Source organism: Oncorhynchus clarkii, chromosome 4 (assembly GCF_045791955.1).
Source record: "Oncorhynchus clarkii lewisi isolate Uvic-CL-2024 chromosome 4, UVic_Ocla_1.0, whole genome shotgun sequence".
In the NCBI taxonomy this organism is placed as follows: domain Eukaryota; kingdom Metazoa; phylum Chordata; class Actinopteri; order Salmoniformes; family Salmonidae; genus Oncorhynchus; species Oncorhynchus clarkii.
Genome location: NC_092150.1, coordinates 17045188 through 17166879, shown reverse-complemented (window position 1 = coordinate 17166879; position 121692 = coordinate 17045188). Strand labels below are relative to the sequence as shown.

Here is a 121692-nt window from a genome sequence, read left to right as displayed (position 1 = left end):
CAGGACGAACAATGCCTTTTCCAGCATGATGGAGCACCTTGCCATTAGGCAAAAGTGAAAACCAAGTGGCTCAGGGAACCCAACATCAATATTTTGGGTCCATGGCCAGGAAACTCCCCAGACCTTAATCCCATTGAGAACTTGTGGTCAACCCTCAAGAGGTGGGGGGACAAACAAAAACCCACAAATTCTGACAAACTCCAAGCATTGATTATGCAAGAATGGGCTGGCATCAGTTGGAATGTGGCCCAGAAGTTAATTGACAGCATGCCAGGGTGGATTGCAGAGGTCTTGAAAAAGAAGGGTCAACACTACAAATATGTACTCTTTGCATCAACTTTATGTAATTGTCAATAAAAGCCTTTGAAACTTATGAAATGCTTGTAATTATACTTCAGTATTCCATTGTAACATCTGACTAAAATATCTAAAGACATTGAAGCAGCAAACTTTGTGAAAATTAATATTTGTGTCATTCTCAAAACTTTTGAGAATGACTGTACCCTGACTGTACACAACATTAGGAACACTTTACATGACAGACTGACCAGGTGAATCCAGGTGAAAGCTATGATCCCTTACTGATGTCACCTGTTAAATCCACTTCAATCTGTGTAGCTGAAGGAGAGGACAGGGTCGGGGGCCCTTAGCAACTGCTTATACCTGGGGCCGGCATTGCTGATACCTAATGTATTCCATTCAATATTTGTCAAAACTGTCCATATACTGTCCTGTCCTCACTCCTTCAGTGTATTCCTGATGGTATTTGAAGGGTGGCTCAAATTCACTGCATACTAATCATTAATAATGAAATGAGGACAAAACTGTAATGTGTTGACCTTTTTTTTACACAAAAGTATAACCAAATGAAATACTCACTATCATCTGATTCTACCAGCCGAGGGTGCTAGGAGCATCCGCTGTGAGAGCAGCCGCAGCACTCCACAGCACATGTTCTGAAGTGAGTCTGTCCAGTTAGTGCAGCACTTACTTCCTTTTAAAAGGGTCCCGGTTTCAATGATGTGTACTGCCCTGGGGCGAGCACGGTGTCCAGGGGTGGAAGTGTGTTTGAGGGGTGCGTGCACAGAGAGGACAACAGTGACTTCACACTCTTTCGCTTGTTAACTGCTCCCACAAGCTTGTCTGTCCCTCTATCCCCTTCTTCCATCATAAAAGACCAGTCAGACAGAGGCCAGCTGCCCTCTCTCTCCCCCACAGCTCCCAACCCCCCTAACCCCTGGCAGCCATTCCTGTCTACCTGCTTGTTCTGGCCATTAGATACTGTGGAGTTCCTCCTCAAAACTTCTCTCTCTATTTATCTGCATGAGCCCCAGGAAAAGAGGCATTTCACCCCCAATGAAACCACTCTGCAGTGTCTCTTTACTCCCAGTAGGTTTATTCCTTTTTTCCTTCAAACTCTCCTTATTTCCGCCCTGTGGAGTTCATTGGAGTGACTGTTTGTTGTTGCCTGCCTGTGCTGTTGCCAGGCTGGAGGAGCCTGGGCTGGGAGAGCACAGCAGACATTGAGGATGTGTTTTTTGTTAGCATTGTATAAAACTGTTTCCCCATCTTCAAAAACATGTAAACAGTTAGCAGGACAGCTGAGTGTTCGTAGACTTGCCTGTGTAATTGTTATAGGGTGCTCCAGCCTTCTCCATCAGCACTGTAATGGAAAACAATATTCTTCAATGTCCTCCGAAGTGCTAGAAGACCTTCTATCACAGCTGGCTTTGCTTATGCCTGCACAAAAATGTGTGTATCTAAATACAGATATGCAAATCTAATTGTAATCATTGAAGCTTATACATCTACCTTCAGGTGTGGCTGGTAGACTTTGCATCATGCTGTGGGAGTGTAGGCCGACATACCTTTATATAAAACAAATGCTAAAATAACTGGGGTAAGGGGTTTTCTTTGGATTCTATTTGATTCTAATGCATCTTTATGCTAATTTATATGATAACTCTTCTATTTCCACTTCATTCATATGCCAGCTGCTTGGTCATCCCTATTTTCCCTTCATGGAGAGTGAACTCTTTCATGCGGCCTGCACCCCCAGGAAACTCCAGTTGCCCTTCCTCTCTGAAAATTACCCAGAATTAAAATCATACAATCATGCTATGTACTGTATAACTTCTTACTTAAAAGTTAGTCTGCCCCAGAGATCAAGAACAAAGTTTATATCCACATCTGAATGTCAGATGTGGCAGTAGATTGCTTTGTGGTGTCCTGGGTCCAAGCGAGACACACGCTCATGTAATTGCTGTCTGTGGCTTGACTATAGACCTACAGCTTAGCTATTGATAGCTATAGCTTAGCTATTGAAGTTGGATACATTATTGAATAGGTAGAATATGAATCACCCTAAATTGAGCTGTCTGGATATTTCCAGGAGGATATGGTGCTTGAAAGAATGTTTTATTGTTAAATTATTTTATCATATTTAACCAGAACCCTGTATATTTATCACTGTGCTTTATTCTCAGTTACCAGTGCAAGACATACTAGAATGACACATGCAGTATAGCATTAAATACAGTATGCCTACATGACATAATCCAAGTCCATTCAAGACTTTAGTCAATGTGATGATCATTAAGAACAAAGCACATTAATTCCCTATCCTAAAATACGAGGCAAACGCTAAACTCAGAGATCAGTAACAGGTGGGGGGCCCTCTGGTGTGACGCAGCTCTCTCTCCAAATGAGAAAGGGCTGGCTTTTTGGTAGTTTGATCCCTCCCCTCTCTCCTCTCCCCTGCAGAAGGCTTTCAGTCAGCTCCAACGTTGCGTCTCCTGTCCAGGGTGCGCCCTGAGCAGAGAAAGCTCTTCAGCCCGGGCACCAGAGGAGGATGTTCACAAGCAAAGGAACCTAATCTTTCCCAGCAGGGATCCAAGCGGCTCTGTAAGTGTATGAATGGAGATAATATCTCTGTAATGAGTCCTGTTTGTACCCTCAAAGTCTTCAAAAAGGCCTGAAACTCGACCTCCCTCTTAGCACTGACAATCCCTCAGTAATAGATCCTATTATTAATTGTTTTCTCTCTCTTGCTAACTCCACTGACTCACTCCCTGTTTCTGTACTCTTTCTCTCTCTCCCTCTCTCTCTCTCTCTCTCCCTCTCTCTCTACCTCTCTCTCTGATTTCCTTTCAGTTGATCACCCCTGACCTCTTGCTTTTTAAGCATATGATCATTCTGCTCTTTTGTTATTTATCCAAATATTAAAAGACAGATTTACATTTGTAGTATATAAGTCTCTTCACATTGCTCTAGTTAGCATCTTTTTGTAGGCCTACCAGATTTAAAATACAATGCCATGCCAATACATTATTACAACTTCTATGTTTATGCAATTAGTCTGTCGTCACTTGTCGACTTCCTGCCAGTTTGGACCAATGCAGGTGTTCTTGATATATCTGTGCTGCACACCGTGGGTGACTGTGTAAACATCCGGGACTCAGGAACTGACCAGACCACCACCATCACTGTACCCTGGCCTAATCAGAGCACGGTTAATTTGCATATCCTGTTTCATGACTATTGCCTATTGTCGGTGGCCTGGTGATAAGTGGGGCACCTATCTGATGGACTTTACTGTTCTGAGAGATCCAGGGGGCGGGAGCAGATCCCGAGCGATACCACAAACTGCGGCTTTTATAAGGAAAAAAAAGAGACATGCCAGGTGTTAAGTAGCCATGATTTTGCGCGTCAGTGATTCCAAAGCAGATAATCAGAACACTGATAAAGTGAGAGACAGAGATAGCAGTATGTAGGTTTGGTTACTGTGGTTACTGTAAAGACCTCTGCTGGCTCAGCATTTTAAACCCCTCAGAGGGTTTGGACAAGAACCAAAAGGAATTTTTGAGTCTAGCATTAAATACAGTGATGGAAATAACTTAAGCATCACAAAGGAAAACTGCCACAGTACATGTGGCTCTGTAGTCAAAGCCATTATTCCATTAAGTAGCACTTGTAAATACCAGCATGAAAAATCATTACAATATTTTCTTAGATGACTCCATCATTCAAGCCGTCTTAATGTACCTTCCCTCTCTGTGTGAGAAACCCTGTGAGAGTGGTATGAGTCAGTCATAATGGTCAATATGTTTGTATTAATTCCCTGTTGACACTCATACTTTAAGTATTTGCTCAATGTCACGTTCTGACCTTAGTTCTTTTGTTATGTCTTTGTTTTAGTATGGTCAGGGCGTGAGTTGGGTGGGTTGTCTATGTTCCTTTTTCTATGTTGTGTTTTGCGTTTGGCCTGATATGGTTCTCAATCAGAGGCAGGTGTTGTTAGTTGTCTCTGACTGAGAATCATACTTAGGTAGCCTTTTCCCACTTGTGTTTCGTGGGTGATTATTTTCTGTTATGTGCATGTCACCTTCCAGAACTGTTTCGTTTTGTTTCTCCTTTGTAATATTGTTTAGTGTTCTCGGTTTAATAAATATATGATGAACACTTACCATGCTGCGCTTTGGTCCTCACCTCATTCCAACGATGATCGTGACACTCAATCTGTGTGGCAAACAACGAATCAAATAAAGTTCTGTCATTAAAACATTATTTATGGCAGTATTGGCAAATAATCATGCAGGACCAGAGGTTAGGTAGAAATACTGATGTAATGTGACCGACAAAAACATAATTCCTACTGTATGTGGCTATGCATGTATATGCATAGCCACATACAGTAGGAATTATGTTTTTGTACATATACTGTCCAGTACACACACAATAATTTCCTAAATATGTTTTCTTGACCATTTCAACATGATGACTAATATCTGACATGTCCAAGAACGACTCCTCTAGGAAGTCATGCAGTTGGACAGCCGAAAGCATGCAGCTGTCTCGAAAAACACTAGCTTCTTTCCACAGGGGGAATGTCACATGTTCCACCTGAGAGGCACACACATATATGCTCAAAGCATTTACCAACACAAGTCTTTCACAAAGCACCTCCGTCAAGTTTTCTTGGCCAGGTGAACTTTCAAAACAGCTTCCATCTGTAAAACAAGAAGGGCGTCCCTACAGAGGTGTGCAAAGAATCCTTATGATCAAAGTGTGTGAGAATGGCAGCCTTGTCCTGGCCTGGCTATTATCAGGGCCATGAATGGCTGTCTTCTCCCCTTTTGTTGGCTCAGGCATTGACAGTCACTCACCCGGCAATGACTGTCACCAGCGCAAAGAGCCAGCCGCCAACAGAGGCCGACCACATCAAACGAGCCTGTCGAGGGGCCCTGCTCGTGAACCATAGCAACAAACACCTCCTGATCCTCACCTACATCTCAGCAGCAGACACCAACCGATGTGACTATGATCCCAGCCACCACCTCCATTGAGAAAAAATGTACTGCCTGGACCTCATTTCCCAGCCTGACCTCTCAAGTAGTACTTATGTTAACTTCCAGCGCCTCACACAAAAGGCTGTACAAGTCTTTAGGAATGCTTTAGAGGTGACAAGCGGAATCTGACACTTGTTAGGTCAAACAGCATGCATGCTATTAGAACGATGTAGAATTTATCTTCTGCATTACTTAAATGTAGGATACAATGAAAAGGGCCTATTAAAAAAATATACCATTCAGTTTAATTGTAATTGTATTGTACTCCAGAAAGCACTGTGCATTTGTTTAAAATGGTATGCTGAGCATAATATTGAATAAACAACATTCAATTTTCCAAAGATGATATCTTGTAGACCTTCTGCTTCTAAAAAGGACAGGACTCACAAGTGTATTTTGCAGTGCATAGTAGACTGGACAGTTTATATAGATCTCAAAAGACCAGACAATGTATCCTATTGGTTCCCTAACTAATTAGGAAGCTCAAATGAGCCAGATAAGGTTCAAGCGCATCATTCATAATATGTTATTATTAATATGTTGTTTACCAGCAGAGATAATATGATTATTTTCCATAGTATCAGGTCAACATGGTAGCCCTATTAGGTTGTGTCAGAGGAAGACCCAAAAAATGTCTAAAGACTCCAGCCACCCAAGTCATAGACTGTTCTCTGTGCTACTGCACGGGAAGAGGTACTGGTGCACCAAGTCTGGAACCAATAGGACCCTGAACAGTTTGTATTCCCAAGTCATAGACTGTTCTCTGTGCTACTGCACGGGAAGAGGTACTGGTGCACCAAGTCTGGAACCAATAGGACCCGGAACAGTTTTTACTCCCAAGCCATAAGACTGTTCTCTATGCTACTGCACGGGAAGAGGTACTGGTGCACCAAGTCTGGAACCAATAGGACTCGGAACAGTTTTTGTTACTGTTATGTATCTATTACGTGTTTTATGTTCCTATTATTTCTCTATTTTCTTTATCTCTGCATTGTTGGGAAGGGACCTTCATGTAAGCATTTCACAGTTAGTGTACACCTGTTGTTTGCGAAGTATATGACAAATACATTTTTTTTCTCCATTTATTACATTGTAATTACACACTGACAACATGGAGAGTCAGTTCAAATGTGTTTTAAAAGTTGACCAGTGGCGGTTGGAAGCCATCCAAAAGGTTGTGGGTCTTTATATTATGTGGCAATTTCTCACTCAAACCAAGACATGAGAGTAACAGCAAGACCACTTATGTATGACCTCTAGTTTGACCTTTGTTCTACTTATTTTATGGTAAGGCTGCCACCTATAGGTGATATAGGTCACACACACGTCACACACACCTTGTCCTTAGATTTTTTCAGTGGCGTTCATAATTTCGATATTTGATAAGATATTCTTAAATAATGATAAAATAGAAATCTGAACAAACATAAAAGTTATTATTCTCCCTAGAGAATAAATGATGCAGGTTAAATGCCCAATGCAGCCATTTTTACCTCAATATCAAATAATTTCTGGGTAACAATTAAGTACCTTACTGTGATTGTTTTCAATTAAATTGGTCAAAAATAAACCAAAATATCTCAGTAAAGAGCAATTTCTCAAGCAAGAATGTAGCTAGAACTGTCTGGTAGTGGTCTGAGTGGGGAGGGGAAAACTGAAAACTAGCTGTTATTAGCAGCGAGGTTTGGAATTCTCTTTCTTATTGGTGAATCAACTAATTTACCGCCTGGTGATGTCAGCAGGCAGGCCAAAACTCAATCCCACCAAAAACTGTAATGTCTTATGTTTCACCGAGCCGTGGCTGAACGACGACACGGATAATATAGAGCTGGCTGGGTTTTCTGTGCATCAGCAGGACAGGACAACTATGTCTGGTAAGATGGGGTGTGTGTCTACGTGTCAATAAAAGCTGGTGCGCCATTTATAATATTAAAAAGTCTCAAGGTATTTCTCGCCTGAGGTACCTCATGATGAGGTCATGAGTACCTCATGATATGCTGTAGACCACACTATCTACCAAAAGAGTTTTCATCTATATTATTCATAGCTGTCTATTTACAAACCGATGCTGGCACTAAGACCGCACCCAATGAGCTGTATAAGGCCATAAGCAAACAAGAAAATGCTCATCCAGAAGCGGCGCTCTTAGTGGCCGGGGAATTTAATGCAGGCAAACTTAAATCAGTTTTACCTCATTTCTACCAGCATGTCACATGTGCAACCAGAGGAACAGAGGAAAAAAAACTCTAGACCACCTTTACTCCATACACAGAGATGCATACAAAGCTCTCCCTTGCCCTCCATTTGGAAAATTTGGCCATAATTCTACCCTCCTGATTCCTTCTTACAAGAAAAAATAAAGCAGGAAGTACCAGCGATTCGCTCAATACGGAAGTTGTCAGATGACGCGGATGCTATGTTACAGGACTGTTTTGCTAGCACAGGCTGGAATATGTTCCGGGAATCATCCAAGGGCATTGAGGAGTAAACCACCTCAGTCACTGGCTTCATCAATAAGTGCATCAACGACGTCGTCCCCACAGTGACCGTGCATAAATATCCCAACCAGAAGCGATGGATTACAGGCAACATCCACATCGAGCTAAAGGCTAGAGCTGCTGCTTTCAAGGGCCAGGACACTAATCCGGACGTTTATTTGAAATCCTGCTATGCTCTCAGATGAACCATCAAACAGGCAAAGCATCAATACAAGACAAAGATTGAATCCTACTACACCGGCTCTGATGCTCGTCGGATGTGGCAGGGATTGCAAACTATTATGGATGGGGGAAACCCAACTGCGAGGTGCCCAGTGATGCGAGCCTAACAGACGAGCTAAATGCCTTTTATGCTCGCCTCGAGGCAAGCAACACTGAAGCAGTCTGGAGGACTGTGTTATCACACTCTCCGTAGTCGATGTGAGCAAGACCTTTAAACAGGTCAACATTCACAAGGCCGTGGGGCCAGATGGATGACCAGGACATGTACTCAGAGCATGCGCTGACCAACTGGGAAGTTGGTCATTTTCAACCTCTCCCTGTTTGAGTCTGTAATACCTACAGTATATGTTTCAAACAGACCACCATAGTCCCTATGCCCATAGTCCCTATGCCCACCGCGCCATAGCATTCACGTCGCTAGCCATTAAGTGCTTTGAAAGGTTGGTCATGACTCACCACCATCATCCCGGAATCACTAGACCCACTCCAATTTGCATATCGCCCCAACAGGTCCACTGATGACGCAATCTCAATCGCACTCCACGCTGCCCTTTCCCACCTGGACAAAAGGAACACCTATGTGGGAATTATGTTCATTGAGTACAGCTCAGCATTCAACACCATAGTGCCCACAAAGCTCATCACTAAGCTAAGGACCCTGGGACTAAACACCTTCCTCTGCAACTGGATCCTGGACTTCCTGACGGGCAGCCCCCAGGTGGTAAGGGTAGGCAACCACACATCTGCCACACTGATCCTCAACACTGGGGCCCCTCATGGTTGCGTGCTTAGTCCCGTCCTGTACTCCATGTTCACCCACTACTAAGTGGCCAAGCATGACTCCAACACCATCATTAGGATTTCTGACAACACAACAGTGGTAGGCCTGACAGCCTTTAGGGAGGAGGTCAGAGACCTGGCAGTCTGATGCCAGGACAACAACCTCTCCCTCAATGTGAGCAAGACAAAGGAGCTCATCGTGGTCTATAGGAAAAGGAGGCCCGAACAGGCCCCCATTAACATTGATGGAGCTGTAGTGTAGCGGGTTGAGAGTTTCAAGTTCCTTGCTGTCCACACCATCATTGTCCAAACACACCAAGACAGTTGTGAAGAGGGGACGACAATTATTTTTCCCCCTCAGGAGACTGAAAAGATTTGGCATGGGTCCCCAGATCCTCAAAGTTTTACAGCTACTCCATCGAGAGCATCCTGACCGGTTGCATTACTCCTGGTATGGCACCTGTTCGGGCATCTGGCGATAAGGTGCTACAGAGGGAAGTGCGGACTTCCCAGTACATCACTGGGGACAAGTTTTCTGCCATCTAGGACCTACATACTAGATTTCAAAAAGGCTTTACGGCGAAAGCATACCATGCGATTATCAGAGGACAGCGCCCCACATCAAAATACTTTTTCAACCAGCCCAGGCGTCACAAAATCACAAATAGCGATTAAATAAATCCCTTACCTTTGAAGATCTTCATCTGTTTGTAATCCCAAGGGTCTCAGCTACACAATGAATGGTCGCTTTGTTCGATAAAGTCCTTCCTTATATCCAAAGTCTGTTTAGTTGGTGCCAATTATCTCAGTAATCTACTCGTTCAACATGCATACAAATTAATCCAAACAGTTACAGGTAAAGTTAGTCCAAACAAGTCAAACAATGTTTCGAATTAATCCTCAGGTACTCTAATATCTAAATAAACTATCATATTTAAGACGGAGAGTAGTATGTTTCTAATGAGAGACACCTTGGAAAAACTACTACTTGCTCATTTTTCAGAAAACAAGCCTGAAACCCTTTCTAAAGATGGTTGACATCTAGTGGAAGCCATAGGAACTGCAATCTGGGTCCTATCTATTTGCATATCCCATAGGCTAGCATTGAAATGGCATGTGACCTAAAAAAAAGAATTATAGATGGATTTTCCTCTGGTTTTTGCCCGCCATATCAGTTCTGTTATACTCACAGACATCATTTTAACAGTTTTAGAAACTTCAGAGTGTTTTCTATCCAATTCTACCAATTATATGCATATCATAGATTCTGGGCCTGGGTAACAGGCAGTTAACTTTGGGCACGTCAGTCATCCAAAATTCCGAACAATAACCAGTATGCTATAGAAGTTTTAACAGCTTCTACCCCCAAGCCATAACAACTAATCAAATGGCACCCAGACTATTTACATCGACCCCCCCTGTTTTACACCGCTGCTACTCACTGTTTATTATCTATTGCATAGTCACTTTACCCCTACCTACATGTACAAATTATCTCGACTAACCTGTACTCCTGCATATTGACTCTGTACTGGTACCACCTGTATATAGCCTCGTTATTGTTACTTTATTGTGTTACTTTTTATTTGATTTTTTACTTTAGTTTATTTAGTAAATATTTTCATTACTCTATTTCTTGAACTGTATTGTTGGTTAAGGGCTTGTTGTAAGAAAGCATTTCACCTGTTGTATTTGGAGCATGTGACAAACACAATTTGACTTGATTTTTCACTGCACTGAGACTTTAAACAAACTTTTCATGTACTCTGAGTATAAAAAACATTAGAAACACCTGTTCTTTCCATGGCAGAGTGGCCAGGTGAATCACGGTGAACGCTCTTATCCATTATTGATGTCACCTGTTAAAACCACTTCAATCAGTATATAGATGAAGGGAAGGAGACAGGTTAAAGAAGGTTTTTTAAGCCTTGAAACATGGATTGTGTAGCATTCAGAGGGTGACTGGGCAATACAAAATATTTAAGTGACTTTGAACTGAGTATGGTAGTATGTCATGAACTGCAACGCTGCCGGGTTTTCAAGCTCAGCAGTTCCCCGTGTGTATTGAGAATGGTCCACCACCCAACCGACATCTAGCCAACTTGACACAACTGTTTCGACACCTTGTAGAGTCAATGCCCCGATGAATTGAGACTGTTCTGAGGGACAAAGGAGGTTCAATGCAATATTAGGAATGTGTTCCTAATGTTTTGTACACCCAGTACAAATTGCACAAAGTTAATGTTGACTATTATATTTGTTTAACAAATAATATTCTACGCTACTTTCAATACATATAAAACATAATTGTCTTGTTTCTAAATCTACTCTTCGATTTATTAGTAGTCGTCTATCCTTGCCTATACTCTGCTCCTTTGTGTTCGATTAGCTTTGTCTTTTTCAAGATGGCAGCCTAGCGTGGAGAAGTGTTGTGCAGTTATGTGAACATGTCGCTATTGAGACTGTGTGCCTTACCGAAGTGTCTGAGTGGTCTAATATTGTTGGAAAGAAGTGTTCGTCGTGTGTCAAATGCTGGCCATTGCCACTACTTTCTTACACTCCGGAATAACGTTGAAAGACGAATATCAGGTAAATGTTGTTGTCCCTTGCGCTATCTAACTTGTTAAGTCAACGGGACGGGTGCTCAAGCATGCAGGATTCATATTTCAGACAGTGTTGTCAGACCTGGAAAGCGCACTGAATATCACTTGTGATATGTCTCAATGTATACAGCTTGTTTGTAATGATGCATGATAAACGTTAGATAAATTAACTGACCAGCCACCCCCATAAATCCTGTCGCGATTTTTATAGCCATGCAGCTAGCTAACGTTAGTTAGTGAACTTAGAAACAGTTAGCTAGCTATCATCATGGGTAACGTTACATTACTTAGACATCAGAGGTCGTTGGCTGATAAATGCCAATATATATATATACATTTATTTTTTAAGACGTTGCTAATCCATACTAAATGGCAAATTAATTGACTCAAGTCAACCATTTACCTATGAGTTGGAATGTTTTGAAATGGCACATTTTGTTCATGAGCCGTATCCCCCAGATTTGGGCCGTCATGTCTCTGTGATTTTTTTTTAAAGATCCATGTCCCTAGAGTTTGAAAATGTGTGATAGCAGTGCAGCAATGGTAGCTTTCTGTGTGTTATCACTTTTTCATACCTCCATCCCATTAATTTTTTCCAATAGGGATTTTAACCTATGAGAAAATGTCAGTATAAAACAAAATATTGCTAGTTCATACCCTTTAATCATTGGACAGTTTTTATTCACAACTATCCATCAGACACATTTTCGGGTAAATTCAGGTTAACCGAACTTTGACCTCTAGGGTATATACACAGTTGAAGTTGGAAGTTTACACACACCTTAGACAAATACATTTTAACTCAGTTTTTCACAATTCCTAACATTTAATCCTCGTAAAAATTCCCTGTCTTAGGTCAGTTAGGATCACCACTTTTTTTTTAAGAATGTGAAATGTCAGAATAATAGTAGATTTATTTAATTCAGCTTTTATTTCTTTCATCACATTGCCAGTGGGTCAGAAGTTTACATACTAATTGAGTGTATTTGGTAGCATTGCCTTTAAATTGTTTAACTTGGGTCAAACATTTCGGGTAGACTTCCACAAGCTTCCCACAATAAGTTGGGTGAAATTTGGCCCATTCCTCCTGACAGAGCTGGTGTAACTGAGTCAGGTTTGTAGGCCTCCATGCTCGCACACACTTTTTCAGTTCAGCCCATGTAACATTCAGTTCAGCCCATGTAACAGTATAACTTTAGACCGTCCCCTCGCCCATACCCGGGCGCGAACCAGGGACCCTCTGCACACATCAACAACAGTCACCCCTCGAAGCATCGTTACCCATCGCTCCACAAAAGCCGCGGCCCTTGCGGAACCACTACTTCAAGGTCTCAGAGCAAGTGACGTCACCGATTGAAACGCTATTTAGCGCGCACCGCTAACTAAGCTAGCCGTTTCACATCCGTTACTCCCACAAATTTACTATAGGATTGAGGTCAGGGCTTTTTAAACAATTTTGCCACAACTTTGGAAGTGTGCTTGGGGTCATTTGTCCATTTGGAAGACCAAGCTTTAACTTCCTGACTGATGTCTTGTGGATATATTGAAGCAACATCCCAATTTTCCTACCTCATGATGCCATCTATTTTGTGAAGTGCACCAGTCCCCCCAGCAGCAAAGCACCCCCACAACATGATTCTGCCACTCCGTGTTTCACAGTTCGGATGGTGTTCTTTGGCTTGCAAGCCTCCCCCTTTTTCCTCCAAACATAATGGCCAAACAGTTATTATGGCCAAACAGTTCTATTTTTGTTTCATCAGACCTTAGGACATTTCTCCAAAAAGTATGATCTTTGTCCCCATGTGCAGTTGCAAACCGTAGTCTGGCTTTTTTATTGTGGTTTTGGAGCAGTGGCTTCTTCCGCGCTGAGCGGAATTTCAGGTTATGTCAATATAGGACTCGTTTTACTGTGGATATAGATACTTTTGTACCTGTTTCCTCCAGAATCTTCACAAGGTCTTTTGCTGCTGTTCTGGGATTGATTTGCACTTTTCGCACCAAAGCACGTTCATCTCTTGGAGACAGAATGCATCTCCTTCCTCAGCGGTATGACGGCTGCGTGGTCCCATGGTGTTTATACTTGCGTACTATTGTTTGTACAGATGAACGTGGTACCTTCAGGCATTTGGAAATTGCTCCCAAGGATGAACCAGACTTGTGGAGGCGTCCAGGTCTTGGCTGATTTATTTTCATTTTCCCATGATGTCAATGCAAAGAGGCACTGAGTTTGAAGGTAGGCCTTGAAATACATCCACAGGTACACCTCCAATTGACTCAAATGATGGCAATTAGCTCATCAATTAGCTTATTTCACTTAAGTTACAATTCAAAAACCATAGCTGCCTCACATGGATTTCTATGGCTACGCTCCAAACATTCTAATATTAATGGCACAATATGGGTGATCAATTTTTTTTATTGCCTATTCTTTTAGGGAAAACTACTCCAGCTCCTTCAAGTTGGATGGGTTCCGCTGGTGTACAGCCATCTTTAAGTCATACCACAGATTCTCAATTGGATTGAGGTCTGGGCTTTGACTAGGCCATTCCAAGACATTTAAACGTTTCCCCTTAAACCACTCGAGTGTTGCTTTAGCAGTATGCTTATGGTCATTGTCCTGCTGGAAGGTGAACCTCCGTCCCAGGCTCAAATCATCTGGAAGAGTGAAACAGGTTTCCCTCTAGAATTTCCCTGTATTTAGCACCATCATTCCTTCTATTCTGACCAGTTTCCCCGTCCCTGCAAATTCGAAAACACCCCCACAGCATGACGCTGCCACCACCATGCTTCACTGTTGTGATGGTGTTCTCGGGGTGATGAGGAATCTTGGGTTTGCGCCAGACATAGCGTTTTCCTTGATGGCAAAAAAAGCTCAATTTTAGCCTCATCTGACGAGAGTACCTATTTCAATATGTTTGGGGAGTCTCCCACATGTCTTTTGGCGAACACAAAACGTGTTTGCTTATTTTTTTCTTTAAGCAATGGCTTTTTTTCTGGCCGCTCTTCCATAAACCCCAGCTCTGTGGAGTGTACGGCTTAAAGTAGTCCTATGGACAGATACTCCAATCTCTGCTGTGGAGCTTTGCAGCACTTTCAGGGTTATCTTTGGTCTCTTTGTTGCATCTCTGATTAATTCCCTCCTTGCCTGGTCTGTGAGTTTTGGTGGGTGGCCCTCTCTTGGCAGGTTTGTTGTGGTGCCATATTCTTTCCATTTTTTTTATGGATTTAATGGTTCTCTGTTCTTCTCCACAACTTTGTCCTGGACCTCTTTGGAGAGCCCCTTGGTCTTCATGGTGCCGCTTGCTTAGTGGTGTTGCAGACTGGGGCCTTTCAGAACAGGTGTATGTATACTGAGATCGTGTGACAGATCATGTGACACTTAGATTGCACACAGGTGGACTTTATTTAACTAATTATGTGACTTCTAACGGTAATTGGTTGCACCAGATCTTATTTAGGGACTTCAGAGCGAAGGGGGTGAATACGTGCTACTTCCGACACCGACAGAGATGTCCGCCTCGCTTCGCGTTCCTAGGAAACTATGCAGTATTTGATTTTTTTACGTGCTATTTCTTACATTGGTACCCCAAGTAATCTTAGGTTTTATTTCATACAGTCGGGAGGAACTACTGGATATACAGTGCCTTGCGAAAGTATTCGGCCCCCTTGAACTTTGCGACCTTTTGCCACATTTCAGGCTTCAAACATAAAGATATAAAACTGTATTTTTTTGTGAAGAATCAACAACAAGTGGGACACAATCATGAAGTGAAACGATATTTATTGGATATTTCAAACTTTTTTAACAAATCAAAAACTGAAAAATTGGGCGTGCAAAATGATTCAGCCCCTTTACTTTCAGTGCAGCAAACTCTCTCCAGAAGTTCAGTGAGGATCTCTGAATGATCCAATGTTGACCTAAATGACTAATGATGATAAATACAATCCACCTGTGTGTAATCAAGTCTCCGTATAAATGCACCTGCACTGTGATAGTCTCAGAGGTCCGTTAAAAGCACAGAGAGCATCATGAAGAACAAGGAACACACCAGGCAGGTCCGAGATACTGTTGTGAAGAAGTTTAAAGCCGGATTTGGATACAAAAAGATTTCCCAAGCTTTAAACATCCCAAGGAGCACTGTGCAAGCGATAATATTGAAATGGAAGGAGTATCAGACCACTGCAAATCTACCAAGACCTGGCCGTCCCTCTAAACTTTCAGCTCATACAAGGAGAAGACTGATCAGAGATGCAGCCAAGAGGCCCATGATCACTCTGGATGAACTGCAGAGATCTACAGCTGAGGTGGGAGACTCTGTCCATAGGACAACAATCAGTCGTATATTGCACAAATCTGGCCTTTATGGAAGAGTGGCAAGAAGAAAGCCATTTCTTAAAGATATCCATAAAAAGTGTTGTTTAAAGTTTGCCACAAGCCACCTGGGAGACACACCAAACATGTGGAAGAAGGTGCTCTGGTCAGATGAAACCAAAATTGAACTTTTTGGCAACAATGCAAAACGTTATGTTTGGCGTAAAAGCAACACAGCTGAACACACCATCCCCACTGTCAAACATGGTGGTGGCAGCATCATGGTTTGGGCCTGCTTTTCTTCAGCAGGGACAGGGAAGATGGTTAAAATTGATGGGAAGATGGATGGAGCCAAATACAGGACCATTCTGGAAGAAAAGCTGATGGAGTCTGCAAAAGACCTGAGACTGGGACGGAGATTTGTCTTCCAACAAGACAATGATCCAAAACATAAAGCAAAATCTACAATGGAATGGTTCAAAAATAAACATATCCAGGTGTTAGAATGGCCAAGTCAAAGTCCAGACCTGAATCCAATCGAGAATCTGTGGAAAGAACTGAAAACTGCTGTTCACAAATGCTCTCCATCCAACCTCACTGAGCTCGAGCTGTTTTGCAAGGAGGAATGGGAAAAAATTTCAGTCTCTCGATGTGCAAAACTGATAGAGACATACCCCAAGTGACTTACAGCTGTAATCGCAGCAAAAGGTGGCGCTACAAAGTATTAACTTAAGGGGGCTGAATAATTTTGCACGCCCAATTTTTCATTTTTTGATTTGTTAAAAAAGTTTGAAATATCCAATAAATGTCGTTCCACTTCATGATTGTGTCCCACTTGTTGTTGATTCTTCACAAAAAAATACAGTTTTATATCTTTATGTTTGAAGCCTAAAATGTGGCAAAAGGTCGCAAAGTTCAAGGGGGCCGAATACTTTCGCAAGGCACTGTAAGAGCAACGTCAACTCACCATCATTACGACCAGGAATACGACTTTCCCGAAGAGGATCCTCTGTTTTGCCCACCACCCAGGACAATGGATCAGATCCCAGCCGGCGAACCAAAACAACATTGCCGTAAAAGGGTCAGACGAAGCGGCCTTCTGGTCAGGTTCCGGAGACGGGCGCACCGCTCCGGAGCATACTACTCACCAATGTCCAGTCTCTTGACAACAAGGTTGATGAAATCCGAGCAAGGGTAGCATTCCAGAGAGACACAAGAGACTGTAATGTTCTTTGCCTCATGGAAACATGGCTCACTCGAGACACGCTATCGGAGTCGGTACAGCCAGCTGGTTTCTTCATGCATTGCGCCGACAGAAACAAGCATCTTTCTGGTAAGCCTTATGCCTTAAGCCTTAAGCCTTCTGGTATGCCTTATGATTAACGAGACGTGGTGTGATCATAACAACATACAGGAACTCAAGTCCCTCTGTTCACCTGACTTAGAATTCCTCACAATCAAATGTTGACCACATTATCTACCAAGAGAATTATCTTTGATTATAATCACAGCCGCATATATTCCCCCCCAAGCAGACATATCGACGGCCCTGAACAAACTTTATTTGACTATGTAAACTGGAAACCACATATCCTGAGGCTGCATTCATTGTAGCTGGGGATTTTAACAAGGCTAATCTGAAAACAAGACTCCCTAAATTCTATCAGCATATCGATTGTGCTACCAGGGCTGGTAAATCCCTGGATCATTGTTATTCTAACTTCCGTGATGCATATAACCCCCGCCCTCCTTTTGGAAAAGCTGACCACGACTCCATTTTGTTGCTCCCTGCCTATAGACAGAGACTAAAACAGGAAGCTCCCGCTCTCAAGTCTGTTTAACTTTGGTCCGACCAATCTGATGCCACGCTTCCGCGCCCGTAGCACTCACTTCCGTCATCATCAAGTGCTTTGAGAGATTAGTCAAGGACCATATCACCTCCACCCTACCTGACACCCTAGACCCACTCCAGTTTGCTTACCGCCCCAATAGGTCCACAGACGACGCAATCACACTGCACACGGCCCTAACCCATCTGGACATGAAATCCCTTTAAAAACCATTTAAATTACAGGTTGTAATGCAACATAATAGGAAAAACTCCAAGGGGGATGAATACTTTTGCGAGGCACTGTATATAGTAATTCTCACAAAAATCTTCTTACAGATCCACCATGGACATCACAACGAAGACATTTCTCAGCTCTGATCCCAAAGAAAGAGGATGGGAAAAAACGAGTATGGGAACAATCTCAGCTGTTAGATGGTATGTAATAAATTCCTTTTATCATGCATGTGATCCCTCAAATGCTTTTACATGTTTGTTTTCTATTATATCACAATGCTAGTATTTTCTCTCTCCCGTTCTTTTTTCCAGTGCTTGAGGCCAGAATCCAGCAACTCCAATCTGACATTGTTTTAGATGTCCAACATGCAAAGGTACAATTTGTCAATGCTTCCAAGTCGGGGAGAGGGGCTTCTTCAGGGAAGAGTCACAAAAATGTTTCTGGGGGGAGGACTGAGTTGCCCAAGGTGGGACAGACTATTAGTAAGGGAGGGGGCAAAGATGCTTCAGCCTACAAATCCCGCTGGATGGAGAAACTGATTCAGGAGAAGACGACTAAAACAAAGAAACTGAACCTGAAGCTAGGCATAGAAGATAAACCTGTGAAAAGCAGAAAAGGAAAACTGATGCTACCAGGTACCGCACAAAAAAACATATTGACAAAAGCTGGAAAAAAGACTGCATCGACTTCTAAAAAGAGCAAGACTCTGAAAAACCAAGAGCCAACTGCAATCCAAGCGCACACTATGGCAGGTGCACCGGTTGCTGCTGCAACTGTGCCTATTAGAAAAGCCAAAGGAAATGGGAAAGCCTCAAAGGAGCCGGCTCCTGAGTTTTCTGAGGCCAAAGACCAGGAGCTGGCTGAGCTGGAGAGGAAGACGGAGGCCAAGGCCCAGGAGCTGGCTGAGGTGGAGAAGTTGGAGAGGAAGCTTAACCAGTGGGCTATGTCTGCCAGCCCGGAGCTCGTGCAGGATAACAGCGAGGCCAGGATGTACGAGGGTGTCCAGCTTAGTGTGCATTGCTACCTGGAGGCCTGTGTGTTCTGTGGCGACATTGACCGAGCCCAGAGCCTCCTGCTCACTCACCACCGCATGATCAGCCGACGCAACCTGCTCAACATAGGACTCTACAACGTCATGATGAGGGTCTGGGCCAAGAAGGTAAGTGCTGCTCACTCTTGTATTAGAATTCTATAATTCTAATACATTGTCTACACAAGTCTCTAAATTCTGCATTACCTCCTTATTCTCCATGTGGACAACTGCAGGGCTCTTTGAACCAGATTGGACGTATGTTCATTCTGGTAGAAGAGGCAGGTCTGAAGCCTAACCTCACCTCCTACTGTGCTGCACTGGAGTGTATGGGCAGAACCCCTAACTGTTCTCCAAAGGTCATCAACAGGTAGGCTAACCCACAGACAGCCATTTACAGAACTTAACTCATAACTGTAACTCTAGGTTCATCTGGAACTTGTTGACATTAGTTAAATATGATAATATCTGACTGTTAAACAAAACAATGCCTAGACTGCTTTAAATGTGTAAGAGAATTCGTTGTGGTCTTGGATGATTATTACTAGATGGCCAGTGCATTTGTAGCCTGAGTTTCCCACTAGATGTCAGACTCTCCTATTAGCTTTGCGGTTCATATTTCTCTTTATTCTAGCCTCCTCTGTCATCCAGTGTTAACGAGCGTGTCTAGAGATACTGGGGTTTCAACACTGTTTAAATGTGAGATCATCGATATTTCTACCCAGTCTAGCACCTGGCTGCCATTTATATTTCCTGTAATACGTTGTTATGTGGGGCATTTTTTGAGGGCTGAGCACATGGGCCAGCTGTGTGTGGAGAGGTGTTATGGGTGAAAGTGAAGTATCTTTCCTGGAAGTGAGGAGGCGCTAGGCAGGCATCCTGAATGAGAAGTCTCCATTGATGAGTGATATTGCGTTTAGGTCAGTGGTGGTGTCGGGTACTGCATGCTTCCTCCAGACAGATTTATTGCATGACATTTAGCATGGCGGCACACATTGTGTATACTGATATGTGTATTGATGTGTTTACAGGGCTCATCTGTGAAAGAGATCATGGTCTCAGCATGACTCCCTGTCAAAATAAATGTTAATATAGACCTCATCCTGGGAGAGGGAGAGAGACCTCGCTATATCTAAATGAATGTCCCTATCTGTTGTAGGCCAGGACAATCTGCTGGCTGACTATACAGAGACCGGGCCAAATGGATTTCAGTTAGGCTAAATGAATTGTGATTGATACTGTATGTGTTTGTTTGTTAACAACCTGCTGTCAGTAATTTGATTATGCTTATTGGACAAGGAAATAACAGTCTGTTTGGAGGCTTGGTGGAACTCAATTTGTCAATGTCAATATGCTGACTAGAATGTTGGCCTAATTCATTCAAAAGGAGATTTAAAAAATAAAAAAAATCTGCAAAAACTGGCTGGTAATGGTATTCATGACACAGACTCTTCTATCAGATTTGGTTTCTAGCCTTGTTGTGTAGAACTGCAGTTTGTTTGAATACAGAGTCATGACAGAGAATCCTGAGTCAGTCTTGGTCAGTCTGCGGTTGTGGTGAAAGTGATTTCCTTTCGAGTGCTCTTTCAGACTATCATGACACTGACCCTCTTGTCTCTACTCTGCTGTCCCCCCTGAGGATGTCACCCTATGCAGTGTGGCCCAATGACAGAGTAGGTTGCAGAGCAGTAGGGGTAGATAGGGCCAGCTGGTTGGTCCATCGATCACTGTATGGTGATACCAATGACATTGTTGTTCTGCGGTGGTGCTCTCTTGCTCACTCTTCAGCCCAGCCATGACATCTTTCTCGCACACTGTTCTTCCTCCCCTTCCCCTGTTCGTTTCGAGTTCCCCCTCTTTCTGTCTCCAGTGTCCCCTCTTTCTCGTTGTACTGTATCTCCTGGCCTGATGTGGTTTCCATTGTCCACAGTGGCACTGTGCCTGGCGGCTAGCATCCTTTTAAAGCACATCTCATTCCTACAGAACTAAAGTTTATTTTCAGCTTGCACAATTCAGCTTTCTCTCGGTCTCGCTTTTTCGTGTACCCTTGTCAGCTCCCTGTCCTGATCTGCGATGTGTGAGCTGATAGCAGTGTAATCCCCGCCCCTGTCTCTTTATTCCTCCAGACCACAATAGGAGCACAAGGCCTAAACCCCTCTTTGTTCAAGAGACACTGAGAAAATGAAATGTTAAACAGTACAGGGAGTCTTTAATGGCCAATCCAATCTGTCGCTCCCGACCAAAAGTATTTTAACGATACCAAAACCTTGCAAAGAAATCAGGGTGACGCAAAAATTGAGGATTCCGTTTGGTTCTGTGAATGCTATTTAATTACTGTCTTACAGAAAGCTCTGGAGGGCAAAGGAATACACTCTCATTGATGACAAATCTTCCCCCCCTCCAATACCTCATCCCTTTTGCTTTGTCAGTGTCGCAGTATTCTGTTTTACTCCACTAGAGGGCAGTGGTAACACATAAGCCCACCAGGGCCCTCTGTCTCTGGGTTACATCGAGGTGTTACACATCACATGCCACAGCATAACTTTTCATTCCTACTGATAGACGGCATTCATACAGTGCTCTGAAACAGTCACATATTGACCTCAACCCCAGAGTAGGGTAGACGACTCACAGGTCTCATGGTCTAAGACACTGCATCGCAGTGCTAGAGGTGTCACTGCAGTACCTGGTTTGAATCCAGGCTGCATTACAACAGGCCGTGATTGGGAGTCCCATAGGGCGGCGCACAATTGGCCCAGCGTCGTCCGGGATTGGCCGGGGTAGGCCGTCATTGTAAATAAGAATTGGTTTTTAACTGACTTGCCTAGTTAAATAAAGCTTCAAAATAATTGTTTAATTCCATGAGTAGAGTAAAATAGATGAATTATTGAATCTATAGTAACTAGACTGGAATAGAACACTATTTCCAGCATGCTATGAGGCCATGCTGTCTGACACACAACAGGCCTCTTCTCAGACATTCAGGTTGACTTAGCTTAGTAGTACACTTCAGCTTTGTCTCTTGCTTAGTTCCCAAAGGCTCCATCGGTTATCCAACGGGCCGCTTTGAATTAGCCAGGCCTTAGTTTCCTCGGTCCCTCTTCAGCTTCAGTTGTTGCTCCATACACTACATTCTGTATTCCACTGGCTGTGTGCACATCGCTATCTCCTGAATTCAACAGTCCAGTCATGGCAGGTGTGGAGTCTCAGGATGACCATCATTTGAATGAAAATGACACAACGTGCTCTGTGACCGGTCTGTGGACTGCCTGATGTTTCCAAAAATGATGTTTGTTATGCTGGCATTGTCAATCAGCATAATAAAGCCATGCATAATGATATCGAAGCCGAGGTGCTTTAAATATAATTAAGTCACCATGGGGCCACAGTAAACTAGATCCGGCATTAGGCCTCGTTCACCTTCTGAAGACCAAGGTCAAAAAGTTATGTTTTTTTATGCTGATGAAAGTACATGCCTAACTTTTTACTTCAAGCAATTAAGATAATATTACCAGAAGATTATCAACACTTGTAATCCATCCATTGCCTTTATCTGTCCCCAATGCACTCATCTGTAAGTAATGGCTATTTGAAAGAAATATGCAAAATGCAACTTTGTAGGGAGTACTGACTGAGGTTTGCTACCTTGTTTCTGACATTGTGTTTCCTGTCTGTCCTCAGGGTCCTGCGTCAGATGAAAGAGGATGGCCTGTGTGTGGAAGAGCTGTTTAGACTCTGTGTGTTCAGGCAGGATGAGAGGGACATGGTGCTGAGGGCCATCCACACTGTGGAACCAGACTTTCAACCCAGCATCAACACTGTCCTGCACACTTGCTCCTCACCGCTGGTCAAAGACTTCTACACAGAGGTAGGACACATGTCAACATCTGAGTAGAGTAGACACGTCAACCAATCTGCAGAGGATGCAGAATTCAGAGACTTGGCTTTTATTGCTTGACCGGACCTGTCCTTTTTGTTAGTTTTTTTGCTTATGAAGCATTTTGAGAGATCTATTATGAAATGTGCTATATACATCTAATAAATTATTTACTATGAATAGAGTAAAATATAATAATTATTGAATCTATAGTGACTGAACTAGAGTGAAATAGAATAGAACACGCTTTCCATTGTTGGAGACAAATGTGTCTCTCTGTCCCTCTCGCTGTCATGCAGCCATGCAGTCTGACACATAAACATGCTTTTTCTAGGGGTGTATACGTCTTGCAACAGAAAACGTTTATCGTTTATGAACCAAACTGAGCAAATTGAACGAAACATGGAGGGACCTACCTGAATTTGAGCAATATAAACTTGTTTTTTGTTGCAAAACGTTTCCGTTTGGAGTAAACGGTTTCGCAGCAATCAGCGTAATAAATTCGCCCCAGACCTGGAGGGCTCTCTGAAAGCAGTGGTTGGACTGTGTCATGTGTTTGTTATAGGACAATCTCTATGTAATCATGGTGAAGTATCCAGCAGCATACCACCCTGCATCCCACTCTTTCCTCTGGTCTAAAAAAATAATTTCCCAATGCCCCATGACAGGGACTGGGGACATGGCCCTGCGTAAGGTAACGTCTTTCGGATGGGACGTTAAACGGGTGTCCTGAATCTCTGTGGTCACTAAAGATCCCATGGCACTTATCGTAAGAGTAGAGGTGTTAACCCTGGTGTCCTGGCTAAAATCCCAATCTGGTCCTCATACCATCATGGCCACCTAATCATCCCCAGCTTCCAATTGGCTTATTCATCTCCTCTCCACTGTAACTATTCGCCAGGTTGTTGCTGTAAATGAGAATGTGTTCCCAGTCAACTTACCTAATAATAAGGGTTAAATAAATAAAATACATTTACAGAGCGACTTACAGGAGCAATTAAAACCAAATCAAACATTATTTGTCACATGCGCCGAATACAACATGTGTACCTTACTGTGAAATGCTTACTTACAAGCCCTTAACCAACAATGCAGTTTGAGAAAGTGTTAAAATATTTACCAAATAAAAGAAAGTAAAAAAGAATAAAAAAAGTAGCACAATAAAATAGCAATAACAAGGCTATATACAGGGGGTCAATGTTCTGGGTTACAGGTTAGTTGAGGTAATTTGTACGTGTAGGTAGGGGTAAAGTGACTTTGCATAGATAATCAGCAAGTAGCAGAAGTGTTAAAAACCAATGGGGGGGTGACCATTTTGATTCATTGTTCAGCAGTCTTATGGCTAGTGGGTAGAAGCTCTTAAGGAGCCTTTTGGTCCTAGACTTGGCGCTCCAGTACCGCTTGGCGTGCGGTAGCAGAGAGAACAGTCTGACTTGGGTGACTGGAGTCTTTAACAATTTTTTGGGGCTTTCCTCTGACACCGCCTACTATATAGGTCCTGGATGTTGTTGCCTACCCTTACCACCTGGGGGGTGGCCCATCAGGATCCAGTTGCAGAGGGAGGTGTTTAGTCCCAGAGTTCGTAGCTTAGTGTTGAGCTTTGTGGGCACTAGTCAGTGAACAGCATTGTCACATAGGCATTCCTTTTGTCCAGGTAGGAAAGGGCAGTGTGGAGTGCGATCGAGAGTTATCTGTGGATCTGTTGGGGCGGTATGTGAATTGGAGTGGGTCTAGGGTATCCGGGATGATGCTGTTGTGAGCCATGACCAGCCTTTCAAAGCACTTCATGGTTACTGATGTGATAACTACGGGCTGGTAATAATTTAGGCAGGTTACTTTCGCTTCCTTGTGCACAGGGACTATGGTGGTCTGCTTGAAACATGTAGGTATTACAGACTCGGTCAGGGAGAGGTTGAAAATGTCAGTGAAGATACTTGCCAGTGTGTCATTGCATGCTTTGAGTACACGTCCTGGTAATCCATCTGGCCCTGCAGCTTTGTGAATGTTGATCTGTTTTAAGGTCTTGCTCACATTGGCTACCGAGAGCGTTATCACGCCGTTGTCCTGAACAGCTGGTGCTCTCATGCGTGCTTCAATGTTGCTTGCCTCGAAGCGAGCATTAAAAGGCATTTAGCTCGTCTGGTAGGCTTGTGTCACTGGGCAGCTCGCTGCTGGGTTTCCCTTTGTAGTCCGTAATAGTAGATTGAACCGGTGTAGGATTCAATCTTAATCCTGTATTGACGCTTTGCCTGTTGGATGGTTCGTCTGAGGGCATAGTGGGATTTCTGTTAGGGTTAAGTGGTGCTGCTATGCTTTCTCACATGATTCACTTACAGCATTTTTGCCATACAGGATGTATTTTTAGCTGTGCTTGCACCATGGGGAGGGGGGGAGAGAGGGAGAGTTGTTTCTTATTTCCATGCCAAGTTTTCATAACACCGTCTCACGGGAAGTCGAAACTGCATATTAGAATACATTAGAAACTGCACACACACACACACATACACACACACACACACACACACACATACATATATATATATAGGGAGGGAGGCTTGGTAGTTGTCCCATTCCGGTCCATGCTGGCTCTGCTCCGTCTCTGGACAATCTCTGCCCCTGGTCAGAAACAAGCGTCTGACACACGCAAACAACAATACACATGAACATACTTATTATTCAGTCCTCTCTCATGGCCCAGCATGAACTGCCACAGATGCACTGAAACAGAATGTTATAACATAAGAGTGTCCGCTAAATGACTAAAATGTAAATGTATGCGTCCAAATACATCAGTGTATATATATATACTGTAGTTCCTCAGCAGCAAAACTTGCTCTTTAAATAAGACTAGTATTGTGCCATGCTTTAGTGCCTTCGAGCCAGTGACGAAGTGACTTATCTCCCGCGTAACCTTTAGCTTTGTTTTCGCTGCCGTTCAAGCGGCCTCTCCTTTGCGGACATATTTAGTGTCTCTTCCTGTGTCTCCCGGGTTAATAAAGAGACACCATACATCAACCCTTCAATGAGGTGTTACCTGATAATACCCAGATGTCCTTGCACAGCTCACGGACGCCCTCTTTCAATAATAAATCACAACATGTAAAAGTACACAGGCCCTCTCAGTATGTAGGCCTACTCACTACCCTTCTCACTGGACCACTTAGCCAGCTGTGTTTATATAATGAGATATATGTGCCGACACTTTCTAGGAGCTTTTTAATTGGGTGCCAGCCAGACCTTTGAGGGTTAAGCCCAAAGCAGCAGCATGTAATGATGCAGTATAAGCATATTTATTTTTTAATTGGCCGCGGGAGGGTGATGGGATGGATGTTAATTTGCATAGCTACTGGCTGTTAATTGAGGGTCCGGGTTTGGTTTGTGTTAGTTTGGGCCCTCGTGTCCTCTTTATTTCTCTCTGTCAGGTGGCTGCAGGCACAGGGGGAATGGTGGCGTGAGCCTGCCTTAGTCCATTTAGTGCCTTCACTCGAAGCACCAAACACACAGAGACCGACAGACACAACTACACTGACCTTAAATGTATTACCATCCAATGATAGATGTAAACATATTAATATTCATACTCCTTTGTAAATTATATCATTTGATTTTTAGTTGATCTCGGAAATTAAATGCCAAGCAGTCAAGATACCAGTCCACAGTAATTGGAGCACACAGATGTGACTACACCTTATTACGTCGAGCACAATGAGCCATCTGTTTACTTTATAGTCTTGTGGCGCTGAATGTCTAGTGATTAAGCCTGGGTAATGTTCTGTGTGTTGGCAGCAGACTAAGCGTTTAGTGCAGGGTTCCCCAACTGGCCAAATTTGGCCTGCGGGTGATTTTATTTGGCACCCCAAGTTTTCTGAGCAACTGTTGGGGGGTGTAAATACAGCTCCAAGTGATTTTTAATTTTGGAAATCTGTTCGAAAGTTTTCCCACGCATTATAGAGAGGTATACACTCAGTGGCCAGTTTATTAGACCCGCCCTTTGCCTCCAGAACAACCTGAATTATTCGGGGCATGGACGTGTTCCACAATTGTTATCAAGGGACCTAACATGTGCCGGGAAAACATTCCCCTCACCATCCTGTACCGTTGACATCAGGCAGGATGGGTCCATGCACTCTGCTTACTGCTTACACCAAATCCTGCTCTGCCATCAGCATGATGCAACAGGAATTGAGATTCGTCGGACAAGGCAATGTTTTTCCACTCCTCAATTGTCCAGTGTTGATCACGTGCTCACTGGAACCGCTTCTTTTAGTTAAAAAACAAATTTTTGTCATTTAGCAGACTCTCTTATCCAGAGTGACGTGCATACATTTCAGATATTTGTTCGTACTGGTCCCCCATGGGAATTGAACTCACAACCCTGGCGTTGCAAGTGCCATGTTCTACCAACTGAGTCACAGTACTGACTTACCGACTTGGAGTGGAACCCTGTGTGGTCGTCTGTTGCAATAGCCCATCCGTGACAAGGACCGACGAGTTGTGTGTTCCGAGATGCCGTTCTGCACACCAATGTTGTACTGCGTCGTTATTTGCCTGTTTGTGGCCTGCCTGCTAGCTTGCACAATTATTGCCATCCTCCTTCGACCTCTCTCATCAACAAGCTGTTTTCACCTACAGGACTGCCGCTGACAGGATTTGTAGTTTTTTTTGTTTCACAATTCTCAGTGAACCCTAGACACTGCGTGTGTGAAAAGCCCAGGACGATCATACCACGCTCAGTCGCTTAGGTCACTTGTTTTTCCCATTCTAACGTTCAATCAAACTGTTACCGGTTGCCTGTCTGCCTTCTTTTTATAGCAAGCCATGGGAACGTGACTCACGGTCTATAGGCGCAAACCATTTTTGTGAACAGGGTTGTGTACCTAATAAATTGACCACTGAGTGTATGCGATCGTATACAAATGTAAGAAAAGTTTGAGATTATGGTTTAGTCAAATATTATATATGTTTGGGCTTTTTGCAGTCAATTTGCAGTCTACAAATTATTTGTAATTGTGTTCCGGCCCCTTGACCATCCGCTAAAGAAAAAATCTCCCCTCGGCTGAATCTAGTTGATAATCCCTGGTCTAGTAATTAAGGCTGCGTAATGCTCTGTGTGTTGGCAGCTGACTGCACTGTCAAAACGCACTCAGCGACGCACCCTGACCTGACCGAACCCTCCCCTTCACCACACACTCATATTATTCAGAATACACACACGCACCCTCTTTTTGGCTAGGACTGGACAAACACGCTCGAATGTGCACACACGCATTCCAAAATAGCTATGTGAGTAATCTAAATGTATATAATATTGATTCTGATAATAGACATTAGGTCTAATGTATGCTCCCTTCCAGTGTCTCTCTCCTGTGATGTAATGGTCTCTCCCTGTAAAACCCTGTCTGTGTATGGCCTCTGAACCATCTGACCTGTGTGTGTTTCAGAGGGCAGATGCTAAGTACCCCAAGTTGGCCTTCAGCCTGGAGGAGCTGCGGGAGAGGTTCAGCCATCAGCTGAGCATGGAACAGGCCAGCACCATCACCATTCACTCTGTGGAGGCCATGAAGCCTGTTACCCCACACATGGCCAAGATGGTAAACCAACTGCCCCACCCACCTAGACGTATAGTCTGGCCAAACACTGAAATATACTACTATAGTTGTATGGGATAGTGACACACTGAAATATACTATACTTTATTTTGTTTTTAATGGCCCTGAAATGAGCAATTATTGGAGTTGTATAGGATCTCAAATCACTTTACCTTGAAGGGGTGGAATTTGATTTAATCCATTTTTATTTATTTTATTTATTTTACCTTTATTTAACCAGGTAGGCAAGTTGAGAACAAGTTCTCATTTACAATTGCGACCTGGCCAAGATAAAGCAAAGCAGTTCGACAGATACAACGACACAGAGTTACACATGGAGTAAAACAAACATACAGTCAATAATACAGTATAAACAAGTCTATATACAATGTGAGCAAATGAGGTGAGAAGGGAGGTAAAGGCAAAAAAGGCCATGGTGGCAAAGTAAATACAATATAGCAAGTAAAACACTGGAATGGTTGATTTGCAATGGAAGAATGTGCAAAGTAGAAATAAAAATAATGGGGTGCAAAGGAGCTAAATAAATTTAATTAAATACAGTTGGGAAAGAGGTAGTTGTTCGGGCTAAATTATAGGTGGGCTATGTACAGGTGCAGTAATCTGTGAGCTGCTCTGACAGTTGGTGCTTAAAGCTAGTGAGGGAGATAAGTGCTTCCAGTTTCAGAGATTTTTGTAGTTCGTTCCAGTCATTGGCAGCAGAGAACTGGAAGGAGAGGCGGCCAAAGAAAGAATTGGTTTTGGGAGTGACTAGAGAGATATACCTGCTAGAGCGTGTGCTACAGGTGGGAGATGCTATGATGACCAGCGAGCTGAGATAAGGGGGGACTTTACCTAGCAGGGTCTTGTAGATGACATGGAGCCAGTGGGTTTGGCGACGAGTATGAAGCGAGGGCCAGCCAACGAGAGTGTACAGGTCGCAATGGTGGGTAGTATATGGGGCTTTGGTGACAAAACGGATTGCACTGTGATAGACTGCATCCAATTTGTTGAGTAGGGTATTGGAGGCTATTTTGTAAATGACATCGCCAAAGTCGAGGATTGGTAGGATGGTCAGTTTTACTGGTATGTTTGGCAGCATGAGTGAAGGATGCTTTGTTGCGAAATAGGAAGCCAATTCTAGATTTAACTTTGGATTGGAGATGTTTGATATGGGTCTGGAAGGAGAGTTTACAGTCTAACCAGACACCTAAGTATTTGTAGTTGTCCACGTATTCTAAGTCAGAGCCGTCCAGAGTAGTGATGTTGGACAGGCGGGTAGGTGCAGTTAGCGATCGGTTGAAGAGCATGCATTTAGTTTTACTTGTATTTAAGAGCAATTGGAGGCCACGGAAGGAGAGTTGTATGGCATTGAAGCTTGCCTGGAGGGTTGTTAACACAGTGTCCAAAGAAGGGCCGGAAGTATACAGAATGGTGTCTTCTGCGTAGAGGTGGATCAGAGACTCACCAGCAGCAAGAGCGACCTCATTGATATATACAGAGAAGTGAGTCGGTCCAAGAATTTAACCCTGTGGCACCCCCATAGAGACTGCCAGAGGTCCGGACAGCAGACCCTCCGATTTGACACACTGAACTCTATCAGAGAAGTAGTTGGTGAACCAGGCGAGGCAATCATTTGAGAAACCAAGGCTGTCGAGTCTGCCGATGAGGATGTGGTGATTGACAGAGTCGAAAGCCTTGGCCAGATCAATGAATACGGCTGCACAGTAATGTTTCTTATCGATGGCGGTTAAGATATCGTTTAGGACCTTGAGCGTGGCTGAGGTGCACCCATGACCAGCTCTGAAACCAGATTGCATAGCAGAGAAGGTATGGTGTGATTCTAAATGGTCGGTAATCTGTTTGTTGACTTGGCTTTCGAAGACCTTAGAAAGGCATGGTAGGATAGATATAGGTCTGTAGCAGTTTGGGTCAAGAATGTCCCCCCCTTTGAAGAGGGGGATGACCGCAGCTGCTTTCCAATCTTTGGGAATCTCGGACGACACAAAAGAGAGGTTGAACAGGCTAGTAATAGGGGTGGCAACAATTTCGGCAGATAATTTTAGAAAGAAAGGGCCCAGATTGTCTAGCCCGGCTGATTTGTAGGGGTCCAGATTTTGCAGCTCTTTCAGAACATCAGCTGAATTGATTTGGGAGAAGGAGAAATGGGGAAGGCTTGGGCGAGTTGCTGTTGGGTGTGCAGTGCTGTTGACCGGGGTAGGAGTAGCCAGGTGGAAAGCATGGCCAGCCGTAGAAAAATGCTTATTGAAATTATGGTGGATTTATCAGTGGTGACAGTGTTTCCTATCTTCAGTGCAGTGGGCAGCTGGGAGGAGGTGTTCTTATTCTCCATGGACTTTACAGTGTCCCAGAACTTTTTTGAGTTTGTGTTGCAGGAAGCAAATTTCTGCTTGAAAAAGCTAGCCTTGGCTTTTCTAACTGCCTGTGTATAATGGTTTCTAGCTTCCCTGAACAGCTGCATATCATGGGGGCTGTTCGATGCTATTGCAGAACGCCATAGGATGTTTTTGTGTTGGTTAAGGGCAGTCAGGTCTGGGGAGAACCAAGGGCTATATCTGTTCCTGGTTCTAAATTTCTTGAATGGGGCATGTTTATTTAAGATGGTTAGGAAGGCATTTAAAAAAAATATCCAGGCATCCTCTACTGACGGGATGAGATCAATATCCTTCCAGGATACCCCGGCCAGGTCGATTAGAAAGGCCTGCTCGCTGAAGTGTTTCAGGGAGCGTTTTACAGTGATGAGTGGAGGTCGTTTGACCGCTGACCCATTACGGATGCAGGCAATGAGGCAGTGATCGCTGAGATCTTGGTTGAAGACAGCAGAGGTGTATTTAGAGGGGAAGTTGGTTAGGATGATATCTATGAGGGTGCCCGTGTTTAAGGCTTTGGGGAGGTACCTGGTAGGTTCATTGATAATTTGTGTGAGATTGAGGGCATCAAGTTTAGATTGTAGGATGGCTGGGGTGTTAAGCATGTTCCAGTTTAGGTCGCCTAGCAGCACGAGCTCTGAAGATAGATGGGGGGCAATCAGTTCACATATGGTGTCCAGAGCACAGCTGGGGGCAGAGGGTGGTCTATAGCAGGCGGCAACGGTGAGAGACTTGTTTTTAGAGAGGTGGATTTTTAAAAGTGGAAGTTCAAATTGTTTGGGTACAGACCTGGATAGTAGGACAGAACTCTGCAGGCTATCTTTGCAGTAGATTGCAACACCGCCCCCTTTGGCAGTTCTATCTTGTCTGAAAATGTTGTAGTTTGGAATTAAAATTTCTGAATTTTTGGTGGTCTTCCTAAGCCAGGATTCAGACACAGCTAGAACATCCGGGTTGGCAGAGTGTGCTAAAGCAGTGAATAGAACAAACTTAGGGAGGAGGCTTCTAATGTTAACATGCATGAAACCAAGGCTATTACGGTTACAGAAGTCGTCAAAAGAGAGCGCCTGGGGAATAGGAGTGGAGCTAGGCACTGCAGGGGCTGGATTCACCTCTACATCGCCAGAGGAACATAGGAGGAGTAGAATAAGGGTGCGGCTAAAAGCAATAAGAATTGGTCGTCTAGAACGTCTGGAACAGAGAGTAAAAGGAGGTTTCTGGGGGCGATAAAATAGCATCAAGGTATAATGTACAGACAAAGGTATGGTAGGATGTGAATACAGTGGAGGTAAACCTAGGTATTGAGTGATGAAGAGAGAGATATTGTCTCTAGAAACATTGAAACCAGGAGATGTCATTGCATGTGTGGGTGGTGGAACTAATAGGTTGGATAAGATATAGTGAGCAGGACTAGAGGCTCTACAGTGAAATAAGCCAATAAACACTAACCAGAACAGCAATGGACAAGACATATTGACATTAAGGAGAGGCATGCTTAGTCCATTGCCATTGCCAATGACAAACTCATATTTTCATTCAGTCAGTGTCAAGTTTGTCTCCAGACATCAGTCAAAACTTTAAATGTAATGCTTTGAGGCCTTTCCTGTTATCTCAGTGATCTGGGGCCACGCATTTACAGTTTAAACTCTCCCTGCATCTACAGACAGTGTTTCAGACTGGGAGCAGGAGGACGAGGGTTCCTGGTGGTTCTGCAACATTTACAGCGGAATAATAATGTACAGCAGAATGCTAATATATTTTGATGGGGCTCTCCTGAGGGGGCGAAGTCATCTAGAGGCCAGGGCAGCCTATCTGCTCTGTGTCAGCTGGGCTCTATCCTCCTGGCATGGACAGGCAATATGACAGTCCCCTAGATGGAGGGTGGACCCAGTTTCACAACCTGGCTGGAGACCTGTTCTATTCGATCACAATATCTGAATCGGAACACATGCTGAATACCACAGATGGTTATTGGCTAGCTAGTCGAGTCCAAATGAAAGTTATAAGATGTTTGTTGTTTAAATTGACGTCAACTTTGAACTCATATCCAAAGTGGGTCTAAGGCAGAACTTGCTTATGGAACATACTTCATGTTTTCGTCCACCAGAACCACACAGTACCATGCAGTATTATCGTGCTGATGGTGGTGAATGTGAATGTTTCAGAGGGCTCTGCTGGCGGAGCAGCGGATGGTGTGGCACAAAGCCCTGGTTGGGGCCCTGAGGGAGAGCAATATGATCCTGGCCAGCATCACCCCGAAGGCCGTCAGACTCAGCCTCTACCCCTACCTCTGTCTGATGGACCAAAAGGACTATGTAGACATCATGATCCAGGTATAAAGCTTTTATTATTATATAACCCACTTAATCCTCTCAACTGTCTCTGACCTTGGGTCATATACACTGAGTGTACAAAACATGACATAGACTGATCAGGTTAAAGCTATGATCCCTTATTGATGTCACTTGTTAAATCCACTTCAATAAGTGTAGATGAAGGGGAAGAGACAGGTTAAAGGATGATTTTTAAGCCTTGAGACATGGATTGTGTGTGTGTGTGCCATTCAGAGCGTGAATTTGGCAAGACAAAATATTTAAGTGCCTTTGAACGGGGTATGGTAGTAGGTGCCAGGTGCACCGGTTTGTGTCAAGAACTGCAACGCTGCTGTTTTTTTTAACGCTCAACCGTTTCCCGTGTGCATCAAGAATGGAAAGAACGCTTTCGACACCTTGTGTGCAACTCAATATTAGGGAGGTGTTTCTAATGTTTTGTACACTCAATGCATATACTGTATCTCTGTTGGTTCAATTCTTATTTTTCTGAGTGGTATCATTGTCTGAGCTGGTTGACAAATGATATGAACGTTGTAACGTTTAATTTGGCGTTCCACAATGTTCTGTGTTTGAACCCTTCAGGGAAAGCCCACTGCATCCCAGCAGTATGTTGGACCTTGACTTGTTTAGACCTCTGATGTATCTAGACTTCTAAGGTCAGGTTTATTTAGCATCTTTGTAGCTTGATAGCAAATGTAATGCTATGAAATACAGATGATCCTAATAATGTTGATATTTGTCATTGTCAGAGTCTGTCTAACTTGCCACCCAGTGGGGAGTCTCTCCACATCCTGGCCAAGGAGCTGGGAAACAGGGTCCACAACAAGTTCTGCATCCGCATGAAGAGCCACAACCAGATGGTGGACAAGCTCAGCCATATCTACAATGAATATGCTGAGCTACTAGCCAAAGACTCTAAGGTATGACACTCCACAGAAATAGAATGAGTAGAACAGGCGTCCCCATACACGTCAATGATGGCGTAATGGGTGGACTGGTGGCGATTGCGAGAGTACCCATAGGATCAAAGCAGGAAGTGTACCCATCAATATCTGCTGTGATTTGTTGTTTCAACTGACATTACTAAAAATGCATTCCATAGCATGAGCCACATCAGTTAACATCATTTGAATGAACATTCTACATTACCATAGAAATGTTGCATCACAAGTCAGGCAGCCATTGTGAGTTTACCCATGAGTTTACCAGTCATATTGTCAGCGGTAGAGGTTCTAAGCCCATTCTATTCATTATATTTCTATGTGTCACTCTTCCACCCACATCTGGTCTTTATCTGTTTTTTGTTGTTGTCTGCAATTACAAGAAGTATTAAATCATTGACCTACTGTTTGACTTAAAGAACTTCCTTACTGTGCGGTGCAGGATTTTGACGTATTGCCTAGGGAACGATGGTGGAAGCTGGAGGCGGAGCATAGCTCTGGTCCCTCCCTGCTGGGGGACAATACCCAATGGCCCCACACGGTGGTGGTGGAGCTGGGCACCTACCTGGTGGACCTCATGGTCAAGCACATGAAGGTGAACAGCGACATCCTCAACCCTGCCAATGACAGGAAGTTCATCCCTGTCCTCTACCACATGTACACCTTCCGCAGTAACAAACAGGTAAATCGTATACTACATTTTGAAGTGATTTATGGCAGTAATTTTTTTCACCAGATTTTCAAGGCTTCGGGTCATTTTCGTGACATCTCATTTTGGTGTCATGACTTAGTCTTCACATCGACATTTTATGAGCGAAATCAGTTAGTGCAGCAGTGAGAAGGTGCCATAACATAACAGGCTACCTTGGTTTTTGGAAAGGGCTATTTGTTATAGCTGCTATGTCTGTTTCTTCAGCTCTCCTCTCACAGCCCAGCTCCCTCATATTATGCTCTCTGCCTGCACGGTCCGGGCTCATAAGCATATGAATAATAAAACCGCTTTCCCTGCAAGAGTGGACGGCGGTGCAGTTGACTAAAAGCCAATTTATGCTTTGTCCGTAAATGTGGTCGGAGGCTCCGTATGGAGGGTGTGATGCAGTTGCTCCATACCACATCGCTGTGTACCTCCAACATCTGTTTATAATGTGGAGGGCTCCGTATTGCTCAGCATTGACTTGATTGGTTGACGGTAGGTGGGGGCGGGAGGTCCTGTATAAACACGAACTCACTTCCTTGACCATTTTCTTCACAACAGCTCTACTCAACAGCTCTGCGCAGCTCCGCAAAGCGTAATAATTATGAATTTCTTGACTTCTGTACAGGCCGTGTCACTATATGCTGCACAGCCTATGCAGAGCTGTTGGCTGGCTGATTGACTGCCCTGGGATAACTGACAAGGAAATTAAGACACTTTCTATTTTGTCCTCTGAGCCTCGTTCCTGGTGTAAAAGAAGTGCCTGCCGGCATCTCAATCCGCTGTGGGTTTCAAAGCTGGTCTCTGGCCACTCCTCCCTCTGCTGTGCTGGCTCAGGGGGGTAGAGGGTAGGGCAGCAGGGGTGCAGCCTAATGATTTTTACAGCATGCAGAGTTGTTAGGCTGCACAATGCTTCTCTCATTTATTTTTCATAGAATATCTGCCTGGTTGATGGACTGGATTTGTTATATCTCTTGAAGGACTGAATCTGTTGTCTTTCTCTGTCTCTGTGTGTGATAGACTGCACTGTTGGTTTATACAGTATGTTTTCTACAATGCTGTGTCTCTCTGTGGGTTTGGTTGGTGAAACCTTTCAGGAAGTAGCTAATTAGTCTCCGGCTGTCACACGTGATTAAAACTTCTATGAACCAAATTGCCTTAGCTGGTAACCACAGTATTTACATCATCACAATTACACTTAGTCAGGAAATAAATCAGCCGCATGCGCTCTCCACCAGAAGCCATGGTTAATGTGGTGGCGTTGTCACAGCAAATAAGGCTGCCTGTTTTACTGAAGCTTAATTAAAACGTTCAGCTCTGCTTTTGAGCAGACATTTGATTGAACTGGTACTGTACCTGTGTTTTTGTATTTCATGTATGTAATTGGATCTCTCGTGTTGTGATTGGCTGCAGGTCGGCTTCATCAAGCCGCACCCCATCCTGACACAGATGCAGCAGGACGCCATGGAGACCACGCTGACCTTTGACTCCTACGTGATGCCCATGCTGTGCCCGCCCGTGCCCTGGACCTCGGCCAAGTTCGGCGCCTATCTCCTCACCCCCACCAAGATGATGCGCACGGTGGTTGGCGCCAACCAGCATGAGATCCTGCTGGAGAAGTGCCAGGACGCTGACCTGCATGCCGTGCTCGACTCCCTCAACCAGCTGGGCAACGCGGCCTGGAGGATCAACCAGCCCCTGCTAGACATCATCATCTCCATCTTCAACGATAAGGGCAATGAGAAGCTGGACATCCCGCCACCCAACTCCGAGGCCCCCAAGATCCTCCGCTACAGCCAGCAGGACTTGGCCACCTACTCCTCAGCCGAGAAGGCCCACCTGAAGAGGGAGCTGGTCAAGGCTAAGAAGAAGTGCAGTGAGATGCACAGCCTCAGGATGGACGCCCTCTATAAACTCTCCATCGCCAACCACATGAGGGACGAGGTCTTCTGGTTCCCCCACAACATGGACTTCCGCGGGCGCACCTACCCGTGCCCGCCCTACTTCAACCACCTGGGCAGCGATGTGACCAGGGCCGTCCTGGTGTTTGCGGATGGGAAGCCCCTGGGGCCGGGTGGTCTGAAATGGCTGAAGATCCACCTGGTCAACCTGACGGGCTTGAAGAAACGCAGCTCGCTGGCCGGCAGGTTGGAGTACGCCAACACAATCATGGACGACATCCTGGACTCTGCAGACAACCCCCTCAACGTCAGTCTGCTAACAATGTGTCCTGTTTGTTATCATACTGTTACAGCTCATAGATTGTGGATGTAATATTCTACCCACTGAGAGATAATCTAACCATTGATCTGTGGTACCTGATACTGTATTGTCTGTGGTTGTGTGTGCATTTCCACGGCAGGGTAAGAAGTGGTGGCAGAATGCAGATGAACCCTGGCAAGCCTTGGCCTGCTGTATGGAGATAGCCAACGCTGTCAGATCACCTGACCCCACACACTTCATCTCCCACTTTCCTGTGCATCAGGTAATGACACTGACCTCTAACCCCCGCCCCTTGACCGTCCATTTAGACCGGAAAGGATTAGATAGGTATATGCAATATGGTCATAGCTCCATATTACCCTCTGAAATAATAGGTGTAAGTTTTGCTATATTGCATACTCCTAGGGTCTAGGGGTCCATTTTGTTTAGTTCCCCTCAAGAGGTTGTACATTGGAGAACCTTTAAACACGCGGTGTCTCACTTACACGCTATACTGTTATTTTATAGGCCCCATGAAAAGTTAACAAGGCAACAGCTCCCCTGACACCATTTTGGGGAAATGGTTGTTATGTCACTTGACTTTGTGCTTAGTCACTGCCCTGTCTGATCCATCCTAAACGGTGTGTTCAGACATCAGTTAACCTCTCTGTTGGTTGGGCTCTAGCTATGTAGAGTTGAGCAGCTCATTGACCTCATCTGTCTGTGCTTCTTCAGGACTCATCTATGACCTCGATTTAAGCTTTTATTTGCAACCCCAATAAGTGTCTTATATTTCTCTCTTCACTCCCTCTTTCCTCCCCTCAGGATGGTTCGTGTAATGGTCTCCAGCACTACGCAGCCCTGGGTCGGGATGTGATCGGTGCCACCTCTGTGAACCTAATTCCCTGTGAGGTGCCCCAGGATGTCTACAGCGGGGTGGCACAGCAGGTCAGTCAGCCTGGGCACCAGAGGGCGCCAGTGGGCAGTGGCTGGGTGATTGTATTGCCCTGCCCCTTCCACCTATAATGTAGAATTAACACACAAGGTCGAAACAGTTGCTGAAATCCGTAGTTTATCAATTAATACATAATGTTGTACTTGAAGAGTGTCTCATTATCGAGCTTGCTCATTTATTTATCTGGGTGGTTGGATACCTAGGGAACAACGGTGTACTTTTTCCTTTGCACTGAGCACAGTCTACAATAACAGCACCTGCTCTCCTCAGACTAGTCAGAGCAGGCTTTACTTTACCTCTCACCCCAGGCCTCCCTGAGCCCCAGTCACTGCAGCGCAGAAGGCACAGCCCAAGGATTTTGCGCTGACCAAGCTACATATTTTAGATGGGAGACAATTTGATTTAAGCACCGGTGAGAGCGGAGAACGTTTATGCTGTGATTAAAAAAAGCCTAAAACATGAAGTCGCATTTAGCTGGAGCGTAGTACACTGATGAGTTCTCAATGAGCTGGGCTGCTTTCAGAATGCTGCTGTGGCAGCGCTTCCTGCTCCCTTCTCCTACCTCCATTGTCCAGCCACCCCAGAGGAGCGCTTATTAGAAAGCAGCTGATGAAATCAGCTCCGCTCCGAGTCTTGGAGGACAAACACCTCCAGTACATACAGGGCACCAATCATCAAGGCAACAATGTTTACAGGAAGGATACACCTGGTGTGTCTTTAAGGTGATTGCAGTTCATTGATTTAGACTGTTCACTTGTAGAACTACTACAGCAGGTTCTGTACAGGCTATACAGCAAACTGCTGCTAAAGCCACTGGCCCGTTGAGTCAGATGTGTGATAACTGTGTCATTCACTGGCAGTTTAAATCTGCAGCACAATGTGGTTATCTTATGCTCCCATGTTATACTATGGGACTGTCAGAGTTAATGTATGATACTTTTGAGTCCGTGCGTTTCCCTTTGGACAAGATGACAGTCAGACTGTGTTTGGTGCTCTGTGTGTTTTATAGGTGGAGGAGTTCCGTGCACGGGACTCAGAGAAGGGTCTGAAGATCGCCCAGGTGCTGGAGGGCTTCATCAGCAGGAAGGTGGTGAAGCAGACGGTGATGACGGTGGTGTACGGGGTGACGCGCTACGGAGGACGCCTCCAGATAGAGAAGAGGCTCAAGGAGGTCGATGACTTCCCCAAGGTACGGCCTACCAGTCATCTATGTAATTGTTGGTTTTTGATGTCACTCGCTGTGGCCTTTCTGGATGAATAGTATCACATAATCATCTCCTATAACATACGACTGTGTTACGAGAAATGTGCCATACTGACGGCTGTGAGACGTCTTAAATTGTATCTGTCTATATTAGCCATTGATTTTATTATTCTTTAGATGCTTCACATGCACACAGACCTATTATAATTCGGTAGTAACCTAATCTGATTTCGTCTTGTGTGTTTCCCGTCTAACAGCCAGGGAAATTGTCTCATTAGTTGAACAGGGAATCTGGGAACAATGTAGGGGGGAAATTTTATTACTGTGAAAACCGCCTTATCCCATTGAAATGCAGTTGTTTGGCCGCCATATTGGAAATGGCCTAGGAACAGTGGGTTAACTGCCTTGTTCAGGGGCAGAATGACAGATTTTTACCTTGTCAGCTCAGGAATTTGATCTTGCAACCTTTTGGTTACTAGTCCAACGCTCTAACCACTAGGCCACCTGCCACCCCAATGCGACGTTCACAAAGCACTGTAATGTGACGTTCATACTTCTGATATCCATTTAGTTGAGCGCAGCAATATCATCATGAATTTATACCTTTTCATTTCAGTCGAATTTTACACCAAAATCGTTGATACCTATAAAAATGGTGATTGTCATAATCTACTGCAGCCATGCTCAATAGGCGGACCGCAGGCTGGATCCAGACTCAGAATGGGGTCAATGCGATTCGGGATTCGACTCGCGATATCATATGAACACACATGTAAAATTGCAGGCAATATGTAACTTTTTGGGGGACACAACCAGTTCTTAACGGACTTACCTAGTTAAATAAATAAAATAAATACATTCTCATCGAATGCAAGTCTAAGAAGCGACAGATCTGTTCTATGAAGCTATTTCTATGCTTCTTATTAAGTTTCATTTTTGAGTCTTTTACTTTCAGTTTTGTACACCATCGTCAAACAGCTAAAAATACGATATTTTTGGTTATGGAAAATATATTTCACAGCGGTTTAGATGGTACAATGATTCTCTACACTATACTTAAGCGAACTATTAGAATTGTAGCAACCAGGAAATGGCGGAGCGATTTCTGCATAGTGCATCTATAAAACTGCAAATGTTTTCTCTTTGCCAACAAGAGGGGTGTGAACAGTTCGGGGTTGCAAGGTGGAGGTTTGTTACAATGCAACCCCCCCTATTCAAATCAACCCAGGAATTATTTTATGGAACAGCACATAATTTACCTTGTGGAGTTCCTCTGGATTCTGTGCTTGGTCTTTTACTCATTTTGATTATGTGCCTATAAATAAATATACATGTGTTGGATTTGGATATATGCATTGTCCTGCCATTGAGATTGTGTTGTGATTGCAGGAGTACGTATGGGACGCCTCTCACTATCTGGTCCAACAGGTGTTCAGCAGTCTGAAGGAGATGTTCACCGGCACCAGAGAGATCCAGGTACCCTGCGCTGACACACATTACTAATATATCCATCCACCTGCTGTATATACCAGCTCCACAGTTGACGCAGCACTTATTATTAACGACTATAGTTTGCTCTACTATTAGCACAGTAGCCGTGCTCGTTCATCATATGCATGGGCTCATGCATTAAAACCGTTCGAGAAAGAATGATCAGGGTAGCTTTACGGTGAGGGCACACAGCCCCAGCTCAAATGAAATATTCCCCCTTCATCTTGCTCCAGCTCCCGGTTCATCTCTAAATTGGTCAGGTCCTGCTGGGTCTACACAGCAGTCTCAAGAAGAGCGCAGCGGTGGCTAGTTACAGTACATGATCAATCCCTCTCTCTTCCCCTCCTCCCTGTACCTGGCTGGGAGTTCCTGGAAGAAGGAGGGGGAGAGGAGAGGTAGGATGATTAGGGGAAAGAGGGCCAGAAAGCAGTGGAAAGAGGGCGAGAAAGCAGGCAGACAGTCTGATTAATGGGCCAGCTTTGGGCCTGCCTGCTAGCTGGGTCGTGTGGCTCAGTTGGTAGAGCATGGCACTTGTAATGCCAGGGTTGTGGATTCGATTGCCATGGGGACCAGTATAGAAATGTATACACTCACTACTTTAAGTCTCTCTGGATAAGAGCGTCTGATAAATTACTTAAAATGTGAAATGTAAATATTAGTCTCCTACACTGAGGCTGTGGATGAGGACTTCTAGAACCCTAATGCTCTCTCTTGAATGGAAGTGATATATGTCAGACTCGGCAACAGCCAGGCCAGCACTGTTGCTCTGTTATATCTATGCTAGTGTTATATTGTCTGCAAGCAACAACGTTCCACCTGTTTCTTTGAAAACTCTCCATTTGTTTGCACCAAAGAAACTGCATCTAAATTTAAACTGATTATACTTCCAAGCTGCTGAGTGAATGTAATGTGTCTTTATTCTCACATTTTCACAAACATCTTAATTTGAGCACAAATGTACTCACCAGTGAACAGTGGGTGATGGAAGTGAATTGAATTGCTTAGCTCTGTGTATCTACAGTAGCTGGCAGCAGAGGAGTAGAATGCTGTGACCTGTGAGTGGTATTTTCAAGTGTCCTACTTTCACTCAGTAGCTACCTCTCCTTCCATTGGCTGACCCTTGGCGGTGCCCTCTGTTTCAGGACTGGCTGACGGAGAGCGCCAGGCTCATCGCTAAATCGGGCAACACGGTGGAGTGGGTGACGCCCCTGGGCCTGCCCATCATTCAACCCTACCACCGGACCAGGACGCAGATGGTAAGACTAAATGTCGCTTACTCTAGATGTTGCTTAGTTAGAGCTCAGAGAAGCATGAAAGTAACTCTCCAGTGTTTCCAAATATCTATGAAATATAACCTAAATTTAATGACAATATTAAAAAATATATATATTTAAGTATGTTCTAAAGCAGCTTTTCTGTGTTGGAATGGTGTGGGCGTACTCCAACAACAGCATGGTATGGGCGTATACTGGTCATAAAAAATATTCATGCGAGTAGGCCGCTGATTGGCCAGCTCATCCTCCTTGAGGAAATAGTAAAGCATTTTTGAAACAGTCTGTTTGAGATACAAGTTTGAGGTGTTTTTTTTTTTTAGGTGTTTTTGTTTTCTCCAATATATGCTTTGACCACATACGAGTATAGGATGAGTCAACAACATTATTTGGCTATGAGTTACAGAATATTAACTTTCAAAAGTCTTTCACTGAACAGTTGAACGTCTTACACCCAAGCAGCGAGCCTTCCTTTTTTGTCCCGCTACACTTGTCCACAGTAAAGTTACCCTGTACCGCTGCGCTGTTATACGAGCGCGTACATGTCAAACGTAGTCCTTTTCAAAGGGAAATATGAGAATATTTATACAATATATGCTCTATAGCTTAATCAATCTGGCTGTGGTCACCATTAATGCCAGTCACATGTCCACTGGAGAGATAATGAAAATAACAAGCAAACTTAGGTCCCTTTTCCCCCCTAATTGACCCACCTGGCAGACAGCTTATTGTTTGGCTATTGGTGTGTCTTTAACTGGTAGAGGGGCCTGAAAGCAGTAACCAATTACAGGGCTCTCTTCACCTCATTTGACTTCTGCTGACCTCTGCTGACAGACAGGGGGAGGAAACCTCTGAAAGCTCCATCTCTCAAGTTATCCTCAGCACTTCAGGTCTCAGCTGTGTCCTGGCCTGTCTCTGTCCCGGCTCAGTGCACTGCCACCTTGAGCAGGGCACCTCGCACCTCTACTGCTCTGTGTGTGTGCAGGTGTGTGTGTGAGTGTGTTTCTGTATAAGCACTTTGTGACATCTGCTGATGTAAAAATGGCTTTAGACATTTTTTTGAAAGTGATGGGCTCCATTTTTCACCTCAGCCTGGTCAAATGCCTCTCTTCTGTGACAGCGCCTACAGTTGCTAGCGGTGTGTTTCTGCTCTGTCAATAGATGTTGTTGAGATATTGAGCACTAGTTAGAATCACTCCTAGGGAACAAACTCTTTGTTAACATGTCTTAGTAGGCTTGTATTTAGCATGCTAGCTCAAGTCAGGTTTTACCAGTAATGAATTGTCTGTTACCTCTGAGCACTCGTAGGTCAATCAGAGGCATTCAATAAAAATGGACTCCACATTAATTTGATCTTCCATCAATTTGTTAGAAATAAGGACTGACGTAGGTGGTGGAAAGTCTACCCTGTTTGTGGACAGAATGTCTCATCCTAATCCAGTGTCCCCTCCACAATTTCATTGAGTGAAATGACATCATCAAACCTACTTGACTCACTCATGTCCTCCCTTTTCCCCTCATGTCTGCTGCAGCTGAAGGGTACCATCCAGGACCTAAGTCTCCAGATCACCCATGACTCTAAACAGTAAGTTCTTCTCCATCCCACTGTTTTCCACCATCTGCCTTATCTGCTTGGTCTGTTTCACAAGCGTTCCCGGAAATCTCACAATGTTGCACCTCTGGGTTTAGAAACTTTGTGGCATGATGCTCCTTCATCGTCTCTGTGAGTGAATTTCTGGGTTCTACAGTGCGACCTTTTTACTCATGTGCCTAAAAATAGATGTGTGCGAACTGAAAAAGTAGCGTGAGCACATGTGCGAGTTGTGATACAGCATATAGCAAAAAAACATCCTGCCGTAGCTATTTTCAAACTATTTCTGCTGTATTGTTTTATAGCTGGTAGCTAATCACACACAAAATCACATAAATAAGAATGATTTCTTATTTCTATGCAAAGAACTACGTAGAGTCCCATATATCCCACATCGAACTAGTAACCGAAAGGTTGCAAGTTCGAATCCCCGAGCTGACAAGGTACAAATCTGTCGTTCTGCCCCTGAACAGGCAGTTAACCCACTGTTCCTAGGCCGTCATTGAAAATAAGAATTTGTTCTTAACTGACCTGCCTAGTTAAATAAAGGTCAAATTAAAAAAATAATAATAATAATAATCGCACAGCAACAGTGCCTGGGTCACTGAGTGAAACACTGGAAGATACATTTTTAGAAGCGCACAGGAATAGAAGTTGATATAATTTACACTAAAGTCTACTAAAGTGTGAATTTATACTTGTGTTTCTTGGCTATTTACATCATTTGTTCACTAGGTTGTTCAATGTTAGTTTGAGCTTGCTCAACTGCTACAAGCAAAGATGGACCTCTCAGACAGACATGCAAATCTCATGTTACCAAGGTAAAGGCCCACCCCTTAAAGGGGAGATGAAGGTGACTCAAATGTACTTTCGTTGTACTCCTAAATGTGGTCCTTGTTAAAAATGTCAGCGTAGAGCCTTGAATTTGCACATCCCATGTCATGTAGCCTAAGCGTTAACGATGAGTCAAAATCCACTTAGCCTTATTATTTTTTTCTGGTATATTCATTGATTTTCTTTCGCATTACATATAGCAGCTCCCTTTCGAGCGTTAACCTGTTTAATAGTTTTATTCATATCTGCCACAGAAAGCGAGATCACACAGTGATCCGGGGCTTTTTATTTTTCATTTTGTAAATATTTTATTTGACCTTTATTTAACTAGGCAAGTCAGTTAAGAACAAATTCTTATTTTCAATGACGGCCTAGGAACAGTGGGTTAACTGCCTATTCAGGGGCAGAACGACAGATTTGTACCTTGTACCTTGCAACCTTTCGGTTACTAGTCCAACACTCGAACCACTAGGCTACCCTGCCGCTTTCATGCAAGACTCAGTGTTATTTTCTTCGACACGAGTATAAAAGGCATTTAGCTCGTTTGGGAGTTCTGCGTCACTGTGCATTTCACGGCTGGGTTTCCCTTTGTAATCCGTTATCGTCTGCAAGTGTCGGAGCCGGTGTAATAGGATTCCACCTCGTTGGATGTCGTAGCTGGCTTTCTTGTATGTGTCTGTGTCCCGTTCCTTATAAGCGGCCCGTGACTGATGTGGTAACCTCCTCAATGGACATTTACATTTCTGCAGTAGCCAAAACATCTGCAAAGACGGCAATATGTTTTCCTTTCTCGCCAACACCCAATTAGCTGTGGGCTTACACAGGACATGAAAAGGAAGTGGAAGTATAGAGTGCAGTTGTGTTGGCGAGCTGCCTTCCTCAGTTGAACATCTGATTTCTTTTCTTTGTTATTAATTCATACTGACCTACCTGTGCACTGATCCGTGGACTATGACACTGGCTTTTCAGGTGCTTGCGTCATCAGGGACTTAATTGTTTATTTTAAAATTTTACATTTTACCTTTATTTAACTAGGCAAGTCAGTTAAGAACAAATTCTTATTTAGTGGATGAAGTTAGGAGGGAAGGCATTCTTCTGTTTCAAATCTCAGTATGTCTCACGGGCTGTGTAACCTCATATTACGGTGTCCAGTTTCCACCACGATTTCCTTCCACGGCGTCTAGCCCTATGTTTCATGTTTGTGTGTGGGTGCACGAGAGAGACCCACTGTATGTGTGTGACTGTGCGCTTTCTCTGTGAACAACTGTTTTTTGTTTACTGTCAACAGGAAGCCAGACACAGTGAAACAGAAGAATGCCTTCCCTCCTAACTTCATCCACTCTCTGGACTCCACACACATGATGCTGACTGCTCTCTACTGCTACAGGTACACTAAGTACTGACCTCTGACCCCACCACACAGGACGGACCTCTGATCACATTCCCTACCACACTCTACCACCATTCAGCTGATGCACTGTCTGCTCTCAAGACCCATCTGAATAACAATTTCTGTTTGATCCCATAAACTGTTTTCATAGTATGTCACGTTGATTCAAATCTCAGTATGTCTCACAGGCTGTGTAACCTCATATTACGGTTTCCACCACGATTTCCTTCCACGGCGTCTAGCCCTATGTCTCATGTTTCTACTCTGTGTGCTTCTCTAGCGCCGGCCTGACGTTCGTCTCCGTCCACGACTGCTTCTGGACCCACGCCCTTACAGTCGACACGATGAACAAGGTACTTTAGTACAGTACAATCCTCACCTTCATTACTGTAACTTTTACGGTCTTAGCACACAGCTCCCCTGTATCCTACCTTTTTATAGGCCTTCCCTGATGTCAATGACTTTATACCACTGTCTGCCTGGCCCTTAATACATGCCGTTACAGCTGTTGGCAGGCAGTGCCATATGACCCGGTGTTGCGTCCTGTCCTTTACGGAGTGTATATATGGCTGTGTTTCCCTGCCCCTCAGGACATCGAGGTGTCAACAAGTCTAAATGGTTTCCACTAGATAACACAGCTACAAAATGTACTATATCGTCAAACAATTCGGAAATCAAAGAGTTTATTTAAGCTTAGGGTTAGGCATAAGGTTAGCAATGTGGTTAAGGTTAGGTCTAAAATCAGATTTTAAGAAAAATTGTATGAATAGGCAGGGTTTATGACTTTGTGGCTGTGTTAACTAGTGATGACCAGACTATATTGAGATGCTCCTGTTCTATAAAGATCCAAACTATCCGAATTACCATAATGGCATTTCTGTATGAATTATGTGAAGAAAAGAGCTTCCAACATTATTTCTTCATCCAATCTCCTGTGATTAGTATTGAAGAGGTTATTTCATAGTATTGTTATTTCTTGTCATGTTTAAATCTCAAAGTGCTCTTCCCTAATTTCATAGCCAATTGAACAAAAAGCAAGGGGAAGCGCTCAAAATAACTAGGTCAGCACCTCAACATATGACATGGGATTTTATTACCCCTTTAAGATGCACTCCAGAATCTGAAACCACAAAATTTGTCACGAATTGGATTCGTAACATATCATATGAATTGAAGACAACAACAAAAAAAGGAAGAAATTCAGGACGTAACATATCACGCTAAATGGATGATGTACTGTAGTACACAATTTGATAACGTAGTACACACAAAACGGGGCCCACTTTTGGCTCATGACCACCACTTTCGGAACTACTGTCTGAAATATTACAAAAGTTTGAGTGCATCTTTAGGTCATTCTTCAGGAATGCATTAAATTGGTCCTGACCTGACAGCAGTAATGATTGGCACCAATCACTCTAGCTTGTCTTCTATCCCCTCCCTCCTTTTCCACCTTTGCTTCTCTCCCCCTGTCAGTCTTGAATAGAGCGGTTGGTTGGGAGTATAGTAGAGTAGCTGAGCATGTTGTGCTCTCTTGGGTTGCCAGGTTTGCCGGGAGCAGTTTGTGGCACTGCACAGCCAGCCCATCCTTCAAGAGCTGTCCAACTTCCTACTGCAGAAATATTGCTCTGGGCTATCGTAAGTTTCTACAACACACACACAAACTGGACCACTGGCCCACCTCACTGGCAGAGCAGTTTGGTTTAATTTACACATAATTATTATGAAGATAAAAACCAGACAGGAAAAAGTTTTTGTTTTTTAAACACATTTTATATAAATAAACATCACACTATTTTATCTCAGAATGTATGTCACTGTGCATATTTACTGAATACGTTGCTCACCAAAAAGTACATACAATGGCACCGCCAATCCCACTGCCTCAGCCATGTATGCATAAAACAGCGTTTCCCAAACTAAGAAGTCACGTCGTCTGAAAATAGGGTTGTGAGAGAAACTTTATATATATATATATATATATATAAATCAAGCTTGGTTCTTAGAACCGGGGTTACGTCAGTAACCTACGGTAGCAGTTAAATCTGTTTGTAATGAACACAGCGGTTTCAGGTTTCTTCCTTCAAATGTGCCCACATAAAAAAAATACGAAATAGAGCAGCCTTTCGTAAAGTGTGGGTCGCGACGTGTCAGAGTAAATGTATAATTCTTTAGTTAATTACTGGAATTGATTTGGCCAAGTGCATCTGTGCTAGAGAATGGTTGCTTGTCAAGGGCCATGAATTCCATTATCTTGACATTAATGGATTTCACCTTTTGAGCTGTCTCGCTGAATTTTTCTTACTCTTTCAAATGACTGCTCGACTTGAACTTGTTTAGTTGTTGGAAGTGTGCCCTTTGTATTTTTCTTCTCTTGTTCTGTGTAGCGCTGTATTTTTTACGTTATATAAGTATGCACGTCAGCTTTGACATCGGTTTTGCACATCAGCGTTAAACTAGACATCGGGCTGTTGGCATTTTTAGCCGATATCGTCTGATTCTGATATGTTTACCTATTTATTTCTTTATTTTATCGTGCATCGCTATTATATACTGTAGTAATGAATGTAGTGGTGTTGCTGATCGTAGTATACTGTAGTATTTAGTGTAATATTTTTGTGGACATTACTGTAGTGTTTACTGTAGTGTTTTTGTTTTATCATATTTGACATAGAAGTGGAGGCTTTCTCCTTCAGGAAACCTACTGGAGAAATACTAAAAGAGCACATTTTCCATAACCTGTAGGTAGGTAGGACTGGGGTCTAAACAGAGTTTTCTACAACCTGTAGGTAGGTAGGACTGGGGTCTAAACAGAGTTTTCTACAACCTGTAGGTAGGTAAGACTGGGGTCTAAACAGAGTTTTCTACAACCTGTAGGTAGGTAAGACTGGGGTCTAAACAGAGTTTTCTACAACCTGTAGGTAGGTAGGACTGGGGTCTAAACAGAGTTTTCTACAACCTGTAGGTAGGTAGGACTGGGGTCTAAACAGAGTTTTCTACAACCTGTAGGTAGGTAAGACTGGGGTCTAAACAGAGTTTTCTACAACCTGTAGGTAGGTAGGACTGGGGTCTAAACAGAGTTTTCTACAACCTGTAGGTAGGTAGGACTGGGGTCTAAACAGAGTTTTCTACAACCTGTAGGTAGGTAGGACTGGGGTCTAAACAGAGTTTTCTACAACCTGTAGGTAGGTAGGACTGGGGTCTAAACAGAGTTTTCTACAACCTGTAGGTAGGTAGGACTGGGGTCTAAACAGAGTTTTCTACAACCTGTAGGGAACACTGTACATGTACAGTATATGGTCTATACTTGACATGTAGGTTTTGACTTATGGGTGGCAAAAATTGGGATATGGGGAGGGGAATGGGCAGGGTATATGCAAATTAAACACTGTAGTATTTACTATAGTTAAACAAGTGTGTTTTTGCAGACATTACTGTAGTATTTACTACATTTGTTTTTCTGGTACTATTGTAGTATTTACTATAGTATTCTACTACAAAATTCTATAGTAAGTGCTACACATGCTCGAGGGATTCTACAGTGCTTAGTATTTTATAATATACTACAAAATACTATAGTAAGCACTTAACAATCGAGGGATACTACAGTGTATAGTATTGGACAGTATACTTCAGTTAACTACAGAATTCTATACTATACTTCATGTGGGTGGCACTATCCTTTGAACACTTTAAGCTACAGAAAATTATGACCCCATAATAAGACTCTCAAGCACTTATGTGTTTTCTGTTTCCCTCTACAATGCCCACAAGCCAGAGTGGACTAGACCAGACACTAAATCCGACTGGGGGGGGTAAAGAACAATCACTGTATGTCCTTTTCTACACAGAAGACCATACAAAATTATTAACCTCCCAATTCCTTTGTTGCATTTGTCACTTCAAACTATACTTCCTTCAGATTTAAATACTGTCAAAAGTACTGTCAGACTGATTTGTAATAGATTATAATAACCCCAATTTAAAAAAGCAAACATTGACCGTTGATATCTTTTATTTACTTTGATCACTTTTTTTACATGGTGGGGTCGCAACATTTTTTTTGTCAAAATGGGTTCGCTGGCCAAACGAGTGTGGTAACCCCTGGCATAAACGGTAAAAACAGACATGTACAGTAACTATGGTAGATAAATGCTTCTAAAACACGTGGAGTTTCCTGCTGCGATCAGTTTCTCTCTCTGCTTGTACTTTTTAAGCCTGGAGTTGCCATAGCTGGACTTTAATGGTAAAGCATACACACACATCCTTAAAGTAGTAGTTTGAGCACTGTAGAAACTAAACTTACTGAACATTAGATGGGCTTTTAACTATGCCACCAAATACAGAAATGGCTTTAAAAGTGCACCGATTCCCAGACTATACCTTTTATAAGTGACTGTTTAGAAGCTTGACAGACCACTTGACAGACCAGACCGTAAATATTTTTTACGGTTAGGTTGCTTGTAAAAAGTTGTTTTTCACTTGGTGTTGGGTTAAGTGTACATAGTATCCACACTGCTCCTTCGGTGGGGTAATTGGGCATCCAGGCCAGCCCCTGATCTCCTCTGCCAAGGCCCCATGAGGTCATAGCCCCTAGGAGGAGAGGCTAGATGAGGAAGGCAGGAGCTTAACGAGATGAGCCTGCGGAGACTGCACCACTGCCCTGCTCTCTTCAATAGCAGGGACTCCTGATCAACCTCTCACCACAACAACAACTTAATAAGCACTTAATCTGTCATCCTTTCTCCTCCAGGAGCGAGGTCAAAAACAATAAGTTTTTAGAGTACCGGAGGATGCTGCTACTACTGGCCAAAGTGCCTCAAACAGGTCAGTGTTTCTCTCTTTCTCTCTTTGTCTGCACCCTACAGGACCTGTGTATTCTGTTCATCAGATCCATGGGATAATCCCCACAGCACAGGGGTTGATTGATGAAAGTGTCAGCACCACACCCGTCTGCCCATCATCAGCTTTTGTGGTTGTTTAACCTCTGTCCATCTGAGGCTGGTTGGTACCAGCAGCTCCACCCGCCATGCAAAGTCTCCTTACACGACTCAGGCAGGTGTAGTGGTGTCTGAACCACACGGAGGCCATCACTACGGTAACCTCTGGCTGTCTCCTCTAACAGAATACAGTGGAGTACTAGCTGAATACTAGCTAGACGTTGTTATACAACAGGGGTACTCATGTACTATTTGAGAAGATCTGGTGACGCAAAGGTCCGGATGGATATAGTCATTTATCGGCGTAGTAACAAAGCCCCACCTCACAACCCATGCGACCCCAAACTGTTCACACCCCTCTTGTTGGCGGAGAGTCAATTTTTTTGTAAATATACATACTAGTCAAAAGTTTGGACACATCTACTCATTCAAGGCTTTTTATTTATTTTTACTATTTTCTACATTGTAGAATAATATTGAAGACATCAAAACTATGAAATAACACGTATGGAATCATGAAGTAACCAAAAAAAATGTTAAACAAATCAAAACATAGTTGAGATTCTTCAAAGTAGCCACCCTTTGCCTTGATGACAGCTTTGTACACTCTTGGCATTCTCTCATGCAGCTAAACCTGGAATGCTTTGACCAACAGTTTTGAAGGAGTTCCCACATATGCTGAGCACTTGTTGGCTGCTTTTCCTTCACTCTGCGGTCCAACTCATCCCAAACCATCTCAATTGGGCTGAGGTCAGGTGATTATGGAGGCCAGGTCATCTGATGCAGCACTCCATCACTCGCTTTGGTCAAATAGCCCTTACAGCCTTTAGGTGTGTTGTGTCATTGTCCTTTTACAAAACAAATGATAGTCTAAGCAAACCAGATGGGATGGCATATCGCTGCAGAATGCTGTGGTAGCCATGCTGCTTAAGTGTGCCTTGAATTCTTAATAAATCAGACAGTGTCACCAGCAAAGCACCTCCACACTATCACATCTTCTCCATTCTTCACGGTGGGAACCACACATGTGGAGATCATCCGCTCTCCTACTCTGCGTCTCACAAAGACACAGCGGTTGGAACCAAAATCTCAAATATGGACTCATCAGACCAAAGGACAGATTTCCACCGGTTTAATGTCCATTGCTTGTGTTTCTTGGCCCAAGCAAGTCTGCTTCTTATTGGTGTCCTTTACTAGTGGTTTCTTTGCAGCAATTTGACCATGAAGGCCTGATTCATGCAGTTTCCTCTGAACAGTTGATGTTGAGATGTGTCTGTTACTTGAACTCCGTGAAGCTTTTATTTGGGATGCATTTTCTGAGGCTGGTAACTCGAATGAACTTATCCTTTGAAGCAGAGGTAACTCTGGGTCTTCCTTTCCTGTGGCGGTCCTCAAGAGAGCCAGTGTCATCATAGCGATAAATGGTTTTTGTGACGGCACTTAAAGAAACTTTAAAGGTTATTTGAAATTTTTCGCATTGACTGACCTTTGTCTTAAAGTAATGATCGACTGCCGTTTCTCTTTGCTTATTTGAGCTGTTCTTGCCATAATATGAAATAGGGCTATCTTCTGTGTACCACCCCTACCTTGTCACAACACAATTGATTGGCTCAAACACATTAAGAATTTACAACATTTACTTTTTAAGAAGGCACACCCGTTACTTGAAATGCATTCCAGGTGACTACCTCATGAAGCTGGTTCAGAGAATGCCAAGAGTGTGCAAAGCTGTCAAAGGCAAAGGGTGGCTACTTTGAAGAATCTCAAATATAAAATATATTTTTTGCTTACTACATGATTCCCTATGTGTTATTTAAGAATTTTGAGGGCTTCACTATTATTCTACAATGTAAAAAATAAAGAAAAACCCTGGAATGAGCAGATGTCCAAACGTTTGACTGGTACTGTATGTAAATAAGGTATTTATTATTATTTGTCACTTTGGGGTATTGTGTGTAGACTGGTGAGGGGTTTGAATACTTTTCGAATTCACTGTATATAATGGTAGTGAGAACATTGACTCCTATACAGTGTCCTATAGAAGTCAACAGCCATATGTCAGGGAAACTCAGAATTGGACCACAATATTTGACCGATCAAAACGTAGACAATCATTACCCATTAATGTATCCTCCACTACGTCCTACCCCTTTTCCCTGACGTGAGGTTGTGTTCTTGTCTCCCAGGCGACTTTGATCTCCAGCAGGTGAAGGAATCCACTTACTTCTTCAGCTAAGAGGAACAGACTGACAATCAGAGCAACAGGATGCAAAAGCCAATGGATGAGATGAGTAGGATTGACAGACTGTGAGGCTGAACACTGAGAGGGCTGTGTGGGGACTGGGAAGGCTTGTCTCCCTCAGGCATCAGATGATTGATCCACTGCCCGCTGGGTGAAGCCAAGGCTTTCTGCAACAGCTCCATCACACATAATGACCCACCCAGACAGACCGCCCATAGACCAGTGTGGGAGGAGAGGCTTCCTCTGTAGAGGAGACAAGGAAATGAGAGCAGCTTCCCCACTCTGGACTGGAGAGGATCGCAACAGTGCTCATTTAGGCTTTGACATTTCCCCTTTTTCTGTTGTGTGTGAGAGAATGAATGATATCCCTTGTCTGAAAATGTGAGCGTTGTTATATATCAAATCATATGTGTGTGTTCCGGCGACTCTGTCCTCTCATAATGAACACCTTCACTATAAAGAGACTTCTAAGAGTGTGAGTGACCAGTGTGTTTCCTCCCTATCTCTCTCCACAGTGTTCTGATCTGCCCGTTCCCTCCCTCCCTCAATCTAACACCTGGCTGATTAAGCACATGATACTGCCTCTCATTGATTGAGGCATCCAGGAAGAGATGCCCACTCTGACATTTAGAGCCACACCTCATTTACCTCGCAAGTTTCCACTGGAGACAGTTACTCTCACTCACATTGAGAGGGAAGAAAAATAGTCATAATGGGTGGGTGGATGGATGGAAAGGTAGGACGTCATGAATTGTTCTTACAAAAAAAGACTGTTTTCAAACAATATCTGCAGTTGCCATCTGGGGGGGAGAAATGGTTCACTTCTGAGAGGGATTTTTTTTGTCAGTGAGCATTTCTCCTTTGCCAAAATAATCCATCCACTTGACAGGTGTGGCATATCAAGAAGCTGATTTAACAGCATGATCATTACACAGGTGCACTTTGTGCGTGGTACAATAAAAGGCCACTCTAAAATGTGCAGTTTTTTTCACACAACACAATTGCACTGATGTCTCAAGTTTTGAGGGAGCGTGCAATTGACATACTGACTGCAGGAATGTCCACCAGAGCGGTTGCCAGATAATTGAATGTTAATTTCTCCAACGTTGTTTTAGAAAATTTGTCAGCACGTCCAACCGGCCCAGACCACATGTATCCACACCAGCCCAGGACCTCCACATCCGGCTTCTTCATGAAGCCTGGCGAAAGTAAACAGCACAGGACACAAACTAATTTGGGGTTTATTCTGTCGAAGCTTTAATAGGATCATGTAGAAGGGAAATCTCCACAAGATGAAGTCACCAAGTAAAGTTCAGTTTAAATTACAACCAAGTGAAATAAATCTGTTTTAATAAAGTGCATAAAACGAGTAAAGTAAGTACCAAGTGAAATGCCTAGTGGCTCTGCTTTCTATAGAAAAACAAAATACAGAGACCACAATGTTCAGTTAGAATGGACTTTCTAACATTTCAAATATCTGGGTACAATATGTCCTTTATTTAATTGTCATAAAAATATATGAATACTTACAAACACACTGTCCACATGATACCTTAACCCCATATGGAACAATAGCTCCTCATTTCACCCTTACTGCACTGGGGGAAATGTCATATCAACAGAGGTTACAATACAAAATGAAACAAAATACAGCACCCTGAAGCTTTACATGAAATAGAATGTCATTCTGATAATTACTCACACTTCCAAAATATCTTATCAAATCCACAATGTGGTTCTGAGAGCACTGGTATTCAGCTAGCCAGAAGCTAACATCCTCATGTCAATCTGAAAGTATCAACCGGTTTAACATGACCATCATAAATATTACAAAATTATCTTATACAGTGCAGATGACGCAAAATCTGATACATTCCGGTACAAGAGTAAGACAAAAAGTATTATTTACCCATCTAAAGTAACGTTGGACATACGATGGATCTCAACAGCGCTCCAGTGTAATTGTTTGCTCTCACTCTTACACACTGAGCATGCGCAATCCCATAACTGCTTGCTCACCTTATTTATGGATATCTTAAAGGAACAGTGCTATTTAGTGGATATAACTGAATACAGGCTCCCAAGTGGGTGGGCCTATGCCCTCCCAGGCAAACCGAAGGCTGCACCCCTGCCCATTCATGTGAAATCTGTAGATTAGGGTCTAATTTATTTATTTCAACTGACTGATTTCCTTATATGAACTGTAACTCAGTAAAATTGTTGAAACTGTTGTATTTTGTGCTCATATTTTTGTTCATTATACAGTGCCCTCGGAAAGTATTCAGATCCTGTGACTTTTTTTCCACAATTTGTTTTTTTTCTAAGCAGTCCACCCAATACTCCATAATGACAAAGTTAAAAAAAAAAATGCGAAAAAACATACCTTATTTAAACATATGTATTCAGACCCTATGCTATGAGATTCAAATTGATCTCAGGTGCATCCTGTTTCCATTGATCATCCTTGAGATGTTTCTACAACTTGATTGGTGTCAACCTGGGGTAAATTCAATTGATTGGACATGATTTGGAATGTTAAACACCTGTCTTTATAAGTCCCACACTTGACAGTGCATGTCAGATCAAAAACCAAGCCATGAGGTCAAAGGAATTGTCCGTAGAGCTCCGAGACAGGATTGTGTTGAGGCACAGATCTGGGGACGGGTACCAAAACATTTCTGCAGCATTGAAGGTCCCCAATAACACAGTGGCCTCCATCATTCTTAAATGGAAGAAGTTTGGAACTGCCAAGACTCTTACTAGAGCTGGCCGTTCGGCCAAACTGAGCAATCGGGGGAGAATGGCCTTGGTCAATGAGGTGACCTAGAACCTGTTGGTCACTGACAGAGCTCTAGAATTCCTCTGTGGAGATGGGAGAACCTTCCAGAAGGACAACCATCTCTGCAGCACTCCACCAATCAGCCATTTGTGGTAGAGTGGCCAGACAAAAGGCACCCAGTAAAAGGCACCTAAAGACTCAGACCATGAGAAACAAGATTCTCTGTTCTCATGAAACCAAGATTGAACTCTTTGGCCTAAATGCCAAGCATCACGTCTGAAGGAAACCTTGCACCAACCGTACGGTGAAGCATTATGGTGACAACATCATGCTGTGGGGATGTTTTTCAGCGACAGGGACTGGGAGACTAGTCAGGATCGAGGGAAAGATGAACGGAGCAAAGTACAGAGATATCCTTGATGAAAACCTGCTCCAGAGCGTTCAGGACCTCAGACTGGAGCAAAGGTTCCCCTTCCAACAGGACAACGACCCTAAGCACACAGCCAAGACAACGCAGGAGTGGCTTCGGGATCAGTCTCTGAATGTCCTTGTGGCCCAGCCAGAGCCCGGACATGAACCCGATTGAACATCTCTGGAGAAACCTGAAATTAGCTGTGCAGAAATGCCCCCCATCCAACATGACAGAGCTTGAGAGGGTGTGCTGAGAGAAATGGGAGAAACTTCCCAAATACAGGTGTGCCAAGCTTGTAGCGTCATACCCAAGAACACTCGAGGCATTAAAATTATTAAAATGCAGATCAATTTATAACATTGTTGACATGCGTTTTTCTGGATTTCTTTGTTGCTATTCTGTCTCTCACTGTTCAAATAAACCTACCATTAAAATTATAGACTGAACATTTCTTTTTCAGTGGGCAAACGTACAAAATCAGCAGTGGATCAAATACTTTTTTTTCCCTCACTGTATATATCATTTTTTAATGTTCATAGATATGCAGAAGGAAAAAAATTACCGTGTTTGCTTTGTTGTTATGGTGTATTGTGTGTAGATTGATGAGGAAAGTGGTTTTTAATCAATATTAGATTAAGGCTGTAATAAGGCAAAATGTGGAAAAAAATCAAGGAGTCTGAATACTTTCTGAATACACTGTATTACTGAATCTCATCTGGGCCAAGGCACAGGAATTGTAATTACTTAGTATTGCCCACAAGTCATCATTTCCTGAAGTGCCATCAGGAAAATAAAGTCAAAGAAACGTGGCCATGCAGCCAAGAATGAAAAGCAATTCAAATTTATGACAGTGACAGGGCGAACTCGTTCTCTGGGACTCTCCTAATAGACAGATGTAGGATGCATAGCCTAACATGCTCTTAGGAGCTCAACCACTAACTATTATCATACTGTACCAACGAGCAATACCAATATCAGAGCCTACAGCAGTCAATCTTATTGTATTTTTTTTCATTTGTCCACTGTTGATACTGTCCCAAAAATGTTTTGGGATGCATTTTGCATCATCATAATGATGTGGTCAGTGACACTTTGCTTCTTGAAAGTCCAATATCTTGAAAACTTGACTGCTGACATGTAAAACATTTTAGGACTGAATCAACAGTGGACTAGTAATACAAAATACATTGTTTTTGATTGGATTTCCCCTTTAAGTGTAACAGTATAATTTTAGACCGTCCCCTCGCCCATACCCGGGCGCGAACCAGGGACCTTCTGCACACATCAACAACAGTCACCCTCGAAGCATCGTTACCCATCGCTCCACAAAAGCCGCGGCCCTTGCAGAGCAAGGGGAACAACTACTTCAAGGTCTCAGAGCAAGTGACGTCACTGATTGAAACGCTATTTAGCGCACATCGCTAACTAAGCTAGCCGTTTCACATCCGTTACATAAGCAGTGAGAGTCAGTGTTGGTTGCTACCTCAGGGTATTTGTATCTGAATTAAAACTAGCTGGGGGAAATGGCTATATTCTCTGTCCCCAGAGCATTTTTCTGCTCTTCTGTGCTATTATACTGTACAAGCCTCATAGTGACAGCTATCCTTGAATGTCACATGTCACTTCCAAAGGGAAAAAAATAGACATAATAAAATGTATATTGATGAATGTAGAAATATACCTATGCTGATAGCAGTGTCAAATGCCTCCCCAGACTGCATCTAATAATAAATATTCATACCCCTTTACTCAGGACAGTTCCTATGGGCAAAACATAATCAGAAACAATCACAACGAGCTCGAAATGCATCCAAGTTTGTAGTCACAAGCTTGATGTAGCCATTGCATGCTAGGAATATGGGACCAAATACTACACGTTTTATTACTTTAATACACTAGAAATGAGTTTGTCAAAATACTGATGACTTCTTCAAATAGGGGGACTGGATACATCAAGTGCTTTTATTTCTAAACAGTAAAACAACTATGTATGAAAATACCTTAAAATAAAAGGTGACATTTAGTACTGCCCCCTCATATGAAACATTTGATCACAAATCCAAAGTCTTGGAGTATGGAGCTACAACCCCTGACATCTGGACTGAGCTGAAGAACCTGAGAGACATGGTGGTGGGACAGAGAATAGAGCTGAGGCCAGACTGAAAGACAGCTGAGGCTGACCTTGATCGAGCGTCACTAAGAGTGTTACTAAGGCTGAACTGCTGTTCCAAAAGATCAGGGTGGAGGAGCTGGAGAGAATGCATCCCTGAAAGCCAGTGAGAGAAAGGTGGAGGAGCTGAAGAGAGAATGCATCCCCGAAAGCCAGTGACAGCCAGTGAGAGATAGGTGGAGGAGCTGAAGAGAGAATGCATCCCTGAAAGCCAGTGACAGCCAGTGAGAGAGAGGTGGAGGAGCTGAAGAGAGAATGCATCCCTGAAAGCCAGTGAGAGAGAGGTGGAGGAGCTGAAGAGAGAATGCATCCCTGAAAGCCAGTGAGAGAGAGGTGGAGGAGCTGAAGAGAGAATGCATCCCTGAAAGCCAGTGACAGCCAGTGAGAGATAGGTGGAGGAGCTGAAGAGATAATGCATCCCTGAAAGCCAGTGACAGCCAGTGAGAGAGAGGTGGATGAGCTGAAGAGAGAATGCATCCCTGAAAGCCAGTGAGAGAGAGGTGGAGGAGCTGAAGAGAGAATGCATCCCTGAAAGCCAGTGAGAGAGAGGTGGAGGAGCTGAAGAGAGAATGCATCCCTGAAAGCCAGTGACAGCCAGTTAGAGAGAGGTGGAGGAGCTGAAGACAGAATGCATCCCTGAAAGCCAGTGACAGCCAGTGAGAGAGAGGTGGAGGAGCTGAAGACAGAATGCATCCCTGAAAGCCAGTGACAGCCAGTGAGAGAGAGGTGGAGGAGCTGAAGACAGATAACACAGCCAGACCAAAGGTGGCCTTCTCTGCTAGTTTGGCTAATTTAGGACATGTTGGACGCTTCAATACTGACATTACATTGGTCCACAATAGAGACTTCAACAAACATTGGCACAGCCTACAACCCTACTTCAGATTCACTGACTATGATCCCTGCACTCCTGCATACATTAGTGTATTCCACAGGAGGCTGCTGAGGGGAGGACAGCTCATAATAATGTCTGTAATGGAGTTAATGGAATGGTATCAAACACGTGACGACGGGCTATTACTATGAACCTGTCCTCCCCAATTAAGGGGCCACTAGCCGCCTGTGGTGTATTCATGTATCACAATACCCAGAAAGTTATGTTAAATGCCATATACGATTCTAATGGATAGGATGCACCTGCATCTAATGCATTGTCTTCAGAGCTAGAGAATGGGGATGTGGTCTACATGCTTCTCTCCCCAAAGGCTACAGGCTCTATTGTGATATTGATTCCCAAACCCCCTTCAGTGGCTTGTAATGTGCTTTCCTTATAACTAATTTCTGTGTTCTATTCATGTGTTGTTCTAATAACCAATTTCTGTGTTCATGCAAGTGACTGATTTAACGAATCCACACTTATCAGTATCTGCAATTTGGCAGTATGCCCAGACCTTGTTTTAAGAACTACAAAAGATATCTCAGTTTCAAGGTCTCAGCTTACAGAGAAGAAGCCTCGTGAGATATTGGTCTGTCACATGTTATGAACCAGTATTGGTCAGTCATATGAATTAAACAAAATGGTAATGATGCTAAATCATGCAAATAACTATAACTTGTCTGTGTATAGCCGTTTATAGGACAACTGCTGTGGCTGCCAAAGGGGAGATTAATATGTGTACTATGCTGTATTGAGTTGGTTGGAACCTCTCCAGCGCTCTGACAAATAAAGGAGTATTCATTTACGATTGACTTCGAGTGTCCCTGTGTAAGAATTTCCCCAACAGGCTTCCTGCTCTTTCCTATGTTAGGGGGGCACCAATCTGTAACGCTGTAATTAACAGCTATCTCGTGAGCAGTTGTGGGGTTAAGATGTACCTTTATAATGATAAATATGCTTTTAAAGAATACATTATTATTTTTATTTTTTTTCTTCCCCAGGGTGAATTACAGAGCATTTATTTATTTTCCATCATCTTTAATTGCAATTTCCCAATTCTCTCTGCAGCTGTTATGAAGATGTCCGATACTCATGGATAATAATCATGCAAGTCTGAGGAGACATCAGCCCAGTGTCACGGTCACGTGCTGGGGCAACAGCAAATACACACACACACACACACACACACACACACACACACACACACACACACACACACACACACACACACACACACACACACACACACACACACACACACACACACACACACACACAGGCACACAGAGGCACACTATGATACTCCTGTATACTTCTGGCCCTTCTTTGGACACTGTTTTAACTAACCTCCAGACGAGCTTCAATGCCATACAGCCCTCCTTCCGTGGCCTCCAACTGCTCTTAAATGCACGTAAAACTAAATGCATGCTCTTCAACCGATCGCAGCCTGCACCTGCCCGTCCGTCCAGCATCACTACTCTGGACAGTTCTGACTTAGATTATGTGGACAACTACAAATACCTAGGTGTCTGGTTAGACTGTAAACTCTCCTTCCAGACTCACATTAAACATCTCCAATCCAAAATTAAATCTAGAATCGACTTCTATTCTGCAACAAAGCATCCTTCACTCATGCTGCCAAACATACCCTCGTAAAACTGACTATCCTACCGATCCTTGACTTTGGCGATGTAATTTACAAAATAGCCTCCAACACTCTACTCAGCAAATTGGATGCAGTCTATCACAGTGCCATCCGTTTTGTCACCAAAGCCCCATATACTACCCACCACGGCGACCTGTATGATCTCGTTGGCTGGCCCCCAGGTCATCTATAAATCTTTGCTAGGTAAAGCCCCGCCTTATCTCTGCTCACTGGTCACCATTGCAGCACCCACCCTTAGCAAGCGCTCCAGCAGGTATATTTCACTGGCCAATTCCTCCTTTGGTCACCTTTCCTTCCAGTTCTTTGCTGCCAATGACTGGAACGAACTGCATAAATCACTGAAGCTGGAGACTCATATCTCCCTCACTAACTTTAAGCACCAGCTGTCAGAGCAGCTTACCGATCGTTGCAGCTGTACACAGCCCATCTGTAAATAGCCCACCCAACTACCTCATCCCCATACTGTATTTATTTATTTTGCTCCTTTGCACCCCAGTATATCTACTTGCACATTCATCTTCTGCACATCTATCACTCCAGTGTTTAATTGCTATATTGTAATTATTTCGCCACTAGGGCCTATTTATTGCCTTACCTCCCTTATCCTACCTCATTTGCACACACTGTATATACAGTGCCTTGCGAAAGTATTCGGCCCCCTTGAACTTTGCGACCTTTTGCCACATTTCAGGCTTCAAACATAAAGATATAAAACTTTATTTTTTTGTGAAGAACAACAACAAGTGGGACACAATCATGAAGTGGAACGACATTTATTGGATATTTAAAACTTTTTTAACAAATCAAAAACTGAAAAATTGGGCGTGCAAAATTATTCAGCCCCCTTAAGTTAATACTTTGTAGCGCCACCTTTTGCTGCAATTACAGCTGTAAGTCACTTGGGGTATGTCTCTATCAGTTTTGCACATCGAGAGACTGACATTTTTTCCCATTCCTCCTTGCAAAACAGCTCGAGCTCAGTGAGGTTGGATGGAGAGCATTTGTGAACAGCAGTTTTCAGTTCTTTCCACAGATTCTCGATTGGATTCAGGTCTGGACTTTGACTTGGCCATTCTAACACCTGGATATGTTTATTTTTGAACCATTCCATTGTAGATTTTGCTTTATGTTTTGGATCATTGTCTTGTTGGAAGACAAATCTCCGTCCCAGTCTCAGGTCTTTTGCAGACTCCATCAGCTTTTCTTCCAGAATGGTCCTGTATTTGGCTCCATCCATCTTCCCATCAATTTTAACCATCTTCCCTGTCCCTGCTGAAGAAAAGCAGGCCCAAACCATGATGCTGCCATCACCATGTTTGACAGTGGGGATGGTGTGTTCAGCTGTGTTGATTTTACGCCAAACATAACATCTTGCATTGTTGCCAAAAAGTTCAATTTTGGTTTCATCTGACCAGAGCACCTTCTTCCACATGTTTGGTGTGTCTCCCAGGTGGCTTGTGGCAAACTTTAAACAACACTTTTTATGGATATCTTTAAGAAATGGCTTTCTTCTTGCCACTCTTCCATAAAGGCCAGATTTGTGCAATATATGACTGATTGTTGTCCTATGGACAGAGTCTCCCACCTCAGCTGTAGATCTCTGCAGTTCATCCAGAGTGATCATGGGCCTCTTGGCTGCATCTCTGATCAGTCTTCTCCTTGTATGAGCTGAAAGTTTAGAGGGACGGCCAGGTCTTGGTAGATTTACAGTGGTCTGATACTCCTTCCATTTCAATATTATCGCTTGCACAGTGCTCCTTGGGATGTTTAAAGTTTGGGAAATCTTTTTGTATCCAAATCCGGCTTTAAACTTCTTCACAACAGTATCTCGGACCTGCCTGGTGTGTTCCTTGTTCTTCATGATGCTCTCTGCGCTTTTAACGGACCTCTGAGACTATCACAGTGCAGGTGCATTTATACGGAGACTTGATTACACACAGGTGGATTGTATTTATCATCATTAGTCCTTTAGGTCAACATTGGATCATTCAGAGATCCTCACTGAACTTCTGGAGAGAGTTTGTTGCACTGAAAGTAAAGGGGCTGAATAATTTTGCACGCCCAATTTTTCAGTTTTTGATTTGTTAAAAAAGTTTGAAATATCCAATAAATGTCGTTCCACTTCATGATTGTGTCCCACTTGTTGTTGATTCTTCACAAAAAAATACAGTTTTATATCTTTATGTTTGAAGCCTGAAATGTGGCAAAAGGTCGCAAAGTTCAAGGGGGCCGAATACCTTCGCAAGGCACTGTAGATGTTTTCTATTGTATTATTGACTGTATGTTTGTTTATTCCATGTGTAACTCTGTGTTGTTGTTTGTGTTGCACTGCTTTGCTTTATCTTGGCCAGGTCGCAGTTGTAAATAAGAACTTGTTCTCAACTAGCCTACCTGGTTAAATTAAGGTGATTAAAAACAATTTTTAAATTATGGGTGGATGTACAGTATGTACTTAGATGACAGATTCAATTAATTCAGAACAATGACTGCAGCTTCAAAACCACACATTTCAGTATTTATTCAGCATGGGGTTCTATTTTATCTCTCTTATTCGTGGGTCTTGTAATGGCTTAGCTTTGCAGTGTTACTGCAGTGCAGTGCCTGCCTGCCTCCCCTCCTCTTGCTTCCATTGTGTGGGTGTGCACAGAACTCGCTCCCTGGCCCTCACACTGAAAGGCCCCGACCATTCATCCTCCACACTGAAGCTCATTAGAACTCTATAGAAGCACAATTGTGAGCCTCACATTAGACACTTCCTCACTGCTGCCACAGACACCATACAAAGTGCCAGTTTGCTGCTAAGCTAAGCGCATTGTCTTCTGATTCATAGAGTCTGGCCCTCCATTCATGATATTAAGTTTGAGTGGTGGAATATCAATTGAGTGTGCAATGGCCCGGTATCTTTTTTAGAGACCAGGGACAGAAAGGAGCTCAGCTGGTCTGCAAAGTGCTGGATCTCAACAGGATCATTGTGGAGCTCTGAATGGGGACCTCACTTTTTCTCTCCAATAGAGAGCAGAATGGACATCAAATGAATTCACAGGAACTTGTTTTCAGGGTATTTTCAAGAGCCGCAATCCCGATGTCTCAATTATACCTACTTCCCTTGGAATGCTACCTTGGACTCTGTCCCATTAACAAGTTGTGAATCCTAACGATGCTTTTCATGCCAAATATCAAGTCTTACAAGATTGCAATCCATGTACAATCCATTTGTTGATAAGCACAGTCAATATCATCAAGGAAATAATCATTGTTGTTACTTAGCAGAGGCATAGCATTTTACCCCCTAGATTTATCCAATGCGTTAGACATAGTTGATCATGAAATATTATTTGCTAAATTACATTATTACGGTTTTCATGATCTTATATAATTATGTTTATGATAGAGAACAATTTGTATATGCAAATGGTTGTGCATCTACCAGGGCCAGGATATCCTGTGGCATTCCACAGGGTTCAATCCTTAGACCTGTGTTATTCCTAATCTATATCAATGACCCATTCTCTTTGCTGATGATACCAACTTGGTTTTATCACACAAGAATTTCGATTCACTAATCAATGAAGCCAACTCGGGCATGATCAAGTTTTCTGAATGGTTCCATATAATCAAATTATCTTTAAATGTAAAAAAGAATCCAACTGTGTTGTATTCACTGGTAAGAATAAGAAAGAAAAAAATGTAAGAGTCAGAATCTCAATTGGTGAGAATGAAATGGACCAGGTTTAATTCACTAGATTCCTAGGTGTTGTAGTTGATGAAAAGTTATCCTGGAAAAAGCATATGCAGCAAATTTGTATCATCAGAAAGATTAGTGGATTGGTTCATCAGCCTTGCTTCCTAACACTATACTACAGCTTAAGTTACCCATATCTCATTTACTGCAATATTGTCTGTGTTACGGTGCGTGAATGAGGACCCAAAAGCGAATTAACTTAAACAGAGCTTCTTTAATTACCAAACATAGGTAGGCTCAGACGGACCGGCAGATTCCGACAGGACAAGACAAGGTTACAGCAAACATGACGACAGTCTGGTTCAGGCATGAAACACAACAAACAAGAATCCGACAAGGACAGGAACAAAAACAGAGAGAGATATAGGGACCTAATCAGAGGGAAAAAGGGAACAGGTGGGAAACGGGGTGACGAGGTGGTTAGGAGGAGACAAGGCACAGCTGGTGGAAATTGGGAAAGAAAAGGTAACCTAACAACGACCAGCAGAGGGAGACAGGGTGAAGGGAAAGGACAGAGACAAGACACAACATGACAGTACATGACAGTACCCCCCCACTCACCGAGCGCCTCCTGGCGCACTCGAGGAGGAAACCTGGCGGCAACGGAGGAAATCCTCGATCAGCGCACGGTCCAGCACGTCCCGAGAGGGAACCCAACTCCTCTCCTCAGGACCGTACCCCTCCCAATCTACGAGGTACTGGTGACCACGGCCCCGAGGACGCATGTCCAAAATTCTACGGACCCTGTAGATGGGTGCGCCCTCGACAAGGATGGGGGGGGGGGGGGGGGGGGGACGAGCGGGGGCGCGAAGGACGGGCTTGATGCAGGAGACATGGAAGACCGGGTGGACGCGACGAAGGTATCGCGGAAGAAGAAGTCGAACTGCGACAGGATTAATGACCCGAGAAATACGGAACGGACCAATGAACCGCGGGGTCAACTTGCGAGAAGCCGTCTTAAGGGGAAGGTTCTGAGTGGAGAGCCAAACTCTCTGACCGCGACAATATCTAGGACTCTTAGTTCTACGCTTATTAGCAGCCCTCACAGTCTGCGTCCTATAACGGCAAAGTGCAGACCTGACCCTCTTCCAGGTGCGCTCGCAACGTTGGACAAAAGCCTGAGCGGAGGGGACGCTGGACTCGGCGAACTGAGATGAGAACAGCGGAGGCTGGTACCCGAGGCTACTCTGAAAAGGAGATAGCCCGGTCGCAGACGAAGGAAGCGAGTTGTGGGCGTATTCTGCCCAGGGGAGCTGTTCTGACCAAGACGCAGGGTTGCAAAAAGAAAGACTGCGTAAGATGCGACCAATAGTCTGATTGGCCCGTTCTGCTTGACCGTTAGACTGGGGGTGAAAGCCGGAAGAGAGACTGACGGAAGCCCCAATCAAACGGCAAAACTCCCTCCAAAATTGAGACGTGAATTGCGGACCTCTGTCCGAAACGACGTCTGACGGAAGGCCATGAATTCTGAAAACATTCTCGATGATGATTTGTGCCGTCTCTTTAGCAGAAGGAAGCTTAGCAAGGGGAATGAAATGAGCCGCCTTAGAGAACCTATCGACAACCGTAAGAATAACAGTCTTCCCCGCTGACGAAGGCAGTCCGGTGACAAAATCTAAGGCGATGTGAGACCACGGTCGAGAGGGAATAGGAAGCGGCCTGAGACGGCCGGCAGGAGGAGAGTTACCGGACTTAGTCTGCGCGCAGACCGAACAAGCAGCCACGAAACGACGCGTGTCATGCTCCCGGGTGGGCCACCAAAAACGCTGGCGAATGGAAGCAAGCGTACCCCGAACGCCAGGGTGGCCGGCTAACTTGGCAGAGTGAGCCCACTGAAGAACGGCCAGACGAGTAGGAACGGGAACGAAAAGAAGGTTCCTAGGACAAGCGCGCGGCGACGGAGTGTGAGTGAGCGCTTGTTTTACCTGCCTCTCAATTCCCCAGACAGTCAACCCGACAACACGCCCCTCAGGGAGAATCCCCTCGGGGTCAGTGGAGGCTACTGAAGAACTGAAGAGACGAGACAAAGCATCAGGCTTGGTGTTCTTAGAGCCCGGACGATAAGAAATCACGAACTCGAAACGAGCGAAAAACAGCGCCCAACGCGCCTGACGCGCATTAAGTCGTTTGGCAGAACGGATGTACTCAAGGTTCCTATGGTCAGTCCAAACGACAAAAGGAACGGTCGCCCCCTCCAACCACTGTCGCCATTCGCCTAGGGCTAACCGGATGGCGAGCAGTTCGCGGTTACCCACATCATAGTTACGTTCCGACGGCGACAGGCGATGAGAAAAATACGCGCATGGGTGGACCTTGTCGTCAGAGAGGGAGCGCTGAGAAAGAATGGCTCCCACGCCCACCTCTGACGCGTCAACCTCGACAACGAACTGTCTAGAGACGTCAGGTGTAACAAGGATAGGAGCGGATGTAAAACGATTCTTGAGGAGATCAAAAGCTCCCTGGGCGGAAACGGACCACTCAAAGCACGTCTTGACAGAAGTAAGGGCTGTGAGAGGAGCTGCCACCTGACCGAAATTACGGATGAAACGACGATAGAAGTTCGCGAAGCCGAGAAAGCGCTGCAGCTCGACGCGTGACTTAGGGACGGGCCAATCAATGACAGCTTGGACTTTAGCGGGATCCATCTTAATGCCTTCAGCGGAAATAACAGAACCGAGAAATGTGACGGAGGAGGCATGAAAAGTGCACTTCTCAGCCTTCACAAAAAGACAATTCTCTAAAAGGCGCTGGAGGACACGTCGAACGTGCTGAACATGAATCTGGAGTGACGGTGAAAAAATCAGGATATCGTCAAGGTAAACGAAAACAAAGATGTTCAGCATGTCTCTCAGGACATCATTGACTAATGCCTGAAAGACAGCTGGAGCGTTAACGAGGCCGAAAGGAAGAACCCGGTATTCAAAGTGCCCTAACGGAGTGTTAAACGCCGTCTTCCACTCGTCCCCCTCCCTGATGCGCACGAGATGGTAAGCGTTACGAAGGTCCAACTTAGTGAAAAACCTGGCTCCCTGCAGGATCTCGAAGGCTGAAGACATAAGAGGAAGCGGATAACGATTCTTCACTGTTATGTCATTCAGCCCTCGATAATCTATGCAGGGACGCAGAGACCCGTCCTTCTTCTTGACAAAAAAAAACCCCGCTCCGGCGGGAGAGGAGGAGGGGACTATGGTACCGGCGTCAAGAGCTACAGACAAATAATCTTCGAGAGCCTTACGTTCGGGAGCCGACAGAGAGTATAGTCTACCCCGGGGGGGGGTGGTTCCCGGAAGGAGATCAATACTACAATCATACGACCGGTGTGGAGGAAGAGAGGTGGCCCTGGACCGACTGAACACCGTGCGCAGATCGTGATATTCCTCCGGCACCCCTGTCAAATCACCAGGCTCCTCCTGTGAAGAAGAGACAGAGGAAACAGGAGGGATAGCAGACATTAAACATTTCACATGACAAGAGACGTTCCAGGAGAGGATAGAATTACTAGACCAATTAATGGAAGGATTATGACAAACTAGCCAGGGATGGCCCAAAACAACAGGTGTAAAAGGTGAACGAAAAATTTAAAAAGAAATGGTTTCACTATGATTACCAGAAACAGTGAGGGTTAAAGGTAGCGTCTCACGCTGAATCCTGGGGAGAGGACTACCATCCAGGGCGAACAAGGCCGTGGGCTCCTTTAACTGTCTGAGAGGAATGTCATGTTCCCGAGCCCAGGTCTCGTCCATAAAACAGCCCTCCGCCCCAGAGTCTATTAAGGCACTGCAGGAAGCTGACGAACCGGTCCAGCGTAGATGGACCGACAAGGTAGTGCAGGATCTTGAAGGAGAGACAGGAGTAGTAGCGCTCACCAGTAGCCCTCCGCTTACTGACGAGCTCTGGCCTTTTACTGGACATGAAGTGACAAAATGACCAGCGGAACCGCAATAGAGACAGAGGCGGTTGGTGATTCTCCGTTCCCTCTCCTTAGTCGAGATGCGGATACCTCCCAGCTGCATGGGCTCAGCACCCGAGCCGGCAGAGGAAGATGGTAGTGATGCGGAGAGGGGGGCGACGGAGAGCGCGAGCTCCTTTCCACGAGCTCGGTGACGAAGATCAACCCGTCGCTCAATGCGAATAGCGAGTTCAATCAAGGAATCCACGCTGGAAGGAACCTCCCGGGAGAGAATCTCATCCTTTACCTCTGCGCGGAGACCCTCCAGAAGACGAGCGAGCAAGGCCGGCTCGTTCCAGCCACTGGAGACAGCAAGAGTGCGAAACTCAATAGAGTAGTCTGTTATGGATCGATTGCCTTGACATAGGGAAGACAGGGCCCTGGAAGCCTCCTCCCCAAAAACAGATCGATCAAAAACCCGTATCATCTCCTCCTTAAAGTCCTGATACTGGTTAGTACACTCAGCCCTTGCCTCCCAGATTGCCGTGCCCCACTCACGAGCCCGTCCAATAAGGAGAGATATGACGTAGGCGACACGAGCAGTGTTCCTGGAGTAAGTGTTGGGCTGGAGAGAAAACACAATATCACACTGGGTGAGGAACGAGCGGCATTCAGTGGGCTCCCCAGAGTAACACGGCGGGTTATTGATTCTGGGCTCCGGAGATTCGAAAGCCCTGGAAGTGGCCGGTGGATCGAGGCGGAGATGGTGAACCTGTTCTGTGAGGTTGGAGACTTGGGTGGCCAGGGTCTCAACGGCATGTCGAGCAGCAGACACTTCCTGCTCGTGTCTGCCTAGCATCGCTCCCTGGATCCCGACGGCTGAGTGGAGAGGATCCGAAGTCGCTGGGTCCATTCTTGGTCGGATTCTTCTGTTACGGTGCGTGAATGAGGACCCAAAAGCGAATTAACTTAAACAGAGCTTCTTTAATTACCAAACATAGGTAGGCTCAGACGGACCGGCAGATTCCGACAGGACAAGACAAGGTTACAGCAAACATGACGACAGTCTGGTTCAGGCATGAAACACAACAAACAAGAATCCGACAAGGACAGGAACAAAAACAGAGAGAGATATAGGGACCTAATCAGAGGGAAAAAGGGAACAGGTGGGAAACGGGGTGACGAGGTGGTTAGGAGGAGACAAGGCACAGCTGGTGGAAATTGGGGGAGAAAAGGTAACCTAACAACGACCAGCAGAGGGAGACAGGGTGAAGGGAAAGGACAGAGACAAGACACAACATGACAGTACATGACAGTCTGGGCTATTACACATGCTTCCTACCTACACAAATGACTCATCACATAGAAGAAATTTGCAGGACTCAATATATTGTCCATTAATATACTCCATGAACCTTCATATTTTCAACATACTTTCAATGGATTATTCCATGTTCATTCCCAAATCCATGCATTCAACACGACACTGCAATAACCTTCACCCTTCCCTCTGCCGTACCTCACATAGTCAATTCTCTAGCTAGCAAATACAGAGGTTCCATACTCTGGAATTCCTATCTTCACTTTGACAAAACGTCATCATCACTCAATAACTTCAAGTGAAGACTAGGGGTCAGACTGATGATCCAAACTACCCAGTAGTCTCCTCCATGTAGCCTAGCTCACACACACACACACACACACAGACACACACACATTATCAGACCTGTTTTTTCTGTATATTCAGCATACTATCACCATTTGTAATTCGTATTCTTTGTTTAACTGATTTAACAAGCGTTTGTATATTGTTTTTTTGGTGTGGTTTTCATTTAAGCCCTTTTGGGTTTCCAACCTCACCTGCACACCAGTTTTTATTCTGTACTGTTTTGTCTTTAACTTGTTTTCTTTGGTGCAAATAAATTAAACCTAAAACCCCCAAACCCAAAAAGAACAAATAGTTTATCCCTTAAACTGAATAATCTCAAACACATTGCAGATAAAAACAACAGTGCACTCATCTTGCAGGCAGTATCATCAGAGATGCAGCTTATTATATGATTTTTTTAATTTGCAAGGTTGACTTATTTAGAGATAAATAGTCCCACACTGCTGCCTGTAGCTCACTGTGTCATGAACAAATGGTTCCTGTTGGCAACAGACAAAAGCCTAGGGCAGTATCACAAACAGCGGCCAATGTGGAGCATGTAAACAGGCATTAGGTACACACAGAGGTAGATAGCACAGCCTGAGCCCACTAACACCCCTCAAACAAGACACCACAGTTGCTTTTTCCACCAGTCTGGAGAATATAAAACCTCAAATCTGATTACAAGCAACCTTTGGCTCCCTGGCGGCCAGACAATGGCTCTGGCTGTCTGGGACATTTTCCATGCCCAGCATGAGGTGTCCCCCGAACCGTGCACCCCCTCACCTCGCTTTGCCTGGACATGCTTGCTTACTGTTCCACAATTTAATTTCCTCCTTTCCCCCAGCTCCTCTATTATGAGGCTGAGTATCATTAGCCGGAGCAGTCAGCTCAGGGTCATATGGTTACACATAATGCCAGCCACCCATTGGCTAATATATACCACACACGCACTCACGCATACACCCCCCCCCCCTCACACACACACATATAAAATCATGCTACACACATATCAACCCCACCTTCCCCAAATCCCCCCTTCCCCAAACCACGTGTAAATATTGCACTATAATTTGTGCCTTCCTGTATTATACTTATTCTAACATTTTTATTCTATTCTACTGAACCATTTACTTTATGTTCATATTCTTATATTTTATTATTTCTTGTTGTATTTGCATTGTCGAGAAGGAACCTGCAAGTAAACATTTAATTGGACAGTGTATACAGTACTATACCATGTATATCCTGTAAAGCTTCAACTGTGAAATTCAATAAATCTATAACAACAAACCCGGGTTCAAGTTCCAGTTCGGCTTCCCCTGAATCAGTGGAGGCTGCTGAGGGGAGGACGGCTCATGGCTCTGGAACAGAGTCAATGGAATGGCATCAAACACACATGAAACCATGTTTTTTGATGTATTTGATACCATTCCACTCATTCCTCTCCAGCCATTAACAAGAGCCCGTCCTCCCCAATTAAGGTGCCAACAACCTCCTGTGCCCTGAATTTGTTGTAGTATTATATACAGCTGCTTCTCACATAACCAATAGTATTTCAACTACACAGTTCTATCAAAGTTGACCTTTTACATTGTCTCTCCCTTTCATCCACATCAGACCCCAACGTTAACTGCTGTAGATCCTTCACAGCTTTTTTGTGCATATTTCTGTCAAGCTGGACGGAAGGTATTTTTAAAACAGTAGGAACCAATAGACCTGTCAAGTCTGTGAGTGACAAACCATAGTAGGCCAACCAAGTCACTAAAAAGAGGAGGAAAGTGGTGGGAGAATACCACTTAGACCATTACAGAGGCAATCTGAAATATGTATTAATTGGTGTGAATTCATAGAGTAAAACACGAAATATGAATGACCTGATGAATCGGTCATTCACAACATTCATATTCTGTATCTGGTGGTCAATTAAAGTTAAGTGTAATTGAGATCAAATATCATTCTTGACCAAAACATTTAATTTAAAAAATGTAGTAGATATTTAAATTCTATGTCAAATGTGCACGGTATTACTCAATCAGAATAATTATAAAATGATTAAGTCTTGAAAAGTAAAGATATGAGAAGGCAGTGTACATTCTTTGTGGGAATTCACTTTTTTTCTAGTTATGTTATCTTGCATCAAAATTCATACGTAAACAGTGACCTAGATCAAACCAAACCAAGTAATATTATTATGCATTGTGCGCACAAATGAGCTGCAAACTATTCCATTTCCATGCCTTTCTATGGGACACAATGGCTGCTCTAAGGTAGCTGCAGAAAATAGAAAACTATTTACTGCAGGACTGAGAAATATGCTTGGTGCACGTTAAACATTGGCCAGCAGTCCATTTTATCTGGTGTCTATCATTTAATAGGCAAGTTGACATAATGAATGGAGACGGGCCCACCTTCTGCCACTCCAGAAAGCACCCAGTCTTATCTGAATTGAGAATCACATTAGAACCTCTTAGCCAATCACACTGTAGCCCTGGAGCAAAGTGCAGACCCTGGAGGAGAAGAGAAAGAGAGAAGAGAAGAAGAGAGAGAGAGCTTTTCTTTTCCTGGGACTTCAGTGAAGTTGGCCCTGGTCTGGGGAGACTTGAAGGGATTATATCTCAAATTTGAGTCTCTTCTGTAACTTGGCTCTGTGGCTGCTGAGACTAATGGGCTGTACTGTGAGGTGAGTGAAAGGGAAAGGGGGATACCTAGTCAGTTGGACAACTGAATGCATTCAACTGAAATGTGTATTCCGCATTTAACCCAACCCCTCTGAATCAGAGAGGTGCGGGGGTTTCCTTAATCGGGTGAGGGAGCGTTCCTTAGGGTCACAGTGAACAGGATGATCGGTGGTCAGACGGAGAATATGGCGGCAGGATCACCTACTCATCCAGGCTTTGGAATCTCTGGGAAGAGCTTCCTCATAGACAACCTGCTGCGCTTGGCAGGGCCATCCTTTTCCTCATCCTCTTCCTCGCCCACCTCAGGTGGACCAACAAGTGGGCTCTTCAAGGAGCCCTCGACCGGCCCCTACTGGAGCACCTGGGGCCCTCAGCATGTTGTCTATGAGGGCCAGAGTAAAAACTGTGAACGAGTCAAAGACAGAGGGCTTCCTCCTCATCCACACTCAGGTACAATGGTATATAATACACCACATTATGATATTATTATATTATATTGGTGATTGTGAGATCTAATGTGTAGGCCCTTGAAACTATACATGGGGGAAATGTGATTTGATTTTATATATATATTTATTAAAAATGTATGTGCCTCAGAATTGACAAAACCAGTTGTTTCGACTCTCCCTCGTGTCAAAATGCATGCAACATGATTTGAAACATTTAGAATCAGTCGAAGTAAAGCACATTTTCAGAAAATACTTATTGTTCAGAACAAATCCTATTTATATAGATTTCTCATTAAAAAGACACTGTAAGGAAGTGTAACCTCTTCATCCTATCAACTTATTCTTCCATGCCTTCAGTTCAAAATATCAGAAAATTATATCAGATACAAATTCCATTTGCTATACTGCCATTTAGGTAACACTTTATTTGGATAGTTCATCTGCAGATGCTCTACAGATGATTAGCAATATTTCAACTAACTATCTACTAACCCTAGTCCTAATCCTTATTCTAACCCTAAACTTAACCCTTACCCTAACCCTAAACCTAACCCTTACCCTAACCATAACCCTAACCCTAAACTTAACCCTTACCCTAACCCTAATCCTTACCCTAACCATAGCCCTAACCCTAAACTTAACCCTTACCTTAGCCCTAACCCTAACCTTAATCTTTGTTCTAAACCTAACCCTAACCATAAACTTAAACCTTACCCTAGCCCTAACCATAACCTTAATCTTTGTTCTAAACCTAACCCTAACCATAAACTTAACCCTTACCCTAGCCCTAACCATAACCTTAATCTTTGTTCTAAACCTAACTCTAACCATAAACTTAACCCTTACCTTAGCCCTAACCATAACCTTAATCTTTGTTCTAAACCTAACCCTAACCATAAACTTAACCCTTACCCTAGCCCTAACCATAATCTTAATCTTTGTTCTAAACCTAACCCTAACCATAAACTTAACCCTTACCCTAGCCCTAACCATAACCTTAATCTTTGTTCTAAACCTAACCCTAACCATAAACTTAACCCTTACCCTAGCCCTAACCATAACCTTAATCTTTGTTCTAAACCTAACTCTAACCATAAACTTAACCCTTACCCTAGCCCTAACCATAACCTTAATCTTTGTTCTAAACTTAACCCTAACCATAAACTTAACCCTTACCCTAGCCCTAACCCTAACCTTAATCTTTGTTCTAAATCTAACCCTAACCATAAACTTAACTCTTACCCTAGCCCTAACCATAACCTTAATCTTTGTTCTAAACCTAACTCTAACCATAAACTTAACCCTTACCCTAGCCCTAACCATAACCTTAATCTATGTTCTAAACCTAACCCTAACCATAAACTTAACCCTTACCCTAGCCCTAACCATAACCTTAATCTTTGTTCTAAACCTAACTGTTACGGATACAGGTATCCTGTGTCTGTGTGTATCCTGTGTGTTTCTTTTCTCTCCTTCTCCCCTCACAGGTGAAAATCATCACTCCCCAATCAGTCAACAATCAACCCATCAATCAGAAGACACACCTCCTCCTGTTTCCTACCCTATCACAGTTCCTTCCCCATGGTTTAAAAACCCCATCATTTGTTTGTTCAGGAGCTCAATCTTTGTAATGCCATGTTGATAGATAGCTGTTCTTGGTAGATTTCAGGAGAGCTCAATCTTTGTAATGCCATGTTGGTAGATAGCTGTTCTTTATAGATTTCAGGAGAGCTCAATCTTTGTAATGACATGTTGGTAGATCTCTGCTCTTGATAGATTTCAGTAGCACAATCTCTTTGTAAATGCCATGTATGTAGATCTCTCTCTTTGTGTAATAATTAACCTCTTCTTTTGGTTTGAGCACCTCCAAATCACTTTGTCATCTCCTGTGAGTATTGTTTTTGTTTATGGTGTTTGCTGGTGGGAAAAAGGGGAACCCAAGACAAGTCGCCCATGGACATACACTACCCGTAGGTAAACTTTGTTAAAACACACTAGTTAGAACTGGGCGGACCACCCACTGTATTTTTGGTTACTTAGTTAGCTGTTGTTGAAATAGGCTAGCCTAGCTTAGGGGTGTTTTTGCATATTTGTTTCTTTCCTTGGGTCCAGCTCAGCCCTTTTTCCTGCTCCCCCCCCCATTACCGTGTGTTTATAATAAACCCTGAGTTTGACGGTATTATTTCGGTTGTCGTGGTTATTTCGTTCACTTTTACTTTGTCACTATTATAATTTACATGAGTTATGTTACGGGTCTCACTACCATTCCCCCCTAGACTGTCGGGCCAAAAGAGATTCGTAACATAAGTGGGGGCTCATCCGGGATTTGTCTTTACTGACACCCATACCGCTCATGTAGATTGTTGTAGTGGTATAGTTCAGTGTTGAGCGTCATAGCTGAAGTAGCATTAGTGTTTGCTATTTTCGTTGGTTCTTGTGAAGTAGTGTAAGATGACTACTTTTGATTTGAAGTCCTTTTTGGATAATCCTTCGTGGGAGGTTTTTGATAAATGTCGTAGAGTTGATTTAATGACCTTGGCTGACCATTACTCAATATCGATTCCGCAGAGTGTAGTTAAGGCGGAGGTTAAACAGCTAGTGTTAAATGTATTGTTGGAAGAGCAGGTGCTTGTGTTACCGCTGCCTGAGTCTACTAACCCTGTAGGGGATGTAACTGCTCCTATAAGCCCATTGGTATCTGATAATGAGGGTGAGGCTAAAACACCAGCCACATTGTCCCATTTTGATCCACTCTCCCCACTGTCAAACGGTGATGCCAGAAGGGATGTCTGTTTAGCACAGTTCCAACTAGAGGTGGAAGAGAGAGCCCAAATTAGGCGAGAGACTCTCCAGTTGGAGATGTGTAAAATTGAGGCAGAAAAAGAAAAAGAACAGCGGCATTTAGATTTGGAGATGGGTAAAATTGAGGCAGAAAGAGAACAGCGGCATTTGGAGATGGGTAAAATGGAGGCAGAAAAAGAACGAGAACAACGGCAGATGATGTGTAAAATTGAGGCAGAAAGAGAACAGCGGCAGATGACGTTTAAAATGCGCCAGATGGAACTGGAGGCAGAGACAGCGAGGCTAGCCTTCGTTCCTACTGTCACTGTTAGTGAGTCGTCCTCACCAGCTGTGTCCTCAAACACGTTTGACATTAGTAGGCAGATAGCCTTAGTACCTTTGTTCAGAGAGTCAGAGGTTGACTCCTATTTTTGTGTATTTGAGCGTATAGCCGTAGCATTGAAGTGGCCTGAAGAGGTATGGTGCCTATTACTTCAGTGTAAATTAACTGGTAAAGCCCAAGAGGTTTTGTCAGCGCTACCTCTGGAGGACAGTTTGAATTATGAAGTGGTCAAAGCTACTGTTCTTCGTGCCTATGAGCTTGTGCCTGAGGCATACCGACAGAGATTTAGGTCTCATAGAAAGTCTTCTAGTAAGACTTATGTGGAATTTGCTAGAGACAAGGGAAATCTGTTTGATAAATGGCATGCTGCTAGTAAGGTAACTGATTTCAACTCTCTCCGGGAGTTAATCTTGTTGGAAGAGTTTAAAAATTGCTTACCCGAACGCATTGTAGTTTACCTAAACGAACAGAAAGTATCCTCCCTGGCAGAAGCGTCTGTGTTGGCAGACGAGTTTGTGTTGACGCACAAGAGTGTGTTTTCGGCTCAAACTGAGAGTAGAACCACTGAGTTTCCTACCTTTAGCCCTAGTCGGCCCGCAGTAGTATATCAAGCACGCCAGAAGAATGAGCGTTCCTGTTTCTATTGTCATAAAGTGGGACATATGATTAATGATTGCTTCCTGCTTAAACGCAAACAAGGGATGCCTCTTCGTGCCAAGCCGCCAACAGGTGTTGGTCTAATTCGTACGGTTGTGAGGTCTGCAACAAAACAGGTGCCTCAGGGTAACTGTAGTTTGAAAGACCCAGTCCCCGACCGCAGTTATGAACCATTCATTTTCGAGGGGTTTGTGTCCCTAGAGAATGACGAAGCGTCTCAGCGTCCGGTTAAAATCCTTAGAGATACTGGTGCGGCGCAGTCGTTTATATTGTCTGATGTGTTGCCCTTATCTGACGATACATACTGTGGTTCCAGTGTGTTAGTGCAGGGTATTGAAATGGGTTTTGTCCCAGTGCCGTTGCACTTTGTGAAAGTACACTCTGAGTTAATCAGTGGAATATTCAGAGTGGGGGTACGTCCTAAATTGCCAGTGAAAGGTGTGACCTTTATAATGGGTAACGATATTGCCGGAGGAAAGGTAGTACCCGTATTGGAAGTATTGGATAAAAGTGACCACTCTCTCTCGAATGAGTTGGCACAGAGTTATCCACATGTGTTCCCCGCTTGTGCTGTCACTCGTGCTCAGGCACTACAAGAGGGTGACGTGATAGATTTGTCGAACACTGTTCTGTTCAAAGAGGATGATCAAGAGGATGGATTGTGTGATACCTCTGAGAAGTTGATCACCTCTGACAAACAGCCCCGGAAAGAATTAAAGGACGTTGAACTTATTGCTGATGCAATACAGTTACCAGTTACTCGTGAGCAGCTGATTGCTAACCAAAAGGTTGACAACAAACTTGCTAAATGTTTTTCTAGTGTTGTCTCATTGGAAGAGGTGAAGAAGAAGAATGTGGCTTACTTCATTGATGGTAATCTCCTCATGCGTAAATGGAAATCCCATGTTGACACGGGTGGAGATTGGAATGCTGTTTACCAAATAGTGATTCCTACAGCCTTTCGACAAAATGTGTTATCCCTTGCTCATGATCACCAGTGGTCTGGTCATTTAGGAATTACAAAGACGTATGATCGGATCCTTCGACATTTCTTTTGGCCAGGTTTAAAACAAGATGTGGCTCAGTTCTGTCGGACATGCCACACCTGTCAGATAACAGGAAAACCAAATCAGGTTATTCCTCCTGCTCCTCTTTGTCCTATACCTGTCATAGGTGAACCATTTGAGCATGTGGTGGTTGATTGTGTCGGACCGTTACCGAAGACAAAATCGGGTAACCAGTTTTTGTTAACGATAATGTGTATGGCTACAAGATACCCCGAGGCTATTCCTCTGAGAAGGATTACAGCTCCGATAGTGAGTAAAGCCTTAATAAAATTCTTCACGACATTCGGGTTACCTAAGGTGGTACAAAGCGATCAAGGTACCAATTTCCTATCCAAGCTCTTCAAGCAGGTGTTGAAATCCTTATCAATTACGCACCGTGTATCAAGCGCCTATCACCCAGAGTCTCAGGGTGCGCTTGAAAGATGGCATCAGACACTGAAGTCTATGCTACGTAAATATTGTTTGGAATCTGAGAAAGATTGGGATGAGGGAGTTCCTCTAGTTTTGTTTGCTGCTCGTGAAACTGTGCAGGAGTCCCTAGGTTTCAGCCCGGCTGAACTAGTGTTTGGTCACACAGTAAGAGGACCAATGAAAGTCCTTAAAGAACAGTTCTTGTCCCAAGAGATGAGAATGTGTTGGATTATGTTAGTCGCTTTCGTGAGCGCCTACACCAAGCTTGTGCTCTTGCAAAGGAAGCTCTGTCTTCCTCACAGAGGAGCATGAAAAGACACTATGATAAAGAGGCTGTTTCTCGTCCACTACAGCCAGGTGACCAAGTACTGGTGTTATTACCTGTTCCAGGATCTTCACTGTCAGCTCGTTTCTCTGGTCCTTATTTAATTGAAAAGAAAATAAGTGAAACTGACTATGTGCTTCAAACTCCTGATAGAAAACGCCAATCTCGTGTGTGTCACATTAACATGTTGAAAGCATACCACACCCGACCCATCACACAGTTAGATAGTTCAAAAACAGAGGAAGGTACTGCTGTCTCCTCTGCTACTACTGCAATGATAGTGGACTGTCATATTGATGATGTTGATGGCTTGGAGTTGCGCAATACTCAGCAGCAGTGTGTTAGATTGCCCAACTCAGAAATGCTGCTGTCTATCCAGTCAGGTCTGGTTAATTTAACGGATGGACAGGCTAATGATATTGTGAGGCTACTACACAGTTTTCCATGTCTCTTTAATGACGTTCCTACTCGCACAAATGTGTTGGAACATGACATTAATGTTGGAAATGCTACACCTATCAAGCAACACCCATATCGTATCAACGCTTCCAAGAGGAAGATAATGAGGGATGAGGTGAGATATTTGTTGGAGAATGACCTGGCTAAGCCAAGTTCAAGCCCTTGGAGTTCTCCTTGCATTCTGGTTCCTAAACCTGATGGTACGTCCAGGTTATGTACGGATTATCGAAAGGTAAATTCTGTCACAATGCCAGATTCGTTCCCGTTACCCAGACTGGACGACTGTATCGACACTATTGGTGCTGCTAAGTATGTAACCAAGTTGGACCTCTTAAAAGGTTACTGGCAGGTTCCGTTATTATAATTTACTATAATTTATTATAATTTACATGAGTTATGTTACGAATCTCTTTTGGCCCGACAGTCTAGGGGGGAATGGTAGTGAGACCCGTAACATAACTCATGTAAATTATAATAGTGACAAAGTAAAAGTGAACGAAATAACCACGACAACCGAAATAATACCGTCAAACTCAGGGTTTATTATAAACACACGGTAATGGGGGGGGGGGAGCAGGAAAAAGGGCTGAGCTGGACCCAAGGAAAGAAACAAATATGCAAAAACACCCCTAAGCTAGGCTAGCCTATTTCAACAACAGCTAACTAACTAACCAAAAATACAGTGGGTGGTCCGCCCAGTTCTAACTAGTGTGTTTTAACAAAGTTTACCTACGGGTAGTGTATGTCCATGGGCGACTTGTCTTGGTTTCCCCTTTTTCCCACCAGCAAACACCATAAACAAAAACAATACTCACAGGAGATGACAAAGTGATTTGGAGGTGCTCAAACAAAAGAAGAGGTTAATTATTACACAAAGAGCGAGATCTACATACATGGCATTTACAAAGAGATTGTGCTACTGAAATCTATCAAGAGCAGAGATCTACCAACATGTCATTACAAAGATTGAGCTCTCCTGAAATCTATAAAGAACAGCTATCTACCAACATGGCATTACAAAGATTGAGCTACTGAAATCTATATAGAACAGCTATCTACCAACATGGCATTACAAAGATTGAGCTACTGAAATCTATATAGAACAGCTATCTACCAACATGCCATTACAAAGATTGAGCTCTCCTGAAATCTATCAAAGAACAGATCTACCTTGTGTAATAATTAACCTCTTCAGCAGCTTTGCAGTTCTTGTCTCGCTCAAACCAGTGCACCTGGCACCTACTACCATACCCCGTATAAATCTTTTGTCTTGCCCATTCACGCTCTGGCACATTCATGGCACACATACACAATTCATGTCTCAGTTGTCTCAAGGCTTAAAAATACTTATTTTACCTGTCTCCTCACCTTCATCTACTCTGACTAAAGTGGATTTAAGGGATCATGGCTTTCACCTGGATTCACTTGGTTAGACTACGTCATGGAAAGAGCAGGTGTTCCTAATTTTTTGTACACTCAGTTTACATATAAAGTGGGTAGCATCCACCAGTAGTTATAAAGTGAGAGAGGCACTCGTAACTGCACCATTAAGTATCTCTCCTATTCCCTTTCAGCTACTGTAGAGAATAATGGAACATGTGGGGAAAATCTACCAGGAAACTCCAGTATATAAAATCCAGTATAATTAATTGTGCGGGGCTGGGGGTGTAATAAAACCCACTAAAAGAGATTCTGTGTTTCCTCTGAAATTACACCTTATATGTCTCTCTGCTCATGCTATTTTTTACTTTAACTTACCCCCTCTCTCCATATTCTCTCTCCCTTTCCCCCTTCTTTCTCTCTCCCTCTCTCTCTATTCCTCCTTCCCCTTCTCCCTCTCTCTCTTCTCTCTGCAGGCCTGTTGAGCAGTGTGTTTCTACGGCGCTCTCAGTATGTGCTGGCAGCAGTGTGCTGTGGTGGGTCCAGCCCTCCACTTGTCTTCTCCGGTGAGTGTTTAATACTTCATCAGCGATGCCTCAGCTCCTCTCTAAGCATTAACAGCAGGGTCTCCCATATTCTCTACAGCTAATTACTGATGCAATGCCAACGAGAATTCTCCACTCAACTCTCTGCACTGCTATTCATGACCATTCACGGCTATTTAGATCATGTAGGGGTGGGGGGGAGGTTGTGGAGCGGGGTGGGGTGGGTGCTTTTATGGCCATTAAGGCCCCCATTTGGAGTCATATAGATACGCACACAGGCCCACTCAAGTGTGCAGAGCGCCTTGTCTCTGTCAGATTAGGACTGTATTAATAAGAGGTATGCCATGTAACTGTTATTGGTCTCTGTGTGACATTCGTATTGCATCTCTGTGAGCTGAGTCTCAGCACATAGGACAGTTTGGCTGATAGTTGGTCCAACTGTGATAATTGAATCAGTGTGACCAAACTGCTAATGTTCCAACTTGCCAAAGGAGGGGATTTATTTATATAATGAGGCTCCTAAAATGATTTAGTGTAGGTTTCATGGAAAATATTTCCATGGAACCAGAATCTATATGGATTTGAATTGTGTTATGTAATTGGATTTATTTTGAAGTCTGTATTAACCTTTCATAGTGAAAGTCTCATGACGAGGGCAGCATTGATTTCTACTAACTTCTGTCAGGGTTGTGATGCTAGTTGCTAGGTCCTTTGACTCCTGACAAGTGAGGCAGCAAATATAATCCCTTAGTAGACCCCCTGGTCCCCCCCCCCCCCCCCCCCGCCCCCGGTTCCCTGAGCCTTCTTAGTGGGCTGACACTTTCCCACAGTGCCCAGCAACAGGACAATGCCGTGACCAATCAGCACTTTCACTCCCCCATCCACAAGCGAACCCGCTGCAATTTTTCACTGCAGTAATAAACTCTGCGAAGCACAAAAACACAGAAAACAGCTATTCCTCTGCAGAAAGGGGGCTGCCCACTCACTACCTCTTTGTGTGGCCACAGAAACCAGCTCCTCAACTCCCTCCTTTCTCCTGTCAACTCACTCTCATTCCTGTCCATTTAAAGTCCCCTGACCTGAACATAAAACACTCAATGAAAGTGTATAGACTTATTCGAGCTCATCTTCCCATAGAACCGGGCCCATACCTGCAAGAGAAAATATTTATTGAGGAACGCTGAGCCAGCGAGTAGTGTCCTTTCAATGAACAGCCTTTGTGGCAGAACCCTCAGGGTTGTGCGCTCAGACCATGAAGCCCTTGGGAGTGACCTGTTAAAACTCAATTTAAGTGGTAGCCATTGAGGCCTGAGGAGCGCATCTAACTGGTTACTCGCACCCCAGAGGTGGTCTGTGTGCAGATTTGTCATACAGATTAAAAAGGCATTGCTGAATGGGATTTGGTCAAATGTTCCACTTGACTCTTGTTGTGCGTGAGTCAGGCAGTGTGGGATCGCTCTTCACCCAATCTCTTTCTCCTCTGTGAAAATGGGTCTCCATTCTCTCTTTAGTCACCCCCATTTTGTTAAATTAGACAGATTGATGCAAACTAAATAGTGGAGAGTAAGTGTGTATAAGATTGGCGGAAAATGGACACAATCCATGTAGATAGTGAGTGACGAAGTGAGCCAGTTAGTAGATGCGTGAGTCTGCCTTTTACACTGACCAAAATGTGTTGGTCCCATGTTGTTTGAGCGAGTGTGCAATTGACATGCTGACTGCAGCAATGTCCACAGAGCTGTTGCCAGAGAATTGCATGTCCATTTCTCTACCATAAGCTGTCTACAATGTCATTTTTGAGAATTTGGCCTGTACGTCCATCACAACCACAGACTACGTGTATGGAGTCGGGTGGGCGAGCAGTTTGCTGACGTCATCGTTGTGAACAGAGTGCCCCATGGGGGCGGTGGGGTTATGGTATGGGCAGGCATAAGCTACTGACAACAAACACAATTGCATTTTATCGATGGCAATTTGAATGCACAAAAATATTGTGACGACATTCTGAGGCTCATTGTGAGGCCCATTTTTTTTAAGGTAACTGTGATCAACAAATGAATATCTGTATTCCCAGTCATGTGAAAGCCATAGATTAAGGCCAAATACAATTTTTTAAATGAACTGATTAACTGATATGAACTGTAACTCAGTAAAATCTTAGAAAAATGTTGCATATTGCATTTATATTTTTGTTAAGTATATAATCAGTATAAGTATGTATTCAGTGCTTTGGACTGGACTGGATATGATAGCCAGAGCAATAATGCATCTGAATACCAAAATTTCCATTCATTAATTAGGATGATTTTCTATTTGAGTCCACTTGATGTGGGAATATACAGTAATACATTTATCTTGTGTATTAAAATGATTTCTTGTTATTGACTTCGTTCACATTACATCCATTTCCATATTAAAATATTGGTACTTGTATCTCGTAGGCCAATGTTCCATTGCATTCATGCAACAGAGAACATATGTCAATGAAAATAAATTTACTCATCCATAATAACCCAATGCAAAAAATGACATTTGCCTTTCCTCAAGTCAGGTTATTTTTTAGCTGGAATACAAGCATTAATATGAATGATTCTGACCTCTGACCTTCCAGAGGGAGCCTATATTCCGATGTGGTCCCCGGATACGAGCCCCAAATCCCGGCGAGGAATCCTGAGGAGGGCGGTGTTCTCGGATGAGCAGAGGAAGGAGCTGGAGAAAACGTTCAAAAGACAGAAATACATCAGCAAGACAGACAGAAACAAACTGGCAGCAGATCTCAGCCTGAAGGAATCCCAGGTAGGATACCATATACTGTAGGTCTAGGTCGGAGGTCACCATTACAACCCCATTTTATATCCTATGCTACATCGTGCTTTTTTCTCATATCACCTCTTCATTGAATGCAAATACATCTTACTGGGTATGAGTGCTCCAGCCTAGATTTAGTAAATATCTAGAGTCACTTCTATTGTAAGTGTCACTCATCTTAAAATGTTATTACAATACTGCTATCACTACTGTGATAATTGTAAGAAGTAGACCAAGATGTCATACCCTCTAAGCTTTTGTCTAAAGTAGGGGGAAAGTGGTCAACATTTCAGTTGTAGTTGAGGTGGCTACTAAAACAGAGGTAATGTTTGATTGGAAGAAGATATTTCTGTTCTTATTTTAGATTTGAAAAGCAGAGAAGTAGACTAAAATTGCATATGCTCTAAGTGTTTGTCTAATTAGGAAAGTATAATTATGGCACTACTTAGAAAAGTATAATTGTGGCACTTCAAACAGACTGAATAAATAGAGATAATGCTCCCTGCTGTATCATAGACTTAGATTTGACTAAACAAAACAACTGGCACCCCAAAATGAACCTCTCGCTGACCTGTGTGTCTACTGTAGGTGAAGATCTGGTTTCAGAACCGGAGAATGAAGTGGAGGAACTGTAAGGAGAAGGAGGGCCACAGCTACCGCTCCCCCATGGAGGAGCTCATGTCCCGGGGCTGCAACCAGGAAGAGGAACGCAAGGGGGCACCAGAGAGCACGGGCACGCCATCAGACAGCTCACCATCACAGCAGCAGGACTCGGACACAGGTGTTACCACAGAGAAAGAGTCATGCAAGGAACCTGCGACTTTGAAACAGCCACTGAGTTCGCACAGATACACTATGACCTCTGACCCCTGAGAGGATGAGAGACTGAAAGATGGGCGTTGAGCATTGGATAAAACGACTAACACTTCATAACAAGAAAATCTTGTCATTTTAATATTGTGTGGATTGCTATTGTGTAGTAACATTTTCTAAACTGACTGCAAGTGTTTTGGAAACTTTATTATATCATACACTGTATATAAACACAAACTGAAGGTTAGTCAGCTACACACAACCATGTACAAATGCTTTAACATGTAAGACTGTATTCAGAATATTTATTTTACTCTTTTAACTGAAACAATTTCTGTAAATAAAATGATTCATTAAATGCTGATTTCTTCATTCCGTGTTAATATTCAAGATGTTGAGTAAGCAATAGTAATACAAGACAACAGAAATAAGTTACAGTATTTAAAGGCCCAATGCAGGCATTTTTATCTCAATATAAAATTATTTCTGTGTAACAATTATGTACCTTACTGTTATTAATTAAAATGGTTAAAAATAAATAAAAATAGCTTCTAAGCAAAGAACAACTTATCAAGCTAGAATATTGCTAGGACTGTCTGGGAGTGGTCTGAGGGGTCTAATTGGATGAGCCTAATGGGAGGGATATGTAACCTGAAAACTAGCTGTTATTGGCAGAGAGGTTTGAAACTCTTTTTGTTATTGGTCTATTATACTGTCTGATGATGTCCCCAGGCATGCCAAAACTCCATCCAACCAAAGAGGTCTTTTCAACCAGCTCTTACACTTAAATGACATTATCATTTCCACAGTATTATTCGAACCTCAGTGTGGAAATATATATAAAACACACGTTTTGGGAAGCGCTGGGCCTTTAATATTCACACAAAAATACAGTACATCAATAAAGATAGTGCTTGCTACCAAGGACCTCAGAGACGATATCAAATAAATGACAGATATTACAAATATGAAATGCCAATTACATTTAACATTGTACAACCATGGTGAATGCCAGATGTTATGCTGGAACTGTGTTGTTTGTAAGACAATTTTATTTTTGGACTATGTCTTTTCCTCATCCATTCACTATCTGGACATCCTGCACTCCTGCACCATTCTTCATTCACCTACTTGGCTGTAAGGTTCTGGCTATTTTACATGCTGTATGAATCATATAGAATAACCAACACTAATTCAATAGAAATAGATTACATATTTACATTTTATTATCGTATTATTTTCACTCACTTAACAGAAAAATCCAACATACAAAACACATAAATACAGCATTATCTAAATAGAAAATAATACTCTTTAGAAATTATTTACATTTAGCTATTACTATGTATAGTTTTTAGAGTGCATTCTATTACTGTGTGCTGTAGCTGAGCTACTGTGAAGGAGCAGAGGGCAACAGAGGGCCAATGAGAGAGTCCAGCTCTAACACCTCTGACATCAAGTCAGTAACTTCAGAAAACATCATATACTCAACCGACCTTCCACTCAGGACGCCATTCTAAGCAACACAGATTTAACAGAGATCATATTTTTCATAATATCACTCCTATCATCCAGTCACTCAACACCTGTGGTGTTTCCACTTGCGCGCAGCCACTGTGATGCTGTTGTTCTTCTTGTGCCAGGGGAAGAGGCGGGTGAGGGCCAGGGTGCCATCGGACTGCACAGCGCCAGTCAGCAGGTAGAGCTGGACACGGCCGGGCCGGACCAGTACGTTGGCACAGGGCAGGTTGATGAGCAGCCACTGCTGGAGGAGGTGCTGGGTGTCGTAGGGAAGCAGGGGGCCCTGGCGGATAAACTCTACCCGGCCCTCCACCTCAAACTCTGGTTCCCCTGAGGGCAGGCGCCGGCGAGACAGCTTGGCTGTTACAGCTGAGGGAGGAGAGAGTGGACAGAAGGTGAGTATGCTAGCTGAGACAGAAGTACACACATATGTATGGTACAAATATACACACTAATAAACTTGCATAACATACTAATCAGTGTAAACATACACATATATACAGTACATTATTGCACATGCTTACCAAAGTCATCCTGGCACAGAGCATCCAGAACTGTCTTCAGTGAAGGGTGCTCCTCCACGGAAGGACATGCTTGGCATGCAGGCTTAGGCAATGCTTTGGCGAGGTGGCTGTTGCTGTGTTTGGGGTGGGGGGTCAGGCACATGTCTTCCTGGGTAGGGAAGCGGTCACAGTCTAGCGCCTCTGGCCAGACTTGGCCCTGACAGGCCAGTACTGGGGCACAGCTGTCCCTGACGGCCACACACAGGCTACGGCACGGCTGGATAAAACTGGAGATGGAGAGACAGACACGGGGTCATGTTCCATTGTAAACACACTGAGGGTGAAATATAAGTGATGGAGGAGTGGATAGTTCCCTCTTGAGAAGGAGTTGGCAGTGGGATGTTCTCAAGGGGAAGGTAATAGGGAAATAGACAAGAGAGAAGGAAGAGAGCAGCCTAGTATGGAGAGAGAAAGACACACACACACACAGGAAGGACATAGAAAGATAGAAGAGGACATGTATAGGTAAAAGGCAAACAAAAGCTACAAACTTACGCGTCGAGGCAGACGGGCGCGATGAGGGAGCAGAGGAAGGCCTGGGCCTGGGGATGGCAACCGGTCTGCAGCAGGGGTCTCCAGTCCTCCGAGCGGGGAACCACCTCGCCCTCTAGGCTGCTGTGCCCCAGCAAGTTAGGCAGCCTCATCTCCGAGTAGCCCACGTCCTGGCACACACTCATCTGGTGGGGGATAGGCACACAGCGGGTCGACTGACCCAGGTCAAAGCCCCAGGCTGGGGCCAGGAGAACCAGGAGAGTCAGGGTGAAGGAGAAGAGATCCATCGTGAAGAGAAACAAAGTCCTGACTGAAAATCCAATTAAGGAGAAGACAGGTGCTGTTGTTGCTTGCTGTAGGAAAGGTAATGTCTCTCTGTGCCAGTTGCCTCCCTCTATATATACAACCAGCCCAGCCCCATCAGACTGTTATCAACCACCTATCAAAGAGGCTGGGACGAGGTGTGAGAGGAGACAACAGCTAGTTTTGTGATGACTGCAGACATAGGGGGTAATAGTGAATGGAGGCGGGGGGCATTATGAGAGCAATCACAGCCAAGGCATTACAATGCAAAACTATCAGTCTCCGGGGCTTATTTTCGCCATTAAATCTATTGACTTTTACATTAGAAATACCTCCTGCTGATGGGTTCACATAAGACACTTTGCTGAGCAGTTATGTATTCATGTATATATAATTTTTGTCTTGTGAGCCATTGTTTTGAGAACACTGCTGTAAAGACAGAAGTACATGAAACACACATGTATATTTGAGACAAAGTTCTGAAACATTGACTGGCATTTAAATATGACATGTGAAATCAAGAATGTTTATAATTCATATTTTACTCAGGAGAAACAGTGTAGGCTCATTTCTTCTGTGTAGACAGACAGGCAGTCTCCTCAATATTGAGTCTCTTTCATGTCTCCTCCTTTGCTAATTTGAGGGTTTCCTGAGAAGAAGGGTCCTGATCCCAGAGCCCAGCTCTGATCACACTCCCTTTAGCGGAGTCGTGTTTCTGTCTGGCTCACTGGGCTTTGATGTGACCCTAGATTACAGTCTGATGCACATGCTAAATGCTACAACAACAGCAAGCTACAGCTCTGTCTACCTACTGTAGCAATCAGATCAAACTTGACTGCAGCAGACAGACACATACTTTTTAATCAGGCAAATCAGTTAAGAACAAATTCTTATTTACAATGACGGCTTACCCCTAACCCAGACGACACTCGGCCAATTGTGTGCCACCCTATTGGATTCCCAATCATGGCTGGTTGTGATACAGCCTGGAATCGAACCAGGGTATGTAGTGACGCCTCTTACACTGAGATTCAGTGCCTTAGACCGCTGCGCCATTCGGGAGCCCCCAGACAATCATGTAATGACATACACTCCCCTCCATATTTATTTGGACAGTGAAGCTAAAATGTGTCAATGTTGCTCTGTAATCGTACATAGAAGTGATGATTAATGATCTTTGTTCCTCTGTAACTTTCTCACTCATCATTATTCAGGATTCATTAATTGTTAGATACTATTGCACTGTTGGTGCTAAGAACACAAGCATTTCGCTACACCCGCAATAACATCTGCTAAATATGTGTATGTGACCAATAAAATGTGATTTGATTTGATTCATGTAGAAGTGTTCAGAAACATCAGCTGTTCTTATTTACAAGAGAAGTGACAAAAAAATTACACAAGAGGCTTACATTAATGTCATTCAGTTCCTATTGGACAAAACATAATCCGAAAAACAACCAAAACAAACTACAAATGCATCCAACAAGTTTGTAGAGTCACAAGTTTGATGTAGTCATTGCTTGCTAGGAATATAGGACCAAATAATACACTTTTGACTACCTTAATACAGTATAAGTGAATTCATCCAAATACTTACAGAAAACAAAACACACATAAAAAAATACTAGATACATGAAGGGATTTAATTTCTAAAAGGTAAATTATATATATATGTGAAAGTATACCGTAAAATAAAAGGTGACATTCTGTACTGTTGCCTCATATGAAACATTTCAGATCTCAAAATCTCAAATTCAAAATGCTGTATGTTGTCAAATTTTAGCTTCACATTCCAAATAAATATGGAGGGGAGTGTAAATCTTGTACCTTATGTTGCAATGACATTCAAAACATACAATTTCTCTTGCCAATTATTGACACTTTCAAATCATAGAGCCAACTTCACTATTTTACTTTTAAAAAGCTTGTGCAAAAAGTAACTACGCAATTTCTTACCTTTTCTGCTTTATATCTCACGTTAGGGCAGTGGTTCTCAACTCCTGTCCTCATATACCCCCAACAGTACACATTTGTATTGTAGTCCCTGACAAGCACATCTGATTCAACTTGTGAGTTAATCATCAGGCCCTCACCTAGTTGATTCAGCTATGTTTGTCCAGGGCTACAACAAAAATGTGTTTTGTTGGGGTTACTCGAGGACCGGAGTTGGGAACCACAACATTAGGGTATAAAAAGTATTCAAGGAAATCCTGGAGAAGGATGATTATCACAGAAAAATGATTTCATTACAGTTTGGGAGGAACACTGTGTCATATGGGTGGCAGACAGCCACAGGATGCTCCTACCCTCTCATCCTACCTTCTCATCAGACAACTAGAAGAGATCTCCCACTGCGATGCAGACTGGTGGTCCAGGCTCTGCTTCTAATGACATGCCGCTTCTCTCACTCCCTCCGTCTCGCACAAACTTCTAATGGCAGCACAAAATTAAAGCACAGTTGATAAGTAACTCAATTCAAACCACGTTCAGATGTGTATCTCTGATGGGTTTGCGCCCAGAGGGCTTGAGTCAGTAATAGGGCTTGGTCTGAGTGCTGCCACATGCACAAGGAACAGTACCAAGGCTCAGACTGTAGAAGTGCCAGGCAAATCAATCTAAGCCCCAGGGCCTATATTCATAAAGCGTCTCAGAGTAGGAGTGCTGATCTAGGATCGCATTCCTTACGATATTAAATGCAAAACTGATCCTAGGGCAGTACCCCTTCTCTAAGACTCTTTCTATTCTATTCTACTGTATCTTAGTTTGTGCCGCTCTGACATTGCTTGTCCATATATTTATATATTCTTAATTCAATTCCTTTACTTAGATTTGTGTGTCTTGTGTGTATTGTTGTGAAATTGTTAGATATTACTTATTATATAATACTGCACTGTTGGAGCCAGAAACACAAGAATTTCGCTACACCCACAATAACATCTGCTAAACACGTGTATGTGACCAATACAAATTGATTTTATTTGATTTATGAACATAGGCTCAGTCTGGCTGGCCCCTATCTCTCCCACAGCCTTCATTCTCCAGTCAGAGCGCCATCGGCCTCAGCCAAGCGGCCATCCCGTAAGGCTTTGGTGCCTGCCCAGCCCCAGTCTGATCTGAGCCGGGGCCCTGGGTTCAGACGATGAGACTAACTGAGGGGCCTAACTGGGCAATTAGAGTCACAGACCAATTTTTCAGAACAATAGTGTCATACGTTTAACAAGCTGCCTCTGCCATTATCCCTGCAGGGGACTGTTTTTCTTTCTAACGGCCCCCCTGCTTGTCTGTAGACGGTGTGTTTGTGTTGGTAATGGGGACTACGGTTCCTTTGGGCACCTGTCTATCAAAGACCAGTAAGGAGTCACAGGGGCACACTCCCACACAGACAAATATGTTCACTGATGATCACATTGGTTAACATAGTAGTCTTTATGTTAATGGTCATCTTATTCGGTATGGTTTTATTGTACAAAAGGGGTTCAGACAAACTGGTCATTGAATCAGGACTGCACTAGCGGAATGAGCTCTGTACACTTCCAACCACTTCTCTACTGTTAAACCTATGTGTCCATGTCAGCAAGTTTTCATTTACCTCTCACCTGGCAAGCAAAAAGAATGACAAACCAAAAACTCTTTATATTGAAATGTCAAACAATAGTACTTGGAGCTGTGGATCATTTGTAGGTATGTTAGCTTGGCTATCCTGAGAGTAGTCAGTCAGCATGTTGCCCCTTCCATACAGAATGCCTAAAACATGGGAGAAACGCATTAAACTGTTGTCTTTTCCACCTGCATGTAGTCAACACAACTTCTTAGCAAGGTTAATATAGTAAACTAAAACTTATACAAAAATAATGAAAAAAATATTTAGTCAACCGAAATAAAATAATTAACAAACCAGTTTGAAAAATTCTAACTACACAAAAACTATTATCGTTGAAACCAAAAATAAAATAGAAGTTTGACTTTTTTTCCCCCTAAACTTTGGTCAGAAATGGGGGTTTCAAGCTTTTGTGAAGTTTTCAAGCTATTGAAGCTGGCAGGTAAATGTTGTTAGGAGATGGTGGTTTCAAATAGCCTTAGAAATCAGTAGCTAACTTGATAATTCTTACAAGTTAAAAACCATTGGATTGGTGTAAACCCCTACTCCTCATTGGCGTAAACCCCTACTCCTCATTGGTGTAAACCCCTACTTCTCATTAGTGTAAACCCCTACTCCTCATTAGTGTAAACCCCTACTCCTCATTGGTGTAAACCCCTACTCCTCATTGGTGTAAACCCCTACTCCTCATTGGTGTAAACCCCTACTCCTCATTAGTGTAAACCCCTACTCCTCATTGGTGTAAACCCCTACTCCTCATTAGTGTAAACCCCTACTCCTCATTGGTGTAAACCCCTACTCCTCATTAGTGTAAACCCCTACTCCTCATTGGTGTAAACCCCTACTCCTCATTGGTGTAAACCCCTACTCCTCATTGGTGTAAACCCCTACTCCTCATTAGTGTAAACCCCTACTCCTCAATAGTGTTAACACCTACTCCTCATTGGTGTAAACCCCTACTCCTCATTAGTGTAAACCCCTACTCCTCATTGGTGTAAACCCCTACTCCTCATTAGTGTAAACCCCTACTCCTCATTGGTGTAAACCCCTACTCCTCATTGGTGTAAACCCCTACTCCTCATTGGTGTAAACCCCTACTCCTCATTAGTGTAAACCCCTACTCCTCATTGGTGTAAACCCCTACTCCTCATTGGTGTAAACCCCTACTCCTCATTGGTGTAAACCCCTACTCCTCATTGGTGTAAACCCCTACTCCTCATTAGTGTAAACCCCTACTCCTCATTGGTGTAAACCCCTACTCCTCATTGGTGTAAACCCCTACTCCTCATTGGTGTAAACATGGGCGAGAGAGAGTTACCATATTTTTTTGCACCAGTCCCGGCGCTATTCCTTTTAAATCCAAGTCACAGATACTTTATCATATAAACCTAACCTTTGATCTGACTCATTACTTTATCTATTACTTCACCCCCAGTTGTAAGAAGTGACATCCCCAAAAAACACCATACAACACAAATGTCTTCTAGCCTCCCAGGCATGCTTTCTGTTCCAAACACTAAAACTATATTGGAAACAGAAGTAAAAACTAGCAAATCAGGTCTGAAAACATACTGAAACTACACTTAAAAACAAAAATAAAAACACATACTATAACCCTGCCTCTTAGGTCCCTGGTTGTTATTTAGCCTGCTGGCAGTGAAGGGGGACCATTCTATTGAGTGACTATTATTTTTAAGTGTCTCAGACACTGTTGAGCAATGTGAGTAACAGCATATGCTAGGCTGCAGGAGACAGTGTGTCTAAACAGCCCCAGTGGGGCAGGCAGGCAGCGTCTGTCTGTGTCTGCCTATAGGTCCACCCGGAGACTGGATGTGACAACTGAGTGCTACTGACAGGCTGACTCTCCTGTGGCAGTCAGCCCTGGTGGAGCCCAGCGAGAAAGTAGAGGAGAGGGGGTGGTGCTAGGACTGAATCACAATAGGACTCTAATGAGTAGGGAGGAGACAGCTTTTATTTGAATGTGCCACACTGTCAGGGAGCTTCAGACCCTGTTTACCTGAGGAGCTCTTTGATGTGGGACTCAGGTACCATGGTACGGTCCCAGTACCTCTCTTACTCATGATAGGTTTCTCACAGGTAGTCACTGGCACCAGTCCTCTTCTATTATAGCAGGATGTTTCTAAAGCACACCTTTGGAAGTGTTGCTTGATATAGACTCATTGTCAATACAACACTGATCTAGCTAGCACAATATGAAATAGACACTGGTGTCAAAGTCCAATAACCCAATAAGAAGAAAAATCAACACCAAAGGTTTGTATCATCATATGTACTACTGCCAACCAGTGGACTGCATGACAACTGCATCTAAAGTTTGCTCTTACAGCGGAGTGGAATTGGAGTGCATTCTCCAAAGACATCTCCATACATATTTCATTGATTAACACATACGCAGCTTACTGTGTAGATTAACAAATGTAGAGGGCCAAGTCATGATAATGTGATAAATGAATGAAGAAAACTATATTTGAACATAATAGGACAGATAGTGCTGGAGTGATGGACAGCTGAGCAGTAGTGAGCACAGCAAACTCTCTCACTCCTCTTTCTCACTGGCAGCTCTGAGGAGAAAGTAAGAGATTTGTGTGTTTTATTACTGACTAATTAAAGTTTCTTGCTTTGACTCATGTTTTATTAAATTGTGTGTGTGTGTGTGTGTGTGGTGCATAATACACTCCAAACACACCTGTGTGCAGCCCTGATAGAGGTTGGCGGTCACTCAAAAGAGTACTGGAGGAGAGGGTTGAAGCATGGGTACTTGACTATGGAGGAGCGGGTTCCCCATGACGATGAGCAGGGCTTTGGGCCGAACGACTGCCATGCTGAAGCGCTTGGGGTTGGACAGCAATCACAGGATGCTTTGCAGGTCGTCACACTGCACTGACTCATTCTCCCTCACCTGGAACAAGAGGTCATTTATTTAGATGTATTAAGATAGGTGTCAATTGCATCTACAATTCAGTCAATTCAGCAAGTGAAGTGATACACAACTCGTACAAAATGTCACGACTTCCGCCGAAGTTGGCTCCCCTGCCTGTTCGGGCGGTGCTCGGCGGTCGTCGTCCCCGTCCTAATAGCCGCTACCGATCCCTTTTTCATTTGTCTGTTGGTTTTGTCTTATTAGGTTCACCTGTGTATATTTTAGTTTAATTAGCTTCCCTATATGTAGTAGTTTGACCCGCCCTTGTTTTGTGCGGGATTGTTTTTTGTTACTCTGTTGGATGTGGTTTTCATGTGTGTATTCTCCGGACTGTTTGGTCCTGTGTTTGGACTGGTCTGTTCTATGCCAAATGTATGTTAGCGTGACCATTTTTTGGTCGGAGAATAAATCATGATATACTGAACCCTGCTCTCTGCGCCTGATTCCAACCCACCACTCCTAGTATCCCGTGACACAAAAGTGACACATTGTTTTTTTTATATTTCAGAATGTATTCCCTGAATTGAAAACGAATGGACCTGAGACCCTGTAAAGGGAAATTAGTCAAGTTCAATAATGAAGGAGGGGAATGTTACCGTGGACAAGATGATGACCAGGAACTCCTACACAGAGCCCAGCTTGATGTCAGACAGGCCCACCCTGTGGAGCAGCACACGGATCTTCTCTGGCTGAGGAGCAGAGGTTCAGGTGGTCAGACCGGTCAGTCCGGTGTTCAGGGTTAAGGGAGATGGACCACTGTACTAGTTGTGACAGAATAATGAACTTGTTATGGGTTTTTTAGGATTTTTACAGCAATACTAGGCAAGTAACAAGTAAACTGTAACAGAATGGTACCCACTGTTGACAGTCTAAATGGTCATGCCATACTGACCTGTTTCCTGTAGGGAGCAAGAATGCCATTGTCAGTGGCAGCTACAGGATTGTAGAGCTTCTTGGCCAGCTGGCAGCAGTACAGCATCATCTGTACCGCCTCTCCAGGGTTGAACCACAAAGGGTTGTTGCCCTCTCTCATCTCTGTGACTGGCATTATTGGTGTTCAACGTCTAGGCTCGATGCCGACAAGATAGGAAAACCTGTATTTGTCAAAATGTTCTCAACATGTCAGTGGGAGACGAGGAGAGGAAACGCAGACATTGAGAAATGGGAGGACAGAGGACATGACGAAGACACAATCAATCAATCAATCAAATGTATTTATAAAGCCCTTTTTACAAAGCAAGCAATGCAGATGTAGAAGCACGTTGGCTAGGAAAAACTCCCTAGAGAGGCGGGAACCTAGGAAGAAACCCAGAGAGGAACCAGGCTCTGAGGGGTGGCCAGTCCTCTTCTGGCTGTGCTGGGTGGAGATTATAACAGTTCATGGCCAAGATGTTCAAACGTTCATAGATAACCAGCAGGGTCAAATAATAATAATCACAGTGGTTGTAGAGGGTGCAACAGGTCAGCACCTCAGGAGTAAATGTCAGTTGGCTTTTCATTGCCGATCATTCAGAGTTAGAGACAGCAGGTGCGGTTGAGAGAGTGAGTTGAAAACAGCAGGTCCGGGACAAGGTAGAACGTCCGATGAACAGGTCAGGGTTCCATAGCCGCAGGCAAAACAGTTGAAACTGGAGCAGCAGCACGACCAGGTGGACTGGGAACAGCAAGAAGTCAACAGGCCAGGTACTCCTGAGGCATGGTCCTAGGGCTCAGGTCCCCCGAGAGAAGAGAAAGAGAAAGAAAGAGAAAGAGAGAGAAAGAGAGAGAGAGAATTAGAGGGAGCATACTTAAATTCACACAGGACACTGGATAAGACAGGATAAATACTCCAGATAGAACAGACTGACCCTAGCCCTCCGACACATAAACTATTGCAGCATAATTACTGGAGGCTGAGACAGGAGGGGTCGGGAGACACTGTGGCCCTGTCCAACGATACCCCCGGACAGGGCCAACCAGGCAGGATATAAGCCCACCCACTTTGCCAAAGCACAGTCCCCACACTACTAGAGGGATATCTTCAACCACCAACTTCTAACCTGGGACAAGGCCGAGTATAGCCCACGAAAATCTCCCACATGGCACGAACCCGAGGGGGGCGCCAACCCGGACAGGGAGATCACGTCAGAGACTCAACCCACTCAAGTGACGCACCCCTCCTGGGGACAGCATGGAAGAGCACCAGTAAACCAGTGAGTTAGCCCCCGTAATAGTGTTAGAGGCAGAGAATCCCAGTGGAATCCCACAAGGATTCAAGGAAAGACTATTGAGAAAGATCCCATTGTCTTGAGTCTATTTTGGACAGAAAAGACAGAAAGAAACATAACGAGAGAGCGAGAGAAACAGATAGAGCCCTCATCCTGACTCCATGGAATCCCTTGATGGACAGATGGACCTCTGGGCCCTGACACACAGCTTCCCACTGTAAAACAGTCTAAAGGGCAGGGCCAGGAAGGCCTCCTGGGAACGGTAGTTATACACCAGCTTTGTCACCTGGAGGGAGAAGAGAGGACACAATGAGAATGCAATAAACTTTGGAGCCACCTATTTACAATGTGATCCTGTGTGGCTCAGTCGGTAGAACATGGTGCTTGCAATGCCTAGGGTTGAGGGCTCGATATCCGCTGGGGCCACCCATAAGTTGTTTTGAATAAAAGTGTCTGTTAAACATTATATTACAATGCAAGACAAAACATTATGTATAAGAAGATGTATCATTTGGATTCAGTTGGTGACTCACTATGCATGATTTAGATGACCATGGCACTGACAGGGAGTGTGTGTGTGTGTGTGTGTGTGTGTGTGTGTGTGTGTGTGTGTGTGTGTGTGTGTGTGTGTGTGTGTGTGTGTGTGTGTGTGTGTGTGTGTGTGTGTGTGTGTGTGTGTGTGTGTGTGTATTCACCAGCTTTGGGTTGTATCCCCCACTCTCTCTTATGTACAGGGGGTTGGTCATCAGTCTCTCCAGCATGGACACCCCATGGCCCAATGCCTGCGCCAGCTTGGTCTTCACAATTGGACCCACCTGCCTGGGGTCTCCAGACAGAACTATGTGAAAGGTGGGGGTAGCAACAGAACATATGATTCACTTTTTGATCAAGAGGCCACAAAATATGGTTATGACTTCTGTCAGTTATGTGATGTGCAATGTTTTTCAATGGTTGCACCACTTTAGTAAGGGTGTTCCAGTTTTTTTGTGGTTGTAGTGTACTCTGTTTAGTCTAACCTGTCCGTCTCTCTCTGACAGAAGCCCTAGGGGGATCAATGCCACACTGAGGAATAAACAACAACTTTCATTATTTTAATACATGTAGTATTGTGATCCTCTTCAGAGTAGTTCTTCTGTTGATGAAGGAGGTTAACAATGGACCTTAAAGGCCCAGTGCAATCCGAAATGTGATTTTCCTGTGTTATATATGTCCACACTATGAGGTTGGAATAATACTGTGAAATTGTGAAAATTATGATACTGCACTTCTACTGTAACAACTGTTTGAAAAGACGGCCTGAAAATCCAGCCTGTTTTGATGGGAAGGAGTTTTGTTAATAGACCAATAGATCAAACATTTTCCAATAACAGCTAGTTTTCCATTTCCTCCACACTCAGACTCTTCCCCGACAGTCCTAGCAACAACAAAAAAAACAATCACAGTAAGGTACTTTCATTTTTTACCCAGAAATTATTTGATATTGAGATAGAAATGGCTGCATTGGACCTTTAACATAAGGGAGCCTTGTTATCTTCTTGTCCCTTACACACGCCCAATCTGGTAGAGAAGGCCAGCGGTGGTACAGGTACTGACCACGAACCTGTCCAAGGAAGCATATCGGATGTCCTTCCCAGCCCGAGAGTACTGCCTTATAACCTCAGGGATTGCCTAAAGGAGATACAGACAGAGGCATAAACTGGTAGAGAAAATGGGATCGAGGCGGTGGGTGCAGTACCTCTTCCAGTCGACAGGAGGTGTTGACGCGGGCCAAGCTCGTAGCGTGCAGGAACCCACTGTCATGGAGCTGGATACAGATGAGGTCAGCAGCACTGTTGAAGAGAGTGCACACCAGAACATAACTACTGGGCAGGTGGTAACACACCTACAGAATGGAAACAAGAGGAGACATTTCACTGTTTATCCAGAGAACTAGAATGAGGGCAACTTTTGTAAATAACCAAATACAACCAATTACAAGTAACTTGACTGAGCTTGCCAGGTGCAATGGAATCAATGGAACATGGTTACCGTGCAACTCCTGCACATCTGGCACTCCAGGCAGGGCAGGCTGAACCAAACAGTCCAGTATTTCAATGAAAACAAATACTATTTGAACGCGGGTCTGGTTGTCAAACCTCTTCCCTGTCCTTGCACCCCATTGGTGGAACGAGCTTCCCCCTGATGCTAGGACAGCAGAGTCCCTGCCCATCTTCCAAAAACCTCTGAAACCCTACCTCTTTAAAGAAGATCTTAAATAAGACATCACAGTCTTATTATGATTATGTTCCTCCTATAGCTCCTCCCGACAGCCTCCTATGCCAGACAGGGAATAAAGTTATCTGGGTTGAGAAGAAGAAATAGTGAGACAAAATACTAAATATACTGGAAATGGGGATTGGGAAGAAAATGCAACTCAAAGGTACCACTTGTCAACACTGGGTCAACCTGTCAACACAAATATTATCATACATAATCCATATACTGTCAAAACTTCACTTTCTCTATGCTAGAGGAACAGAGCTCAACACTTCCAGGAACAACATGTTTTCTTAACGTTTAAACTGCACTTTTTTATTGTTTAAACAAAATCATAAAATGACATGAATTCACAATTCAGATATGGTTCTGCCAGGGGGCAATACAGTTCAATCTACCTCAGTCCTGGTTAACTACCTACCGGTTGTCACTAGTTCCCACAGTCACAAATTTATAGAAGACGCCTATTTCTACGATTTCGCTTCTTAAAATCTGATTTTAAACCTATCCCTAAACTTAATCACACTACTGACCTCCTTATGCCTAACCTTAAATTACGACCAAAAATAAAATAAAACATTTCATGAATTTTTACAATATAGTCTATTTGACTTTGTGGCAACTAGGGGAAACCCTACCAGACGGCTCTCCCCTTACTCCTGTTCCCCCACCCACTCAGCAGCAATGGTATTAATGCAGTTTTAGGTTCTCTGTTGTGTGCCTCTCCTCCATGATCTCAGTTGAAGTCCCACTACTCATCAATATTATGGCTCGTTGCAGTGATGTATGACAGCATGTTCATAGACATCCAACAATCTGTTGTTAATGCCACACATGGTGTTTGAGAGCTTGTGCTTTGTGCTTGCTGAGCAACCATTGTACAATTTTTCCATCAGGGTCGTCACAGTTTTTCGACATGGCTTCTTGTAGTCTGGTTCTAGATATGCCATTAGGGTGTTGAAGCTGACATCCTCTACCATTGACAAAAGCTTGATATCAACTACAATCACTTCTGTAATCAGCAATGATTTTCTCCCTTGCTGCCAACAACGGGTTGGGTCTCACAGTGTCTCCCTAACAGGATTGCACCTGTACTGTCACTGCAGCTCAATTCAACCTCACAAAGTTTGCATTTCATCACCATAATTTGCAAATAAATTCATTAAAAATCCTACAATGTGATTTTCTGGATTTTTTCTCTCATTTTGTCTGTCATAGTTGAAGTGTACCTATGATGAAAATTACAGGCCTCTCCCATCTTTTTAAGTGGGTGAACTTGCACAATTGGTGGCTGACTAAATACTTTTTTGCCCCACTGTACGTGGCAAATAATTTAAAAGATGCATATCAAATCAAATCAAATCCAATTTTATTTGTCACATACACATGGTTAGCAGATGTTAATGCGAGTGTAGCGAAATGCTTGTGCTTCTAGTTCCGACAATGCAGTAATAACCAATAAGTAATCTAGCTAACAATTCCAAAACTACTACCTTATAAACACAAGTGTAAGGGGATAAAGAATATGTACATAAAGATATATGAATGAGTGATGGTACAGAGCGGCATAGGCAAGATACAGTAGATGGTATTGAGTGCAGTATATACATATGAGATGAGTATGTAAACAAAGTGGCATAGTTAAAGTGGCTAGGGATACATGTATTACATAAAGATGCAGTAGATCTTTATTCATATATTATCCTACTAACGTTACAGCATCGTTGCATGAGCTTTTTGTTGAATTTGTTGAATTTGTTGAATTTTTATTTGACCCTTTATGATGATGATCGGGACCTGTTAGTGGTCATATTGTGATAACTGAAAGTTGTAGAAAAAAAAATCCTACGTGTTTTGGTTAGGGATTTTTTCTAAACGTTAACAATCCCAATGTCGTTTAAACAATCACACCCCTACCCAGAACCTGTTGAAGGTGAACGTCTAGAGGCTTTCCCATGTAGCCATGCGGAAACTCATGTTCACCCTCAGACTCACTTCCTCATTTTTGATCTGTGAAATACAACACAAGAAGTCATAGGCTAGGGACTTCATCTAGCTACACAGGAGAGAGGTGTAATTCAACAATGTGGACCAAACTGTCAATAATTCAACATGTTACATGCAACATGTCAGTTACTGGGTACAGTAACTAGGTTAGGAAAAAAAGCATTTCTGATTATGCAGAATGTTAGTGGACAGCTTAATCAATGTTATCTGTATTATTCTATAGAGAAATGTGGATTGTAGGCTGAACATACTGTACTTCATTACATAATACAGAACAGAGACAGTGAGGTGGATGTGAAGCCATCACAGTGACCATCTGGGCAGCTTGAGGAGGGGGCAGTGGGGCTGCCGAGCAGTAGGGAGCGAAGTGCTGGAGAAGACTCTCCTCTTTACTGCCAACTGTGACCTAAAGGCACCTCCCAATGGTGAAAGAGGGAAGTGCAGCAGCAGCTCTGCACAACACCCCAAGTTCCTAGAATAGGACTTTTTTTGTTACCTTTATTTAACTAGGCAAGTCGGTTAAGAACAAATTCTTATTTACAATGATGGCCAAACACGGACAACGCTGGACCAATTGTGCACCGCCCTATGGGACTCCCAATCACGGCTGTGGATGTGATACAGCCTGGAATTGAACCAGGGACTGTAGTGATGCCTCTTGCACTGAGATGTAGTGCCTTAGACCGCTGCGCTACTCAGGAGGATGGAGGGACACAAATCATTGTTCAAAAAACGGAATCTCCATATGCAATTGATTCAGACAGATAATAGATAAAAGACAGCATTACATGTGATGCTACCAGAAATTGACGACCATGAATTGACGACCATGACCAGGAAGCCTGGACCGCAGGTAGAGCGCAGGGCCCACTATGGGGGTGCGCTTTCCGGATAGGCCCTGAACACCTCCATATTGGATCTGTGTTAGAGCAGGGTGCTGTAGGACTCCATTTCTTTGTACCGGTGGGTCTGTCACAGTACCTAGGGTGAACTGCTCTTCTGAGTCTCAGCCAGCAAACTCACAGCACTTCAGTCTATGGGTCTCTAAGCCTTGGTTCCTGTCATGAGAAAAATAATGATACAACTCATAATAAAATTATATTCAGCAAGTCTTGGTAGGACAATGATGCTACAAATAGTGCATAAATGTTATTAAAATCAACACATCAGGGTAATACCGATTGACAGGGTGGTTCTATGTCATTTAATACAGGTAGAAACTCAGTTACTGACCCCACTGTATCAAGACCACTAGCTCCCGGCTCTCTACTAGCAGCAGTGTCCCGAAGTGTGTCTTGTCGCTGACCACCAGGTGCCCCTTGTCGTCCAGGAGACTATTGATTTCCGCCTCTGGGATTGACCTAGAATTGGCAGCATTCATACTGTCAGAGTAAAAAGACCAGAGTAATGGTGGAGGTTAGTGGCCGAGTCGTTAAAGCGTCAATCTGCAGTTCAAATAAAACACAATAAAAAAATGTCATGTACACAGTTTACAGCAGGTATAAAAGGTGCAGTGAAATGCTTGCGTGTTAGCTCCCTCAACATTGCAGAACAATATCAATAATAATAACAAATCTATAAAAAAATAACAAATAATTAGGGGAGGTAATGTATAGTAATACATCTGATATGTACACAATATGATATACAGTATAAATTATAAATGTGCCATGTATGACTGGGTTGCAGAAGTTCAAACAATAACAAAGCACCACCCTGCCACTGTTTTGGTAAAAAACTGAGGGATGAGGCTGGAGAAACGTAACCACTTAAATTTATAGACATCAAAATTAGTTTGAACCATGTTGAGGCTATACAGTGTTTGTTCACATTTAGATTTTTTTCACAAAAAATGGAGTAAAAGAAGCTTGTATTTTGGGTTCTGATGGGGTACAACAGATTAACTAAGCTCAGGAGGCATTTCTAAGTTATATTCTTCAAGAATCAATGGATATGTATGATTAAATTTAAAGTATTCTTCTCAGCATTCTTCTCCGCCTGAGGGACAATAAGGCATACCAAAAAGGAAGCACAATGACAAACATTGGATGTGTCGGAATACTCTTCAACAGCCTCCTGTCCTCCTAGTCTCTAGTCATTGACAACTGGTGATTTGAAGTGTCCCATGCCTGTGGTAAGGAATTTCACCTGTTTATGGTAAGGAAGGACAGGATACAGGGTAAGGAAAGTAATCAGAGACAATGACTCATCTTCATACATAACGAAACAAAGTGTCAAAGTGTCTCATCCTCAGTGCTCTCAACCCTCCTTGGGCACTGCCAGGCCATTGTGTCAGTTTAAAACTAGCAGTTCACAGAATTGTCCATTTAAAAACATTTTGCCAATTTATTCATTACTATATTTAGCTAACATTAGATAGTTCATCCTGAGATTCTTACCTTTGCCTCTATTTGACAGGATCGTCCTGATCACCATGGTATTTGTAGTTCTTTATGATAGCTACATTAGCAGCTAATTGGCATTTTTAACAATGCAGGTAAATACAAAATATATTGTTAAAAGTCACCTTGTCCCAGAGAGATTTTCACGGCTATCAAAACGTCACTCTAGGGTAAGCCTACATGAAACACACCCCTTATTTTTTGTGTTTCTAAAATTCCCTATGGGAAACATGAAGGGTGTAAAAAAACATTGGAACCATTTCCCTGTGGGGCTCTTGCCGCATTTAAAACAACTGGGAACTCTGAAAAACACAAGGTCAAATCATGATGTCAGTGATCTCCAGGTTGGCAAGACGAAAGAGGCCAGAGTTCTCGAGTTGGAGTTCCCAGTTGGATGACCGTTCAAATCGATTTTCCCCAGTCGGAGTTCCCAGTTGCTTTGAATGCACTGAAGTCGGGAGTCCGAGATTTCCGACTTCCCAGTTGTCTTGATCTATTGACACATTAGTGTTGCTGGGAATTGTGTCGCAAAAAAACGGAAGAGTCTGCAGGAAGTTAAATAAAATGACTCTGCTGGTGGTCTAGACGGTTGGTCTTATTCTGATGGAAATTTGACAAAATATCCACAGGAAAGTATTATTAAACCAACTTCAAAAAGTGCGTATCTGTGTGTGGCTATCACAATTAGTTTTCTCATCACCTAAGGTACATGCACAAGACCGAAGTATATACACATGATGCGTGCATACTAACCGAAGTCTTGCATGTGTTTACATGGTTTTGTGCATGTGCCAGATGATAGAAATCAACAGCAGTACGGACACTCTAAAAAGTTGGGTAAATAATAATTTCCTGTGGATATTTTGTTTCACATTTCCACCAACAGAAAGACCATCCGCACAGACATCCAGTTGAGTAAGTTCAGATGTGTAATTTTATTTAATATTTAACATTCTGGCTTGTAAGGAAACGTTCAAAGTTTTAGCATTGCTTTATTTTAGAATGTACCAGAAAACTGGTATCACAGTCTCTTTTATTAGGCAACCCGGCCTGATGACTCCCTGGTGTGCCTGGCTTGAACCCACCTGGTCCTGCTCCACCTGTGACCTGTAGTATAATCATTAGTCCAAACAGTTTTGTTTTGCAACAAAAACAAGAGTTTCTATTGGACAAATTAATGTAGGTTCCTCCCTTTTATGTTCCATTTGCTTCCGTTTAAGAAATGTTTCGCAACAGAATCGGCATAATGAACATGCCCCTGCATCCTGTCACGTTCTGACCTTAGTTCTTTTGTTATGTCTTTGTTTTAGCACGGTCAGGGCATGAGTTGGGTGGGTTGTCTATGTTCTTTTTTCTATGATTTGGGATTTCAGTGTTTGGCATGGTATGGTTCTCAATCAGAGGCAGCTGTCAATCGTTGTGCCTGATTGAGAACCATACTTACGTAGCCTGTTTTCACCCTTGAGTTGTGGGTGATTATTTTTCCGTTTCAGTGTTTGCACCATTCGGGACTGTTTCGGTTTTCATTTTGATTCTCTTGTTCTTTTGTATTCATTTTCCATTAAATCACATTATGGATACATACCACACTGCATTTTGGTCCTCTGATCCTTCCTGCTAGTCCTCCTCCTCAGAGGAAGAAGAAACCCGTTACAGAATCACCCACCACCAAAGGACCAAACAGCATGGTAAAGGGCAGCAGCAGCGATCTCCAGACTCCTGGACATGGGAGGAGATTTTGGACGGCAAAGGACCCTAGGCACAGGCTGGGGAATATCGCCGCCCCAAGGCAGAGCTGTAGAGACACCTTTTGCAGCAATTACAGCTGCAAGTCTCTTGGGGTATGTCTCTATAAGCTTGGCACATCTAGCCACTGGGATTTTGCCCATTCTTCAAGGCAAAACTGCTCTAGCTCCTTCAAGTTGGATGGGTTCCGCTGGTGTACAGTAATCTTTAAAAGTCATACTACAGATTCTCAATTGGATTGAGGTCTAGGCTTTGACTAGGTCATTCCAAAAAATGTAAATGTTTCCCCTTAAACCACTTGAGTGTTGCTTTAGCAGTATGCTTAGGGTCATTGTCCTGCTGGAAGGTGAACCTCCGTCCCATTCTCAAATCTCTTCAAGACTGAAACAGGTTTCCCTCAAGAATTTCCCTGTAGTTTCCCAGTCCCTGCGGATGAAAAACATCCCCACAGCATGATGCTGCCACCACCATGGTGGTGGTGTTCTCGAGGTGATGAGAGGTGTTGGGTTTGTGCCAGACATAGCGTTTTCCTTGATGGCCAAAAAGCTCAATTTGAGTCTCATCTGACCAGAGTACCTTCTTTCATATGTTTGGGGAGTCCCACATGTCTTTTGGCGAACACCAAACGTGTGGCTTTTTTCTGGCCACTCTTCCCAGCTCTATGGAGTGTACAGTTTAAAGTGGTCCTGTGGACAGATACTCCCATCGCCGCTGTGGAACATTGCAGCTCCTTCAGGGTTATCGTTGGTCTCTTTGTTGCCTCTCTGATTAATGCCCTCCTTGCCTGGTCCTTGAGATTTGGTGGGCAGGTTTGTTGTGGTGCCTTATTTTTTCCATTTTTAATAATGGATTTAATGGTGCTCTGTGGGATGTTCAAAGTTTCTGATATAATATTTTTTATCCCAAGCCTGACCTGTACTTCTCCATAACCTCGTCCCTGACCTGTTTGGAGAACTCCTTGGTCTTCATGGTACCGCTTGCTTGGTGGTGTTGCAGACTCTGGGGTCTTTTAGACAGGTGTATATATATGCTGAGATCATGTGACAGATCATGTGACACTTACAGTAAATTGCACACATTTGGAATTTATTTAACTAATTATGTGACTTCTGAAGGTAATTGGTTGCACCAGATATTGTTTAGGGGCTTCATAGTAAAGGGAGTGATTACATATGCATGCACCATTTTTCCATTTGATTTTTTAAAATAATTTTTTGAAACAAGTAATTTTTTTTTATTTCACCTCACCAATTTGGACTATTTTGTGTATGTTCATTACATGAAATCCAAATAAAAAAAGCCAAGGGTGATGAATACTTTTGCAAGGCACTGTATCTGTCAGATAGTAATAATAGCCACGTCATATTGCTATCTAACAGCAGCTGTTTGTATGGAAATGTTTTGTAGCCTTTGTTTTGTCCCATTTCAACAAAAGTAAATGAACTTGGCTAGCTTTCCCCAGTTTATGTGCCGTTACAGCAGAGAGCGAGAGAGAGAGAGCTGGCCAAACGTTGGCTATTCTTTTTGCCTCAATCACACTGGACCTGAATCAAATGATGAAACCATCAGCCAAATTATTTGAATTGATATTCTGATGTTTATGCAGTGCAATGTGAGTTTTATTAGTCAGTATGGCAATGTAATGTTATTGATCTGTCAGTTCTCCTAGTTTATTCCCTGCTTTTCATGGTGACACGGCTTGGTGTCACAGCAGAAGTCTGCACAGGACCGATTTCTTCATCCGCTCCTGTCTGCACCCGCTGGCTTTCTGGCTTTCTGTCTGACTCCCACCTTCTACCGCAAGAACTGGTCCCATACCCAACCGCAATGTTATTTTAAACATACAGTACCAGTCACAAGTTTGGACACACCTACTCATTCAAGGGTTTTTCTTAATTTTTTATATTTTCTACATTGTAAAATAATAGTGAAGATATCAAACTATGAAATAACACATACGGAATAATTTAGTAACCAAAAGTGTTAAACAAATCAAAATGTATTTTATATTTGAGATTCTTCAAAGTAGCCACCCTTTGCCTTGATGACAGCTTTGCACACTCTTGGCATTCTCTCAACCAGCTTCACCTGGAATCCTTTTCCAACAGTCTTGAAGGAGTTCCCACATATGCTGAGCACTTGTGGGCTGCTTTTCCTTCACTCTGCGCTCCAACCCATCTCAATTGGGTTGAGTTTGGGTGATTGGGGAGGCCAGGTCATCTGATGCAGCACTCCATCACTCTCCTTCTTGGTCAAATAGCCCTTACACAGCCTGTAGGTGTGTTGGGTCATTGTCCTGTTGAAAAACAAATGATAGTCCCACTAAGCTTAAAGCAGATGGGATGGCGTATCGCTGCAGAATGCTGTGGTAGCCATGCTGGTTGAGTGTGCCTTGAATTCTAAATAAATCACAGACAGTGTCACCATCAAAGCACCCCCACACTTCACACCTCCTCCATGCTTCATGCTGGGAACCACACATGCGAAGATCATCTGTTCACCTACTCTGCATCTCACAAAGACACCGTGGTTGGAACCAAAAATCTCAAATGTTTGGTTCAAATTTGGACTCATCAGACCAAAGGACGGATTTCCACTGGTCTAATGTCCATTGCTCTTGTTTCTTGGCTCAAGCAAGTCTCTTCTTCTTATTGGTGTCCTTTAATAGTGGTTTCTTTGCAGTAATTCGACCATGAAGGCCTGATTCACACAGTCTCCTCTGAACAGTTGATGTTGAGATGTGTCTTGAATTCTGCATTTATTTGGGCTGCCATTTCTGAGGCTGGTAACTCTGAACTGGCACGTGACGCAGCTCACTTGCCAGGCATGGTCCCACCAATTTTGCGCCCTATAGGCAATATCAAATAAGAAAAAAATACTTAAGAAATAGTTTAAACAGGAACTCCAGAGGCTAACACTGGAGTAATATGATCACATTTTTGGGTTCTAGTCAAGATTCTAGCAGCCGTGTTTTGCACTAGCTGAAGTTTATTTAGTGCTTTATCCGGGTAGCCGGAAAATAGAGCATTGCAGTAGTCTAATCTAGAAGTGACAAAAGCATGGATTAGCTTTTCTGTATCATTTTTGGACAAAAAGTTTCTGATTTTTGCATTGATACAAAGATGGAAAAAAACTGTCCATTAAATATTCTTGATAAGTTCATCAAAACTGCAGAGAAGAATGGGAGAAACTCCCCAAAACAAAGTTTATTTGTCACGTGCGCCAAATACAACAGGTGTGTAGACCTTAGAGTGAAATGCTTACTTACAGGCTCTAACCAACAGTGCAAAAAAGGTATTAGGTGAACAATAGGTAAGTAAAGAAATAAAACAACAGTAGAAAGGTGTGCCAAGCTTGTACCGTCATACCCAAGAAGACTCGAGGCTGTAATGGCTGCCAAAGGTGCTTCAACAAAGTACTGAGTAAAGGGTCTGAATACTTATGTAAATTTGATATTTCAGTTTGTATTTTTTTTAAATAAATTTGCTAAAAATTCAACAAAAACTGTTTTTGCTTTGTCATTATGGGGTATTGTGTGTAGATTGATGAGGGAAAAAAGCAATTTCATCAATTTTAGAATAAAGCTGTAATGTAACAAAATGTGGAAAAGGTCACGGGGTCTGAATGTTTTCAGAATACACAGTATTTGCATATGTTATGGCAAAGTATCTGTTCTTCTATATCAGCATGTCTACAGATTCTCCCTTTTCCCTGTTTTTGGTTGCTTGGAAATGTTGATACTGGAGACTGTTATCTGTAGAAACTGTGTAAGCAAGCATTTATAGTTGCTAAGAAATGCAATGTCAAGTTATGTATCACTAGATTTGATGTATTAAAAGATTAAGTGTATACTGGGCAACTTTCATAAGGTCTGGATGCCTTATATGGAATACAGTACGACTCAAAGTGTCTATGTTGAAAACATGCCCACGTCAGGAGAGATACATATTTAGGCAATCCCTAGCTTCTGGGCTGCTCATTACTGGCCCTGGGGATCTGCCGTCCTGTGGGTTGTCACTCTGGCCTTGGCCTAACACACCTAAAACCAATAAATGAATGTTTCGCAAAGATCCGAAAGTTGAGTGGGGTGTGTTTGTTTGGAGCGCTGTAGGGTGGTGGACCCCTAGGGACAGGACGGGGCGACCCAGCTATATTGTGTGTAAAAAGAGCTCTACAGTACTATTAGGTCAATGAGATTCATTATTTGAGGATTTGCTGTTTCTGTGTGTTATTGTGTATATATATTTTTGGTGTGTTTTTTTTGTTGTTGTTTCCAAATGTGGGAGCTTGGGAAGGAAATTGTGTTGGGAGAGAGTTTAGTTATTGACTAGACTGCTGGGGTCGGGCATGTAGGCGGCTCGGGCTGGCTGGTTGGACTGGTTGACATTTGATATAGAGGATGTCTTAAAGACAATCAGAAGTTTTTGTATTTTTTCAAGTTGTTCATTTGTTAGGCTATTGGTTAAACGTGCAACACACTATTTATTATTGAATTACCTTTGACCTAGTTCAGTCTTTTTAATCACGTAAACATATTTAATAATGATCTCTTACCTAGCTTGATGACTGTGGGCATTTTTGCTTACTTTTTGTTCTAAATAGAGATGGCATATTGAATTGTGTAAAAATGCAGGAAATTAGCTTTAGATGGCCCCAAAAAATCTGGGGTAGGATCCGCCAGGTTATGTCCCTCCCCCCAATTCTAAAACCAAAGTGGCACCTGTGCTTGTCATATTCAAAAGGTTTAAAATATGACTGGAACATTATTTCTTCAACATCTTGAGTTTTTTGTCAATAAATATGAATAGATACTTGGACATAACAGGCAGATTAAAATGGCTAAAACAATGATAAAAAGTCAAACAAATAGGAGTCTAAAAATGTGCAAACACTTCTTACTTCATCCTTGCATTCTCTCAAACATTCTCAGACATTCTCTCAAACATGTGCCCTTATCCACCAGCACCCTTACCCACCAGCATTTAATCAGCAGGCCAAATTGGTGGGACACCATTAGAACGCATGTGTTCAAACGCTAGAGCCGGGACAATAAACGTATCACAATATATTTTCCATGGTCAAATTAAAACACAAAGCAGACCAGATTCTTTGGTCCTTTTAAAACCTACTGTATGTCAAATATTGTGTGATATAGCTTGTAAAATAAATGTGACTCTGGATGACAAAACAAAACTAAACACACATGAAACAATTTCACAATAAAGTATAGACTGAATGGGATGAAATTATTAGATATATTTAAATTATTGTTAGAGTTGGTAAAAGAATAACTAAGCAGGTACCTGGATTATATAGAAACAAACAAGCAATACTTATCATATAAAGGAAAATGGCTGTTTGAGAGGGGAAAATCTCATCCTCTCTCCGCCTTCTTGTGACCTGCCTCCACCCTGTTCATGCTTCCTCTTTCTTGCGACCAGCCTCCCCCTCTTTGTGACCTGCCTCCCCATGCCTGTGACCTGCTTTCAGGATGTTACTCTACATCACGTGTCAAACTCATTTCACGAAGGGTCGAGTGTCTGCGTGTTTTCACTCCTCCCTTGTACTTGATTGATGAATTAAAGTAATCAGTTAGTAACAAACTCCCCACACCTGGTTTTCTAGGGCTTAATTGAAAGGAAAAAACAAAAACCTGCTTACATTAGACCCTCCATGGAATGAGTTAGACACCCCTGCTCTACATGAACACTCGACTGACATGTTGATTGTCCACATCATGCTGTATCCGCAAACTCTATGCCCCAACATTTGCCTCTACTGCCATTAATTCCAATTAGACTGGTTTTGGATTTCGCCCTGACCAAGATGGCTGCCATTTTAACCCCATTATAGAACTTTGAGGGTTTATGACAAATCCCTTCTAGTAATAAAAGGATCTCTATGTCCTTATCAATGAAACATCACAATACGGTATAGACCGTTCGATTTGAATGCTGGGGGGCAAGGAGAAACCCCAGCTCCACTAAAACCATTGACAACTTTATGCCATTTTCAATGGATTGTTAAATAAATTCTATAACTATTTGGTTTTAATATCATCCCCTCTTGAAGAGCATAGTCAGAAATGCACATTTCACAGTTAGCTCTATCATCAGAGTTACACAGCAAGTAATTGCATTATTTTCATAATCAGTAAACATTAATTGATTATGTAATTTCAGATATGTGTGGGTAGCCTATCCATTTGGCATCTAGCTAGGCTTTTGGAAAGAGCTTGACATTGGCAACGCCTCCTCCTGGTAAAGTTGTCAGACAAAATTATTTCAATACCATGATAGATGGAAAGCAAATCAAACAATATTTGGATATTGCCATCTTTACTGAACAAAAATATAAACGCAAAATTCAACAATTTCAAAGGTTTTACTGAGTTACAGTTCATAGAAGGAAATCAGTCAATTTAAATAAATAAATTAGGACCTAATCTATGGATTTCACATGACTGGGCAGGGGCACAGTCATGGGGAGCCTGAGAGGGCATAGGCCCACCCACTTGAGAGCCAGGTCCAACCACTGGGGAGCCAGGTCAATCAGAGCTTTTCCCCAAAAAAGGGCTTTATTATAGACATAAATACTTCTCAGCACTCCCCCTCCCCATCACCGCAGGTGAAGAAGCCGAAAGTGGAGGTCCTGGGCTGGCGTGGTTACACGTGGTCTGCGGTTGTACTGACAAATTCTCTAAAACAATGGAGGTGACTTATGGCAGAGAAATGAACATTAAATTATCTGGCAACAGCTCTGTTGGACATTCCTGCAGTCAGAAAGTCAATTGCACGCTCCCTCAAAACTTGACATCTGTGGCATTGTGTTGTGTGACAAAACTGCACATTTTAGATTGTCCTTTGATTGTTCCCAGTACAAGGTGCACCACTGTAATGATATGTTATGTGATATGCCACACCTGTCAAGTGGATGGATTATCTTGGCAAAGGAGAAATACTCACTAACAAGAACGTAAACACATTTGTGTGTAACAGGGTTATATTGGTGATTCCCCTTGCCACTTTATTGTTAAGCCAATGGATTTTTGGTTTTAGTTTTGTCTTGCCTTCACCTACTCAACATGGCATCTTATTGGCTGGTTTGCATAGCTTGCTTACGAGGGAGGATGTTTCATTAGAATCATCCCAGTGAACAAGCACCAAGCCAGCGGTAAGTTGTTGGTTGCAAAGCACTGCACGTCAAAAGTGATTTTTATACTCCCAAGTGATGATTTAAATGTACAATTTATATCAATTTGTTTGTAAATGTTATTCGAACGTCACACATAAGATGCAGCGTTTTTTGGTGCATATTTGTTATGCATTTTGTTGTAGAGAATTCCAGCTAATACTAGCTAGCAACTTATTGTGTCTGGTGGGGGGTTCGTATATTTTGTACAGTGCATCACGTGCAGAGTTGGATGGTGAGCTGTGCATTGCATGACGTGCACTTTTGTGCTGTTTCTATCAGAATAAAGCTCCATGACTGGTGCTACAAGTTGGAGCTCGTGTTGATGATTGATTGTACATAACAAAAGAAGAGTACTGTTACCTGTGCACAACATTTTAGAGAAATAAGCTTTTTGACCGTATAGACAATTTCTGTGATCTTTTATTTCAGCTCATGAAAAATGGGACCAACACTTGTTGCGCTTATTTTTTTGTTCAGCATAGTTTATCCCATGAAAGTTAGCTTGTTAACTAGCCATATTGATGTAATCTGTTATTACCTATCTCGCCAATTTGACTTGGTCCATCAATCAATGTAGCCTGTCATGTCTGTCAGCAGCAATTGTGATTAAACACTTAAAAACAATGTTGAAAATGGGATAATGTTAGCTAACTTTGCTAGATAGGCCTACTTAGGTTGGGGAAAAAAGTACATTAGGTCTACCTACCAACCACTATGTTCAGCCAACTGTACAAAGCTTCTACCGGTATCTTGCAAAGTAAACATTGTCAGCTAACAATATATTGGCAAATGCTCCCTTCTGCTGCTTGACAGGCAGAGCACACAAAGGACAGGACATTAACCACTCATATTTGTAAGGTACAGTTCAATTTTATATCACTCAAATATCCAATTAATGGTGGACAATATTGAGCGATATCATGAGGCTACCTTCACGTATCTGAAATTACATACTGGTCACATATCCTGGGGTGGCAGGGTAGCCTAGTGGTTAGAGCGTTGGACTAGTAACTGGAAGGTTGCAAGTTCAAATCCCCAAGCTGACAAGGTACAAATCTGGTGTTCTGCTCCTGAACAGGCAGTTAACCCACTAAGCTGTCATTGAAAATAAGAATTTGTTCTTAACTGACTTTCCTAGTTAAATAAAGGTAAATTAAAAAATATATAATTTTTTCTTCACAAAAGTAGTGCACTGGGCATTTACTAGTAGTGTATTAGCAGACCGATATACCACAGGCAAAAAAAATCTCACCACCTCCAAACATCTTCCTGCGGCTAGGACAGAGGATGAAAAGCATGCAGTTACTTGCTGTATAACTCTGATGCTAGAGCTAACTGTGTGCTATTGTTTTGAATTGAGTAATCTGACAGAGCTAAACGTGCGCAATTGTTTTGCATGGAATAATCTGAAATGTATAGTTTGACAATGCTCATCAAGAGGTGATGCTACAACAAAATAGTTAACATATATTTATATTATTTATATTAATCCCTTGAAAACGGAACGCAGATGTCACTGCTTCTAATCGGAACGCTCTGGACCTTATTGTGGCATTTTACTGATAACGACCTATTAAGAAATTTACAGCATGGTGATGTCACCATGGAAGGCCAAAATGCCATCCCACCAAAACAGGCAGATATTTCTGGTATTTTCAAAAAGCTCTAACGCTAAAGTGGCATAATCACCATTTTCACAATTTCACAGTATTTTTCCAACCTCATAGTGTGAAAATATATATAAAACACAGGAACATTTAGTTTTACTAGGGGCGGCAGGTACACTGGTGGGGAGGAACGTTGGGCCAGTAACTTAAAGGTTGCTGGAGCGAATCTCCGAGCTGACAAAGTAAAAATCAGTGTTCTGAGCAAGGCAGAAAAAAATTCATTTTTTAGGTCAGTTAGGATCACAACTTCATTTTAAGAACGTGAAATGTCAGAATAATAGTATAGAGAATGATTTAGTTCAGCTTTTATTTCTTTCATCACATACCCAGTGGGTCAGAAGTTTACATACACTCAATTAGTATTTAGTAGCATTGCCATTAAATTGTTAACTTGGGTCGAACATTTTGGGTAGCTTCCCACAATAAGTTGAGGGAATTTTGGCCCATTCCTCCTGACAGAGCTGGTGTAACCAAGTCAGGTTTGTAGGCCTCCTTGCTCGCACACTCCAATACCTTGACTTTGTTGTCCTTAAGCCATTATGCCACAACTTTGGAAGTATGCTTGGGGTCATTGTCCATTTGGAAGTCCCATTTGTGACCAAGCTTAAACTTTCTGACTGATGTCTACCAAGAGAATTCTCTTCTATTATAATCACAGCAGTATATATCCACCCCCAAGCAGACACATCGATGCCCTGCGACAAACCATCAGACAGGCAAAGCGTCAATACAGGGCTAAGATTGAAATCATACTACACCGTCTCCGACGCTCGTCGGATGTGGCAGGGCTTGTAAACTATTGCAGACTACAAAGGCAAGCAACACTGAGGTATGCACGAGAGCATCAGCTGTTCCGGACGACTGTGTTATCACGCTCTCTGTAGCCGACATGAGTAAGACCTTTAAACAGGTCAACATACACAAGGCTGCGGGGACAGACGGATTACCAGGACGTGTGCTCCGGTAATGTGCTGACCAACTGGCAGATGTCTTCACTGACATTTTCAACATGTCCCTGATTGAATCTGTAATACCAACATGTTTCAAGCAGACCGCCATAGTCCCTGTGACCAAGAACACAAAGACAACCTTCCTAAATGATTACGGACCCGTAGCACTCATGTCCGTAGCCATGAAGTGCTTTGAAAGGCTGGTAATGGCTCACTACACCATTATCACAGAAACCCACTCCAATTTGCATACCGCCCAAACAGATCCACAGATTATGCAATCTCTATTGCACTCCACACTGCCCTTTCCCACCTGGTCAAAAGGAACACCTATGTGAGAATGCTATTCATTGACTACAGCTCAGCGTTCAACACCATAGTACCCTCAAAGCTCATCACTATGCTAAGGAACCTGGGACTAAACATGTCCCTCTGCAACTGGATCCTGGACTTCCTGACGGACCGCCCCCAGGTGGGGAGGGTAGGTAGCAACACATCTGCCACGCTGATCCTCAACACTGGAGCTCCCCTGTGGTGCATGCTCAGTCCCCTCCTGTACTCCCTGTTCACCCACGACCGCATGGCCAGGCACGACTCCAACACCATCATTAAGTTTGTAGACGACACAACAGTAGTAGGCCTGATCACTGACAACGGCGAGACAGCCTATAGGGAGGAGGTCAGAGACCTGGCCGGGTGGTGACAGAATAACAACCTATCCCTCAACGTAACCAAGACTAAGGAGAGGATTGTGGACTACAGGAAAATGAATACCAAGCACACCCCCATTCTCATTGACGGGGCTGTAGCGGAGCAGGTTGAGAGCTTCATGTTCCTTGGTGTTCACATCATCAACAAAGTAGAATGGACCAAACACACCAAGACAGTCGTGAAGAGGGCACGACAAAACCTATTCCCCCTCAGGAAACTAAAAAGATTTGTCATGGGTCCTGAGATCAACAAAAGGTTCTACAGCTGCAACACCGAGAGCATCCTGATCGGTTGCATCACTGCGTGGTACAGCAATTGCACTGCCTCTGGCCGCAAGGCATTTTAGAGGGTGGTGCGTACAGCCCAGTATATCACTGGGGCAAAGCTGCCTGCCATCCAGGACCTCTACACCAGGCAGTGTCAGAGGAAGGTCCTAAAAATTGTCAAAGACCCCAGCCACCCCAGTCATAGACTGTTCTCTCTACTACCACATGGCAAGCGGTACCGGAGTGCCAAGTCTTGGACAAAAAGGCTTCTCAACAGTTTTTACCCCCAAGCCATAAGACTCCTGAACATGTAACCAAATGGTTACCCGGACTATTTGCATTGTGTGCCCCCCCCAACCCCTCTTTTATGCTGCTGCTACTCTCTGTTTATCACATATGCATTGTCACTTTAACTATACATTCATGTACATACTACCTCAATTGGGCTGACCAACCAGTGCTCCCGCTCATTGGCTAACCGGGCTATCTGCATTGTGTCCCTCCACTCACCACCTGCCAACCCCTCTTTTTACGCTACTGCTACTCTCTGTTCATCATATATGCACAGTCACTTTAACCATACCTACATGTACATACTACCTAAATCAGCCTGACTAACCTGTGTCTGTATATAGCCTTGCTACTGTTATTTTCAAATGTCTTTTTACTGTAATTTTATTTCTTCACACACACACACACACACACACGGTTAGAGCCTGTAAGTAAGCATTTCACTGTAAGGTTTACACCTGTTGTATTCGGCGCACGTGACAACTAAACTTTGATTTGGACTCTATTTAAACTGGAAACCACATATCCTGAGGCTGCATTCATTGTAGCCCCGCACTCCTTTTTGGTAAATCTGACTACAACTCCATTTTGTTGCTCCCAGCCTACAGACAGAAACTAAAACAGGAAACGCCCATGCTCAGGTCTGTTCAACGCTGGTCCAACCAATCTAATTCCATGCGTCAAGATTGCTTCGATCACGTGGACTGGGATATGTTCTGCATAGATTTGGACAACAACATTGATGAATACGCTGATTCGGTGAGCGAGTTTATTAGCAAGTGCATGGTGATGTTGTACCCACAGCAACTATTAAAACATTCCCCAACCAGAAACCGTGGATTGATGGCAGCATTCGTGCAAAACTGAAAGCGCAAACCACTGCTTTTAATCAGGGCAAGGCGACCAGTAACATCAAATCAAATTTATTTATATAGCCCTTCGTACATCAGCTGATATCTCAAAGTGCTGTACAGAAACCCAGCCTAAAACCCCAAACAGCAAGCAATGCAGGTGTAGAAGCACGGTGGCTAGGAAAAACTCCCTAGAAAGGCCAAAACCTAGGAAGAAACCTAGAGAGGAACCAGGCTATGTGGGGTGGCCAGTCCTCTTCTGGCTGTGCCGGGTGGAGATTATAACAAAACATGGTCAAGATGTTCAAATGTTCATAAATGACCAGCATGGTCGAATAATAATAAGGCAGAATAGTTGAAACTGGAGCAGCAGCACAGTCAGGTGGACTGGGGACAGCAAGGAGTCATCATGTCAGGTATTCCTGGGGCATGGTCCTAGGGCTCAGGTCCTCCGAGAGAGAGAAAGAAAGAGAGAATTAGAGAGAGCATATGTGGGATGGCCAGTCCTCTTCTGGCTGTGCCGGGTGGAGATTATAACAGAACATGGCCAAGATGTTCAAATGTTCATAAATGACCAGCATGGTCGAATAATAATAAGGCAGAACAGTTGAAACTGGAGCAGCAGCACAGCCAGGTGGACTGGGGACAGCAAGGAGTCATCATGTCAGGTAGTCCTGGGGCATGGTCCTAGGGCTCTGGTCCTCCGAGAGAGAGAAAGAGAGAAGGAGAGAATTAGAGAACGCACACTTAGATTCACACAGGACACCGAATAGGACAGGAGAAGTACTCCAGATATAACAAACTGACCCTAGCCCCCCGACACATAAACTACTGCAGCATAAATACTGGAGGCTGAGACAGGAGGGGTCAGGAGACACTGTGGCCCACTCCGAGGACACCCCCGGACAGGGCCAAACAGGAAGGATATAACCCCACCCACTTTGCCAAAGCACAGCCCCCACACCACTAGAGGGATATCTTCAACCACCAACTTACCATCCTGAGACAAGGCTGAGTATAGCCCACAAAGACCTCCGCCACGGCACAACCCAAGGGGGGGGGGGGCGCCAACCCAGACAGGATGACCACATCAGTGACTCAACCCACTCAGGTGACGCACCCCCTCCAGGGACGGCATGAGAGAGCCCCAGTAAAGCCAGTGACTCAGCCCCTGTAATAGGGTTAGAGGCAGAGAATCCCAGTGGAAAGAGGGGAACCGGCCAGGCAGAGACAGCAAGGGCGGTTCGTTGCTCCAGAGCCTTTCCGTTCACCCTCCCACTCCTGGGCCAGACTACACTCAATCATATGACCCACTGAAGAGATGAGTCTTCAGTAGAGACTTAAAGGTTGAGACCGAGTTTGCGTCTCTGACATGGGTAGGCAGACCGTTCCATAAAAATGGAGCTCTATAGGAGAAAGCCCTGCCTCCAGCTGTTTGCTTAAAAAGGGACAATTAGGAGGCCTGCGTCTTGTGACCGTAGCGTACGTGTAGGTATGTACGGCAGGACCAAATCAGAGAGATAGGTAGGAGCAAGCCCATGTAATGCTTTGACATGTAACATGACCGAATACAAACAGTGTACAGTGCCTTGCGAAAGTATTCGGCCCTGTCCCTGTTGAAGAAAAGCAGGCCCAAACCATGATGCTGCCACCACCATGTTTGACAGTGGGGATGGTGTGTTCAGGGTGATGAGCTGTGTTGCTTTTACGTCAAACATAACGTTTTGCATTGTTGCCAAAAAGTTCAATTTTGGTTTCATCTGACCAGAGCACCTTCTTCCACATGTTTGGTGTGTCTCCCAAGTGGCTTGTGGCAAACTATAAACAACAGTTTTTATGGATATCTTTAAGAAATGGCTTTCTTCTTGCCACTCTTCCATAAAGGCCAGATTTGTGCAATATACTACTGATTGTTGTCCTATGGACAGAGTCTCCCACCTCAGCTGTAGATCTCTGCAGTTCATCCAGAGTGATCATGGGCCTCTTGGCTGTATCTCTGATCAGTCTTCTCCTTGTATGAGCTGAAAGTTTAGAGGGACGGCCAGGTCTTGGTAGATTTGCAGTGGTCTGATACTCCTTTCATTTCAATATTATCGCTTGCACAGTGCTCCTTGGGATGTTTAAAGCTTGGGAAATCTTTTGTATCCAAATCCGGCTTTAAACTTCTTCACAACAGTATCTCGGACCTGCCTGGTGTGTTCCTTGTTCTTCATGATACTCTCTGCGATTTTGACGGACCTCTGAGACTATCACAGTGCAGGTGCATTTATACAGAGACTTGATTACACACAGGTGGATTGTATTTATCATCATTAGTCATTTAGGTCAACATTGGATCATTCAGAGATCCTCACTGAACTTCTGGAGAGAGTTTGCTGCACTGAAAGTAAAGGGGCTGAATCATTTTGCACGCCCAATTTTTCAGTTTTTGATTTGTTAAAAAAGTTTGAAATATCCAATAAATGTCGTTCCACTTCATGATTGTGTCCCACTTTTGTTGTTGATTCTTCACAAAAAAATACAGTTTTATATATTTATGTTTGAAGCCTGAAATGTGGCAAAAGGTCGCAAAGTTCAAGGGGGCCGAATACTTTCGCAAGGCACTGTATCTATTACCTCTGCAAGGCAATCAAACAAGAAAAGCGTCAGTATAGAGACTTTGCTGATTTCTTTTGATTTTCCCATGATGTCAAGCAAAGAGGCACTAAGTTTGAAGGTAGGCCTTGAAATACATCCACAGATACATCACCAATTGACTCAAATTATGTCAATTAGCCTTTCAGAAGCTTCTAAAGCCATGACATCATTTTCTGGAATTTTTCAAGCTGTTTAAAGGCACAGTCAACTTAGTCAACAGTAAACTTCTGACCCACTGGAATTGCGATGTGAAAAATGAGTTTTAATGACTCCAACATAAGTGTATGTAAACTTCTGACTTCAACTGTATGTATTACCAGTCATGTGAAATCCATAGATTAGAGCCTAATGAATATATTTAAATTGACTGATTTCCTCAAATGGACTTTAACTCAGTCAAATCTTTGAAATTGTTGCATGTTGCATTTATATTTTTATATCTAGCATATTGGCTGCTATAGCCCAGTAATACAATACAGGGGCCATGTGAGAATCTCTTGTAATTTAACCTATTTCTTAAGTTATTTTTCCACATTTGATATTGACTATAGGGCACAAAATTGCAGGGACCATGGCTGGCAAGTGAGCTGCATCACATATGCCTAAAATGACATTGCGGGAATGTGGTTAGGTTTGGGACCAGTTCTTGCAGTAGCGGGTGGGAGTCGGACAGAAAGCCAGCAGATGTAAGCGGGAGCTGGATGAAGAAATCGGTCCCATGCAGACCTCTACTGTATACCATGACCTTGAATCCTGTAAAGTTAGAGCTGTTTATTACTATGTCAGTGTGAAAGGTAGGGAATTAGCTCGGGAAACCGACAGATCATTAACGTCACATTGCCATACTGATTCATAAAACTCACACTGCAATGAAAAAACAGAATATTCAATAGTTTGGCTGATGGTTTCATCATTTGATTCCGGTCTAGTGTGATTGAGGCAAAACATTATAGCTAACGTTAGCCAACTTTTGGCCAGCTCTCTCTCACGGTACATCAACTGGGGATAGCTAGCCAAGTTAATTTACTTCTGAAACGAAACAAAACAAAGGCTACAAAACATTTCCATACAAACAAAAGCTGTTGGGTAGTAATATTAGCCTCCTCATATCGTTATCTGACCAATAACTAGAGGCTAGAGCTGACCTGGCTGTGGTAGATATTACCTAGCATACCTAATTAATTCACCTCAGTCGAGAGGGGATGAAACATTAGCTAACTTTACATGTCAGTTACAATACTAGCTCAGCACTGCGGAAAAAAAACACTTGTTTTGTTTCATTCTATTCTGTTAAAGAAAAAGCAATTTCAGAATGTGGGGGAATATGACCCACACCGTCCCCAGTGAAAGTTGCACCCCTGTATATATATTTGAATACGCCTCTGAATCTCATCTCTCTCGCTCACACTCTCTCTCTCTCAGCTTTCCATGTCAGACAAGTGGGACATTCACTATCTCCAATTTATGAGGTGCTTTGGTGAGTCAGTAGGAGTCAAGATTGTATGCCGCAGATTTCTCATTACAAATAACAATATCCCGGATATCCAATGTAACTCAAAGTTTTCCGAGTTCTTGAAGTGTGGATCTGTCCCTATTTTGGGCATTTTTAATACAGCACTTTTGTTCCCTCTTAATGGTGGTCTAGCTTCTTAAAGAGAAAAAAGGAAAGAAGAGTCATATTATGAGAAATATTATATTTTGGATACCTACTGTGTGCCGAAGTAGTTGTGTTGATCTTGAAATTGTTATTCTGAGTGACCTCTGCCAGTGGCCCAGGGGTTCTATAGTAAACACCTGCCAGGAACACATGGGCTGTGTCTGAAATGGCACCCTATTATCGGGTATCAAGGTAAGACCCAGGTGCATACTGTGTGAAGTAACAATGTTTATTGAAACAGGGGCAGGAAAACGACAGGTCAAAGTGGGCAGTGGTCGATAATCCAGAGTAAGAGCAAAGGTACAGGACAGAGGGCAGGCTCAGGCAGAGTTCAGTAATCCAGAGTAAGAGCAAAGGTACAGGACAGAGGGCAGGCTCAGGCAGAGTTCAGTAATCCAGAGTAAGAGCAAAGGTACAGGACAGAGGGCAGGCTCAGGCAGAGTTCAGTAATCCAGCAAAGGTAGGACAGAGGGCACGCTTTCAGTAATACAGAGGTGGAGCAGAGGTACAGGACAGAGGGCAGGCCCAGGTACAGGACAGAGGGCAGGCTCAGGCAGAGTTCAGTAATCCAGAGTAAGAGCAAAGGTACAGGACAGAGGGCAGGCTCAGGCAGAGTTCAGTAATCCAGAGTAAGAGCAAAGGTACAGGACAGAGGGCAGGCTCAGGCAGAGTTCAGTAATCCAGAGTAAGAGCAAAGGTACAGGACAGAGGGCACGCTCAAGCAGAGT

General features: G+C 43.4%; 3 protein-coding genes, 2 non-coding genes and 1 pseudogene across 5 annotated transcripts; 3 read left to right on the top strand and 3 right to left on the bottom strand.

Moving 5' to 3' along the window:
* The first annotated feature begins 11235 nt into the window (after positions 1 to 11235).
* LOC139406516 (DNA-directed RNA polymerase, mitochondrial-like) lies at positions 11236 to 55029 on the top strand. Its single transcript, XM_071149180.1, has 21 exons — positions 11236 to 11437; positions 17931 to 18029; positions 18141 to 18988; positions 19096 to 19229; positions 22541 to 22727; positions 28178 to 28327; positions 32877 to 33044; positions 33794 to 33964; positions 34428 to 34667; positions 36093 to 36887; positions 37042 to 37164; positions 37707 to 37829; positions 38846 to 39025; positions 40430 to 40516; positions 41674 to 41787; positions 43335 to 43387; positions 45516 to 45614; positions 45898 to 45970; positions 47164 to 47255; positions 50371 to 50444; positions 52744 to 55029. The coding sequence occupies exons 1-21, from the start codon at positions 11296 to 11298 to the stop codon at positions 52791 to 52793; spliced, it is 4002 nt and encodes a 1333-aa protein (XP_071005281.1). The 5' UTR covers positions 11236 to 11295; the 3' UTR covers positions 52794 to 55029.
* trnat-ugu (transfer RNA threonine (anticodon UGU)) lies at positions 41031 to 41103 on the top strand. The gene has a single exon. It is a non-coding gene; the product is annotated as a tRNA-Thr (tRNA).
* Positions 48296 to 48348, bottom strand: LOC139408132 (U7 small nuclear RNA). Its single transcript, XR_011634189.1, has one exon. It is a non-coding gene; the product is annotated as a U7 small nuclear RNA (small nuclear RNA).
* Positions 55030 to 72824: 17795 nt separating the features above from the next.
* LOC139407590 (homeobox protein DBX2-like) lies at positions 72825 to 84761 on the top strand. The gene is made up of 4 exons (XM_071151416.1): positions 72825 to 73113; positions 81012 to 81101; positions 83692 to 83876; positions 84477 to 84761. Exons 1-4 carry the CDS (start codon positions 72825 to 72827, stop codon positions 84759 to 84761), a joined length of 849 nt encoding a protein of 282 aa, XP_071007517.1.
* Positions 84762 to 86280: 1519 nt separating this feature from the next.
* LOC139407589 (secreted frizzled-related protein 5-like) lies at positions 86281 to 87564 on the bottom strand. The gene is made up of 3 exons (XM_071151415.1): positions 87281 to 87564; positions 86747 to 87012; positions 86281 to 86591 (listed from the first exon to the last, which is right to left on the bottom strand). The coding sequence occupies exons 1-3, from the start codon at positions 87562 to 87564 to the stop codon at positions 86281 to 86283; spliced, it is 861 nt and encodes a 286-aa protein (XP_071007516.1).
* Positions 87565 to 93738: 6174 nt separating this feature from the next.
* LOC139407931 (RNA helicase Mov10l1-like) lies at positions 93739 to 98238 on the bottom strand (annotated as a pseudogene).
* Positions 98239 to 121692: the final 23454 nt, after the last annotated feature.

Coding starts and splice junctions, on each gene's coding strand:
- LOC139406516 (XM_071149180.1), top strand. CDS start 11,296: ATGTCGCTATTGAGACTGTGTGCCTTACCGAAGTGTCTGAGTGGTCTA. Junction 19,230..22,540: donor TCTCCAAAGGTCATCAACAG/GTAGGCTAACCC, acceptor GTCTGTCCTCAG/GGTCCTGCGTCAGATGAAAG. Junction 45,615..45,897: donor ACTGCTCTCTACTGCTACAG/GTACACTAAGTA, acceptor GTGCTTCTCTAG/CGCCGGCCTGACGTTCGTCT.
- LOC139407590 (XM_071151416.1), top strand. CDS start 72,825: ATGATCGGTGGTCAGACGGAGAATATGGCGGCAGGATCACCTACTCAT. Junction 73,114..81,011: donor TCCTCCTCATCCACACTCAG/GTACAATGGTAT, acceptor TTCTCTCTGCAG/GCCTGTTGAGCAGTGTGTTT. Junction 83,877..84,476: donor TCAGCCTGAAGGAATCCCAG/GTAGGATACCAT, acceptor TGTCTACTGTAG/GTGAAGATCTGGTTTCAGAA.
- LOC139407589 (XM_071151415.1), bottom strand. CDS start 87,564: ATGGATCTCTTCTCCTTCACCCTGACTCTCCTGGTTCTCCTGGCCCCA. Junction 87,013..87,280: donor GCGCCCGTCTGCCTCGACGC/GTAAGTTTGTAG, acceptor CTCCATCTCCAG/TTTTATCCAGCCGTGCCGTA. Junction 86,592..86,746: donor TCTGTGCCAGGATGACTTTG/GTAAGCATGTGC, acceptor CTCCTCCCTCAG/CTGTAACAGCCAAGCTGTCT.